This window comes from Macaca mulatta, chromosome 13 (assembly GCF_049350105.2).
Source record: "Macaca mulatta isolate MMU2019108-1 chromosome 13, T2T-MMU8v2.0, whole genome shotgun sequence".
Lineage (NCBI taxonomy): Eukaryota > Metazoa > Chordata > Mammalia > Primates > Cercopithecidae > Macaca > Macaca mulatta.
The window spans coordinates 43,637,361-43,781,539 of record NC_133418.1 but is presented as its reverse complement, the minus strand read 5'-3'; positions in this window follow the sequence as shown (position 1 = coordinate 43,781,539).

Genomic DNA, 144,179 nt, shown 5'->3' with positions numbered 1-144,179 from the left:
AGGAATAATTTAGAGCTGTCACTGTTGTCTAAGCACGTGGGATTTTCAGGCTGGAGTTTTAAGAGGTGTTGATTAGGTTGGAGAAAAATATGCATAATCAAAAGTGACCTTAGAAAAGCAAATTCTGATTTAGATATGAGGGATGGCTGGGTACACAGAGACAGGTGGCATAAGATTAAGTTTAAAGAACTAGAAAAAAGAATGTTGCCATGGCAAAAATTTAGGCATCATTTAAATCTAAAGTGTTATTTTTGCACAATGTAAATGAAATATAGCAGGTGTACTAGAACTATCATTAATTAGGGAACATTCAGTGTTTGCAAAGGGGCAAAAGATATAGATAGTGATATGCCAGGAACTGTATAATTTACTATTAAATTTCATGAGTTGATATTTAGGGAACTCATTGATGTACAGAGATATATAAGATATTAATATTATTCCCTCCCCAACTTTATTACATTAAAGACCTTGGCAGTCTTTCAAGATTAATGTTTGGCAGATTGATATACAATGATCATTAGTCTCTCCCAGGGCAAAAATTGGGAAAAGGTTATTTTAAGAAGACATGTAAGTCGGGCACTGTGGCTCACATGTGTAATCTTAGCACTTTGGGAGGCCGAGGTGAGTGGATCACGAGGTCAGGAGTTCAAGACTAATCTGGCCAGCACGGTGAAACCCCGTCTCTACTAAATATACAAAAATTAGCCAGGTGTGGCATTGTGTGCCCGCAATCCCAGCTACTCAGGAGGCTGAGGTAGGAGAATCACTTGAACCCAGGAGGCAGAGATTGCAGTGAGCCGAGATCGTGACATTGTACTCCAAGCTGGGAAATAGAGTGAGACTCCATCTCAAAAAATAAATAAATAAATAAATAAAATGAACAAATAAGAGAAGAAATATATAATGAGCATGAAAGAATAGGGAATGTTTAGGAAACACCAGATTCAGTTGAATATGTAATCTGAAGGAGGAAATATTGTCTAGTACTTTCAGATGTAGGAGAAAATGCACGAGACAAAGATAGAACTGAGGTGAGTCATACAGGTTATAAGACAGCAGATGGTGCATGAAGAACTGGTTCTGCCATCTCTGTGGAGGGTTGATTTAAGAAGAGAGTTGGTTTCAGGAAAAAAAGACCTTAAAGAAGCAAATATTTGTGTACAGCTTTAGAACCATTTCTAATTTAAGGAAGTAGACAGGAGACATTGAGGCACCCAGAAATTTGACTTTACTGCCCATAGGAAGGATAAAGGAAAGGAAATAATAATACAGGATCCTGATGAGAGATAACACTATGTAGGAGGAGCCTGTGGCAGGAGCAGTGGTGGTGGTAAGTTTATATCAAAGTGGGGAGGGAGCAGGGGCGACATTTCCCTAACTTTCTTTCCTCCCATACTCCAGTTTCGGCTAGTAATTCCCATTGACTGAGTCCAATTTGAAACTAACCAGAAGCACTCACCGGGTGATTCAGTCCATAGGGATCAGCCTTCCGGGGCACAGACAATGATGATAACACTATGAAGGAAGAGCAACAGTGACAAATGGAAATTAAAAGTCACAGTAGACTGGCAAAAATAATTCATTGGTTTTTCCACAGATCAAGCAATATTCTACTCAAAATCTTTTAATTCCTAGTGTTCTGTTTTATTTTTTTTCACCAAGGAGTGTTTTGATGATTCCCTTGGCTTTCTGTGTTTCTTGATGGCCAGAGATAAGGGTCTTAGTTAGCCAATCCAAGTATTTTTGACACAAGTATAACATATTGCCTGTTGTCAATAAATATATTTATCACTGTCTCATCTATCAGTCTTTTTCAAACATTTGTGAGTCAAAATTATTCTTCGAAAACACAGCCACCTTTGGGTACTGCTTTCAAACTAAAAAGACCTGGTCCTTGGGCAAGGTAGTTCTACCAAATTCATAAACTCCTGTAAATACCTTGTTAAAGTATAATTCTCAAAAATGTAAAATCATGCAAATTGGAAAAGAGGGTATCAATTGTCTCTTTTTACAGACAGAATGATCTTATATTTGGAAATACCAAAAGACTTCACCAAAGAACTGTTAGAACTGATAAATAAATTCAGTAAAGTTGTATGAAACAACGTCAATATCCACAAATCAGTAGCATTTCTATAGACCAATAATGAAATAGTCAAAAAAAAAATTCAAAGCAACAATTACGTTTAGAATAGCCACAAAAAAAATGACTAGGAATACATTTAACCATGAAGGTAAAAGAATTCTACAAGAAAAACTATAAGGCACTGATGAAAGAAATTCCAGAGGTCATAAATGGAAAGACATCCCATGCTCAGAGGTTGGGAGAATTAATATTGTTAGATGAACATACTCACAAAAGCAATCTACAGGTGCAACTCAATCCCTATCAAGATACCAACATTATCTTTCACATAAATAGAGAAAAAAAATCTAACATTGGTATGGAACTGAAAAGGAGCCCAAATAGCCAAAGAAATCCTGAGCTAAAAGAACAAAGCTGGAGACATGATACTATCTGACTTCAAAATATACTACAAGCCTGTACTAACCAAAACAGCAAGGTATTTGTGTAAAATTAAACACATAGATCAATGAAAGAAAATAGAGAACCAAGAAATAAATTCACATTTGTACAGCCACATATTTGATCTTTGACAAAGCAATCAAGAACATACATTTGGGAGAGGAAATCTTCAATAAATGATACTGAGAAAATTGGATAACCGTATGTAGAAGAATGAAACTGGACCCCAGTCTCTCACCAAATGCAAAAATCAACTCAGGATGGATTAATGACTTACACACAAGACCTGAATCTATAAAACTGCTAGAAATCTCATCAGAATATTGGTCTAGGCAAATATTTTATGGCTAAGACCCCAAAATCACAGGCAACAAAAACAAAAATAAGCAAAATGGGACTATAATAAACTAAAAAGCCCCTGCACAGTGAAAGAAACAATCAATAGAGTTAAGAGACAACTTGCTAAATGGAAGGAAATATTTGCAAATGATTCATCTTACAAGGGACAAACACCCAGAATACTCAAGGAACTCAGCTCAAGAGTAAAAAAAAAAAAAAGAAAAAAAAAAAAGAAAAAAGATTCCTATTAAAAATAAGACAAAGGATATGAATAGACATTTCTCAAAAGATGAAATACAAATACCCAACAGGTGTATAAAAATGTTCAACATGGTTAATTACAATTTTGATTTAATGCAAATCAAAACCACAATGAAATATTATCTTACCCCAGTTAGAATGCCTATTGAAAAAGACAACAAGAAAACAGATGTTGGTGAGGATGAAAAGAAAAGGGAACTCTTACACACTGTTGATGAGAATGTAAATTAGTATAGCCACCATTAAAAACCAGTTCAGTGATTTTTCAAGAAACTGAAATCCAATAATCCCACTACTGGGTATTTATCCAAAGGAAAATAAATCAGTATATCAAAAGGATTCTGGCACTCGGGTGTTTATTGCAGCACTATTTATACTAGCAAAGATATAGATCAACTTAGGTGACCATCAGTGGATGAGGAGATAAAGAAAATGTAGTTTACCTAATTGACCTAATTAACCTTAAATGTAAATGGGCTAAATGACCCAATTAAAAGACACAGAATGGCAAACTGAATAAAGAGTCAAGACCCATCAGTGTGTTGTATTCAGGAGACCCATCTCACTTGCAGAGACACACATAGGCTCAAAATAAAGGGATGAAGGAAGATATATCCAGCAAATGGAGAGCAAAAAAATTATAAAATAAAATAAAAAAATAAGCAGAGGTTGCAATCCTAGTATCTGGTAAAACAGACTTTAAACCAACAAAGATCAAAAGAGACAAAGAAGGCCATTACATAATGGTAAAGGGATCAATTCAACAAGAAGAGCTAATTATCCTAAATATACATGCACCCAATGCAGGAGCACCCAGATTCATAAAGCAAGTCCTTAGAGATCTATAAAGAGACTTAGACTCCCACACAATTATAGTGGGAGACTTTAATACCCCACTGTCAATATGAGGCAGAAGTTTAAAAAAGAATATCCAGGACTGGAACTCAGCTCTGGACCAAGCAGACCTAATAGACATCTACAGAACTCTCCACCCCAAATCAACAGAATATACATTCTTCTCAGCACCACATAAAATTTATTCTAAAATTGACCACATAATTGGAAGTAAAGAACTCCTCAGCAAATGTAAAAGAACTGAAATCACAGCACACTGTCTCTCAGACCACACTGAAATCAAATTAGAACTCAGGATTCAGAAACTCATTCAAAACTGCTCAACTACATGGAAACTGAACAACCTGTTCCTGAATTACTTCTGGGTAAATAACAAGATGAAGGCAGAAATAAAGATTTTCTTAGAAACCAATAAGAAAAAAGACACAACATACAAGAATCTCTGGGACACATTTAAAGTAGTGTGTAGAGGGAAATTTGTAGCAATAAATGCCCACAAGAGAAAGCAGGAAAGATCTAAAAGCAACACCCTAACATCACAATGAAAAGAACTAGAGAAGCAAAAGCAAACACATTCAAAAGCTAGCAGAAGGCAGGAAATAACTAAGATCAGAGCAGAACTGAATGAGATAGAGACACAAGAAACCCTTCAAAAAATCAATGAATCCAGGAGATGGTTTTTTGAAAGGATCAACAAAATTGATAGGCCGCTAGCAAGACTAATAAAGAAGAAAAGAGAGAAGAATCAAATAGATGCAGTAAAAAATGATAAAGGGGATGATATCACCACCGATCCCACAGAAATAAAAACTATCATCAGAGAATACTATAAACACTTCTACACAAATAAACTAGAGAATTTAGAAGAAATGAATAAATTCCTGGACACATACACCCTCCCATGACTATACCAAGAAGAAGTTGAATCTCTGAATAGACAAATAACAGGCTCTGAAATTGAGGCATTAATTAATAGCCTACCAACCAAAAAAAGTCTAGGACTAGATGGATTCACAGCTGAGTTCTACCAGAGGTACAAAGAGGAGTTGATACCATTCCTTCTGTAAATATTCCAATCAATAGAAAAAGAGGGAATCCTCCCTAACTAATTTTATGAGGCCAGCATCATCCTGATACCAAAGCCTGGCAGAGACACAACAAAGAAAGAGAACTCTAGACCAATATCCCTAATGAACACAGATGTGAAAATCCTCAATAAAATACTGGCAGACCAAATCCCAGCAGCACATCAAAAAAGCTTATCCACCACAATTAAGTCGGCTTCATCCCTGGGATGCAAGGCTGGTTCAACATATGCAAATCAATAAACATAATCTATCACACAAACAGAACCAACGACAAAAACGACATGATTATCTCAATACATGTGTAAAAGGCCTTCAACAAAATTCAACAGCCCTTCATGCTAAAAACTCTCAATAAATTAGGTATTGATGGAACATATCTCAAAATAATAAGAGCTATTTATGACAAACCCACAGCCAATATCATATTGAAAGCGCAAAAACTAAAAGCATTCCATTTGAATCGGAACAAGACAAGGATGCCCTCTCTCACCATTTCTATTGAACATAGTGTTGGAACTTCTGGTCAGGGAAATCAGACAAGAGAAAGAAATAAATAGTACTAAATTAGAAAAAGAGGAAGTCAAATTATCCCTGATTGCAGATGACATGATTGTGTATTTAGAAAACCCCATCATCTCAGCCCAAAGTCTCCTTAAGCTGATAAGCAACTTCAGCAAAGTCTCAGGATACAAAATCAATGTGCAAAAATCACAAGCATTCCTATACAACAATAACAGACAGAGAGCCAAATCATGAGTAAACTCCCATTCACAATTGCTACAAAGAGAATAAAATACCTAGCAATCCAACTTACAAGGGATGTGAAGGACCTCTTCAAGGAGAACTACAAACCACTGCTCAACAAAATAAAAGAGGACACAAACAAATGGAAGAACATTCCATGTTCATGGACAGGAAGAATCAATATCGTGAAAATGGCCATACTGTCCAAGGTAATTTATAGATTCAATGCCATCCCCATCAAGCTACCAATGACTTTCTTCACAGAATTGGAAAAAAACTACTTTAAAGTTCATATGAAACCAAGAAAGAGCCCGCATTGCCAACACAATTCTAAGTCAAAAGAACAAAGCTGGAGGCATCATGCTACCTGACTTCAAACTATACTACAAGGTTACAGTAACCAAAACAGAATGGTACTAGTACCGAAACAGAGATATAGACCAATGGAACAGAACAGAGACTTCAGAAATAACACTACATATCAACAACCATCTGATCTTTGACAAACCTGACAAAAACAAGCAAATAGGGAAAGGATTCCCTGTTTAATAAATAGTTCTGGGAAAACTGGCTAGCCATATGTGAAAGCTGAAACCCTTCCTTACACCTTATACAAAAATTAATTCAAGATGGATTTAAGACTTAAATGTTAGACTTAAAACCATAACAACCCTAGAAGAAAACCTAGGCAATACCATTCAGTACATAGGCATGGGCAAGGACTTCATTTCTAAAACACCAAAAGCAATGACAACAAAAGCCAAAATTGACAAATGGGATCTAATTAAACCAAAGAGCTTCTGCACAGCAAAACTACCATCAGAGTGAACAGACAACCTACAGAATGGGAGAAAATTTTGAAATCTATCCATGTGACAAAGGGCTAATATCCAGAATCTATGAAGAACTGAAACAAATTTACAAGAAAAAACAAACAAGTCCATCAAAATGTGGGCAAAGAATATGAACAGCCACTTCTCAAAAGAAGACATTTATGCAGCCAACAGACACATGAAAAATCTCATCATCACTGGCCATCAGAGAAATGCAAATCAAAACTACATTGAGATACTATCTCATGCCAGTTAGAATGGCAATCATTAAAAAGTCAGGGAACAACAGACGCTGGAGAGGATGTGGAGAAATAGGAATACTTTTACACCGTTGGAGGGAGTGTAAGTTAGTTCAACAATTGTGGAAGACAGTGTGGCGATTTCTCAAGGATCTAGAACTAGAAATACCATTTGACCCAGCGATGCCATTATTACTGGGTATATACCCAAAGGATTGTAAATCATGCTACTATAAAGACACATGCACACGTATGTTTATTGTGGCACTATTTACAATAGCAAAGACTTGGAACCAACCCAAATGTCCACCAATGATAGACTGGATTAAGAAAATGTAGCACATACATACCATGTAATACTATGCAGCCATAAAAAAGGATGAGCCCATGTATTTTGCAGGGACATGGATGAAGCTGGAAACCATCATTCTGAGTAAACTATCACAAGGACAGAAAACCAAACACCTCATATTCTCACTCATAGCTGGGAATTGAACAACGAGAACACTTGGACACAGAGCGGGGAACATCACATACCAAGACCTGTCAGGCGGTGGGAGGCTGGGGGAGGGATAGAATTAGGAGAAATACCTAATATCAATGACAAGTTGATGGGTGCAGCAAATCAATATGGCACATGTATACCTATATAACAAACTGCATATTGCGTACCCTAGAACTCAAAGTATAATAAAAAATAAATAAAATTAAAAAGAAAATGTAGTTGACCTAATTGATGGAATATTATGCAGCTATAAAGGAGGAAATCATGTCATTTGCAATAACATGGACGGAATTGGAAGTCATTATGTTAGGTGAAACAACCCAGGCACAAAAAGACAAATATCACATGTTCTTATTCATATGTGGGAGCTTAAAAAGTTGATCACATGGAGGTAGGGAGTGAAACGATTGATACCCAAGGCAAGGGAGTGTGTGAGTGTTGCAGGGCTATGGGGAATGTATAGAGGTTGGTTAATGGGTATAAACATAGAATGAGGTAGAAGAAATTAGTTCTCATGTTTGATAGCAAATTAGAGTGACTATAGTTGACAATAATGCATTGTATATTTCCAAATAGGTGGAAGACAGGGCTTGAAATGTATCTAACATATGGAAATGGTAAATACTCAGGTGAGGAACACCTTGAATACCCTGAATTGATCATTACACAATTAATGGATGTACAGAATTTCACATGTACCCCATAAAAATGTGCAAATGTAATATATCCCAAAAAACAAGAAAATGTAAAATCAAGACTCGTAATGAACTCATGAGGTAATGAACTTAATGAGGTAACAAGTAAGATGTTTAAACCAATTGAAATGAGAATTGAGGAACTTGGTTTCATAGGCAACTAAATTAAGTAATGTTAGGAAAAGACAGTTGCATTTAAGAAAATGATTAGAAGTTCTAGAGAGTAGCAGACTGCCACACTTAAGGCTTTGTTTTTCAGCAGACAAAAATTATTGGCAACTTTACTGACTAGAAGTTACAAGTTAACCTCAGACTTACAGAGTTTTAAAATAAGGCTGTCAAGAGACGGCCAATCAAACAGGCAAACACCACGGCACTGAAAGAACACCTGATAATTTCCAATGCCAAGTTTCAGATATGCTTTTTATTTTTCTGAAACTTGGAATCAATTTAAGAACCCACCAAGCTTCCTGCTCAGATTTCTCTACTTTTAGAAATTTTTTTAGGAGCACTAAATCATCATAGTCACAGAGGAATTCTGGTTTGCCTGAATATAGGAAGTTCAAGATTACTTTCTGAAGAAAATGACTAAAGAAACACAAAAACTACTTTATTTTTTATGGTAATATTTTTTGTTTTTGTACATATACATGTATATATATACACACACGCACACAAAATGCATAGATATATAGATAGATAATAAATATTTTCTTGTTTTATATAGAAAATATATATATGTTTGAAATATATATATTAGGCAGTATTTTTCAACTAAATTTGTCTGACCTTTATTTATATACCTGATCTGTCATTTCTCCAACCTGGAGAAGAGAGAATTTCAATAACATGAAAATCTTTTGTTTAGATGCTTACCATGGCAATATACGTGGTTGTTACGTGTAGTAATGTAGTCTTTATTATTAATTAAATATTTTAATTTTGCTTCCTTAGAAGCCTGGATATCTTATTACCTGGAGCATTCTCTAATTTATCTTCTGTTTCTTTTGGCCCTTATGTGAACCAGAAAAGCATCAGTTTGGGTCTCCAGACATTTGACAGACTAATCAGTACTTCTGGCTTGAATGTCTGTGTCTGTCCTTTCTTGTTGTTTTCTACATACATTCAGCACCTATCTATAGTTCATCTGAGTAGCATACTAAAATCTCACACCTTTCTTCCAACTGGGATGTGAATCATCCCTTTGTCCAACATATTCACACTATATAAACTATCTGCCCATTAACCACTTAGTGGCCACCTCCTTTATCCGATCAAAAAAACCATAGTGTTTATAGAATTTGTACCATTTGCAAGTTTCAGGCATTCACTGGGGGTCTTAGAATGTATCCCTGTGAATAAGGTGGGACTATTGTTCTTGTTTGAGTCAGACAGTAATGTTTTCTGGCTATGAAGACAGACTCCAAAAAGGTAATTGTGAGGAAGAGTGGATCATGGGAATATTAGAGGCCACTATTATTCTAAGACTGGGTCCTTCAAGATCCACCTTCAAGCATAACTTCTTTCTTTCTAGAAAATACTTTTCATCCTGACCCTACAACATTACTACACAAGATCTGGTATTCAGTTTGAAAGCATAAGTGTTGTATCTCTTATTATGCCTTAAAGCATAATAGGTGTTGCTCATCTTGTTTTCATGTGTCCTCATCTCTAAAAATCCTAAAATATTTAGGGAGGGGCCAAGAGGGCCAAGTAGAAACAGCTCTGGTCTGCAGCTGCCAGTGAGACCAATGCAGAAGGTAGGTGATTTCTGCCTTTCCAACTGAGGTACCCAGGTCATCTAATTGGGTACCCCGGTCATCTAATTGGGACTGGTTAGGCAGTGGGTGCAACCCACTGAGAGCAAGCAGAAACAGGGTGGGTCTTCACTTCACCTGGGAAGTGTGAGGACCCAAGGGACCTCCCTCCCCCAGCCAAGGGAAGCAGTGAGGGACTGTGCTACCCACAATAGGTACTACACTTTTCTTTTCTTTTCTTTTTTTTTCTTGAGACAGAGTCTCGCTCTGTTGCCCAGGCTGGAGCGCAGTGGTGCGATCTCAGCTCACTGCAAGCTCCGCCTCCTGGGTTCCCGCCATTCTCCTGCCTCAGCCTCCTGAGTAGCTGGGACTACAGGCGCCGCCACCACGCCCGGCTAATTTTTTCGTATTTTTAGTACAGACGGGGTTTCACTGTGTTAGCCAGGATGGTCTCGATCTCGTGACCTCGTGATCCACCCGCCTCGGCCTCCCAAAGTGATGGGATTACAGGCGTGAGCCACTGCGCCCAGCAGATACTACACTTTTCTCACAGATTTTTGCAATCCGTGGATCAAGAGATTCCCTCATTAGCCTACAACACCAGGACTCTGGGTTTCAAGCACAAAACTGGGCAGCTGTTTGGTCAGGCACTGAGCTGCAGGTAGTTTTTTGTCTTGTTTTGTTTTTGTTTATTTGTTTGTCTGTACTCCAGCAGTGCCTGGAACTCCAGTGATACAGGAAAACCATCCACTCCCCTGGAAAGGGGGCTGAAGTCAGAGAGCCAAGTGATCTCGCTGAGGGGTCCCACTCCAATGGAGCCTAGCAAGCTAACATCACTGGCTTGAAATTCTCAGTGCCAGCACAGCAGTCTGCAGTCTACCTGGGAAGATCCAGCTTGGTGGGTGGAGGGGAGATCACCATTACTGAGGCTTTAGTAGGCAGTTTTCCCCTGACTGTGCTAAGGAGACAGGGCGGTCTGGACTGGGCAGAATTCACCAAAGCACGGCAAAGCTCCTGTGGCCAGACTGCTTCTCTAGATTCCTCCTCACTGGGCAGGGCATCTCTGCAGGAAATGCAGCAGCTCCAGTAAGGGACTCACAGACAAAATTCTCATCTCCCTGGGACAGAGCACCTGGGGGGAGGGGCATCTGCAGTGGCAACTTTAAGCGGACTTAATCTTTTCTGCCTGCTGGCTCTGAAGAGAGTGACTAACCCTGACAAGGGGAATTCTCCCAGCACAGCACACCAGCTTGCTAAGGGACAGACTGCCTCCTCAAGTGGGTCCCTTACCCCCTTGCCTCCTGACTGGGGGAGACCTCCCAACAGGGGTCTACAGACACCTCATACAGCAGAGCTCTGTTTGGCATCTGGATGAAGCTTCCAGAGGAAGGAGCAGGCCACAATATTTTCTGTTCTGCAGCCTTCACTGGTGATACCCAGGCAAACAGGGTCTGGAGTGGACGTCTAGCAAATGGCAGCAGACCTGCAGAAGAAGGGTCTAACCATTAAAAGGAAAACTAATAAACAGAAAGCAACAACAACAATATCAACAAAAAAACCCCACCACAAAAACCTCATCCAAAGGTCATCAACCTCAAAGAACAAAGGCAGATAAATCCATGAAGATGAGGAAAAAACAGCACAAACATGCTAAAAATTACAAAAGTGAGAATACCTCTTCTCAAAATGATTGTAATGCCTCTCCAGCAAGGGCGTAAAACTGGACAGAGAATGAAATTGATGAAGTGACAGAAGTAGGCCTCAGAAGGTGGGTAATAACAAACTCCACTGAGCTAAAGAAGCATGTTCTAACCTAGTGCAAGGATGCTAAGAATCTTGAAAAAAGGTTACAGGAATTGCTAACTAGAATAATCAGTTTAGAGAGGAATATAAATGACCTGATGGAGCTGGAAAAACAGCATGAGAACTTAGTGAAGCATACACAAGTTTCAATAGCCAAATCAATGAAGTGGAAGAAAGGATATCAGAGATTGAAGACCACCTTGCTGACATAAGGCATGAAAACAAGATTAGAGAAAAAAAGACTGAATAGAAACAAACAAAGCCTCCAAGAAATATCGGACTATGTGAAAAGACCAAACCTACCATTGATTAGTGTACCTGAAAGTGATGGGAAGAATAGAACCAAGTTGGAAAATACATTTTAGGATATTATCCTGGAGAACCTCTCCAAATCTAGCAAGAGGCCAATATTCAAATTCAGGAAATGCAGAGAACACCACTAAGATACTCCACAAGAAAATTAACTCCATGACACATAATCATCAGATTCTCCAAGGTTGAAATGAAGGCAAAAATATTAAGGGCAGCCAGAGAGAAAGTTCATGTCACCTACAATGGGAAGCTCATCAGACTAACAGCGGATCTCTCTGTAGAAACTCTGTAAGCCAAAAGACAGTGTGGTTCAATATTCAACATTCTTACAGAAAAGAATTTGCAACCCACAATTTCATGTCCAGCCAAACTAATATTCATAAGTGAAGGAGAAATAAAATCCCTTACAGACAAGCAAATTCTAAGAGATTTCGTCACCAGCAGGCCTGACTTGCAAAAGCTCTTGAAGGAAGCACTAAATATGGAAAGGAACAACTGGTACCAGCCACTGCAAAAACACACCAAAATATAAAGACCAATGACACTATGAAGAAACTGCATCAACTAGTGTGCAAAATAACCAGCTAGCATTGCAACGACAGGATCAACTTCACACATAACAATATTAACCTTAAATGTAAATGAGTTAAATGCTGCATTTAAAAGACACAGTACGGCAAAATGAATAAAGAGTCAAGACCCATCAGTGTGTTGTATTCAGGAGACCCATCTCACATGCAGATACACATAGACCTAAAATAAAGATATGGAGGAATATTTACCAAGCAAATGGAAAGCAAAAAAAGCAGGATTTGCAACCCTAGTCTCTGATAAAACAGAATTTAAATCAACAAAGATCAAAAAGACAAAGAAGGCCATTACATAATGCTAAAGGGATCAATGCAACAAGAGGAGCTAACTATCCTAAATATATATGCACCCAATAAAGGAGCAGCCAGAATCATAAAACAAGTTCTTAGAGACCAACAAAGAGACTTAGACTCTCACACAATTATAGTGGAAGACTTTCATATTGCACTATCAACATTAGACAGATTAATGAGACAGAAAATTAACAAGGACATTCAGAACTTGAACTCAGCTCTGGATCAAGTGAGCCTAGTAGACATATACAGAACTCTCCAACTCAAATCAACAGAAGATACATTCTTTTTAGTGCCACACGGCACTTATTCTAAAATTGATCACATAATTGGAAGTAAAACACTCCTCAGCAAATGCAAAAGAACTGAAATCATAACAAACAGTCTTTCAGACCACAGTACAATCAAATTAGAACTCAGGGTTAAGAAACTCACTCAAAACTGCACAACTACATGGAAATTGAACAATTTGCTCCTGAATGACTCCAGGGTAAATAACAAAATTAAGGCAGAAATAAAGTTATTTGAAACCAATGAAAACAAAGAGACAACATGCCAGAATTACTGGGACACAGCTAAGGCACTGTTAAGAGGGAAGTTTATAGAACTTAATGCCCATGTCAGCAGTCTGGAAAGATCTCAAATCAACACCCTAACATTACAATTAAAAGAACAAGAGAAGCAAGAGAAAATAAGTTCAACAGCTAGCAGAAGACAAGAAATAACTAACAGCAGAGCAGAACTGGAGGAGATAAAGACACAAAAAAACCTTCAAAAAATTAATAAATCCAGGAGTTGGTTTTTTGAAAACATTAACAAAATAGACCACTAGCTAAATTAATAAAAAGAAAAGAGAGAAGAATCAAATAGATGCAATAAAAATGATAAAGGGGATATCACCATTGATCCTACAGAAATACAAACTACCATCAAAGAATACTATAAACACCTCTACATCGATAAACTAGAAAATCTAAAAGAAATGGTTACATTCCTGGAAACATACACCCTCACAACACTAAACCAGAAAGAAGTCAAATCCCTGAATAGACTGATAACAAGTTCTGAAATTGAGGCAGTAATAGCCTACCAATCAAAAAAAGTCCAAGACAAGACAGATTCACAGTCAAATTCTACCAGAGGTACAAAGAGGAGCTGGTATCATTCCTTCTGAAACTATTCCAAACAATTGAAAAGGAGAGACTCCTCCCTAACTCATTTTATGAGGCCAGAATCATCCTGATACCAAAACCTGGCAGAGACACTGTTGTGGGAAATCAGGGACCCTGAACAGAGGGACCAGCTGGAGCTGCAGCAAAGGAACACAAATTGTGAAGATTTCATGGACATTTATCACTTCCCAAATAATACTCTTATAATTTCTTATGCCTGTCTTACTTTAATCTCTTAATCCTGTTATCTTCGTAAGCTAAGGATGTATGTCACCTCAGGACCCTGTGAGAATTGTGTTAACTGTAAAAATTGATTGTAAAACATGTGTGTTTGAACAATGAGATCAGTGCACTTTGAAAAAGAACAGAATAACAGCGATTTTAGGGAACAAGGGAAGACAACCATAAGGTCTGACTGCCTTCGGGGTGGGGCAAAAAGAGCTATATTTTTCTTCTTGCAGAGAGCCTATAAGTGGATGTGAAGTAGGGAAAACAATGCTAAATTATTTTCCTAGCAAGGAATATTGATATTAATACTCTGGGAAAAGAATTGCATTCCTCGGGGGAGGTCTATAAATGGTCCCTCAGGGAATGTCAGTCCTATGAAGTTGAGATAAGGGCTGAGATATGCCCTGGTCTCCTGCAGTACCCTCAGGCTTACTAGGATTGGGAAACTCCAGCCTGGTAAAATTTTGGTCAGATCGGTTCTCTGCTCTCGAACCCTGTTTTCTGTTAAGATGTTTATCGAGACAATATGTGCACTGCTGAACATAGACCCCTATCAGGAGTTTCTGATTTTACCTTGGTCCTGTTTCCTCAGAAGCATGTGATCTTTGCTCTCCTTTTTGCCCTTTGAAGCATGTGATCTTTGTGACCTACTCCCTGTTTTTACACCCCCTCCCCTTTTGAAATCCTTAACAAAAACCTGCTGGTTTTGTGAGTGAGGTGGGCGTCACAGTCCTACCAATATGTGATGTCACCCCTGGTCACCCAGCTGTAAAATTCCTCTCTTTGTACTCCTTCTCTTTATTTTTCAACCAGCTGACACTTATGGGAAACAGAAAGAACCTACGTTGATGTATGGGGGGTGAGTTCCCCCAGTAAGACATGACAAAAAAAGAAAACTTCAGGCCAATATCCCTGACGAACATGGATGTGAAAATACTCAATATGATACTGGCAAAACGAATCCAGCAGCACATCAAAAAGCTTATCCATCATTATCAAATTGGCTTCATCCCTGGGATGTAATGCTATTTCAGCATATGCAATTCTATAAACATAATCCATCACATAAACAGAATCACTGACAAAAACCACATGATTATCTTATATATGCAGAAAAGGCCTTTGACAAAATGCAACAGCCCTTCATATTAAAAACTCTCAATAAACTAGCCATTGATGGAACATATCTCAAAATAATAAGAGCTATTTATGACAAACCCATAGCCAAAATCATACTGAATAGGCAAAAGCTGGAAGCATTCCCTTTGAAAACTGGTACAAGACAAGGAGCCCTCTCTTACCATTCCTGTTCAATGTAGTATTGGAAGTTCTGGCCAGGGCAATCAGGCAAAAGAAAGAAATAAAGAGTGTTCAGATGGGAAGAGAGGCAGTCAAATTGTCTCTGTTTGCAGACAACATGATTCTATATATGGAAAACCCCATCATCTCAGCCCAAAAACCCCTTAAGCTGATAAGCTGCTTCAGTATAGTTTCAGGATACAAAATCAAGTGTGAAAATCACAAGCATTCCTATACACCAACAATAGACAAGTAGAGAGCCAAATCATGAATGAAATCCCATTCACAATTGCTACAAAAAAGAATAAAATACCTAGGAATGCAGCTTACAAGGGACTCTTCAAAGAGAACTACAAACCACTGCTCAAGGAAGTAAGAGAGGACACAAATGGAAAAACATTCCATGCTCATGGATAGGAAGAATCTTTATTGTGAAAATGGCTATACTTCCCAAAGTAATGTATGGATTCAATGCTCTTTCCACTAAACTACTATTGACTTTCTTCACAGAATTAAAAAAAATTACTTTAAATTTCATATGGAACCAAAAAAGAGCCTGTATAGCCCAGGCAATCCTAAGTAAAAAGAACAAAGCTGGAGGCATCACGCTACCTGACTTCAAACTGTACTACAAGGCTACAGTAAACAAAACAGCATGGTACTGGTACTAAAACACACATATAGACCAATGGAACAAAACTGAGACCTCAGAAATAACACCACTCATCTACAACCATTTGATCTTTGACAAACGTGACAAGAACACGCAATGGGGAAAGATTCCATATTTAATAAATTATGCTGGGAAAACTGGCTAGCTATATGCAGAAAACTGAAACTGGACTCCTTCTTATACCTTATAAAAAAATTAACTCATGATGGATTAAAGACTTAAACGTGAGACCCAAAACCATAAAAACCCTAGAAGAAAACCTAGACAATACCATTCAGGCCATAGGCATGGTCAAAGACTTCATGATTAAAACACCAAAAGCAACTGCAACAAAAGCCAAAATTGACAAATGGGATCTAATTAAACTAAAGAGCTTCAGCACAGCAAAAGAAACTAGTATCAGAGGGAACAGGCAACCTACAGAATGGGAGGAAATTTTTGCAATCTACCCATCTGACAGAGGTCTAATCTCCAGAATCTACAAGAAACAAACAAGTTTACAAGAAAAAAATAAAAAATAAAAGACCCCATCAAAAAGTGGGCAAAAGATATGAACAGACACTTCTCAAAAGAATACATTTATGTAGCCAACAAACATGAAAAAAAGCTCATCATCACTGATCATTAGAGAAATACAAATCAAAACCACAATAGGGTACCATCTCACGCCAGTCAGAATGGCAATTATTAAAAACTCAGGAAACAATAGATGCTGGCAAGGCTGTGGAGAAATAGGAACACTTTTACACTGTTGGTGGGAATGTAAATTAGTTCAACCATTGTGGAAGACAGCGTGGCAATTCCTCAAGGATCTAGAACCAGAAATACCATTTGACCCAGCGATGCCATTACTGGGTATATGCCCAAAGGAATATAAATCATTCTACTAAAAAGACACATACACACATATGTTTATTGCAGCACTATTTACAACAGCAAAGACTTGGAACCAACCCAAATGCCCATCATGTGATAAGCTGGATAAAGAAAATGTGGCACATATACACCATTGAATACTATATAGCCATAAGAAAGAATGAAATAGTGTCCTTTGCAGGGACATGGATGAAGCTGGAAGCCCTCATCCCCAGCAAACTAACACAGGAACAGAAAACAAAATACTGCATGTTCTCACCCATAAGTGGAAGTTAAACAATGAGACCACATGGACACAGGGAGGGGAACAACACACACTGTGGCCTGTCGGGAGTTGAGGGCAAGTGGAGGGAGAGCATAAACCTGCACATTCTGCACATGTGTCCCAGAACTTAAAGTAGAAAAAAAAGTCATAAAATACAGGGATACAGGGTTTCTCATAGGCACTGACTTGAAGATAATTGCCAAAAGTGAATAGTCTTGGAGCCTAGAAATGAAGATAAGTAGTGTTGTCATTTACTATACCGTGATCCTAGGGAATATGCTGGAGTAAACGAAAGGACATTCCTGAAATTTGTCATAATACTGTCAAAGTATTCTTATGTTGCCTTCTTGGCTAACTAAAGTTTCAACTGAGTGTTTACTCATGGCTCAATATTAATATATCTCAATTACATTAAAATCTACTTCTGCTAACTATATTCTAACAGTTTTAGATTCTAGTCTCTGAAACCCAGCATGAGAGACTAAGTTAATCAAATGAACTCAGACTATTATTTGTGAAGCAGTTACCCCTTTTAAGAAGTAGAGTTTAAACCATTAAAATATCTTCTAACAGCCCCACAAGGGGTCTATAATTATAATATATATCTGAGACCTCATAGATTATCTCTGCCTATGAATGGCAGACTTAATGATAAAACTGTGTTTGGGAGGAGCTAGAAACATTTAAAGTCATTGATAACTATAATTGACCATTAGACAACTTGTATTCATTTGAAATGTTGAAAAAATGTTCTCTTAAGTTTTTAGATTGCAGTTCAGCATATAATGCAGTATACACATTTATCACTTTATTTTCCTCTTGTTGAATTTTAACATTATTTTTATGGCTTTATTTCAATATTTTTCTAGTGTGAGTCACATTACACTATACAATATCTGGCTTTTGTCCTTTGCAATACCATTCCTTTCCCCTCATCAATTCTTGTAAAAAACACTACTGAATTAATGAAATACTATGATTTTGTTCTAGATTTTCAGCTTGTCAGTTTGGCAATGAGCTACGAATATTCTAGAGCTAAAATTTCCACAGTGTCAATATCCAAGTGTATCTGACCAAATCCAGAATTGAGTTTCTTCTTCCGATGGACTTTAACCATTAATCCTCTCCCTGTATGTGAAGAGTATCATGCTGCTTGAAACCAGAACTCATGTCCATACTTACAAATTTGCCTACTCACTAAAATGTCTTTGTAATGAATATTCATAGCACTTTTGCCATCATTCAAGGACATATGAAAGTGATAAAAAAAATTGAGTCACTAATTTCTTCCTTTCCCAGATGAGATCAAACAAAGTAACACCCTAATTGTGTTTCAGCTCCCTTACAGTGATGACAAGAGGATAAAGACAGGAGGAGCGGTGTAGTGTGGTACCAGAAGCTCCAGCTGAATCCCACCTGTGGCATCTGCTACTGGGGCAGCCTCAGGAAAGTCACTTAATGCTCTGAATCTCATTTTATCTTTTGTAAAATAAAAGAAACGAAATCTCTCTAAGATGAGTAGTTTCTAAAATTTAAGATTATAATCTTTGTGAGATAAATGTATAATTGTTTTAATTATTCCTTATGATTGCATATAATATCTAATTATTTAATGTAACAGGTGTATATATACACACATATATGTATACATATATATGTATATGTACACACATATATGTATACATATGTGTATACATATATGTGTGTGTATATATGTATATGTATGTATATACACATATATATAATTTTCCCCTAGGAGCAAAGGATTTGTATTTACTATTGGTGATCCATGTAACTTTACAAAAACATAACCACTAAGATTAATGAGAATTAACTGTACATAGGCTGACTAGTTAAAGATGGTGTTTAATAGGAAGTACAGTGTCATCTCAAAGTAACAGAAACTAGAAAACCCAAGAAAAAACTAAACTCTATTATAAATGTTAAAATAATTTAATTAAGTGTTAAGATTAAAACATGTACAAAAGTCAACACCTTTCACATATACCACTCTTATGACCTAGAACAATCTTGGATAAAATTGTATCTAAAGTCTGATACCAACAAGTATCAGACTTCAGGAAAATGACAGTAAGTCTCCAATTATTAGAGGTATATGGAGGTTAAACCTTTATTCCCCAGAAAACTGTCCAATAAGTCTGACAGATGTCGACGTGAAAGGGGCAAGGAGCCCTTTTAACTTGCAGACGTTGTATTACTTACATGGACAGTAAAATCAAGAATAATAAAGGTGATGTCCCACTGCATCCTTTGTCCCAATAGCAGAACAGGGACAACACCAAAACAAAGGAGGCAGATGGCAATGCAACAGGAGTGGTGGGGCACCCTGCTGTTGAGGAGCTAAATATATACTGTTGCTAACCAGTGTCACAGTGTGCAGCTAGACCCGAAAGGAGAAGGCAAGCCAAAAATTCTCATACCTTATCAGAACCTAGGAGATGAAAACTATCTCAGAGGTGGTTTCTATGGGATAGACAGTAGGTGAGAAGTGGGCTCATACCAACTCCTCGTAGGACCCTCATGCTTTACATTCCAGGAGAATCAAAGGGCATCCTGCGAGATCAGCTGTGATTAAGCCTTCCCTGTGTTGCCTGTGTGGAAGAGTGCAAGATCATTGGGGCACAAGCCTGGAAGAGTTCCTGTTAGTGCATTGTATCTAATAACAAAATTAGGACTTCGATCAAATTCTGACAGGTACAAATGTTACTATCAAGCATTCAAAACTGGTCAAATAACTAGTTCTTGTATCTCAAGGCAAGATATAGTCTGACCAATATCTAACTTAAAAGACTTAGTCTGAGGTGGACATAATGGCATTCTGATAGGTGGGCAAGTCAGTTGGGTCATCCCATGGGTTGATAAGTGAAGTGGAGAAACACAAATGAAGTAAGACTCCATATCTTAGGTGCTGCTACCAAGCTTTGGGAAACAGGGCTTGCTTTTCCTGGGATATTCAACCTCATTTTTGCTAAGGCAGTGGGGTTCCTTCAGGAACCTTAAGGTTTCAGCCTTATCACATACCTTAAACTCTATTAGCCTAATTATAATAGGTAACATATATTTCTGACATCTATCTTAATAGTCAGTAAATCTTCTGGTATACATTTCAATAACAGTATTTGAAGTGATCAAGTAATATTTTTGAGTTTATATTTCTGATAAACTAGCATCTTTAAAAACTAATTAACCAACCCTATGGTAAGCATTAAAATTAACTTATATCATGCACACACACACATACACATACACACACACACACACAGATTCAGTATATATTAAGTATATATTACATTGTTTCTACTTAAATATCCTGAAGGGAAGTCCTTTAAAACCATGTAATAGAAACATCCAGATAGACCATGTAATGGAATAAAAGTTCTCATTTACCAAAACAATTAAAAAATTAAATAAATGAACAGACTACCTGTGAACTTATGTGCTGAATATATAAAGAAAAAATTCAGACTGGGCATGGTGGCTGATGCGTGTAATCCCAGCACTTTTGGAGGCCGAGGAGGGCGGATCACTTTAAGTCAAGAGTTCGAGACCAGCCTGGCCAACATGGTGAAACATGGTCTCTACTAAAAATACAAAAATTAGCTGGGTGTGGTGGTGCACGCCTGTAAGCCCAGCTACTGGGGAGGCTGAGGGAGGAGCATGGCTTGAACCCAGGAGGTGGAGGTTGCAGTGAGCCAAGATCATGCCACTGCACTCCGGCCTGGGTGACAGAGCAAGACTCCGTCTCAAAAAAAAAAAAAAAGAAAAAAACTCAAATGTTGCTGAAGGATTTAAAAGGCGATTTGAAATAGAAAAAAATATATCATGCTTTTGATTAGGAATGTTCAATATCATGAAGATGTCAGTTTTCCACAAATCAAATCTATAAAATTAATATGATTTTGTAAAAACAACAATACTAATTGGACTGGATCATTTAAAACTTTGTATTAAAAAAAGCAAAAACAATTTAAACCCCACAACTTTTTTGAAAAAGGTATAATGGGGGATAGTCCTATTAGATATTAAACTATATCTTCTAATTTAAACAATGAGGAGTTAGCACATTAAGAGTTCAATGGAAGTCCCCAAAGTGCAGACATAGAAGATAAAATATATAGAGGCATTTTGTTTATAATAAAGTTTAAATTTGTGATCATAGGTGAAAAAATAGAAGATTAATAAATTTGGGACAATTGGTTTGTCAACTAAAAATATTATTTCTTCATAATTTACATGAAAATAAATTTCAGATGCATTAAAGACTTTAGCCAACTAAAAATATTCTTTCTTCACAATGTACATGAAAATAAATTTCAGATGCATGAAAGACTTAAGCATGAAAAATAAAACTTAGAAGAAAATTTCAAAAAATTTTTTATATTGAAAAGTTCTTTTAAATTATGGAATAAAACAAGTCATAAAAATGAATTTGATTACATAATTCTAAATTATTCTACACAGCACATAAAAAATACACAAAAACATCAGAAACAAAATTTAAACTTTTAATTCATATAATATGAAATTGGTTAATTTTCCTATTATGCAAAAGTTTTCTATAAATTAATAAGAACACAAAAGAGTAACCCAAGTTAAAAGAGGAAAATTTAGATAAGTCAGAGAAATGCAAATAGAGAGGGCCCTTAAGAACATGAAAAGTTGCTGAAACTCAAACTCCTTCATAATAAGATAAATAAAAGTTAAAATTATGAAATAATTTTTATCAATTAGCAAAAATTAAAATGCTTATAAACACATTGTGTTGGTGAGGGTATGGAAAGCAGGCATTCATACTTTTTCTAGGCATATAAAATGATACTATTTTATGGCAATAATTTGGCAATATCTATCGATATTTGATTCTAAATATGTCCATATATTCATTGCAGCTTTATATTTGTAATAGCACAATATTTTTAAAAATTCTAAATAATAGGATTGGTTAAATACATTATATAACATTTATATAATAGAAGAGTTTGCATTACAAAGAAAATGAGGGACACCATTATGTATGGATATATAACAAATACGTACCGTCAAAACACACACTAAGTGACAAAAGCAAAGTACAGAAGAGTTTGTTGAGTGTTTGTTAAAAGAGAAAAAATAACATACATGTCCCCCTGTCCACATGCAGAGAATGTCTGCACAAAGGCACAAGAATCTGACTGGTGGCAGCTCCCTGAAAAGGAAACTCAGTTGCTGAGAGATCCAGTTGAAAGGGAAACTTACTTTTTATTTCACACTTTCTTGTACCTTTTGCTATTATATCGTGTGTATGTGATATGTATTCAAAGATAAAGTAGGACTAATATTATCAAACATTTCAAAGTAATGTGTAGTGATTTACGAGGTTATCTTTCATGGAAGTATAGTGCCAAGGGAAAGAGCCATATTCATACTCCGGAGAAACAAGGTATCTGGTGAGGTAACTATCAATCAGGAGTGGAGCCAGAAAATTGAGCACAAAGGAAGTTTAAGAGCTAAATCAAGGAATACCAACTGTCTGCCCTTGCATCAGCCAACCTTATTTTCGGTAACATATATGGCTGTCTCCAGGGCTTGATTCAGCCTGTCTTGGCAATTTGAAAATCATTTTAATAATACCCTTAAACTTTAAGGCACTAAAATCAATAGTGTTTACTGTATCTGATTAATCAATTTCCACTCGCCATCTACTGGCACAGATGTTTTTAAACTAATTTTAGCATCAGACTTTTTAAAAAACTAAAATATTGTTCAGCATCTCAATATCTTTATAAATAAAATGAAGCTGTTCTGTTTCTATGAGGGAAGGGTGGTGGAGGCCCACCAGCCCATCTGCTGAAACTTCCTGTTCATATACTCTTCTCAGCAGCCCACCCACCTTAGTTTCATGGAATGCAGCTCAGAAACCTTTGTTTCATGGGGGATAAAAGGAGTAAAGATAAAGAACAACAGAGGTTTGGTGTGGGTAACTAAGAATTCTCTGACAAGTAGCAAGAAGCAAGATAGACCACAGGTGGTAGTGGTTTTGCTGGCACTGTAGTCTGCCTCTCAATATCGGTAAAATATTTTATTTTGTGCTACAAATAAGATATCTCTAAATACCTTTTCAGCCCTCCTCTAACCTATGTGTGTGTATACATCCATATGTATGGGTGTTCATATATACATATATATATTTAAAGCATATCTATATATATTATATATGTGTAGGGGAGAATAATATCTTTTCCAAACCTGTTACTGAGACCCCTAAAACAAAAGGTGGATTAACAAAAGAAAAGCACAATGTTTTATTTAAAAAAGAGCTTTAGGTGACACGGGAACCTTTAAAAATGTAGACCCAGAGACTCAGGGAAAACTGTATCTTTATGGACAGTCACACAAAAGTGTGTTTGGAGGTCAGAGGGGTATAATTTAATAGTAGTAAACCAGGGAAACTTAGCAAGGCTTGTTTGTTCAGATTCTTCTTAGCGTCTGTGTGCGTCATTGTTTCCCTCCAGATATAGGACAGAACAACTGTCACATGAGCATCTTCATGGGGGGAGGAAAAGAGAATGACCTGCTTGCTTCTGCAGTTTTCTCAGTTTCTTTCAGCTTAAATTACTCATTATGCAAAGGTATAATGTTCTGAGCCCTGACACACACATATATATGTATATATAGGATATACATGTATATCCTCTATATATACTATATATCATATATATCCTATATATACATATATATGTGTGTGATGTATATTACTGTATATAATACAGATATTACATAACCATAATCTCTCACACACACACAAATGGCTTTCTGCTTTTCAGTCTTCACATATAATAATTTATACTCATGAAGTATGTTTCCATTGCACTCCTGAGTTAGAGGTTCAGTCGCTATAAAATGTCATGATTGGTTGGTTGAGTAGTGTAGGCTGAAAAATCTGACATTTGCCCAAACCATTCTCTGTTACACTGTGCAGAATTGAGCAAGTTACCTAAACTCTGCCATCTAGTTTCAAGATTGGGAATGCAAGTGTATTTACTGGTAGTGTTTCTATCATTGTTAATATTAATTCATGTATGTGAAGAACCTGACATCTTAATTGTTTAATAAACTGATGGTAATCACAGCAGCACTCTCCAACTCTCTTCTTTGTTGACTAAAGGAAGGGTAGCAATAATCAGGGAGCATTAAAAATACTGTTTTCCAGTAGGATGGAAATATCTGTATTAATCTAGCATTTAGTTAACACATACAATGGAAAAATATCACATATATAAAGATGATGAACATAAAATCTATGTTAGTATTTCACAAGAATCATACATACTTTGTTGTGAGTTTGCCAACAGGTTTATTATAGCACTAGTGTCAATAAATAGCACTGTGCACACATTTACAAGAATATATTATATCCATGTCATTGTCTTGTCGTAGCTGGAGCCCATCTCATGTAATATATACACTAGGAAATCTTACAATCAAGGGGAATTTTTTTTAAACATTAATCCTTTTTGAGTCTTCCTTGGGTTGGACAAAAAATAGCATTTAAATGTCAGCTATAATATACATCAGAATAGGATTTGTCATTATTAGTAAATTTGAAATATTCTGGAATGAGATGTTACCTGGGAATCACTTTTATGATACTTACTTGAGCCCAGCATATCTCAGAATACCTCTCGTCTTCCCTCTGAGTTAGTTTTCCTGCTTTCGGTCTCTTCCTTGCTTAAAGAGTTATGTCTGTTAATACTTAAAATTAAGATTAAATAATTTAACTAGTTGTTCAAGACTACTTACTCCCAATCAAACAGTAAGAATCTTCTCATCTGTGTGTAATAATGCTAGTTAAGCCGGGAGTTGAGTTCAGTTTCTCTGACACCATATTCACATTCCATATGGGCTGTCACTGTGCTACTCTATTAGCCTGGCTGATCAATCTCTTCACTCCAGCCTGGATTTTCTATGTTCATTCTTACCTCTGAGATTTTCATCACATTTTTGCCCTTACCTGGAATCACATTACTCCTTCTCCATCTCCATATATTCACCTTGTGATACCTAGTTCAAGTCTAGCTTTTTCTAAAGAATTACTTGCAGCAACTATACCTTCTCTGTGTTTACAGTTATAGTAGCCCATTAACTCTTTTGATATATGACCATTAACATATTTCTTTAAGTCTAATAGTTTTGTGATTATTAGTCATATCATGCAGAAATTGTGATTGTACTTTTTTTGAACCTCTTCAGCACAGTAAAGGAGTGAAGAGTGGCTAGTCTCTGTATTCATGACTAATTGATTTGGGTTGAATTTACCTAAATGACTGCTTCATTCTTTTTTATTTTAACATTTATGTTTTAGAATTGGTTTTTCATTTTTCTGCTCAGATTCTTGCTACCCTACATACTCTGCATACAGACAGTAATAACTTTTATGAGATTTAGTTTAGTGGTGTTCAAATTTTGGTGTACATATAGACTTTCCTGGGATCATTTTCAAAATACACAAGCTCGTTTCTATTTCCCACAGTGTAGTGTAATAGACACTCTAAATGGCACTCTTGATTAAAACAAACTATGAATGTGGAAGAACTATTAAAACAATAATTATAAATCCATTACTGAGCTGACATTTGCAGAAGCCAAAACAAAGTAAAAGCAAGGACTTATGAAAATGAATACCAAAGCCAGCTTTCACTTTGTGATGCAGTGGTTCCACTTCAACAGTTGCATGGGAGGCAAGTGATTGGAAGCAACTATGATGGAAGTTTAGTAGAAGACTACTGCAAAAGCTGAAAGATGAAAAAGAAATAAATGGGCAAATGCTAAGAAAACTAGTTTTTCTTGATCTTGATGAATTGAGAAGGGGAACGATGCTAGAATGTTCCCTATATAGGTTTATGGCCTGAACATACGCTACCAATGTATTTCAAAAAAACTCAAGAAGATAACTTAATTGAAAGTGCTCACAGGCTGGTAGTGACCACAGATAACCATCAGAAGCAGAGCAAATTACTGTTTGAAGGAACACAATTTTAATAAAAGTATCAAAGAATTTCCACAAAGAATTTTTGAGGAACATTTGCTCAGAGTTAAAAGGAACAAAACACAAACAGAAGAAAACAAAGAAACATAATAAAAGATCAAGGGGCCATGGGGAATAGACTGTGGAATTAGATACAAAAGACATGTTTATTTAATGACTCTAATGAAGACTCTCACATTAGAAAACATAATATGTATCAAGACATAAAAGAGATGCTTAAAGAAATAGTCTACATATTAGTTTTGGTGAATATATATGACAGTATATTTGTCAAAAATTAACTTACGCACCTACAAAAGGTGACTATTACTGACTACAAATTGGACCTCAAAAAATCTGAGTTAATGAAAGAATAAACATCTTCAAAGGTCTTTTTAAAAAGCAAATAAAATGTGGGACAGCACTAAAGTGATAATTATAGGAATATTTATAGTCTTAAATGCTTCTAGTTTTAAAGAAAAAAGGCTGAAAAGAGATCTGAAACATCAACTTTAGACAATAAGAAACAACAAAATATCTCTAAAGAGAATAGAAAGAAATAATAAAATCAATGCTTAAATTAATATAATAGGAAACAAATATTCAGTAACAAATGCCAACAAGCAGCTAACTGTTGTTTTTTGGGGCAAGAACTAATTTTTTAGTTGTATTAGTAACAAGTTACCACCAGAATGGGCTAGAAACCCATTTCGTCAAAGAATGACAGCTGCTTCACTAATCGCCTCTGAAAGACTGCCAGCCACTAACAGACACACTCTGATAGCCACACTTCTACAACTAAATCTAACCAATCATTAACACCTGTAGCTGTGTTTGTGTAATTCTTGAACTCTGCGCTTGCCACAACCTTCTATAAATGTTCTCTGCTTGGCTCAGAGAGAATGTAATTAGTGTTGCCTTTTCATACTCAGTTGTAGTTCTTTCAGTTGTTACTGCACACCTCTTGAAAGTTTTCAGCAGGTTCAAGTCTCTTTCTGCTTTTCTGTACAATATAGTGCCTTTGCTCTAGAAGACCCTTGCTGTTCACCTGTAAACTTTTAGCCCAGACCTCTTCTCTTTCTTGATATATAACCAACTAATGATCAAACGTACCTGTATGCTCTGTAGACACTTCAGATAGATGTGTGTAAACCTTCTAGATAGATGTGTGTAGCCTTTCTCTTCCTCTATTCCTTATTTAGTACCAGCATTTACCCAGTCTCCTAAGCTAGAAACCTGGGTTTCATACTTAACACCTGCATCTCTTTACCTGCCCTATTAATCAAGCACCAAAACCTGTTCATTCGGTCACCTAAAAATGTCTTTAGTTCAAGAGTTCACAACCTTGACTGCCCATTGGAATCCCCTGGACAACTTTAAAATGTACCAGTGATTCAGTTTAAATTTTGATTTAAATGGTTGGGGGGTGGGTGCTGAATTTCAGGATATGTAAAAGCTTTTTAGTATTCTAATGCAAAGCCAAAGTAGAGAACCAAGCATGCTTCTGTCTCCTCACCTCCATTATCACATAACTTCAGGCCCTACAATTTCTTACATGAATTATTGAAACCATTATTAAGATCAGTCAGGCTCCTGGTGTCTAGTGTTATTCACTTCAAATTTATCCTTCACACAAAATAGTAGCATGTTGCTATATAAATATGACAATTTATCTTCCTTTTGAAAATTTCTCCATACCTGGCTGTTAATAAAGTATAAAGTCTAAGTTATTTTAACAAGTCCTTCAGCCACTTCCGTCATGTGCCCCCAATCTGATGATGCATGGCCTCATTTCTCGCCACTTGGCTTTTCAATATAATATGGCCTCACTGAGATATTTATTTTCTTATATGCATCCTGTTGTGCTTTTTCTTTCACATAGAATGACTATTCGCCTACTAGCAATCTAGTTAGACTGATCTACTAGTTTATAAAATAGTCCAATGCTTCCTTCTCCAAGAAGCCTCCTTTAACTATCTGAGGCTGAGGCTGGATGTTGTTGCCCCCACCTCCCTTTTTTTGTGTGAAGATGGAGTCTCACTCTGTCGCCCAGGCTGGAGTGCAATGGCAGATCTCAGCTCACAAACCTCCGCCTCCCAGGTTCAAGTGATTCTCCTGCCTCAGCCTCCTGAGTAGCTGACATTACAGGCACACGCCATCATGCCCAGCTAATTTTTGTATTTTTAGTAGAGACGGAGTTTCATCATGTTGGTCAGGCTGGTCTCAAACTCCTAACCTCAAGTGATCCACCCGCCTCGGCCTCCCAAAGTGCTGGGATTACAGGCATGAGCCACTGCGCCTGGCTAATGTTGCCCGTTTTATGTTCCCATAATATTTAAAACTTATCTTCCTTATTTCCCTTATCCTGCTTTATCATATCCTTATGTTTCTGCCTCCCTCAATAGGCTATAAGTTTCTTGAGTCCTCTCAGAGTTTGATTTAACTCTTGATATGGTTTGGACTGATGGGAAATACAATGATCAATAACAATAGTATTTATATTCCATTTGCTCATAATTTACATGCCCACATACTTAAATTGCTAATAGAGTTGGACAGATGCAACAGTATCTATATGAATATAGTCCAACAGGAACATAGAGGAAGATACAATTTACTGTACAGGGACTTGGAAGTGAGGTGTTAGAAATGACTGATTAGGAGATCACACACCATCTAGAACTGAGCTCATTAAAACAAGCGCAGTTAAAATATATACAAGTTTCACCAGACCCATAAGGGTCTTGATGGCAATTTCTTTACTCTCCATTAGAATGTCTTTGCTTTCCACAACGTCGGTTATAGTCACTATGTTTTCATTTTGTAGACAAAGGCTCTGATAGAAAATTTCCAAGTGAAAATTTATGGTAATGATGTCTGGTTACAATGCTTTGCATATCGTGAAATCTTCCATAATGTAAGTACTTTCTCTGGTTTTTACTTATGGGATAGTCAGAGACCTGTAAATATTGCTTGACCATGTGGACCACAATGTGAGTAGAGAGAAGGGATAATGAACTCTTTGCAGTTTTCATCCTACCACCAGGCTGTACTTATTAAACTTCCATTTCTATTATACATTTTTTATCTCTCATCAGCCTAGTTAACCGACTAGTTGAACTTCCAAAACTCTGCTTAAAACAAGTAAGTCATAGAAATCAAGATATTTGGAGAATCAAAAGGTGAAATGGGGTTTATGCATCCCACTTTCCTGTTTTTCCTTTGAACACTTCCTTTTGCTGAAATACTCGTTTTGGAAGTGCTGCGTTATGAGAGTTGTATCTCTATTCTAAGATACTGGAAATACAATTTCTAAAAGTAAATTCATTGTCACAAAATGATGATGCAACTAAACAAATTGGTCCCCTCTTACGTTTCATAACAAAGTAATTCCACTTAAATTGTGTAAATAATGAAAGTAACTCTATTTGGGAGATTTGGTAGTTGCAGGTACTAAATAAAGAATACAGGCATATAGCTTTGCATTGTCAGAGAATATTTAATTAAAATAATCTTACTGGGGAATATGTTAGCATTAGCATCAACTCTTTCAGATTGGTGGGCAACATTTAGTGCACTAAACTGTTACTAATTTTCTTCCTTAAAGTGTTTCCTTACTTACCTACAATGCACTCAGGCATTCTTCTAAAACATTCATTAACATATATATGAAAAATTTGTAATTTTTCTTCAGCATGAAAATGTCCCAATTTTCTAAAATTATTTGTTTCTTCTGGAGAAAAACTTTTTTCTTCCTCTAAACTTTTATTCTTTGATGTAACAGAGCTCCAAATGGGGGGGAAAAAGTGTAAGCCCCTTATTCTGGCCCATTAGAGTCTATGGACATTGAGATTGCTCTGTGATCCAATGCAGCAACACAAGGTTAATGAAGAACAGGCACTTCTCTTTCCCATGATGCAGGGCAATGTCAGGAAAGATATACCTGTTTGGTTCTTGTTTGCAGATAGCTTGGGTTGGCATTGATTAAAACTGAAACTGATGAGAGAAATGACCCCAAACAAGAGTTTTTAAAAAGATAACTGCTTTGCTTGGTTATCCCTGTTCTTCAAGTCATGGGAGTTGACATGTCCATTCTTATAGAGGAATGGATGCTGGTGCATTTTCCAAGTCATGGAAAAAATGTGTTCCTTTTCTTCTCACCTGTCTAGTCTCTTTCAATGCTTTAGTAGTAAGGCTGAATACCTGGTATCTTTCTCAAATTCCTTCTATTTAGAGCAATGAATTTAGAGGAATCTCTACATCTCTGTTCCCCTTTGTCATACATGACCGATGACAATTGTGTGACTTGGGCCCCTTTCATATATGTGCCTAAAATTATCTACAATTCCAGAGTATAGTTCTTCCTTTTTCAATGGGAAGCCAGGGATTGAGCTAGACGTTATAGGTGTAACTGAATCTTCTCATTTCCGTAAGAAGAGATAAAAAGGAAATAACTTGTGACTTTTGGTATTTTGACTTTCATAAGGAAGATATTTGGTAACTCCTTGCATTCGATCATACCATATCAATGTCTCAGAACCCATTAGCTGAGAAGTGAAGATCTGATTGATAGAGTAGACATAAAATTTAGATGTCTCTGATCCAGAATTTGTGATACTTCATAAGGCCAATACATAGTCCTTAGATTGTTTAATGTAGTCTTTCATTATTCAGTGTTCTCAGAAGCATTTTCATCATGAAGAATTTCTTCATGAGTTTCCATCCTGTGATTTTCAGCTGTAATCATTGTGCATTGAATGACTTGCTTATCATAATTCACATACGATGTAGGGGCATTGTGAACTCTACATTTTTTCATAAATTGATTTTACTTTTTCTCCCCAATTCCCTCTAACATTATATTAAATTATATGTAAGGGTTTGTTAATTCAATCAGGTTAGTAACTAAAGCCCTTTGTTTTTAACTACAATTCAAATTTAAGCCCTTCTTGAAGCCTTTAATCATGTAGCACATTTATTCAAAAGCAGTGACCTTCTTTAAAAGACATGGAACAATTCAGGCAGAAAGAAAAACATGAACAAGTCTTGGTCATCGAGTTTAAAAATGTACTGTGTTTGAAAGTCATGAAACTCCATTAAAAAATCTAGTGTATTAGAAAGCACGGCTTTGAATTAAAAGCTTTCACAGCCTTGAATACTAGTTCTGTTATTTACCAGTTGTGCAAGTAGTTACTTAACTTCAGGCCTTAGTTTACTTATATGTGAAATTTTGATAGTGGTCGTCTTGCAGAGATCTTATAAAAAGTATAATAGTATAAAGCCAATTTAACAGTATAAAATACATGTGAGTATAATTACTTTATGTATGTATATATACTTTATGTCTAATGTATTTAACTATGGTAAAATCAATACTAGAATGTTACAAAGGCTCCACTGGAACTTGTATTTGGAGTGAGGAGACCTGGCTACCATTTTTGTATCTTTTATTCCTTATCGTATAACCTAAGGAACTCCCTGAACCTCTTTGGGCCTTCTTTCCCGTAGCCAGCATCATAGCTTTGGTTGGATGCTTCCCCGCAAACATTATCCTATTGGAAACCAGAGAAGAGAGAGGGCAGAGTCTGCTTATGGATGTCAGGTTTATTGTACCTAGAGAAACAAATTTAACAGAGACTGTAATGGTGCCAGGTGTAAAGCCTAGTATTCTGGTCTCGGGCAGGGATCTTGGCAGAACTCTAGTCATTATAGTTTATGATTTTCTCATAGGAATTAGAGAAAACTGTAATCTAGTGAACAATTTGAATTTCCTAGAGTCATCCTAGGAACATAGATACTTGACTAAAGCAGAAAAACTAGTTCCCAGTCTTGCATTCTGAAAATATTATGTTTCAGCTGCACTCTCTGTCTAGGTCAGGCAGAGGTGGGGTCTGTCTACTAACCCAAACCTTAGTATGGTGAACAGAGGTGGGAGGACTCAAAATAACATCTACCCCAGAGTTTGTTATAAGGTCCAGGGATAATAATTTATGAAGAGATGCTATGTCTAATATAAAATGCAAAATAGAATTTTGGCTTATATAATTCAACACTTTGAAATTGCCTTTTCAACTACTTTAAAATAGAATTATTGATTTATATAATATAATCCAACAAACTGGCTAATTGACATTGATTTTCCCATACTGGTGAATTTATGTTCTTTTCTGATGGTGTCCAAATATTATTTACCCAGGTAAAATATAGCAAAAACATAATTATTTATAGGAGATTCAACTCAGCTAGTGGAAACAAAACACTGAAAGTATACTGAGATTTAGAATAATATACTCTAATTATGTTAACATTCTGTTGATAGCATTGTTACTTTTTTTCCATGGTGCCAAATCTTATTCACTTTCCTCAGATATTGCTTTATTTTTTTTAATTGATTATTTTCAAGTCCCTGGTGCTGCTAAGGAGAACATAGAATTCTCCTTAGAGTACAAATAACTCCTAAACCACAATATATTAATTTGTGGCCATCTTCTTCCTAAGCCAACTATTTATCAGAGCTGGCAGAGGGAGGGGGAAGAAACAGAAAGTACAAATTTTACTAAGACATTCCTGTACCTAATGATATAAACCAAAAGAGAACAGAAAGTTGATGAAGAAAGGGAAGGAAAACAAAACAAAACAAAACATGAACAATATATTCAATGAGAACATAGCCACCAGTATTCAAAATGATAATCTGTAAATGTGAATGCTATAACAAGTACCATTTGTCACTCACAAGTGAATGATTTTAGTAACACATTTTCCAAGGATAAGGAATACAGATATAATATCTTCATATGTGTAAGAGTCAACAAATTTTTATAATTTAACACATAGTTAAATTTCTTTCTTTTACTTCATTGAGCAAAAAATCTCCCTCTTCTGCAGTTGATTTTCTTTAAATATATTTTGTAACATTTATTTTATCTTATAGAAATAAGAGGATTCAGTTACATTTATGCCATTTAGCTCAATCTCTGGCTTTCTTATTGAGAAAGGGAGAACTAAATTCTGAAATTGTAGATAACCTTGGGTACATACATGAGAGTGGCCCAAGTCACACAAGTGTCATCAGTCATGTATAACAAAAAGGAACAGAGATGTAGGGAGTCCTCTAAATTCATTGCTCTAAATAGAAGGGACTTGAGAAAAATACCTTGTATTCAGCCTTACTGTTAAAGCACTGAAAGAGACTAGGTAGATAAGAAAAAAAAGAACCCTTTTTTTCCATGCCTTGGAAAATACATCAGGATCCATTCCTATATCAGAATGGATATGTCAACTCCCATGACTTCAACAAGAGGGATAACCAAACACAACAGTTATCTATTTAAGAACTCTTGTTTGGGGTCATTTCTCTCATCAGCCGCAGTTTTAATCAATGCCAACCCAATCTATCTTCAAACAACAGCCAAACATGTATATGTTCCTGACTTTGCCCTACTCCATGAGAAACAGAAGTGCTTGTTCTTGATTAGCCTTGTATTGCTGAATTTGATCACCAGAACAATCTCAATGTTCATAGACTTTAATTGGTCATAATAAGGGTCTTAAGTTTCGATTTTTGGAGATTTATTGCATTAATGAAAAAATGAGGGTATAAAGAAAGATTTCCATCAGCCAATCTACATTCAGAGATAACACACATATTGGAATTATTAGATGGAATTTACAATAACTATGATTAATACTTAAGGCCTCTAGTGAAAAAGTCTTATAATATGTATGGAAAGTTGGGGAACTTAGCATCATGATAGAAACCCTAAGGAAAAAATAAAGTAGAAATACCAGAAATGAAGAACATCCACAATATCAGACACAGAAAATGCTTTTCATGATCGATCAGTAGTTTTGAGGGAGCAAAAGAGGAAATCAATGAACTTGAAGTTTTATCAATAAAAATTATCCAAAACTGAAACTCAATGCAAAAAAAAAAAAAAAAAAAAAAAAAAAAAAAAAAAAAAAAAAAAAGAATGGGAGATGGAACAAATCAGAGCAGCCAGAAGCCATGAGACAATATAAAACCACCTCTAGTGCCTGTAATTCGAATCCAACAAGAAGAACAGAGAGGAAAAAAAGGGCAGAATACACATATAAGGAGATAATGGCTACAAGTTTTTCAAAACTTAAGACTTCAGCCACAGATATAAGAACTGAGAGCACTAAACAGAATAAAACCTAGAGGAATTTATACCAGGCACATAGTATTTAAATAAGTGAAAAACAAAGAAAAGCCAAATCTTTAAGGTAGACAGAAAAAAAAATAAGTATGAACTATTGATGCATTTTGTAATATGGATGAATCTCAAATGTGGAGAAAACCAGACCCAAATGGCTACCTACTGTGTGATTTCATTTATATGGCATTCTGAAATCTATGTAAAACTGTAAGTACAGAAAACATATCAGTGAATTCCAAGGGCTAGAATAGAGAGTGATTTTGACTTGAGAGAGACACTAAGAAATTTTTGTAGCTGATGAAACTTGTAAATATTTTTATTAAATTAAACATATATATTTTTTATTTTGTGGGTACATAGTAGGTATATATCTTTATGGGTTATGTGGGATATTTTGATACAGGCATGCAATGCATAGTAATCACATTAGGGCAAATGGGGTGTCCATCACCTCAAGCATTTATCCTTTGTGTTACAAACAATCCAATAATATTTCTTCAGGTATCTTAAAATGTATAATTATATTATTTTTGACTATAGTCACTCTGTTGTGCTAGTAAGTATTAGGTCTTATTCATTCTTTCTTTTTTTTTTAACCCATTAACCATTCTCACTCCCATCTCCCACAACCCTCTCACTACCCTTCACAGCCTCTGGTAAACACTCTTCTATTCTCTATGAATTCAATTGTTTTATTAATAATTTTTAGTTCCCACAAATAAGTAAAAACATGTGATATTTCTTGTTCTGTGCCTGGCTTATTTCACTTAGTGTAATGACCACCAGTTTCATCGATGTTGCAAATGACAGGGTCTCATTATTTTTTATGGCTGAATAGTACTCTATTGTGTATACATACCACATTTTTTTTTTTATTCATTCATCTGCTGATGAACACTTAGGTGCTCGCAAATCTTGGCTACTGTTAATATGGCTGTCACTAACATGGGAGTGGATATATCTCTTTGATATACTGATTTCCTTTTTGGGGAGTATATTCTCAGCAGTGGGATTGCTGGATTGTATGGTAGCTTTATTTGTCATTGCTTGGGAAACCTCCAAACTGTTCTCCATAGTGATTGAACTAATTTATATTCCCATCAATAGTGTATGAGAACTTTCTTTTCTCCACATTCTTGCCAGCATTTGTTGTTACCTATCTTTTGGATAAAAGCCATTTTAACTGCAGTGAGATGATATCTCATTATAGTTTTGATTTGCATTTACTGATGATCAGTGATGCTGAGCACCTTTTCATAAGTCTGTTTGCCTTTTGTGTGTTTTCTTTTGAGAAATGGCTATTCAGATATTTTGCCCACTTTTTAATTGAATCATCAGAATTTTTCCAGTAGAGTTGTTTGAGCTCCTTATATATTCTTGTTATTAATGCATTGTCACATGAGTAGTTTGCAAATATCTTCTTGCATTCTAAAGGTTGTCTCTTCACTTTTTTGTTTGCTCCCTTTGCTGTGTAGAAGCGTTTTAACTTGACATTATTCCATTTGTCATTTTTGCTTTGATTGCCTGTGCTTGTGGGGTATGACTCAATAAATCTGCCCAGACCAATGTTCTGGAGAGTTTTTCCAATGTTTTCTTTTAGTTATTAGTAGTTGGAGGTCTTAGATTTAAGTATTTAACCCATTTTCATTTGAGTTTTTATATATGATGAGAGATAGGGGTCTAGTTTCATTCTTCTGCAAATAAATATCAAGTTTTTCCAGCATCATTTATTGAAGAGACTGTCCTTTCCTCAGGGTTTGTTCTTGGCACCTTCGTCAAAAATGAGTTCACTGTGGATGTATGCATTTGTTTCTGGGTTCTCTATTTTGTTCCAATGGTCTACATGTCTACTTTTATGCCAGTACCAAGCTTTTTTGGTTACTGTAGCTCTGTAGTATAATTTAAATTCAGGTAATGTGATTCTTCCATTTTGTTCTTTTTTACTTAGGGTAACTTTGGCTATTGTGAGTCTTTTGTGATTCCATATAAGTTTTACAATTGTTTTTTCTAATTCTGTGAAGAATGTCATTGATATTTTGATAGGGATCGCTTTTAATCTGTAGATTGCTTTGGGAAGTATGCATATTTTAACAATATTGATTCTTCTCATCCATAAACATGGAATATCTTTTCATTGTTTTGTCTCCTCTTCAATTTATTTCATAAATGTTTTATAATTTTCATTGTAGAAATATTTCACTAGTTTGTTTAGGTAAATTCCTAGGTATTTAATTTGTGGCTATTATAAATGAGGTAACTTTATTTCTTTTTAAGATTGCCTTCTGTTGGCATATAGAAATGTCAGTTATTTATGTATGTTGATTTTATATCCTGAAACTTTACTGAACTTCTCAGTTCTAATTAATAGTTTGTGTGTGTGTGTGTGTTTGTGTGTGTGTGTGTGTGGAATCTATAGTTTTTTCCCAGTATAAGATCATACTATTTGCAATTAAGGATAATTAGACTTTTTCCTTTCTAATTTGGATGTCCTTTATTTCCTTCTATTGTCTGATTGCTTTATCTAAGACTTCCAATACTATGCTGAATAACAGTGGTGAAAGTGGGCATCATTGTTACGTTTTAGATCTTAGGGAAAACCATTTCAGTTTTTCCCCATTCACTATGATACTAGCTGCAGGTCTGCCATATAGGGCTTTTATTATGTTGAGGTATGATCCTCTATACACAGTTTTTCAGGGTGTTTGTCATGAAGGGATGTTGATTTTTATCAAATAACTACCCAGTATCAATTGAAATGACCATATGATTTTTGTTTTTCATTTTGTTGAGATGACATATCACATTGATTTGCATATATGGAACCACCTTTGCATCTCTAGGATAAATCTCACTAGGTCATGATGAATTATCTTTCTAATGTATTGTTGCATTCAGTTTGCTTGTATTTTGTTGAAAAAATTTTGCTCCAATATCCATCAGTCATATTGGCCTGTAGTTTGTTTGTTTTTTTGATGTGTCATTGTCTGATTTTGGTGTCAGAGTAATATAATACTGTCCTTGCAGAATGAGTTTGGAAGTATTCCATCCTCCTCCATTTTTCAGAATACTTTAGGTACAATTGTGTTAGTTCTTCTTTAAATGTTTGGTAGATTCCAGCAGTGTCCTGGATTTTCTTTACTGGCAGACTTTTTATTGCTACAATCTCATTATGTGTTATTGTTCTGTTCAGATTTTGGATTTCTTCATAGTTCAATCTTGGTAGGTTGTATGTGTCTAGGAATTTGTTCAATTCTTCTTGATTTTTCCAATTTATTGGTATATAGTTGCTCACAGAAGCCACAAATGCTCTTTTGAATTTCCGTGGTATTGGTTGTAATGCCTCCTTCATCTCTGATTTTAGTTATTTGGATCCCCTCTCTTTTTTCCTTAGTTAGTCTGGCTAATGATGTGCCAATTTTGTTTATATTTTCAAAAACCAACTTTTTGTTTCATTGATCTTTTGCATTGTTTCCTTTGTTTCAATTTCGTTTATTTATTCTCTGATCTTTATTATTTCTTTTCTTCTACTAATTTTGGGTTTAGTTTGCTCTTGCTTTTCTAGTTCTTTAAGATGCCTTATTAGGTTGTTATTTTGAAGTTTTTCTTCTTTTTTGATGTAGGTGCTTATAGCTATAAACTTCCTTATCTCATATATATCTTAATTGTAACAGTGGTTGCATGACAATATGTACTTGTCAAAACTTGCGAAACTGCTCAATAAAAAGGGGGAATATTACTGTATATAAATTATACTTTAAAAATTATGGATGCCTATAGAAATGCTGTAAGGAAAAATACTTAGAGGTATTAGAACTTGAATTCAATCTTTAAAGCGTGATATGATTTTCATAAAAACTTAATTGTTAAAAAATATGTACATCATGCCTGTAATCGCAGCACTTTGGGAGGCCAAGGCAGGTGGATCACTTGAGGTCAGGAATTCGAGGCCAGCCTAGCGAATATGGTGAAACCTCATTTATACTAAAAATACAAAAATTAGTTGGGTGTAGTGGCACATGCCTAAAATTCCAGTACTTGGGAGGCTGAGGCAAGAGAATCACTTGAACCCGGGAGGCAGAGGTTGCAGTGAGCCAAGATCAAGCCACTGCACTCCAACCTCGGTGACAGAGCGAGACTCCATCTCAAAAAAAAAAAACAACAAAAAAAGTACAGATGCTATAGAGGGGGGCTAAGGGGTAATCTCACCATAATTAAATCCCTTTATTTGTATTTATCCCTGACTGTGTGAACCTAGCCATAGTCAAGAAACTATAATAAGGAATCATAACAATTCAAATAATTTATTTTACAAATTAAGAAAGTGAGACCTGAAGAAGGGAAGTAACTTTTTTAATATACACTGAGTTGGGAGCTGGAGTTGCGATTCTACCTTGAAATTTCTAACACTGCAGTATCATTAATAGCTAAATTTAGAACCAAAGGCCTCCAAATCATGATAGGTTCAAATAGCCCTAGCACTTCTTTCTTGTCCTGTGTTCACCACCCACCACTTTAGAAATGTTACTTTTGCAATCCTAATGTTGAAGTGTCTAGGAAACCCTCATTGCAAGCAGCAATGCTTTTCATTTATTATAGTAATGCTTCCAACACTCTTTCCTGTAATTCGCAATATAAATGCAAATTTTGATACTGTAAGTAGAAAGTAGAGATTTTTCCCTTATAAAGCAAGAAACATTCTTGCATAGTAAATCTCAAGCTATCCTTTTAATCAGGCATAGAAAAAAATAGTTGGCCATTTACATATGGAGACTTGAAAGTAGCTGGGAGACATCCTATGGCCATAAAAATGTCTTCTAAATAGTGGTCTAGACTCTGTACTCCTGAGAATGAGAGTTTTCTGTGAATAAGAAATTTCCTTTCAGTGTTGCTGATTACTTTCTTACTAAAAGATAATGTTACATACTTTCTGTTGTCTTATCTACTTTTGCAGTCTCTCGCAAGTCTATGTGTCCTAAGAATCAAAGCTGCTGGGCACGGTGGTACGCGCCTGTAATCCCAGCACTTTGGGAGGCCGAGGCGGGCGGATCACGAGGTCGGGAGATTGAGACCATCCTGGCTAACACGGTGAAACCGCGTCTCTACTAAAAATACAAAAAAATTAGCCAGGCGTGGTGGTGGGCGCCTGTAGTCCCAGCTACTCGGGAGGCTGAGGCAGGAGAATGGCGTGTACCCAGGAGGTGGATCCTGCAGTCAGCCGAGATCTCACCACTGCACTCCAGCCTGGGCGACAGAGCTAGACTCCATCAAAAAAAAAAAAAAAAAAAAAAGAATCAAAGTGTTCTCTGGTTTTCATTTTGGTCTTTATTTTTTCTTTGTTTGCTTTGTTTTTGTTTTGTGTTGTTTTTGGAGATAGGGTCTTGCTTTGTCACCTAGGCTGGAGTGCAATGGCACAATCACAGCTCACTGCAACCTCAACCTCCTGGCCTCAAGTGATCCTCACGCCTTAGCTTCTTGAGTTGCTGGCACCACAGGTATGCACCACCACATGCAGCTTTGTTTTTGTTTTTGTTTTTGTTTCATTTTTATAGTTCATTTTGGTCTTTACTGTCAGCTTGTTGGCTCTGTCTAAGCCTGATTTACTCCTTTAAATCTGCAAGGCAGAATGACCTTAAAGCAGTTAACTTTGGTTCAAATTGTGACATAGGTATTGTGACCTTGGCTAAATGATTGAAATAGTGTAAAATGAGATAATAATATTTCACAAAGACACTTTGAGGGTTCACTTAAACAAGAATGCCATCAGCTGAAATAGAGTATGCTCTCCAGAGGTTTTTTCTCTCTGGTGCCTAGTCTTAGGTTTCTTTGCATATACATAGATTCATCTTTGTATTTCTAGTGCTGTGTTTCTGTGCTATCTGGGCTGAGCATCTCCTATCTATTTCTCTAGAGTGGTCTACACTTCTACCGCTCCACACTCCTCCAACCTGCTCTGTGTATGTCCTGGGGTCTGATAATGAGGGCTTCATTAAAGGATTCCTTCACCCTTTCACTCCATGTTGGGGTTGTCCAGTGGGAGGTACTGGTAGGAGACTGGAGGTTGGGTTGAATGTGAGTTCAGAGTATTTTTCCTCAGCTCCTTCCTTGACAGGCTAGAGTGAGTTGGCAATGTTTTTCTACCAAAAGTCACAACCCCTATCAGAGGCCCTTTTATGTACAGCTTCTATGTTTTAGTCCCATATTTTATTAACTGCCTGCTCTCCTTGCTCTTCAGACTTAGAAGTGGCCATTCTGTTTGGGGCAGCTCCGGGAAACTGCACTATCTTGTTGTGGCTGCCATTTTAAATTTTGTGGCCATACTGTTGTAAATAGCACCTTTTAAAACTCTCCTTTAAATACCTATCCTTTTCTGATACAGGTCTTGCCTGATGCGCAGGCATCATGGGCTCCTGGACAATTCAAATGTGGTATCATCTAAATATTCCAATTATCATTCACTCACACTGTCAGGACTGGTTCAGAAACATGTCCAGGAACCTACAAAAGGAGATCACAGGAAACCAGGGAGGAGGCAGAGTGCGACTGACTGACTTTTTCACTTCTAATTAGGGATTAGCTCTCAATGGGGAAAATGACAGGAAAATAGATCAGAATAATTAGAAAGGCATGTCTGTTTTATAAAAAAAATAAATTTGAACTGATTTTTTTTAATGGAAAAGTTTTTAAGAAAGGTCAAAGAGAGATAACCTCACCTCAGCACATTTTAAAGATAAAAGAAGGGGAGATCTCACTTACAATGCAAGCCAAAGTGGTAGGAAATTAACATACTTATTTTAATACATCTACTCTGTCATGATTCTCATAATAGATTTATTAATAAAAACTTTCCGCCTGCTGGGAGGGAGGGTGATGATTGTATATTTCAGGGAAAAAAGTCTCCTTAAGTATAACTCTAAGAATAATATTTTTTAAAATAATATCTATAACATCACGTGATATAACTTTCCAAAAGGAAATTCACCAGTAGACCAGGAAAATGTATTATACAAGGACTTCTTAATGGTAAGTCTTTGGTGATCACTGAAGAACTATTTCATTATTACCAGTGGAGAGTAAACAGTAACTAAAAATTTTCCAGCTAGGTATATTCGAAGAGATGATGTCAAATTAAGCACATAATAGGATTAAAACAACTTTAAGTCACTTTCCATATTCTCAATCCCTTTCTGTGAGATTATTCTATGTCATGTTATCTTTACTGAATGTCTCACCTTGTAGTTGAGATGGTGCCCACATACCAAGTTAAAGTGGGAGAAATTGAAACTTATAGATAAATAATTTATATCTACCTAATACTTAACCTGAAAATTATGTAGATACATTTATTTAGGAGAGCACCTCAATTTGCCTCTTCTCCTTGGCTAGTCCAGTGTAAATTTTGAAAAAAACAAAAAACAAAAAACAATATTTTTGTCTTCTTTCAAGTAGGATCGTTTTATTGGTTAAAGCCTAATATGTGATAATGAGAGACTTAAAACAATTCACTGGCTTAAAAAATAGAGAAGTTGATTTCTTACTCATTTAACTGTCCACGGTATGTGTCTCAAATCAGGAGATATCTCTATTCACTAAGTCAATTAGGGACCTGGATGAAAGCTCTGATGTCTTCAATATATGGTTTGTTCAATAGTGTGGCTGTTTGTAAATACCACTTGAGCTCTTGGGCCAGAACTTACCCACAAAATCACTGCAAACTCAAAAAAAGCAGTCCAACCATATGGCCAGGAAAAAACGTAGCATGAACTTTTGTGGACAGCTACCTTTTTAGTTATAATTGCTGATGAAATTTTAAGAGGTCCATGACCAGCCCTCTATGTCAATTTCCTGCCCAGAAGAAAATGAAGACTTTGTGGAGTAAGCATGGGATTATTGAGAATTGCTGTTAACCAATTGAATTCCTGGGCCAGAAAAGATCTTCTCAGTGTTCTGATTAGAAACCCTTGAGATATAAGAGATACATAATAAAGTATAAAATGAACATATGTCAATATTTTAGTTTTACAATTTGTAAAAACTTCTTGAGATATGACATATACATCCCTTATTCTTTCTGAATATCAGTATTTTTGTCACAAGAGTCTGCAAACTATATCACTATCACCTACCAATACCAATCAGTTGTGTTTTAAAAATTAACTGAATTCCATATGATCAAAAAATGATGGTTTCCAGCTGGACATGGTGGCTCACGCCTGTAATCCCAGCACTTTGGGAGGCCGAGCAGGCAGATCATGAGGTCAGGAGTTCGAGATCAGTCTGACCAACATGGTGAAACCCTATCTCTACTAAAAATACAAAAATTAGCCAGGTGTGCTGGCACACACCTGTAATCCCAGCTACTCAGGAGGCTGAGGCAGGAGAGTTGCTTGAAAACGGCAGGCCAAGGTTGCAGTGAGCCTAGATCACGTCACTGCACTCCAGCTTGGGTGACAAGAGTGAGACTCTGTCTTAAGAAAGAGAAAAAAAAAAAGATGGTTTTCTCTCTCACTTTATTGGACCAAATATCTTGATGGATTTTTGTTGTTGTTGTTTGGTTTCTGTCGCTCTGTTTTGCCTGCTTTTTTCTTCTCCTCACCCCACATTCTTAATGTTTACCACAAATTTTCATTCGACCTATCATTCTAGGATAGCATCTCAAAGATCAACCCATGATTGAAGCATTTCCAGATTCTTTTACCTGGTTTTCCCCTCCATTGTTTGCCAGTAACATTTTATTTGTAACACTGATGATGTTATCACCACCCAACTTGAGTTGGAGTTTGTTTTTCTAAAATGCTTTTTATTTTTGAAAATATTAGACAAACTTTAGAACTCTCACTTAGATGTTTCCTTGAAAATGTGGGACTTGAATTGATCCTTGAAAGATAAAAATTATTTAAATGGGTGATATAAATCTAGCAGAACAGAAGGAATCAAGGTGAAATATTATAATTTTTTTAAAATGGTAAATGAGAGAGTGTATTAGTCAGGGTTCTCTAGCAGGACAGAACTAATAGGAATATATATATACACATAAATATGCTTATAAAGGGGAGTTTTATATATGTATATATGTGTATAAAGGGAAGTTTTATATACATAGATATGTATATAAAGGGGAGTCTTATATATGTATATAAAGGGGAGTTTATTAATAGGCCACCTGCAAGCTGAGGAGAAAGGAGAGCCAGGCAGAGAGTCCCAAAACTGAAGAACGTGGAGTCCAATGTTTGAGGGCAGGAAGCATCCAGCACAGAAGAAAGACACAGGCTGGGGCTAGGCCAATCTTGTCTTTTCACATTTTTCTGCCTGCTTTATATTCTAGTCACACTGGGGCTGATTAGATGGTGCCCACTTAGATTAAGAGTGGGTCTGCCTTTCTGAGACCACTGACTAAAATGTTCATCTCTTTGGCAACACCCTCACAGACACACCCACAATCAATCCTTTGCGTCCTGCAATCCAATCAAGTTGACACTCAGTATTAACCATCTCAGAGAGTAATGCTGCTGATCCATCACCAATAATCAATCACCAGCAATCAGTAATCAACTGCGGTCAGCTATGAACAAGGTACTTTATTACAAATTAAGTGTATAAAATTGTAAACGTTGTCTGCTCTGTTCTGAAGAGGATTATGTGAAATGAAGTTTCTTTTTTCTGGTAGAACAGGATTTGCATTCATCTATCCACGTTTGTTCACTTTCCTTCCCTAGTGATTAAGTCAACATGTTTGCACATCAACTGGTTAGGGTTAAGAATTCCATTTATGGCCGTAGATTTTGTGGGGATTACTGAACCCTAGCTGAACAAAGGATCCAACTCAAATTTCTGTCCTATTTTCAACAATCAAGAAGAGAACCTTAATTCTTGCTTCACACTCAGGTACATATACTCCTGGGGGACTATAATATGTAATATGTCAGTCAAAAAGACACACATAATTTATTTTCTAAAATGTTAAATATTCTAAAATGTGGACTTTAAAAAATGAAGCAACAAATAAAATACTAACTTTAGAATAAACAAATTCAGATACATGATGGGGTAGAATGTTAAAACAGCATATGTATCTTGAAACAAAACATCAGAGTACATAAAAATTGTTTTAGTGGTTTTTCATGCTTCTTCCCAAAAGTCTTAGGTTATACATCGGCTCTCTACTACTTCGGGAATGCTTCATTGGAAGAATCTCAGACTGTCTTTTTCATTCATATGTCAGAAATGTGATCATACCATTGCACTCCAGCCTAGGCAACAGAGTGAGACCCTGTATCTAAAAACAAAAACACCATTTTTTAAAAACCACGGATATCAGATTATTAGGCCAAAGAGTTTTCAGTCTTTATTTGCTCCCTCCAGTCATCTGAAGAACATGTTAAAATGTGGCTCCAGAGTCGGACCAACGTAGAGCAATACATGTTCCTTGGTGGCAGGTCTGGAATAATGGATTAAAGGACTCTGGATTCCTTTGTGGGATTACAAACTCTGTGTAGAGATACCATAAGCTACTGCACATGTCAGGCTGGTCAAGTTGCATCAAGCCTGTTAACAATGACATTTCTGACTAAAAGCCTAAGACTTTTTTTCTAGGGGGATGATTGTAAATTTCTCTTCTAAAACTTCCACACAAAGCACTCTGAAAGTGTCTTCAAGTGGCTGTCTCCTTCAGAAAATCAATGTCAGAAACTTAAACCTAGTTATTTTGTAATACCAGGCTGTACCATTTTGTTCACTTCAAAACTACTTTTTAAAGATTTGCTATTATTTTCTGGTGATATTCCATTATGTAAATGTCTGGAAACATCTTCCTATCAATCTCGAGCTGCTAGATCAATAGAATAAGCGCATGCTCTTATGTCTCAACAGTTATCTTTCATTATTTGGCAGTTTTCTATTTTCAGTTTTTCTGAATTAAAAGAGGGTTTATTTTATAAATACAACTCCGTTAATTCTGACTGTGCTTTTGTAGACATTGTTGGGCCTTCCCCAATATTAGGATTTGGTGGGCTCTTCTAGAAACATTTGCCACAGACAGCAATTGGAAAATCAGCAGCAACTCTAGTTGCTGCTGTATCATATTCCACTGCCCACACCTGAAAAGACAACATTCATGATTAGCAGAGGGTAGCTGAAAATTGTCCTGGTAATTATATAGTCATACCCTAGTTGTGCTTTTGGGAATGAGCACTATAGCACAGTGGTTAAACATGTGGTCTTTAGTATTGAGCAGATCTAGGCAAATTTACGCTGTGCCACCAAGTTTAACTGTGGCCAAATTACTTAAGTAAACATCATTTCCTAACTTGCAAAATGGGTACTATGAGAATACCAATCTTATAAGTTTCTTGTGATAATCAATTAAGACCATATTTGTATGACACTTGTTTGTAGTCCTAGCACTGGTATTACGCTATAGTATTCCGGTTTTAGACTTGTTTTTTTTTGTTGTTGTTGTTGTTATTGTTCCTTAATTTCTACCTATTTCTTTTTTGGTAGGCCTAAATTTTGAAATGGTCATCCTGAACATTTTTACTGTCAGACTCTGAAACTTCCTATGGTCCTACCAAACTAGAACTCCTTGTCACCTATTTTGACCAGCCTGTTTGGCACTAGACTTTCCTATACGTTCAAGTATGGTTAGGTACTCTGGATTCTGATATCAACTTCATCCCATAACTTGCAACCACACACATTTTTCTGCACATGAATTGTCCTTCATTTTGTTCTTTTGCTTGCTTACCACCCCAGTCGTTACACTCATTGTTCAGCTTCGCCCCTGGCCCCTCCTTGTTTACCTTGTTCTATAGCTGTACACCGCCTAGTATAGTCTAGTGTGTAGTCTAGTGCCAACCCCTAGACTATAAGATCATTCTCTCCTATTACAGGAGCTCTTGGATTCTTTAAGCTCTAACACCTTTCTTGACAATACAATAAATAGAACACTGTATCTCAAGAGGAGAAAATAAAATGTGTACGACCTGAAGTCACTAGCTTTTTGACCTCAACTGACAATCTTTGGGACAAAGATTTTCATCTTTCTTGGCAGGTACACAATTGGCAATATTCTATATCCAGATAAGAAGTCATGAACCTTTTTTTCTCCTTCGACTGGATTTATTCAATATTTGTGTGGTGGATGATATTCAAAATAGGAAGTTAGGTTATTTAATGTCAGATTTGCAAGCTGGTTGTTAAGAAGTCCCTATTCAGTGATTCATTTGAAAGTTAGGGAAAACTCAGGGTAGACTTTAGATGAATGCACGCAGTATGCAGAGTGAGGTGACACTCCCCACTTGCAATGAGAAGACAATACAATGATTTTATATTCTAGCCTTTGATCATTATCCAGGATAAGTATATATTAGATGCTTCTTACATTCAGAACTTTATGCCAGCTGTAGTGGCTCACGCTTGTAATCCCAGGACTTTGGGAAGTTGAGGTGGGAGAATCGCTTGAGGCCAGGAGTTTGCAATAAGTCTGTGAAACATAGCAAGACCCCATCTCTACAGAAATAAAAATAAAAAATTCAGGCAGGCATAGAGGTGCACGTCTGTGGTTCCAGCCACTCAGCTGAAGCAGAGAAAAACTGATGAAACAAAGAGATTAAACTGTTAATAGTGGAGTCTGGGTGATACATATTTAAATGTCCATGGTAAAATTCCCTCAGTTTTCAATATGATTGAGATGTTAATGTTAAAATGTTGAAAATAATGTTAATAAACAAATATACAAACATCTCAGTGATTCACTGGTTTGGTAGAATTAACAGATTCATTTAGATCTTATTAAAAGGAAAGGAATTATTAAAATATTTGAGACTGTTCTGACAAACAATAGACATAACCCTTTATGCACCAACAGATACACACATGCATATATATACACGTTTGTATTTATAAATCTTAAAAGCTATTAGAAATTTGAAGAGAAATTGATAGAGGCACAATTATCATTGAACACTTTGCAAAACTCTCAGATCAGAAATATACATCTGAAGAACATTTTCATCCCAACCTATTCCTGATTTCAAAGTCTGTCCCCCTCTTCTGTCTTCATTTCATAATTATGCTCCTGTAATTCATGGACTACTTAAATTAGAATCATTTGGAATATTAATTAAATCTGCAAATTGCAAAAACCACTGTATTAATCTCTAAAGGGTTGAGTCCAGAAATCTGTTCTCCTAGCAATTCTGATGTCTTGGAGCTTAGACCATTTATTATGGTAAATAAGGAGATAAATTTTCCTATGCTTATGCATAGTATGTGTTAAATATTTGCTACATTCAGAACTTTATCTGACTTCAAATGGCAAGAAGACTCTTTCTTCAAACTCCTATCTAAAACATTCGCTCCACTTGATCATATACCTATTATTTATGCTCAGATTCAATTGTTAAAATATATATCTTCCAATAAAAGCTTTTCCCATTTTAGGTTACACGTAATACTGAAAGGGTTAGTATGATATTTATATTATTAGCAGGTACTTCTGACTTGTGAATGAATTGCTTTTGTGGTCTCCAATCCAACAGCCAGTTGAAAGCACATAAAGATAGGAGGCAGGATGAGAAAAGCATGAGAGGATTGGGCATCTGTGTGTGAGTGGAAAAGTGAGTAGAGCAAGAAAAAGTGGAAATGGATTGAAGATGAGCTAGGCCTAATTCATTTGGGTGGCCCAATTTTCTTCAAGGTCAAAGGGAAAAGGACACTATTTCCTCACGTGTTAAGGTGGGGACTACCAAACATTATGTTCTAGCACTAGGAAGGGAAGAGTTCATGGCAGTATTACTGATTGGGCCCCATCTTAATGAAGATATCAAAATATTCACCAAATTGTTCTCATTTTCTTCTCTTTCAGTGATTCCATACTTCCCTGTGGGTGTCCTCCCCATAAGACATACAGGTTCCTGCCTTTTCCCACTTAAGTATTGATAGTGGATATTCTGAGTCCTAATGCCAGGTTATTTCTGCTAGATGAGTACAACTTTAAGTCAGGATCCAGTCAGGAGAAAAAAACCACACAAGTAATTAATTTTAACTGAGAGGCCTTAATATAGAGGATTTTTAAACCTGGTACAATGTTAACTAAAAACTTGAAAAGGCAGTAAGAGGACATTAAAGTATCAAGGAGGAAGCAGCTGCAGGAAACAGCTTCCACCACTAAGAGTAAGGGAACAAAGAGAAGATATGAGAATTATTAAAATGTAAACTCTTCGAGAAAGCTAATCTCAGACCACTGAGGAGGGGCTGCTGCTCAGTAGCCAAGAATGGATAGATGGATAGGTAAGTGAATGAAAAAAAATGGTAAGAATGAAGCAGCTTTCATGATTCTGTGTGAATCATAGGAAACTTGTTATGTTTTCTCATTATAAGTTGAGAGATCATGTGATAGTTAATTTCATGTGTCGACTTGGCTGGGCCACAGTGTACCCAAATATTTAGCCAAATATTGTTCTGGATGGTGTCTGTGTTTTGAAGAGGGGCCCTTGGAGGAGAGGCCTCACTGGGCTGGGGTGCAGATCTCTGAGAAGGAGTTACTGGCCTCCTGGTGCTGGTTTCTCTCAGTAAGCACAAATAGCTGGTACTGCAAGTGCTGGAAAAAAACTGCAAACTGAATTAATATGCTGGTAGGGAAGGAACTCCTGCTATTGGAATAAAGAAGCATTGCTTGGTACAACTGACAGGGGCAGAAAGCAAAAAAGCAAACCGGGAGGAGTCAGTCCCTCCTTCTGCCAGCCTTGAGCCTCCCTCTACCTCCCGCTCTTGGTAGAGCCTTACAAGAAGCCAGCTGTCACAGTAGAGAAGTGGTTGCAGGGTTCCAGATAACAGATGACAAGGACGATCTCCAATTATAATGGAATCACAGGGATCAATTCCAGAGCATCCTTTTTTCCCACAGTTCAGCTGACCAGGACTTCACGCAGAAACATGTCAGGATGTAAAATTGATCTGATTCTAATTAACGCATAGTTTTTTTTTATAACATTAACACTAGATTTGCACACTCTCATTCATTTTCCAAAATAAAATGCTATTATTCATAGGGTTTGAGTGAGATTCAAGGTGAACTCAAGAAGCGCCCATCCATATGTACAAAAGATTAAGATTTGCATAATTTACAGAAAGTTCTGCAACACTAAAATTCCATTTATTAACTATGAGCCATAGTATAAATGTTTAGGGGAAAATACTTAGCAGAGTATATGTTGTATTAACACCCTGAAATGTCTGTGATATGGAAGTCCAGGTTCATTTCAAAGGCATTCTGCACAGTAGGTTTGTTGTTACACATAGTGTTATATTGAATTTCATTGCCTTTGTGCTACAAGCTGCCTTAGAGAGAGAATTAGAGAAGAAATGACCTTTTAGACTTTCATCAAACCCAATGATTATTTTCTATTCCTATGGCAAACATAAATGCTCTCAAGTAATTTTTCCTTTTGGTTCCTGAAGTCACTGACAGATGTTTGAAAAAGTCCATTTTATTTCTTCCTCTTTGTTTTTGAAACACTAAATCCAGGGGCCAAAAATGCGCCTAGAAGTGAGAGATGATTAGTGAATCTTGTTAACTGATATGTGAATGGATAGATGGATAGATGGATAGGTAAGTGAATAAAAAAATGATAAGAAAGGAGCAACTTTCCTGAGTCTATGTGAATCATAGGAAACTTGTTATGATTTCTCATTATAAGTTGAGAGATAGTGTGATAGTTGATTTTATGTGTTGACTTGACTGGGCCACAGTGTGAACAATATTTAGCCAAATATTGTTCTGGATGTTTCTGTGAGGGTGTTTTTGGATGGAATTAACTTTCAATTTGGCAGACTTAGTAAAACAAACTGCTCTCCCTAATGTGGATGGGCCTCTGTTCAATCAGTTGGAGGCCTGAACAGAAAAAAGAAAGAAATAGGACTGACTTTCTTCTGAGTAACAGAATTCTCCTGAATGCTTTCAAACTGAGCTATTGGCTTTTTCCTGTCTTTGGACTTGAACTGAAACACTGGCTCTCGCTGGGTCTTGAACCTGCCAGACTTCTAGATAAGGACTGTACTATCCATTCTCCTGGTTCTCAGGCCTCAGAACCACGGACTTTTCTGTCTCCAAATTGCAGACTCATTCTGTAGGTCTTGGGACTTGTTAGCCTCCACAATCATGTGAACCACTCTCTTATAACAAATCTCTCTCTCTATATTCTCTCTCTCTCTCTCTCTGTATATAAATATACAAAATATATATTTATAAAAAGATTTGTATTTATATTCATATGCATACATCCTATTAGTTCTATATATATAATTTATAAAAATATATGAAATATACATTTATAAAAAGATTTGTGTTTATATTCATAGGCATACATCCTATTGGTTCTATATATATATATAATTTATAAAAATGTACAAAATACACATTTATAAAAAAATCTGTATTTATATTCATAGGCATATATCCTATTGGTTCTGTTTTCTGAAGAACTCTAATACAGATAGTGACTCAAATAAATGAAACAAGGAGACAAAATGAAGAACCTCTTGCCTCTTCAAGTTGAACTTGCAATTTGTATGATTCTTTTCTTCTGTGATGTCACTGTTATAATAATCACTACTATGACAAGCTGCCATTTATTATTCACTATCTGGCAACAGTGTACTATCCATTTACCCATTTTATCTCATTTGAAACATTTTGAGGAAGAATGTCCCAGACCTGAGTGAATAATAACTTGCCTATGCTTACATGTTTAATAATAGGCAAACCCTACATTTAAATCTATGCTCTTCTGATTTCAAATTTTAGATTCTTAACCAGTCACAGATCCAACATTAAACACATGGAATGCCTTTAGCCAAACATTTCTTTATTTTCCCTTTTCAGTTTCCTCACTTCTACAGAAATTAGACTTTAAATATGATATACTTTACTGCCCATTCCAGATCTTCACAGTCTTAAATTCCATGATTCTTAATCAGTAGATAAAAAGAGTGCAGTACTCCAGCTACTACTGGAGCCATGGCCATATGAGTGCAATGTCAAGTCAAGGTCAGCACTTGTTTAGAACCTCACAGTGCTGTGGGTGAGTTAGAAGATCCTCTTCTGGAGCAATTTGGAGACCCTTTGACCCTTTGACTACCCTCAAGGATTTTGCCTATTATTCCTGTGTGACTGTTGCCTCTAGTAATTTTACACTATTAATCTAGCTAAGTAGATAAAATGTGGTATTAGAAATTATTTTTTGCTTGTTTTTTTTTTTCTTTGCACTCTTTCTTTCCTCTCTGAATATCTCATGGTTTGGTGATGTCCTTTTTATCCTCTGGGTCCTCCTTTCCCCATTGCACTCCCATCCCAAGGATCCTGACTCCTGGATCCTGCCCCACATGCTTCACCTTTCCTGCTCTGGATATCCTAAACACCAAGGCTTCTGCATCCACTCATTCTTTATCTCATTTATCATCCCCTTGGGACCCTGAAAACACATTTGGGAGACTAAACAGGGTTTCCAATGAGTATGTTACACAGACTGGTAAATTTATTGTATCAAGAAAAAAAGGTTTTATTGCCAGATAACTTTAGAAAAGATAAAATTAAACACAACTGTGCTAGTTTCTTTGCTGCAGAACTCCTCAGTGCCTTTAATGTGCAAATGTGTCCAACTAAACTTCAAGAGTAAGTTTATGTAATAGATCTCACATTTTATTTTATCCTGTGATCCTCTTTGTTCAGTCCTATAGGACTTTGCTTAGTCCTGTATGATTAAAGTTCCATGGAACACATTTTGGAAAATGGCAAAGTATACTCGACATATAAATGAGTAAGTGCATTTGCCTTTCTAGAACACATATTTAAACAGAAATTAACTTTCTTTAGTTGGTGGGGTAGTTACTGACAACTCTTCTTGCAAGAGAGCAGTCTGTGAGGTAATAACCAGGTAGAGAATAGTCAAGAAGTTCTGGGTATCTTAATTATCACATGATTTCAACAAACATTATGCTTCTGTACCCAGGTAAAAGTTTAAGATATTAAAGCAAATTATTCACTTACTAATTCTCAACAATATAAGGTATTTAATTTAGTCTTTGTTAAACCATTTTTATAAAACTTAGTCACATCATAGAAATATCTCAGAGCCCAGCTTCTAACCTGTGTCAAGTTTTTTGATATTATAGACATGGTTACAATGAATAATCTGATTCAAATGTAATTTGTTACATATATATGCTATCTGTACCAGATGACACAAGACAAGGAAGTATAGCTCAAAATGTATGTGGATTTTCAATATTGATAGAGTGCTGAATTGTTTTCCCTTCGGTTGGACCAAGTCAATGTTATACATTTAAAACATCTTATTTTTAAAAGTTAATTTCATTATGAGATTAAATATTTTATATTTAAGTTTTATCTGATATAAGCAATACAAACATATTCTTTGCCTCTTTTTATATTGTTTTAGGTTATTATTATTGCTTGTATTCATTAAATTCTAAGATTTATCTAGAACTTGTTTGGTTTTAGATGTGAGGTAATAATCTGTTTTTTGGGACCGGGCATGGTGGCTCATGCCTGTAATCCCGGCACTTTGAGAGGCCGAGGGGGCGGATCACTTGAGGCCAGGAGTTCAAGACTAATCTGGCTAATATGGTGAAACTGCATCTCTAATAAAAATACAAAAATTAGTCAGGCATGGTGGTGTGTGCCTGTAATCCCAACTACTAGGGAGGCTGAGGCGTGAGAATTGCTTGAGCCCAGTAAGCAGAGGTTTCAGTGAGCTGAGATTATGCCACCACACTCCAGACCGGGCAACAGAGCAAGATTCCCTCTCAAAAAAAAAAAAAAAAAAGAAAAAAATATATGTTTTTCACAGATGGTTGCCAAATTTTCTCAACATAATAAATTATCCATATCTTCTTTACTAAAATCCAATATATTTGGGGACCTTATTTCTTTTTTTTTTTCTTCCGAGACGGAGTCTCGCTCTGTCGCCCAGGCTGGAGTGCAGTGGCGCGATCTCCGCTCACTGCAAGCTCCACCACCCGGGTTCACGCCGTTCTCCTGCTTCAGCCTCCCAAGTAGCTGGGACTACAGGCGCCCGCCACCACTCCCGGTTAATTTGTTGTATTTTTAGTAGAGACAGGGTTTCACCATGCTTGCCAGAATGGTCTCAATCTCAATCCGCCCGCCTCGGCCTCCCAAAGTGCTGGGACAACAGGCGTGAGCCCCCGCACCTGGCCTTTGGGAACATTATTTCTAGGTTTTCTAGTTTGTCTGTTTATGCACCAGTACTATATTGTCCTAATTGTCTTAGCTATGATTATATTTTATGTTAAATTTCTAAATTATGTTGTCTTATTTTCATATAAACTTTAGGATCACTTTCCAGTTATTAAAAAAAATTAGTATTTTTGTTTGGATTACATAAATTTTTAGAACAATTTAGAAATAATTGACATATCTGGAGTGTTGAATATTTTTATCGAAGAACACAGCATGTCAAGTAATTAATTTTTTGACTTCCTAAACAGCAATTTATTAAAATGTAAGCATTATTTGGATTCTGCATAAATCTTTCACTAATTCATATACTTCAGTTACAGCAAGCATGACTCATAGATAGTATAATACAAATATTTATATTAATTATTATCATACAGGAGGAGTCATTACTTTTATCATAATTTCTTAGATTTGATAGAGTTTGTTTGTAACCCAGGTCTTGTTTGCAGGTATTTTATATCTTAACGGCCAGCTATTCAACTGATACATTATTTTCAATGACTAAAACTTGTTCATAGAGAAAGACATGTCTTCAGCAAAAGGGTTAAGTCTGGAAATTCATGTATACAGGGCAAATTAAAATCATTAGAAACAAAATACACAGTTGAGAAATGGTTGATATAATGGAAATTTGACTTGTAAAAATATGAATCTTTAAAAAACAGAACACGTTTGAGGATTTCTGTTGGATTTTTAAGCTTCGATTAATGCTATTTGATTATCAATGACATAGAAAGGAAGCAGAGTCAATTCTAAATAAAATAATGATGTATATAATCTGCTTATCTATAATTAGAGCTAGGCACTAATATTTGGCAATGGTTTTAAATAGTTTCCTGATACTCTCCAGGGTTGATGTGGTAATTAGCTGATAGGTAAATTGGTTCGAAAATAAGTTGTTTAAAATATTTTTTCATCACCGGTCTCATGTTGTATGGAGGGTGATGAAGAAAATTCCCGACTGCAGAGATGTGGGGAGATGAGACTAAATAAGCACAGGGGGAAGATATGGTATCCGTGGACTTAGCTCTTGGCAAGACCTATTCCCTATGCTTAGCATATGGCACTGTCTTGCTCTGGGGCACAGGCCTTTATGCCCTCATAGTAATCTTTGACATTAGCTTTTTTAATGACTTGCATTGGACATCCCCTGTTGGAGTTCAAAAATAACTTAGGTTCCCTTTTTCTCTTTCCCGTCTGGGTTCTGAACGTGCTGAGATACAAAGAGTAGGAAAGCTAAGAGATTAAATATCAGCATCATTCTTCAGAAAGGCTAAGAAAGAGTCATTTTGTTGTGGAAGCCAAATGGGCCACTTACTTGAATACCAGGAGTAGGCAGATATACTAAAGGAGACATGATCATCCGAAGCCCACGTAAGAGCTGGTCCCTGAAGAAGCAGGCAAAAATATTCCTTTTCTGAGTTTGACTCACTCTCAAGGAGAAGGGCTTAGCTGAGTCAAGCATGCCCAGTTATATTCATTAAATTTACCAAACAGCAATGTTCTCTATCTCCCCAATGAAAAAGCAAGAAAATGAGTACAAATACGTTTGGGAGAATCCTTATGAAACCTGGGAGGTAAAAAGGCTGCACTCCATGCTTGCATCCTGGTGGGTTTTTTTGTTTGTTTGTTTGTTTGTTTTTTGCCTAATTGGTCCCTAGGCCAAAGAGATGTAGGAGAAATGCCTCAGCAAGAAGAAACTAGATGCATTTTTACCCTACAATTTCTATGTTCTCTGATCATCTTAACTCATAGAATGAGATGCTCACTGCAGATGCCCATTATGTTGAAAAGGCCGCAGGCAATTCTAGACCTCCCTTAAAACTTGGAATTTAACCAATAACAGACTTTACCTAATATTTTTTGTTTTTAAGTAGTTAGAAAAGTAATTTTACTGTTTAGTTGATAAAATAGCCAGATGTTTTTCAAGTGACATTCTCCCAGGTAACATCTAGCTGACCTAAACAAAGAAACTGTTAGTCATCAGAGTTAGGGCTATAGATCCAAATATTTTGTCCTTATCAGAGCACCAGTTTAGGAATAACATACACTTGAGTAGACTCTGGGGGCCATTGTGATGCGAGATTTGTCTACAATTACATATAAAACAAATAGCAGGAAGACAGTGAGATATAAGTGTCGGGGGGACATCACTCAAAAGCCATTACACTCTGGAAAACACGCACGCACACACACACACACACACACACACACACATCTTTAGCTTAAGAATAATAAATGTCTGCTTGTTTTGCTATGTAAACAGCTCCGGGTTTTTATTTTCTTTTCTTTTCTTTTATTTTCTTTTTTGCTTTGAAAATCACATAGCAAGAGAAATAGTCACATGTTTTGAAGGAAAATAATTGATAGAATACTTACTTTGGCCTGGATTCCTTAACAACCAGCCTCTGACCCAAGCAGGAAACACATGTAGAGTGAACATGCTATTGAGATAAAGGCCTGGGTATGAGATTATTCACATCCTTATGCCGAAAGGTATGTATGTTCATAGTTTTTCTTATTGATAATTTCTGAGGCTGCTGTTTCTTTCTTTTACCACTGATTGACTAACTGTCCCTTCAAATTATTTATATTATATTCCCAATGGATGTATTATTAAATATCATAGACTGAAAAACATATGCCAAGTCTCTCATCACTTTCATGGAGGTAGGAGTTCTTGGTAAACTAAAATCTAGTGTGTATTTTTTTTAAGACAGAGTTTTGTTCTCTTGCCCAAGCTACATTGCAGTGGCAGGATCATAGCCTAACACAGCCTTGATCTCCTGGGCTCAAGCAATCTTCCCCTGTTTCCCAAGTAGCTGGGACACAGGTGCATGCCACATTGTCCTACTAACCTTAAAAAAAAATTTTTTTTAAGGCAAGGTATTGCTTTGCTGCCCAGGCTGATCTTGAACTCCAGGTTTCAAGCAATCCTCACACCTCAGCTTTCCAAAATGTTGGGATTACAGGCATGAGCTATCATGTCCAGCCTAGTGTGTATTATTAATGAGTGACTTGGTGCTCCTCAATCAACATGGCGGCAAAAACAGCCAAGTTGTAAGTGACACATGCTTTCTAGGTGGGAGAAAACCAACAAATATGTATTATTCTGTTGATCTGTCTGTTAGAATATGCCCACCTAGTCAATATTCTTAGTCATAATATGAACATGTTTGCTTGGAAGCAAAACTATTGATTAAATATACACATAAGCATATACACACACACTAGATAGATAGATAGATATAATTAGTGTTTGAATGACAAATACATGCCAATCATATATTTTTCTTCTAGAAAACCCTTTAGAAATACAGACCAACCAATAGCTGCATCCTTTGTTTTCATAACACATTCCTCAAAGAATGGTTCCATAGTATAAAAATGCAATTATAACTCAAATTAATTTGTAAATTAAGTACAATTCTCAACTACATCCAGATGTCATACTGTTCAAACTTGATAAAAAATTATTACAAAATTTTCTGAAAATTGAAACAAACAAGATTAAATTAAAAATTTCAAAGGGAAACAATGTGAAAGAAATTGCCTTCTCTAATGGATTTTCTATAGGAACTTCAAATATAGTATTCACTCACAATTGTTAAAATTAAAAATAGTTTGTTACCGAACAAGAATGCAACCCTAGAAGGAAATGTAACAGAATGTTAACAGTGTTATCTCTGTATGATAGATTTGTAAGTCATTTTCTTTTCCTTTCCTTATTTTTTACATTTTTTCTATGGTTAAAATGTTTTACTTAGTACAAATGGAAAAAATAAAAAATACACAGATGAATGAAATAAAATGATTTATATGGAAATGAAAAATTCTAATACAGTATCATTAAATTATAAACTTATGATTGGGTGCCATGGCTCATGCCTGTAATCCCAGCACTTTGAGTGGCCAAGGCGGGTGGATCACCTGAGGTCAGGAGTTGGAGACCAGCCTGGCCAACATGGCAAAACCCTGTCTCTAGTAAAAATACAAAAATTAACCAGTTGTGGTGGTGCACACCTGTAATCCCAGCTACTAGGAGGCTGAGGCATGAGAATCGCTTGAACCCAGGAGGCGGAGGTTGCAGTGAGCGGAGATTGCGGCCATTGCACTCTAGTCTGAGCAACGGAGCAAGACTGTGTCTCAAAAAAAAAAAAAAAAAATGCATAAATTTATTTGTAAATTAAATCAACAAACACTTTTTAGGTGCGTACTATATTCTAGATACATAGTCACTTTCTACCTTCTTATCCTTATATATAAAACCAACATTTCTGCAGTTTCTACATGCTAACTTCAGGTTTTGAACATCACTGTCTGAGAAAGGCTTACAGTGTTCTGGAATGTAAATGCAACACTGGAGAGCACTCATTCCCTCAGCTTCACTTGTATGGCTCCACTTTAAATTAATCAGCTAAGGCAATATTCTCAGTTCAAGTTTCCTTAACACTATTCCATTCAATATTGTGATGCTGGTGGGTAATTGCCCAAGTGTGACATTAAGTTGGAGATTCATTACTGTGAGTAGGAGGAATGAAGTTAATCTGCCACAAATTCTCAGGTAACTTGGTTTTCTTTTGTGCCTCTCAAATTCAAATTCTCAAAATAGACAAGCCAGCTTGTCTATTTTATCTGGAACAGCTGTGACAAAATTTCTTTTGTTTTCTTGTTTGAATGTTGAAAGTTACATACAAGATTATACTAGGAAACTTGATACAGTGAAAGACCATGACAAGAAGACAGTTGACTGCAGTAAGTACCAGCTCTCCTCAAGCTTTGCAATGGATACTGGGTCATATTTAAAGGTAAATTAAGGCACAATAAAATTTAAAATTGTGAATAATTTATTCGTGCAAACAGTACTTCATGAATCAGGCAACTCCAAACCCAAGGTGGTTGTGGTCTGTGCTAAGGAAATGCAAGGGGAAGGCTTTTATAGTGTAAACATGAAAGTGAACCCATTATTTGATGTATAGTTACACAATTTCCTTATTTGGCTTATCCTGCTAGAAAGCCAACCTTAAGTTTCATTTTTCTTTAATGTAGGCATTTACAAGAAAGAGTTTAAGTTTACTTCTGTTTGCAAATCTGTAATAGCAAGGTTAAGGTGACTTTTGAGGTCTAATTGGTTTTGTCTGCTCCAGAATTCTTCAGTCCGGGACTCCATATTAATTTACTTTAACAATAAGCTTGAAGCATTCACAGCACCTTTCTCAGAGATTTTGTTCATTTTTTAGAATTCCATTTTCCTTATTTTTGTCTGATGGGTTAATTTGAAGAACAGGTCAATGAGCTCTAAAATTTTTCCCTTAGCTTGGTCTAGTCTGTTATTAAGGCTTGCAACAGTATTTTAACATTTCTGTAGTAAAATTTTCAATTCCAGAAGTTCAGTTTGGTTCTTTCTTAAAATGAATATGTTGTCTTTCAAGTTTTGTATTATTTTATTAGTATCCTTGGATTGGGTTTCAGCTTTCTCTTGAATCTCATTGAGTGTCTCTGATATCTAGGTTCTGAATTATATGTCTATCATTTCAGACATTTCAATTTGGTTAGGTTCCACTGCTGGGAAACTAGTGAAATCCTCTTTGGAGGCGAGAAAACACTCACTTTCTGAATTGCCAGCATTCTGGTCCTGATTATTTATCATCTAAGAGGGCTGGTGTTTCTTTATCTTTTTGAAATTGCTGTCTTTTGGATGGGGCTTTTATATTTCATTTTTCCCTTTGAAGATTTGACTGTTGTATATGTTGAGTATAGTTGATCTGCTTTATTTCTGGGTGCTTTTGGAGGGCCAAGGTTTTGTACTGGCTTCGTAGTTGTGGCTAGTTTCCTGACCTGGCTTTCACAGGTGATGTGTGTTGAAATAAATTATTTCTGTTTGGTGGTGTAATCAGCGTGCAATTCAGTAAATGGTATTCAAGAATAAGGACCAACAGATAGGCTCTCACTCAGCTGCACCCTTCTTTTATATTTCAGTGTGTTCACAGCCGTGCTTTGGGAAGGGGGAGATGGGGGATTGGGGCAGAGAGATTATCCCTTTGCCTTAAGTGAGACCCCTCCATTCACTGCAACTCTGGCCATGTCTCCTCAGCCCCAAAATGGGCCCTGGAAGGCTGCACACCCTTCTCCCTTAGGGGAAACCTGAGCCAAATATATTTTCACCAGGAGATCTGCAATTCTCTGGGGACTTGCTGGTCCTCTGTGGTTGGTAGAGTCAGAGCAGGTTGTGGAGTATGTCTGTGAGTAGTCTGCTGATGCAGTGAGTCAAAGACAGATGACTCCCTGGGCAGGGTGATGATGCCATGGCTGTACTGCTGGTATGACACCTATGGCCCATGGTTTTCTGCCCAGCAGACAGATGTGGGGACCATCTAGCTTCTACTCCCCCAACTGAACCTCCTTCCAGTGTCTACCCCTGGGGCAGGCCTGAGCAGCTAGTTTTTTTCCCAAGACTTTTGCACCTGAACTGTTAGGTGCTCCGAGCCACAGTGCTCTCTCGGGTGGTAGCTGCAGCCATCTGACAGGCTATGCCCTTACTGGACAAGTCTTGCAGTGGGAGGCATGCCCAGTTTTCATACCAGCACAGAAACCTGTGTCTCACTCTTCTCAGTGTTCCGAGGGTGTAGGCTCCTCCCTGATTCAGGCTCAGGTCACCGATCCCAGTTCAATATTGCTGAGTGTGTGCTCGAACCCTGGTGGATTGAGTCCGGGCCTTCAGCTTTGTCTTCTGGTCCCTTGGGGTTGAGCAGAGGCTGTGCTGGAGGTGCAGAACTGCTCCCAGGCTGCAGGTGAAGCCCTCAGGCAGGGGAGTAGAGGCTGTTCCACCAGCATGCTCTGGTAGGAGTGGCCGGGCACAGGCTGTGGGAGGCTCTGGAGGACAAGGGGCTGTGTTGATCAGTTGTATCGTGGTTCCATGGGAAAGGCAGTAATGCTTTCTCCAAGCTTAGCAGTCAGCAGGGGCTAGAGTCATTCAGAGCAAGATGGAGAGTCTTGGGGGATGGGCACCTATGGTTGCATTTTGTTGCAGCCGCCCTGAGTGTGAAAGCTGGGTTGCATGAAGGTTCTAGCTCTGCCTCTGCCTGCTCTCTGGGCAGTTCCTCCTGACAATTCAAATGTCTGTCTGGGTTGTGAGGGCTCTTGTAGCTCAGATCCCAGAGGTCTGTGGTGGTAGGGTGGTACCTCAGAGTTCTTTCACTCACCCCTTCCTTAGATCCTGTTCTGAAGGAGAAGCTAGTTCGGCACTTGGTGACTCTGTGCAGGCTTCCCAACTTTCTCCCTCTTCAACCTCAGTGTCTCTGTTGCCTCTCTATTGATTTTCGATATTTCTCTCCAAAGATCTTTTCAAAGTGTGATGATTTATTTGATGTTTCATTTTATCTGTGTGAGATAGGCATTTCTTGGCTACATCTAGTCAGCCATCTTTATTTATCCATGATCTCTTTTGTTTATGTGTCTTCTTTTTCCTCCTACTTTCCCCCTGCCTCTCCTCCTCTTCCTCTTCCTCCTCCACCTTTAGTGACTAAATTTCTAAAAATGGGCAAGAAGAGTGAGTCTTTATCTCTGAGATATCTTTCTTATAATGCATTACAGATGTGAACACTGCAGCCATCAACATTGAAGTCAGAGCCTCCATCAACAACAAGATTATGAATCCTAAAGCCTTAGATGATTGCTAGCATTTTTCAGAGCAAAAATGCTAGAGCTTCAAACTTTTAAAAATGTCAGAGCTTGATAGCCAATCCTTCAAATCAAACCATCAGACAAAAATAAAGAACAAAGAATTAAAAAAAAAAAAAAAATGAAGCAAACCTCTGAGAAATATGGGATGATGTCAGGCATACCTCCAAGATATTGCAGGTCCAGTTCTAGACCACTGCAATAAAGTAAATATTACAATAAAGTGAGTTGCATGCATTTTTTTGTTGTTGTTGTTGTTTCCCAGTGCATTTAGAAGTTATCATTAGCCAGGTTCAGTGGTCGTGCTTATAATCCCAGGCCTTTAGGAGGCTGAGGCAGGAGGATCACTTGACATCAGAAGTTTAAGACCAGCCAGGGCAACACAGCAAGACTCCATCTCTGCAAAATTTTTTAAAATTAGCCAGACAGGGTGGCACATGTCTATAATCCTAGCTACTCAGAAGGCTGAGGGAAGAGGATTGCTTGAGCCCAGGAGTTGAAGGTTACTGTTAGCTATGATTGTGCCACTGCACTCTAGGCTGGAGAACAAAGTGAGACCTGTCTCTAAAAAAAGAAAAAAAAAGTTATGTTTCACTGTATAATAGTCTATTAAATATGTGATAGCATTATGTCTAACAAAAAAGACACACCTTATATAAAAAGCATTTTATTACTTAAAAATGCTAGCAATTATCTAAGCTTTCAGGAGTCATAATCCTATTGTTGTTGGAGAGTCTGACCTCAATGTTGATGACTGCTGATTAATTAGGGTGGTGGTTGCTGGAGGTTAGGGTGGCTGTGGCAATTTCTTAAAATAAGACAACGATGAAATTTGCTGCATTGATTGATTCTTCTTTTCAAAAAAATTTTCTGTAACATATGATGCTGTTTGATAGCATTTTTTCCAAAATAGAAATTCTTTCAAAGTTGAAATAAATCATCTCAACCTTTGCCACTGCTTTACTGACTCTGTTTATGTAATACAGCAAATCCACTCTTGTCATTTCGCCAATCTTTACAGCGTCTTCACCAGGAGAGGACTCCATTTCAAGAGACTACTTTCTTTGTTTAACCATAAGAAGCAACTCCTCGTCCATTCAAGTTTTATTATGAGATTGCAGTAATGTATTCACATCTTCAGGCTCCACTTTGAATTCCAGTTTTCTTGCTATTTCTACCACACATGCAGTTACTTCCTTCACTGAAGTCTTGAAACCCTCAGGGTACTCCATGAGAGTTGGAATCAACTTCTTGCAAACACTTGTTAACGCTGACATTTTGACCTCTCATGAATCACAAATGTTCTTCGTGGCATTTAGAACGGTAAATCCTTCCCAGATTTTCAGTTTTGCTCAGATCCATCTGAGGGATCACTATGTTTTGCAGTTATTGCCTTATGAAATGCATTTCTTAAGTAATAGGACTTGAAAGTCAGCATTACTCCTTGATCTGGGCTACAGAATGTATGTTATGGTAGCAGGCACAGAAACAATGTTAATCTCCTTGTACATCTCCATGAGAGCCCTTGGGTAACAAAATGCATGGCCAATGAGCATAATCTTCGAAAGAATCTTTTTTTTGTATTTATTTTTTAAGTGGTAGGCCTAAGCAATGGGCTTAAACCATTCAGTAAACCATGCTATAAACAGATGTGCTGTCACTCATGCTTTGTTGTTCCATTTATAGAGCATAAAGGCAGAGTAGATTTAGCATAATCTGAAGGGCCGTAGGATTTTCAAAATGGTAAAGGAGGATTGGCTTTAATTTGAAATCGCCCAGCTGCAGGAGCCCCTAACCAGAGAGTCAACCTGTCCTTTGAAATGCTGAAGCCAGGCATTGACTTGTCTCTAGCTAGGAAGGTCCTAGATGACAGCTTTTTGCAATACAGAGCTGTTTTGTCTACACTGAAGATCTATTGTTTAGTGTAGTTACCTTCATCAATGCTTTTAGTTAGATCTCCTGGATAACTTGCTGCAGTTTTTACACCAATCTTACTGCTTCACCTTGCACTTTTATGTTGTAGAGATGGTTTATTTCTGTAACCCTCATGAACCAACCTCTGCTAGCTTCAAACTTTTCTTTTGCAGTTCCTCACCTCTCTGTCTTTATAGAGTTGAAGAGAGTTAGGACTTTGACCTGCATTAGACTTTGGCTCAAGGCAATGTTTTGGCTTGTTCGATCTATCCAGATCACTAAAATATTTTTCATATCAGCAATAAGGCTGTTTCTCTTTTTATCATTTGAGTGTTCACTGGAGTATCATTTCTGATTTCCTTCAAGAACTTTTCCTTTGCAGTCCCAACTGTGCTCTTTGGTGCAATAGGCCTATCTCAACTTTCAGTGTGCCTTCCTCACTAAGCTTAATCATTTATAGCTTTAGATTTAACTTGGGAGACATGCGATGACTCCTTTCACTTAAACATTTTGTGGAGGCCATTGTAGGGTTACTAATTGGCCTGTTTTCAATATTTTTGTACCTCAGATAATAGCAAGGCCTGAGACAAGGTAGAGAGACAGTGAAATGGCCAGTTGGTGGAATGGTCAGAAGATATACAACATTTATTACATTTGCCATGTCATATGGGTGCAGTTTGTGGGGCCCTAAAACAATGACAATACCAACATCAATGATTCCTGATCACTAGTCATCATAACAGAAATAAAAACAATGAAAATGTTTGAAATATTGAAAATTACCAAAATATGACACAGACAGTAATTGAGCATGTGCTGTTGTAAAAATGGCAATGATAGACTTACTTGATGTAAGGTTGCCACAAATCTTCAATTTGTAAAAAATCCCTAATAGTTGTGAAGTACAATAAAGTGAAGTGCAATAAAATAAGGTATTCCTGTACTCCGTGAAAGATTTACTATTTTGATAAGATATATTTAAGTTATTTGCCAGAGTACCTTTGAGAAATGACAATTTTAGGCAGATTTACAACTTATTAGTAAAGGCTGCCTTCTTTCAGATGGTGCTTAAAGAGACAGGAACTATGGTTGTACCATGACCCTTAATTTTGCTGATAATGTAGACATCAGAGAAAGCTCAGTACTCCTAATCCTAGCATGTGCCACGTTTGACTATCTGGCTGAAGCAAAATCCACTAACTAGAGGAATCACCTCCCTTTAAAGTCTAGCTCTACAAAGTGTTACATTACAAGGCTTCAAATTACCGATATGGATGCCAGAAGAGGGAATTAGGCCAGGAAGTCAGAGTTAATTTAAGAATGTCTGTCTCCATGTTGAGAATGTTGCATAATCGTACACCTCAGCGGCTGCTTTGGTTTGCCTTGGAGAACTTTGGCCTTGACTCTAATGAAAAAGATGCTTTCAGCATCCATGAGGGCTTTTTTTTCCCCCTTCAGAGTGATCCCTATGCCCATTATAGTTGAGGAAATTCTGGGTAAGTAGGTAGACTCAGAGAGGTGAGACAGGACTCCAGCATTTCCCACACAGCCATCAGATGAAGTGATTTCATTTAAATTGTGGTAAACCAGTCGTGGTATTTCCGAGCCACCTTGCAGAATCCAGAGAATATGACAGATCAAAATACAGCATGTTTATTTCATGTGTTGTTTATAAGCATGATTGTAGAGACATATAAGGAAGAACTGGCATGAATACAAAGGAGCCTGAGCCTTACCATGTATTGCTTCTATGCATGGCTGGATGATGTTTCCCAGCTTTGTGTGTAAGGGGGAAGCAGAGTCTCCATGGCCCCCATTCTCAGGGGTGATCAATCCCTGGGCAAATTCACTGATTTAGACTCTGCCTGGATTGGCATGGAAGTCAGGGTTTGGCTAGTGAAACAGAAACGACTCTGTTTCTGAGGTATTTAACTAGAGATTAGTACAGGTAATGAAACAGCTAAGAAGTCATACTAAGATTGGGATAAAGGAGATTATAAACTCTCAAGAAGGTGCCACAAATCCTACAGCAAGGGAAACAACAGTATTATCTGGCAAAAGCAGGGGCGGCTGATATCATGTGAGTATATAATGGGGGTATTCTTCAGAGATGGAGGAGATGCAGCCAACACCAGGACACACCACAGGAAACAGAGAGAAGGGGAAATATATCTTGACTTCTCCCTTCATCAAGACCTTTAATTTTACACCATTGCTTCCCACTCTATAGTAAAACCTACCTAGAAGCTAGAATGGCAGAGGGGCTTGGAGGTATAGCTTTCTATGTTACAGAGCTGAGCAGAAGAGGGGGATAGAGGGGACAGCATACTGGCACATTGCATAAAATAAGCGAGCAATTTTTTTTTTGGTGAAAACTGAAAGGAAGTCACTGTGGTTAAAAAAAAAAAAAAAAAAAAAAAGGTCTCCAAAGATATCTCTGTCTTAATCTCCAAAACTTGTGAATATATCACCTTACATGGCAAAAGAAACTGCAGATATGATTAAGTGAAAGGATTTGAGAATGGGAGATTTTCCTGAATCATCTGGGTGGGGGTTTAGTTTAACCACAAGTGTCCTTTTAAGAGGAAGTTAGAAGGTTAGAATCAAATAGGAGATTTGACAATGGAAGCTGAGGTTGGAGAGATGAGTTTAAGAGATAGAGGAAAAGGCCCTAAGCCTAAGAATATAAGCAGCCTCTAGGATCTGGAAAATAGCCTCCAGAAGGAATGTAGCTCTGCTGACATGATTTTAGCCCGTAAGTCCCATTTAGGACTTCCGAACTCCAGAACTGTAAGATAATAAATTTCTGTTGTTTTAACCACATAGTTTTTGGTAATTTTTTACAATTGCAATAGGAAACTAGTATATTCAGTAACACCATGAAAATTGTTTTAAAAATCCAAGAAATCAAAAGCAAAGAAAAAGTATGTTTGAAGTCTAAGGGAAAGAGATCTATAAACCAAGCAAGTGTTTGTTCATTCTCTCCACTGTAGATATGCTCTTTTCAAGATCATCAATTATTTACTCTAGGCCCCAGTGTATATTCTTGAGTCTGAACACACCTGCATTCCCTTATTTTTCATCCTCCATTGGGTATGAATGAGGATGAAGAGGACACACACACAGCCCCGGTTATTTTATAAATGAATATTGAAGTCAAGTATTAATTGACTTGTTTTTTTTTTTATTTTACCCTATAATTGAAGTGTCATTTATCCTTTTCCCCCGTCAATATAACATAAAATAATTGCCTAATTAGCAAGAAATTATTTTGGGAACAACTGATTTGAGTATCTATTAAGTTTGTACCTAACACTTTGCTCTGTCAGCTGGAATTAAAAAAAATAAAATAAATGTCAAGAAAAAGATGTGAGAAGGACTTGCCTTCACAAGGTCAGCATTTTTGAAACAGGTTAAAGCAGGGAAAAAAATAACACGTCTCTTTGTCACAATTGGCGTGATAAATGGAAAGGGACGGGGGTGCAATGTGGACAACGCAGGATGCAAGATGAACCAGAGGAGCATGACTGCTTTTCACTCCCAAGTACTACGGCTTTGCAACTGCGTCTGCGTGGTAGAGATGTGAAGCAGCTGCTGTCTCAAGTTTGGTCAGTGTCAAGGTCTCAGTTCATGTTCTCCAGTTTGGTGACTGTGATCACAACTGACAGTACCTGGCACTTTTGCTGTCAGCCTAAACATCGCGATTAGATATGGAAAGTAGAAATGCTGTGTGCTTATTACCTGCTGACTTGGGGAAGAGGGCAGTGCCTAGGTCTGTCTGTTGCAAAAAAAAAAAAAAAAAAAATTGAAATTGAGTTCTTTGGCTTGTTTATCGGTGTTGAAGAGAGCAGCAGTTCCTATAAAACTTTTATTCTAAGGACAAAAGGTATCTCTGGGACTTTCTCTCTATCCCTGTATAATTCTATCCCATCCAAAACCAGACCTCCCCACAAGAAATACTCTCCTTTGCCTTGGGTTTCTGAGGGCTGATTCAGCCTTCTTCCTACATGAAGGCTTTAAGGTGTTGGTTTCCAACCTCACATCATTGTTAATCCTCCCAACTTCAGTGTGAATGAGATTTAGTTTGCTTTTCTGGAGGTGTGATAAGGGTATCATGTTTGAAGATGGCTTAGTTGGGAATACGAATGTTATATGTAAGGACAGGGCTCCCAGTCTTTAAATCTTGGGTCCACAGTCAGCAACTTACTTCAGCACCAGGTTCTCCATCTATGTATAATAATACAGTTGAAAATGTTTGCATTTAACCCATAGGACTTTTCTGTAGAATGAATGCTTAATTGGTTGAAAAGTGCTTCAAAGTATGCCGGCACATAGTAAATGATTTTGGCTGTATTCAATATACTTATTCTTATAGGACAAAAACCAATCAGAATGAAAGACAATTTGGAGGCCAGGCGTGTGTTGATTTTATAAATTGATGAAAAGTGAGTGTTTTATGTTATTTTGCCATAATCTCTGTTCATTATCTTTAACTCCGATCAGCCGTGGCTTGAAGTTCAGGGCTGCCTGTCTGCTTAACTTGACTATAACTCATGGCAAAAGCCCTGATGGTGGGGGTTAGTAGTGCTGTTTTTGTACCTCACTATTAATTTGCTCTATTTCTTAGAATATTAATCTGCTACTATAACCAACATATTAATTATTATTATTATGATCTTTGTTTGCAGAAGACAACTAGTATGAATTGAAAGGACACAAAAACACAAAGACATACCCACCCTCCTTGCTCCCTATTGCTACACCCTTTGTTCTGCTTTCTTATCTCTGCAAGTACCAGAGGTTTCGAAAGTTCTGTAAGTACCTGTTTTTCTTCCTGGGGCTAGGTCACAAGACATGTTTAAGTAAAATAAACTCATGCTGCCATAAACCAGTTGTGCAACCTGACGCAATATAATTAACTGCCTTTGTGCAGAAACTGCTCTTCCGTCTCAAGGGTTAAACTGAGATACCAGAAATGGCAGGAACCAATCATAGTTAGCCAAATCGCCTTGTTCAAACACCAGCCAATCATACATCTGATCTGTATAATGATTCTATAACCACTCTTCTTAGACTATATAACACTGTTTAATGCTGGGTGGGGGAACTCTCCCTCTCTTGACCTTCTCATTTCGAGAGCAAGTGAGAGTTCTGGGTTCGAACCTGTAATAAAGATCCTTGCTGCTTAGCTTCAACTCTGGACTCTGGTGGTCTTCTTCGGGGAATAAACGGACTGGGCATAACAGAATCCACATGTAAGAAAATTAAGAACAAATGTGACAGCATACATAAGGTAACATAGCGTGAAACATTTTCCAATATGTGTGTGTGCATTCAAGAACATTAGTCCCTCTATTTATTCAATAGTCAAAGCACATAGGGAATGTTTCATAGCCTTTCTTGACTTAGAGGTATATAGTCACATGAAAATAGTAAAGACTGTGAGATCCCCTAAAAAATATTAAACTTCTTTAATGCAGTGTTTTCCTTGGTAGTAGACAGAATTTGCAATAGATGTATGAGACTAGAAGTCTAGTAACTTCTTACTATCTGGGTATATGACTTTGGCAAATTACTTCCCTTTGGAACCTCAGGTTTCTTATTTATTAGAAAAATTCTAGCATTTTTTTTTTTCGACTTCAGAAATCTAGTAAGTATAGACAATTTAAATCTAGACGTGACTTTTTATTTAATTTTCAAGCAAATAGCTAAGGGTTTCATCTCATAACAGACACAAGAGGCCAAATTCTGTTAAATAATTGATTCTTTTTCCCTCAAGTTGTACAATGGTTTTATTGAATTGCAAACATTGACTGCTTATTTTGGATCACTTAAATGATCAATGCCAGTGATTCCTTCATCTCTTCCATAACTGCTCCAGGAAAATGTCCCTTAATATCAGTGTTACATTTTAGAAAAATACCAGTTCAATTATAATGAGAAAGAGCTCTGTTTTGAATATGGTTTGCTTTAAAAAAAATTGTTTGGTTTTGACCCTTTTTTTGTTCTTTCTTCCCATTCCTCAGCTATGTCTATATACTTACAATATTATACAAATTCCCTCTTTGGTTCATAATCTCATTTACTCTGGGACCTTTAAAACTTTGTTCTCTTTGCTTAGCCCCAGCTGGCTTTCCTGATTTCCCTCCTGGATACCCATCCTTCCAGTTCCAGATTAGATCTTACTCACTTACAAATTCATCATGGTTGTCCTTCCCTTCATGTCCTGCTTCTCCCCAATTGGCCTTATTTCTCCATTTCTGACAGGATCTGTTATCCAACACACTTATCTCTGCTCTATTTTACTGTCAGAGCAATTTCCCAAAAAGCTTTGATATTTATTTATATTTAAAAATAAAGAAACTAGTGGGTAATTGAAAATGTTTAGCAATTATGGTCTTGATATTATAAATTCTATGCTGGCGACCTAGGTCTATGGATGGAGAATTGAAATAAGAGCTTTTCAGAGGAGGTTCCAGTATTGTAAACAGAGCGTATTTTTAAAATAGAGTTGCAAAGTTTTCAAAGGAAACTATGCGTTGTTAGATCTTACCTTTTTAGGTTACCTGATTCTAGTTTTTCATTGTCTTTAAGCTAGTTTACATTTCTGTGAATTGCAGCTGATAACAATACAAAAGAAGTCTTGTCTACGAACATGCAAATTCTGTCAACAGTCTTCCCTTTGCAATGTAGTAGAAACCATTTATATATGTATTTTAGTATTCTAGATCTAAAATGCTGTTGAACTAGTTGCAATACCTTACCAGTTGCCTCATTAACAGAGTTACATAAAGTCTTTAGCATATGTTAATTTTCCTATCTGTATGGAAATCATGATTTTACCACTTTTTAAAAATCATCTTTTAATAACAGCATACCTTGTATGGTGTAGTTTGAGGAAGAAAAATTGTCTGAATTGCCTCCTCTGTTTAAAATTGTCACATTACTGACTTCTGTAGTGCAAAGCCATCTATAATGTTGGCAAGATCTCTCTCTATCAGCAGCTCTCCCATAAGTAGAACTCCCTTCCTTCCCAGAGGCCCCCACAGGCTCTTTTCTTGCAACTTCTCTTGGGTTCTCTGCTGCAGTTTGAATTTTCCTTCGATGTTTCCCCAAACCTTGGTTCCTGTGGTTGCCCTCACAGAAATTCCTTGTAGCTTCCACTCCAAATATGTACATGCTATTGACCCCCACAGGAGTCAGTTCACTCCTCTTCTTGCCCATGAATACATTTGAAATCTCATATAAATAAGATGGCTCTGTTATGCCCAGACCGTTTATTCCCCGAAGAAGACCACCAGAGTCCAGAGTCAAAGCTAAGCAGCAAGGATCTTTATTACAGGTTCGAACCTGGAGCTCTCACTTGCTCGTGAAACGAGACGGGCAGGAGAGCTCCCCTACTGAGCTCCGAACAATGTTATATAGTCTAAGGAAAGTAGGCATAGAATCATTATACAAATTAGAGGTATGATTGGCTGGAGTTTGAACAAAGCGATTTGGCAAACTATGATTGGTTCCCGCCATTTCTGATATTTCAGTACAACCCTTGAGGCGGAAGAACAGTTTTACACAAAGGCAGTTAATTATATTGCATCAGGCTGCACGACCAGTTTATGGCTATCTTGCTTAAACACACCTTGTGACCTGGCTATCTTACTTAAACATTCCTTGTGACCTGGCCTCAGAAAGAAAAACATGTACTTACAGAACTTACGAAACCTCTGGTACGTGCAAAGATTAGAGAGCAGAACAAGGGTGTAGCGGGTGGGGGGCGGGTACACATCTATCTTTGTGTCCTTTCAGCTCCTTATTCTCAACTCATATAGCGTGGAAGATCTATATCAATTATTTTAAAAATACCTTGCAATAGATAAATAATTATCAGCTATTTCAGGCAATACTCTGCAAAAAGAACTAGTATAGGAGAGCTGAAAGGAAAAGTAGAAATCATCCCCTTCAGAACCCTCATTGTACAGAGGAGGGCACAACTATTTATTACATTCACCTGCAGTTCCATATTTGGGGAGCCCTTGACTTATGAATGACTTGTTCTTTTGTATTGAATTCCTGCACCCTCAAAGGAGCAATCCTTTCTTTTCTTTTTTCTCTAGTACTGATCACCTGGGGAGTGATTGACCTTAGAAGTGTCATTCTTTATGCAAATTAAAAGAAGCTTTCTCTTATTCTTATGCAGATAGGAAGTGAATAGGTCCCCGGATTCCTGTAGTTTATAACTTGCTCTCCTCACTCTGAGGAGAAACCCTTGTTTGTCCTACTTTCCAGTGAAGTGCTAACATTTTTTAGGTACTCATATGTTTTTAGTTATTAGGAATTTCCATTTAACATTTCTAATATATTTTCCTTAGCAAAGTTTTGTGGTGATTAGGTATAGCTAAAATAACACAGAAGTGTTAGATTATAGGCATTTCATGTTTAAGTAGGGCTTTTTGGACTGAATTGAAAATTATTATAAACTAAATTTAAAATTGAAAGCCCTTACCCGCTGAACAGACCTCTTAGCCAAATGGGACCCCAGAGAAACCATAAAAACTGAATTCCTGGACGTGAAGGAAAGCAGATTGAACACAACTCATTATGCTCCTTCCCTTTTGGAGTTTAGGCACAACTACTGACTATTATTAATGTTAAAACAGCAATCATAAGGCTGACAAAAGAGACTCTTTGTGGGAATAAGATAACAAATGATACACAAGAACTAAGGCCATGCAAGTCAAGAGTCAAGTCACATCCGCAGGCCATCATCCTTGCCACATAACATCCCTATATTAACTTAAAACATTCCTTTCTGCTGACTCCAAGTTTTAGACAGAGACTTACTCCTTTATCCTATTGTAAATTAAAGAATCTCTCAATTCACCCATAACCTGAAAGCTCCACTTCAAGATAGCCCACTTTTTCAGGCCAAACCAACGTATACCTTCCAGGTATTGGTTTATGTCTTTGCCTGTAACTCCTGCCTCCCTGAAATATATAAAGCCAAAATGTAATTTGACTATGTCACTTATTAATGGCTTCTTGGATTTGTGTTTCCCTGGGCCGTGGTCACTCATATAGACTCAGAATAAACTTCCTTAAAGTGTTTTACAGAATTTGATTTTTGGTTAGTATTATCATTAATAACATAGTTTTGTTGGTTTCTTTTTTTATTGAGAGAAGCCTCCTAAATACTATTTTTCATAAGAAACTTAGAAGCAAGTGTTTCTATTCTTTTCCATTCTCTCTTTTTCAATTGTTTTCTTCATTTCTCTAAATAATTTAACTCATTTGTTTCCTATTTCCTCAACTAAATTTCAAGCTTCTTGAGGACAAGGCTGAAAAGTCATCTCAACATGAGTCTATGCTGCCAGTGCTTAGGGCAGGTTCTTACAGACAGTATGCAGCATGGTAAGTGGTATGTAGATAAAATATATGGTTGGTATCTAGGTGGAATAGCTGTTCTGGGTCATTAGATTATATAGATGAGGAGAAAGTGTAGAGCTCATTTAGTAGAGTCAACTGGAGAAAAGTGCTCCACTTGAGTGTGAGAGGACCAGGCCAAGGCAGGGCCAGGGGTGAGGCAGAGGCACTGGTAGAGAGAGGTACAGTGGGTGGTTCCCTGGCAGGTAGAAGGCCCTAATGTTGACTGTAGGAGACAGAAAAGCAAAAGGAAAGTCTAAGAAGCAAATTGTGATTTGGAAAGCAGAAAAGGCAGGCTGCTACCTGCTTCAAAATGTATTAAGGAAATTCTCTTGTTTGTGAACATTTTGAATGTTCACTGAGGGAAACCATATCCCTTTGAATACATTAAAAATAGTTTCAGAGATGATATAGAGTCATCATGTAAAACTTTATGACCATCAAAGAACTTTCTTATGACTAAAGGAGAGGCTATAGGAATATCTCCACCAATTCTGAGTTATCTATGAAGATTAGAGGGCAGTCTTTCTTTAGGAATTAAATGTTTAAATCCTCTGACTTCTGAATTATTGCCAATGTTTAAAGTGGTGCAATGGAGCCTTTGGTGCTATGACTATGGGGTTAACAGTACTTCTCTATCTCTGACAGTAGGAATTCCATTGGAAAGGAAATTGATTAATATCTGCATGAAGTTCTGCTAGTCTGAGAGTTGATCTCCTTGTAAATAGTGTTTACAATTTTTTTTTTTTTGAGACGGAGTCTTGCTCTGTCTCCCAGGCTAGAGTGCAGTGGCACGATCTCTTCTCACTGCAAGCTCCACCCCCCAGGTTCACGCCATTCTCCTGCCTCAGCCTCCCGAATAGCTGGGACTACAGGCGCCTGCCACCACGCCCAGCTAATTTTTTTTTTTGTATTTTTAGTAGAGATGGGGTTTCACCATGTTAGCCAGGATGGTTTCGATCTCCTGACTTTGTGATCCGCCCATCTCGGCCTCCCAAAGTGCTGGGATTACAGGCGTGAGCCACCGCGCCTGGCCAGTGTTTACATTTTTAAAATCTTTCTTAGATGTAGCCCTCACCAGAATGAATTGTTTCTACAGCTGATCTTCGGGACTACTTCTTACATACACATCACAGAGCACACATACCACAGATGCACTACACACACCATACACATATGTCATCCTCCACATACCACATACACACACCATACACCACACACACACACCATACACCACACACACACTCGCACATACACGGGGCTACCCATTTCAACCTATGAAACTGACATGTCCATTTTAGATAAGGGGAGAAACAGTTCTTTTTCTTCACACTCCTAGCATCTACCAGAGTTAAAGACATACTGTAATGCTAAATATTTGGGCAATAGGGAACTCAGGGTTTATTTGAACAATATTTACTAAGGAGTGAATTGCAGTAGGTTAAAAAATTAATTGTTGGCTAACCTAGAAATACAATCTCGGTCTTCTTTTTCTTAGACCAAGACTATCAACAATAATAAAATAATTTATTTTATGGAGTGTTAATAATAATTTACCACAAAATTCTAGCTACCTTTATTGAGCCCATACTATATGACAGATTCATTTGAGGTATTTATAGATATGATATATATGTTTCATATATATTTGGAAAATATCTATATATATTTATTTACACACATACACTAATATATCTAGATCACTCTCTCTCTCTCTTTCTCTCTCTCTCTCTCTCTCTACACACACACACACACACACGCACACACACACTAATTTGATCCTCATGGAAACTTTCTGAGCTAAGCACTAATACTATCCCCATTTTAAAGATGAAGTAATTAAGCACAGAGAACTAATTAACTCGCCCAAAGTTTTATTGAGAGCTGGGCATGGTTCATATCTTATTTAATTTTCACAACAAGCTTATAAGAAAGGAATTTAAGCCCCCTTTGCATAAGAGAAACCATAGATGGTTGTGATTACATAAACTACTCAAGGTCACCCAATCAACTTCGAGTCAGGGCTTGAATCCTGCTTGTCCTAGCTCCTAAACCAATGTGTTTTCCCAGATCTCAACAGATCAAAATGATTTGATCAAAGCTGGTAGAAAGTGCATCAGCCATCCCTGGAATTGACTTCTTGTGGATATGGGTAACATATTCTGGAGTCAACATCAGAACAAAAGGCCTGAAAAAATTCATATAAACTTGTGAGAAACTGAGCATCCCTCTGGCCTTCAGGATCTATAGTTATCATGTTTTTGATGAGCATTCCTTCACTGTGCTGATTTTGTAGAAGTCAGGTGCTTGATTCACCATAAGGCCAAATGTCACCTTTGATTAACAACTTAAAATAGATTTCACAGCCTCCTGCTGCTGACAGACAGTTCCTCCCTTGTGAACTCCTACAATTTGGGCCAGGGAAAAATGGGACTGTAGGGTATGTACCTCTGTCTGAAGGGAACTATTTTGCAAGTAAACACTCCATTATTTGTTACAACATGGCCAGCCATGCCAATTGCAAATTAAGTGCTGAAGATATATTATTTCTGCAATGATTATCACCATACCCTTTAGTTTAATGACAAAGTAAAGTACATTTGTTTTGTAGTTCGAGAAAAAAAATAAGTTAATTGTCTTTCAAACAAATAAAGACTTGAAGCCATCAGTCAGCTAAATGTGACCAAAAATTATGTTGACTTGAAATTACTAGATAATTGAGAACAGAAAAACATATGTGAAGAGTGCTTGAATGATCTAGGTAATAACTTCAATGCTTCATTCTTCTTATGTAGACATGACTCCACTATATAGGGGGTTTTTTTTAGTATAATAAATGAAATCCTATTTAATATTTTTCTTCTCTTTTAATAAAAAAAAATAAGGTGAGGAATTTCCATTTTTATCTGACCCTTCAGTTTGCCTGCTCTCACAGCAAACAGAAGGGCATTAAATCCTAGGGATTTAGTAATAAGATTAAAATAAGGAGAAATGAATGGAAAAATCATTTAGACCAAAGCCCTGTCTGCAGGCAGCTCCATGCGTAAACCATGCTAGGAAATCAGGATTTCTGTATTATTATTAACGACCTCTAGAGAAAGAGAATTTGTCATCTTTTAAAGTGGTTTTTCATAGTATTAGGCTAAAAGGATATGTTTAAAGCTTCTTTTAGCTGCACAACTTGAAAACATATCTATAAAGCCAGAGCTGACATGAAAGTGAGGCACCCTGAGCCCTATTCTACCAAAGTGCCTTCGACCACTGTGGTCATCCGAATTCTTTCTGAGAGCCTGTAAAGAATGAAGGGCTGGCTTGAGATTCGCTATGCAACCAAGAAAGATTTAACTGTCTGGAAGAGTTTTGTTTCTTAAATTGAATGGTGGAAACATAGGCATTTCTTCTATTATTTTATAATAAATTTTGTATACTTTAAATATTGTATTTTTAAAAAGTCAACCCCCTCTTCCACACACACCCAACATGGTGACCTCCAGCAAACTGTGCTATTGTGATCTCAAGGTCTGGCCACTCTTATTGTCCTTCTAGCATATCCCTAGTACTCTCTCAAGCTCAACTCAAGTGTCATATTCTTCAGAAAATAAAAAGTCAAGATATTTGGGTGCCCTTATCTACTATTTAGGTGAGCTAACATATCTGAAACTCTTTCTGGAAGGCTTGGCTCATAGCAGGATCTTAAGAAATTTTTGCTTCCTTATTTCTTCCATTCTCTTTTCCTTCTGTCTCAACAACACACCTCCTTTCTGTGCTCCTTAGACTTGTTTTCTCTACCATTGATATATTGATGGTAAGTTACGGCGTACGCGTCTGCTGCTTCCCTTTCTCTTTCTTTTGCCTCCATCTACAAGCAGTGACTTTCTTGGGAGCAGGGACAGTATTTTTCATCTGTGCTAGTCCAGCACTGAGCACAACACAAAGAATAAAGTTGTTTGAATAAAACAACGACAAGAACAATAATAACAACAACAACACTTTACATGAGGACCAGATCTGAAGCAAACCGAAGGCGTTTTCTATTAGGAAAAGAAACCTGAAGCAAGGAGAAAAGGAGTGATAGACATTTCAATTTTTATTACACATTCAGTGAGAGCTAGGTAGTTTACATATGTCATATCATTCATCTCCATGGCAGTCTAGTGAAGCAGATATTACAATTATTCCCATTTTTAGGATTGGAAAATGGAAATCAGGTAGGTTAACTATCTTGTACAAAATCAGATGATTCATAATCAGTAAAACTAAAATACTAACCCAGATTTGATTCATGCTTTCTTTTATAATGTACTATTTCCTGGTATATCAGAAAGACTCGATATATGGACTACAGACAAGTAACTTCCTATGCTTGTGTTAATCCGTTTTTCATTACCTTAAAAAAATACCTGAGACTGGATAATTTATAAAGAAAAGAGGTTTATTTGGCTTACAGTTCTGCAGGCTGTACAAGTATGGCACCAGCATCTGCTTCTGGTGAGGCTACGGGAAGCTTACAATCATGGTGGAAGGCAAAGCGGGGAGCAGGCATATCACATAGTGAGAAAGGGAGCAAGACAGAAGGAGGTGCCAGCGTCCTTTGAATAACCAGCTTTCACGTGAAGTAACAGAGCGAGAACTCACTCATTACCATAGGGAGGTCAGCAAACCATTCAGGAGGGATCTGCCCCTATGACCCAAACACCTCTCACAAGGAATCACATTTCAACATGGGATTTGGAGAAGACAAATATCCAAACTATGTCAGCGCCTTACTTGAGACAGCTTCAAACGTCTCGGGCAGTAATAAGGGGCAATTGAGACAATACATTACCCCAGCCACTATAATTGTCATCTCTTAATCACACTACCTTCAAGAGAATGCATCCTGCCACCACTCGGTCCAGCAGTGAGTCCCACAGATGAAGAAGGTGAAGCTATGTGAGCCTGATTTATTTTCATTGCAGAATCCCTGAGAATAGAAGAAATAACAGATATGCTTAGAACATAGAAGCCCACAGGCATGCAGTTTCAAATATATGAATTTATAGAATCAAACATCTTTCTTTTGTTTCCTCTCTTTACAACGCTATGCTCCTGCCTTGCATCACACTAATTTTTCAGTCTAGTTGACCCTGGAGCTGTATTAATCTAGTTTATCTAATTCCCTTTCAGGATCTAAGGCAGGAGTTTACAAATTATGGCCTGAAAGCTATGAATTAATTAATTTTGTATTTTTAAATAGCTAAAAAAATAGAAAAATAATACTACATGGCACATGAAAATTATATGAAATTTAAATGTCAGTGTCCATGATTAGTTTCATTATAGCCACACCTTTTTGTTTCTGTAGTATATGTGGCTGCTTTTATGTTATGTTGGCAGAGATGGGTACTTGCAACAGAGACTTTATGACCTGCACAGCCTAAAATATTAACTATCTCACCCTTTTTAAGAGTTTGCTGACCCCTGCTATAAAGAACAGGTAGGGATTCGTTTCTCCAGACAACTAAATTTGGTACTCTCTCACACCCTCTTGTCGTTATTCTGGTGGGAGTAGGTTTTCTTTCAAGTGTCTGTAACTGTATAATGCTTTTGTAATCATAACAATGTGAGAGCTATAGTCACTTTTGTTATATCATGTGAATGTCAATGTTGTTAAGGCAACTTATTTGTGCTTTTTGTGTTTATTCTCCCACTCTTTTGTACTTTTCTTCTGCTTTTTGGCAGAAGCCTGTTCTCTGAGATTAGGTTTTGCTTTTTTTCCACCCATTTCTCAAGCACCATTAAGCCTAATTTTATTTTGTATTTGACTCTCTACCATGGATGGGATAGAAGAAGTCAACCATCCCTGGAGTTCACCATTCAAATCTTGGGCGTTCATTTAAGAGGACCACTGGCAAAGTAGAGATGACTCTGTGGAGCGCATTCCCTGAATACTGCACTGTAGGAAATGCTTGGAGGAAAGATCATCTCTTACTCAGCCTGAGACATCTACTAGTTTCCCAGGGCTGCCATAAGAAAGTTCCACAGTCTTAGGGACTTTAAGTAATGAAAGTTTTTCTCACAGCTCTGGAAAAAAAGTTACAGAATATTCCTATTTGAGTAAAGCAGACTTTTCTGACAATAACAATGAGCTTTATTATCCCGATTGCAGGGTGATGAGCTCCAGACTGAGTAGGGATATGTCAAAAACATGGTAGAATTTATTGCTATATCAAATTGGTCTCCTCTCAGCTTTAAATTCTTTTGTATCCTATTGCTCCCAACTAGGCACACCTTAGCACTAGATACATTTGAAAAAATATATCCCGAAAGTTATTTCCTTCCTTCCTTCCTTCCTTCCTTCCTTCCTTCCTTCCTTCCTTCCTTCCTTCCTTCCATTCCTCCCTCCCTCCCTTCTTTCTTTCTTTTATTTCTAAAACCAAAAATTGTATTTCTTTTTTGCAGAACTGGAAATGACTCATTACAATATTTGCACTCAGATGAAAGAAATATATTTGGTGATAGATGAAAAGGAAAGTAATTTGTGTTATCTTTATTCTAATATCATTTAGCATGTTCAATTTACATGAATTATTTGGCTAGAATTCTCAAATTTTTTTCTGAGTTAAGAATGATCATAGATTTAATCATATGTAACTACTTTATGAAATGAATTAATTTTGTTTTGATTCTGTTAATTTTAATATATTTAAATGGCCACCCTCAGGAGACAGAGGTGGGCAAAGCATTAAGAATTAATTGGCAAGATGACGTCTGGCTGGCTTATGTATGTGGCTGGGGTCTGAAGCTCAGTAAAAGTTGTCCTTAAGTAATATATTTCATATCTACTGGATTCAATGTGTATAAACCAAAATGTATCTGTGACATTGATGGCCCAGTGTGTGCCTATTCTAGGAAACAGGTTGGAAAAATGTTTCCGTAAAGAGCCGTATAGTAAATACCTTAGGCCTTGAGAGTTACATATATATAATATTTGTCATGGATTCTTGATTTCTTCCTCCTCCTCTTCTTCTGCTTCTACAACAACCCTTTACAATTTAAAATTTATTTTTACCTTAAAGACTTTACAAAACCTTGGTCTGTAGTTTGCTGACCGCCATTCTAGGCATTTCATTTTTCTTTCTTTCTTTTTTTTTGTCAAGACAGAGTCTTGCTCTGTCACCCAGGCTAGAGTACAGTGGCATATGTTGGCTCACTGCAACCTTCACCTCCCAGGTTCAAGCAATTCTCCTGCCTCAGCTTCCTGAGTAGCTGGGATTACAGGTGCCCGCCATCACACCCAGCTAATTTTTCTATTTTCAGTAGACACGGGGTTTCACTATGTTGGCCAGGCTGGTCTCAAACTCCTGACCTTGTGATTTGCCTGCCTTGGCCTCCCAAAGTGCTGGGATTGTAGGTGTGAGCCACCACACCTGGCCCATTTCATTTTTTTAATGATTCTGTTCTTAACCTATTAGGCTAATGTCAGGCTAATTCAGCCTTTTGCATCTTTGTAGTAAGTATTATACTACCCTGTATGACAGAGAGGTTCTCCTAATACTGAAATGTAGCATATGATATGCACTCTTTGATCTAAGGCAACCAAAAATTCTTTCATGCGAATACCTTTTGGGGTGGAAGTGAAGAAAAGAGTAATTTGTTTCTTAGCAATTATTATATTACCCACACAATGGGTGGGTTCATTGGTTAGCAACTTGGCAGATGACATTCCAATGACCATATCCAAGGAGGATTTAAAACAGGAGTTTTATTACTTGCACCAAGAAGGAGAAAACCTGAGATAATCCCCCAAAGCAGTGCCTTCCTGAACAAAGGTAAAAACAGGGCTTTTATTAGGTGGATTACCTGAGTCACTGTACATAGGGGTGAAATACGGGCAGTGCAAATGCAGTCACGCATCATGTTTCTAATACATCTCATGTATAAAAAATAGCTAATAAGTTCCTTCCTGGGTGAGGATTTTACTATGGTAATATAGAGAGTTTGCCAAAGTTCATTTCCAAGTCAGGCATCTCTGGATCTAACCAGTTTTTGTTTTGCTAGGGCTGGGCTTCTTCCTGGGACTTTTCTAAACAGCAATAACTCAAGGTGAAACAGTTATAAGTAGGTGCTTTTTCACAGTGAATACCAGGAAACCAGGGATCCTCAGTTACACTTATCTTAATATAAACAAGTCTCACTTTGGACAGGAAAGTAAAGGTGCTGAGGCTAAAAGGTGTAATTGCTGAATTATAAAATTTAAAGGCTGAAAACAAATGTTGAGAATAAGGACAGATGTACGTTTGGGGTTTAAAGCTTATACAATCAACAATCACTGGGGACCATTCGGAAAAGGAAATCAAAATTTTGAATAAAAAATCAAGATGTGACTATTTACTTAGAACAAAAAAAGTAATAGTAAAAAAATAGCAAATTTATAAAAGCTAGCAATTGTCACAAATTTCACAAAATCTAGAAAGTTAATTTAGCATTTTCATTAATAAACTCATGTTTATAATAAACATGTTTACAACAAACATGTTGAAATGTGTTTAAAACACACTTCAGTAATACTGTTTTCTTTTGTGTTTGTGTTTGTACTCTTTGATTATCTTCACACTTAACAGATTTGCTATAAACCATGATCTTTAGAGAACAGACTCACTTAGCCCTTCTTGTAGTATAATTGATTTAAATTTATTTTTTAGTATTGATAGATTAGAAAAGCTTCTTTCTGGATCATAGTTCCTGCTTGGGAATATCACATCAATTTTAAAAATCATTAACACATTTGAGAACAGTTCTGTCAAGTTTTTTTGACATGCAAGTGGCTAAAGCTGTTCAGGTCTGAGATTTTGCTCTCCTTACAAATGAACAAGTTACCATTACTGTTTCACAGACTATGGGTCAGAGACAAAAGATAAAGAACTTTATTAGTCATGTCAAAAACGGCAGCTAGAGATAAATGTAGGTTTGTACAGGTTTTGACAGGTTCACCATACCCTCCACAGAGGTCACACGAAGATCTTATCATAGATTTATGCACATGCTGTGTGTTAGTTCATAGGAGAGGTATTGCAAACTTCAGGGACTCACCACTTTTATAGTAAATAGAAGCAAGCCTACTGTTTGTGCAAGGGAAGACATTATCTCATCCCTCAAGTTTGCTCACTACAAACACAACTCTAAGAAATGCCCCAGATAAAGAGTTGTCAGGGCCTTGCATTTTTGGTGTACCCAGTAAGAATATGCAGTGATGCTCAGGGATCATGGCAGATTTGCCTCTCTCATGAAGAAACAGTAAAATTTGTGGGCTTTTCAAATTTTCTTAGGCAATGGTTCATCTTAAGCACTATTTGAATTGATAATGCTTGCTAACTGATAAGCCACCAGTGTCCTCATTGTGGTGGTTTATTTTTAAGTCTTCCATTCTGTTAGTGTTCTGTGTTAAACAAATAAAAATTTTCTATTTTTTAATGTGTTTTCTAATGAAAAGGTTAAATCCTCTCCATTAATTATATTACTACAAATCCAACAGTCTGTTATTATTTCTATTAAAAATATAACCCTTCTTTAAGAAATACTGTTCTTGCTATAATCTGAAAAATATTGTTACAATTCAGTTCTCTGTGTCAGAATAATTTCGATTAGTTTTTTGGTTATCGTGGCACTATGATGAAGTATGCTTTATATTCTTTTATATTTTTACCTGAAACTTTTTCACCTTTTTAAAACAAAATAGACCTAAAGATGACAAAAGACACTTTGGGAGGCCAAGGCGGGTGGATCACAAGATCAGGAGATCGAGACCATCCTGGCTAACACGGTGAAACCCTGTCTCTACTAAAAAGACAAAAAAATTAGCCGGATGTGGTGGCAGGCACCGGTAGTCCCAACTACTGGGGAGGCTGAGGCAGGAGAATGGCGTGAACCCGGGAGGCGGAGCTTGCAGTGAGCCGAGATTGGGCCACTACACTCCAGCCTGGGCGACAGAGCAAGACTCTGTCACAAAAAAAAGAAAAAAAGAAAAAAAAAGAAGAACAAGATGACAAAAGAGAGTACTCATCTCAGTTTGAGTTCTCTCAGAAGCAGACGTGAAATTGAGATTTGAGTGCAAGGACTTTCATTTGGGAAATCATCCCTGGAAGTATCAGTTAATAGTGGGGGACTGTGACAGGGAGGTACAGATAGAGACGGAAGACTATCAAGCAAGTAATCACTGTGGATGACTAAGCTTAAACCACTTTGGGAACTTGGGCAGACAGTGTAAATAGGTGTCTCAGAAATATCCAACCTGAGTTATAAGGAATGTGAGAGCTGAGGAATTGATTTACCAACATCCTCAGTGATTTTTTGAGCTTATTCTTGGGTGAGAGGGTAAGTGTCAATATTCTCCTGGCTACTAGTAAAAGATCCCAGGAGAAATGCAAATTATGGCAGTGTGATATCAACTGTAAATTGTAAATATTAAGGCCTGGGGGGACATTGGTGAAATTCCACAGTACCTGTTACAATATATTTAAAATATTTCTTATCTCATCATTGTTTTGTTAAAATGTTTCAAAATGCTTTTCCATATTATGGTAATATTCCCAATTCAGTTTTCCCTTAGCTATATTCTAAGGATGTCCATTCTACTCCCTTGACACTGTATAAGAGAGAAAGTAGAATGAGGGGTAAAACCATTGTGAAGGGATACTGGTCTTAGGCACATGTAAATACAAATTTTACTCAAAAAATGACCATGTTGATACCTTGCTTGGAATCATTCAGTTCATCTTTGAAGGACTGATAATCCTAAAATACTCCTGTAAGAAGAACGTTAAAGCACTTTCACATATGTAAACTGACTTTCTCCAAGTTGTCTTACCTCCTTTGATTACCCTTTTCCTTAACATCAAGGTAAATAATTGCTCCTCCATGCCATAATTGCAGGAAGTTCAGTTTCCTCTCCAGGCTCACCTCCTTCTCCCAGATTGCTCACATGTCTGCAATGTTTCATGCTCCCGGGATTCTGCACAGCCGCTCTAAGCTAAACCAAGTTTGGTCATACTGACCCATGGCTTCTCCATTAGTTAGTAGTGCCACTAAGGTGGTACTACTAACACAAACTTTTAATACCTAAGTAGATTTTGCTGAAATCTTGACAGTGATAGATGAATTTACTGACAGAGAAAGAATGAAAAGATAAATTAACTTAGAATTTAGTATCAGATAGAATTGCTTCTAGAGTTCATTAGTCAGAAATCTACCTTCACAGGAAATTCCTAAGGGTGAGTTTTCCTTCTAAGGCCCTTCTAGCATGTTATCTGATTCTCTTTACTCTCTGCTTTCATATCTTCTTCTACTTTAAGATTCAAAGCTGGAAAAAGAAAAATTTATAAACCCTCTCTCAAGTTCCCTCTGGAGTAAGATAATTAATAGGTTACCCTTTCCCTAGTAAAGCAGTATTTTGAATTTTATGCTATATTAATCAAGTACTCTTTCTTTCAAACTATCTCTTCTGGTCTAGGCTCTAGGCCTCACCTCTACACCTCTGAATGACCAAATAATATCTTGATCCTCAAATAAAAGAATCTTTACCCTGCTCCAAGTTAAATTATTTCTCCTTTTAGCAGAAGTGGACACCGATTGCTATAAAATACATAAATAGTCATTTTTCAGATCCACCAAAGATTTTGGAATCTTGGAGCAGGTCTCCTGAGATCTTCCTGGTTCATATATATATATATATATATATATATATATATATATATATATCCTCAGAGACACTGCAGCCTACAGCAGAAAGCAAGTCACCGCTTTACATTACTGAATCTAAGCCAGTTGCCTTGTGAACCTTACACCTGCAATTAAATTGGTCCCATCCAATCAACTGTGGGCAAGGGGTCAACATCACATGTTACAAAGAACATATCTGCACCTGTTCATAAGGAACCACCTCTAACTTCTGCAGAAGTAGATCTATTAAGTGCATTGGTTCTCTCAGATGGAAACTGTGGTGTATATGTTTAATATACCCAGAAGTATCTAATACATCCAAGAGTCACATAAACCTCACACTATTCAGTTAAAAAAAAAAAAGCTTCTAAGTAAGCCCTAGTCCACATCACATAAGGTGCCAAATGTTGATTTCTCAGGCCAGTGAAGAATAAACTCAAATAAATGCTTCGTGTGGCAAGAAGTGGTGGAAAAATCTGAATCCTGTAATTTCTAATATCTTTAAAACGGCATTGAGAATGTCAGCCCTTATTAGTGCTTTCAGTTTAATGGAGATAATAAGCTAAGGGGTGTTGCAGAAGCTGAAGGAAGTTCAAAGACATATGAAGAAATCCATTCTCAGGAAAATACTAATTTATTTTCCATTTGCCTATAAAAATAAAATAAGGGAAAAAATTCTATAAGGGTCTTTTCATCCTGGAAGAAAAAAGACCCAATTTTTGCTCTACTCCCTCATTAGGCATTGTGGTGGCTCTCTGATTTTGTTTGTCTTGGAATTTTATTTAAATCTTTTACATTAAGTTTTCTGTATGTTTAATACAAGCTTCCTCAACTTAATACAAGCAAATCAGGGCAAGGATCATATTTAATGCTTCTAACAATTCATTTGTTATCTACATATTGTGAACAACTGAATAGGAGGTAAAATATAGAATTAAATGATGAGCGAGATACACTTTTATATTATTCCGGGCCCTGGGGATACAGCAGTGAATGGAATAGATAAGATTCTTGCTCAGATGATGGTTCCATTCTACTGTGATTAGGGAAAGAGAGCCAGACAATGGACAAAGAAACAAATAAATACTCAAAATAAAATTAGAGAATTATAGGTATCATGCAGGAATTGAAAAGAGATAGTAGGCTATAGAAAGGGTATACATGTGTGGAGGGGTTATTTTAGATAAGTGGCTCAGATAGGCTTCTCTCAGAAGGTGAGATCAAAGCTCAGAAATGAACAATGGAGGATAAGCAAGCTATATGAATATTTGGGCAAAAAACATTCCCAGCACAGTATTTCAACAAGGATAAAAGCACTATGGTTGGAATGATACTGACATTATCAAGGAAAAGAAACAAGGCTGCTCTGTCAACAGTGCATATGGGAGACTGGAGTTGGAAGCCAGGTGTGCATGGCCTCACGTAAAAGGAGTTAATTATGCCTAAATCATTCTTCCCAACTTGATCTGGCATCTTTAACTCTACCTGCCTGTCACACCAAACTTCCTTCACACTGAGAAATAAGGCAGAGAAATGGGAGAGAGAATAAACATGGTGATCAGATTGTAGGGTGCTACTTACCTGGAGAAGGCTAATAAAACAAGCATTTGCCTGTTTATTTTACAACCTTTTTGCTTAAGAGAATAGATAAGGGAAAATTTGGACTGAACTTAAAGCGCAGGTCTTCCGATGCCCAATCCAGTGATATTTCGACTGCACCTCTGGGAACAACACAATGTGTGTGTTTAATGTAATAAAATAATAGAACCCAGCACCATCTGTGAGGACCTTGACATTGGTCCGGAAGGGGTGTCATCTGACAACGGCTATCTTTCTGAAACAAATCTGGTCCAATACCACCTAGAACCAGTTTTAACTGGACTCATGGAAGCATAGGAAAGTAAACTCAGCAACAGCCCTAGCCTAACTCCAAAAAAAGATTGAGAAGTAAAAAGTTAATAACCCAACATCCCCCTCTTTTTCTTCCCATGTGTTCACTTGGCACAAGCTGGTGTCCTCACATGGCCTTTGCAAACAGAGAATGGAGGGATTCTTTTGCCTGTTTGGCTTCATTTACATGTTTGAACTCTCTGCTAACACAATTTCAAATGTGTGGGAAAATGAAGTCGCATTTCATTAAGAATAATGAAAAGGGCATTTGGATTCAGAATTTCTATTGTGGTTTGAGATAGTTGTGCAGCTTTTAATCATGGTGGCTCCTTTCATATCTGTGTATTCCTTGCAATGTGAAAAAATTAGAATCTGTTCTTTCTAAGTGTAGTAGAATGTGAAAAAATTTTTTTACAAAACTTTAAGTGGTTTTTATATTATTAGTATAATAAAAAAGAAAAAAGAGAAGAGCATGTCTTTTTCTTATCAGATTCACATTGTTACAGTAGTCATACCGTTGCCGGTAGCCTTTCAAGGCACTTGCTTCTAATTCGATTTTTATTAATGTTTGGCAAAAATGAGAGTTGGAGGCTTATATCTTTTTATTACAAATATCCTTCCACTTAGGATATGCCCTGGGAACTTTGATGCTGCAGGTAGGGGATTGCTAAATAATCATCAAAATTGGATTTGACAAAGCCATTTAGTAATGTTCAGTCTACCGGGGCTCAATGGTGCATTTTTCCCAGCAAGTTTTTTGCATGTCTGCTCTGCTTTCCTTGATGTGAGTAATTATGCTCCTGTAGCTAAGTTAAGGAGATAATTTCAGCCAACAATTCATGACTGTATTTTTTGCAGTCCTGAATGTTGCTTTTCAGGACTAATTTGAAACACATGCTATAGGCCTCATGCAAACCACGTAAATGACTTAAAATTATATTTTGGACTCAAATTTCCATCAGTTTTAGAATTTCCTAGACTCGGTGAGCATGAAAGAGAATCCATAGGCAAATGGGCTAAGGGGAATTTACTATTCTCCACAAGGTTTACCACCAATTTCAGGCCTCTCACAGTGTTTATTGCAGCCAAAACCACACTGGTCCCCAAATATGCTCCTTTGGTTAAATAGTCTATCCAAGTATTTACACCAAGTCTGCTTATTGCTTTGTTTAACATCCAGAAAAGGTTAAGATTTCACTAAAGACTGAAGAAAACCAGCAGAGAACAAAAAAGGGAATAAAAAAGGAAAATGCATGAACTATATTGTCATCTAGCTCACAACGTAAAGAATTCTGAATTTACCTGGAAATGCTAGGACCCCACTCCACCTCCTGTTTGTGAGAATGTTTCTCTTAGTGTTTCATTTCCTTTCCAGCAGCAGCAGCCCTTTGAGGATTACCATATATAACTACTCACCTCTTGGGAAAACACAGGTATTAAGAGGAATGGATTTAACACAATTCCTGGCCACCTCTTCCCCCTCCTGCCTAGACCAGAAACAGTTTTTATGCTTCTAGTACCCATCAAAATACGAAGGTACATTCTAGCCACTGACGTGATCTGTGTCTACTAATAAGGCAAAGGTCAACTACTGCTTCCTAATGTCTGGGGAAATGGGCTATTGTTGAATCCTATTTGATGAGGTTGGAGTAGAGATGGCAAGAATAATTGGGGAAGTGAGCCTGTGCACTTTTTCGGAAGACAGATGGGTGCATATTCTATATAAGGAAAGTTAAAAAATCAAGTGTATGGTCCCAGAATATGCATGTGTATGGTGGGGTGGGAGGGTGGAGGTTGGAATAAGATGCAAGGAATGAGGGTGTAAGATAAGTAAATCCAAAGGGAAAAGGAAAGGGAAAGCTCGGAAACCAAATGACACCGACACAGGCAGATATGTAAGGTTGTGAAAGTTGCTGCGGAAACAGTTTAGACGAGTTGTTCTCAAACTTGAGGGTACATCGGAATCCCCAGGAAGGGGATCTGTGCAAACAGATTGTTGGTCACAAGCACAGAATCTCTGATTCAGGGGATCTGGAGTGGGTCCCAAGAATCTGCATGTCTAAGAGGTTTCCAGATTATGCGGGGGCTGTTGGTCAGGGGACCACACTTCGAGAACCACTGGTTTGGCCTCTGCTTCTATGCATAGTCTATATATAGTATTGGATCTCAACAAGAATGTGATGAATGACATTTGTGTTCATTTCTTACAGATGCCTTTTCTTATGCAACCCTTCCATGTCTTTCTCCCCCTCCTGACAGGTATCCAGTTTTTCAGCTATAGGTATTATTATTATGCATGATCCTCCCTGTTGCTCAAGAATACTACCATTTGCTATTTACAGAGTCTCACCAGGGTGCTCCACATTCTTAACATGTATGCCAGTCACATGTTACATCCAATATTTTTGGGAAATTCTTCTAAATGCATCATTAAATGAATTTAAAAATGAAAGATATTCTTAAATGGAATTGGGCTGTAGGTGTCACCTTAGACAGTTTAATAACAGGCAAATATTGCAAGGTAAAGGTAAAGATCTCAGTGCAGGAGCTAGTTTGGGACAATGTCCTCCCTTTCTGAGGTTTCCCAAACCCTCCCAGGTATCTAACTGTGTCTTCTGCCATCATATAAGGCCAGTCCTATATGCGCAGATGGACAGAGAGCGGGGATTTTGACAGTTAGTCCTGTTTGCATGTGCATAACCATTAAGAGTTTTCTTATCACCTCCTCTATCACGTATTTGTTGAGTCAGAGCAGGCTCAGTGTCTCCACAGCACTGCCCAGTGATGTTCCTGCCTCACTCCCTTCCTCCGAGGACCTGTAAGTAAGTGCAGCCTTTCCTGACACTTTTGAACACAGCAGTGGCAGGTATGGTGGTGTCTGCACAGATCCTCCTTCAAGAGAGAGCCTGCTATGAGTGGCTCTTAGCTGATAGTCTCCAGTGCTAAACCTCCGGGATGTCTCAGCATTCACACCAAGGGTGTGTGGCCCTGGCTGCTCCCAACCAGTGGCTGAGGGACTTAAGCAGAATCATTTCTGCCTGTTGTGAGGATCCTCTAACAGGCGGCATTGCTCTGGGCCCAGCACCTGCTTGGCTGACACTTTTTCAGGACTGCTCTGAAGTTTAAGCACTTCCTCTCCCATCCTCATCATCCCCTGTCCCATCATGGGAGACCTTCCCCTGGCCTGAAGCTTTCCCTGACTACTCCTGCCTCTGGTCTGAAACTTTCTCTGCCTACTCCTGTTCTTTCAGCTCTACCTTCACAGGCATTTCCCCCAATGAATGTCTTGCCTTTCTTTTTTCATTTTTTTCCATCTTTCTCTCTTTTTCTCTATTTTTATATTTTTAATTTTAATCCTGCAAATTGGGGTGGCACAACCTTCACTACAAGTGAGTGTGTTCTCCCTATTTCTTGCCTCTCTAATTCTCTCTTGGTATCTTGGACCCAAACTTACACCATGACCAAATCCTGTCATACTTTTTGGAATCAGATTCAAACTCCTTATCCATGCCAGACTGATCTATCCAGAACTTCCTTTTTCCTCCTACTTCATTCACCTACCACAGTGTCAACCCCTAACCATGCTCTTCATACATACACAAATTTTTAGCTCTAGACTAAGGCCTGAACTCTTCCAGCATGACAAAAATGGCAACTCTGTTCATACCACTACAGAAAGGTAAGGAAAGCTCTCCAGTAAGCATAGGCAAAGCTATTATGAATCAGGAAATGCAGGATGTAGTCTAAGTTTTGAAACAGAGGTGGTATGGGTGTGCCTGTCTCTATACCTATCCTAACTGGAGGCACGTGAAAATGGGTGAAGGTATTTCTGGAGATCGCATTGATTGAGGAGTGCTAATATCACTTAACATGTGCAGCCAGAAACCCCAAATGCATTGTCCAGAGAAATCTCATATATCAAAGAATTGTCCTGGTCACAATGCCTGAGAAAGTCCACCATGAAAGGCTATGTAACTGCGAGATTATTTAGCATTTTTAGGTATTGACATCTACAAAAATAGGAATGTTAAAAATACTTGCTCCTAAGACAAGGTGTAGCATACAGTAAACACTCAATTAACACTACTTTCTATTTTTCTCCCTTCTTTTCACTACTGTATCTCACAGATTGTTGTGAGGATCACATGTGATAATAAATGTGAAACTACTGTGTCATCAATAAACCTCTACACATGTATCCTGTAGTTACAATATGGATGGCAAGCTACTTAGTATAATCTTATTTTAGAGAAAAGTCAGTCAAACAAACACATAGTTCTGGTACATTTCTCAGATTCAAAATTGTGCTATGAAAGATCCTTTTTAAAATAGATTGTTTCATTTATGCACAGGAGTGAAGGCTTTCCAACCATCACCTGAACCTATTTTTGCTGGATATCATAGTAACTTTCCTCAGAGCCCAGCACTGGAATCCAAGGGCATGCCAAGGCTGTTCTGATGAATGTATTGTATGCAGAAAAGGTTAATGTATTCAGTTCCTATTTAATTGAAAATCCCCAAGGAACAAGTCATCTTTTGTAGGAGGAGCAAAGGGAAATAGAGGAAGCAGCTGGGTATGTTGAATTATTTCTCCTGTTTTCCCCTGCCTCTTCCCCTATCCTAACCAAGAACAGTCCTTACACTTCTTCTAATACCTGTCGAATAAAAAATAATTGCATACAGTTATGGAAAATAGAAAATACATGTATATACTCAGAAATCTGCTTTACGATTATTTTCTTTACCTGAATCACCCGCACGGGTTTTACCTTGTATGGACGTGCACTTCATTCTGGATTCTCTTCTCTTTTCAGTCTTGGTGGCTACTTACAGCATCAGAACTATAGTGCTTTTTGCTGGTGAAAACAGGCTGTGTACTTGAACAATGGTGTTAGGATACCACTTCCTGAAAGTTACTGGATGCGTAATAAATATTGGAAGAATATAGTTGAAATCTGGTAATTTTGGGGTAAATTTGACTTTTCAAATTTCTTCTTTCCCTTTGCCACTTCCCTGCCAGATGGCAGGAACTACATGTCTGAGAGAGAGAGAGAGAGAGAGAGAAATAGAAAAGGAGGGAAAGCGAGAAGTATGTTTTACACACTAAGGAAAGAATATATCTTTTTAAAGATATTACCACAGATATATTTTAATAGCTGATTATAGTTTTTGCTAATTTGCTCACTGCAGACAACACTATTGTCAAGATTTGTCTGGTCATCTGTTACAATACCAGGCACAGCTTTATTAATAAGGACTTTATGATGACAATAAAAGGATTGCTTGAGAATAATTGAACACACCCCATAGAATAATAATGATGAACTATATAATTAAATTTCTTGTGATTATATAATACAACAAACTACTAACCCAAACAGTGTTTGTCTTCTTTAGGGAATAGAGAAAAACTATAACCAAATGCAGTTAAAGAAAATGCCGCTATTTTGGTCCTATTTGAATGTTCTTTCTTGTTCCTTGTCACTAACTTACCTCTATCTTATGGTCTTCTTTTTCCAGGCACAGGCACATGGGATGTTATTGTTACTGATACCACCTCACTTTAAGTAGACCATCTTCATCAGTGGCCAGGTGCATGTGCTCTGGAGCCTAGTTTCTCAGTTCAAAGACTGGTTTTGTCATTAACAAGCTGTATGACCTTGGGCAAGTTACTTTAGCTGTTTATGCTTCAGTCTTTTCTTCTGCAAAAATAGAGTGATAATAGGACCTACCTCATAGCGTTGTTGCAAATATTAGAGTTAAGAATCATAATAATCAAACAGTGTCACAAACTGAATGTTCCATGTATTTGAGTTATCTTTCTTATTTATTATGTTTTGAGGTCTTGTCTAATGTACATGTCTGAGTGATGCCTGGACCGGAGATAGAGCATCTTTCATTAAGTGCTTTAGCTTGCTGGGCTGCAGCTGTGTGTTACCCTGGAAGGGTTTTCCCTCAAGCTGTGGTCTGACTGTGCTGCCTGCCCCATCAGTTGTAACTCTGACTTCTCAATCCCTCTTTTGATCTATAAAATAGCAGGAGAAGATTCCTTTCCATTGTGATAGGGCAGTGGGAAGAGTCCAGATATTTTCTAGCTTTTGTTGGGGGAAAAAAAAAGCATTCCTTAGTTTTAATTCAATCTGGGGATGCTCCTTTTCTCTATTCACCTCAAAACACAACAAACAAAATTATCCAAACAAAAATACCTATTCACTATATTTCCTAACAAAGCAATTGAAGATTGCTGTCTGACCACTTCATGACCAACTAGGCCAGATCATATTATAATGCATAGAAGATCAGGCCTACTATGGTAAAGTGACACGTATATCAAACATTAGATACCATGGTAGGCCATCTCTAATATGGTCTCCAATGATCCTCACTCCACTGTTCATACCATGGTATAATCTCCTCCTTGAGCCTGGTCTGGGCATAGTGAGAGTGAACTGCTTCTAATGAGCAGAATTTGACAAAAGTCAAAGACTGTCACTTTATGGATTATGTTATAATAGACTCTGGCTTCCATCTTGTTCACCCCACTTTCTCTCTTGCTTTCTCTGGTAGAAGCTGGATGCCAAGTTATAAGGAGCCAAAGGAGAGGTCGCTGACCAACAGTGAAAAGCTCTCAATCCTACAGCCTGCAAAAAAGGAGAATCTTGCTAACCAACCACTGACTGAGCTTAAGAGCAATTCCTACTCCAGTTGAATCTTGAAATGGTTATGGCCCTTGCTGACGCTTGATTGCAGCTTTGTGAGGGAGTCTGAGCTAGAAAATCTAGGTAAGCCATACTTAACTTCTTGACCCACAGAGTGAGATAGCAAGTGTGTGTTGGTCTATGTCTCTAAAGTTTGGATTAATTTGTTACACAGCAATAGATATCTAATACACTTTCATTAGTCAAATTCTTGGGGATTAGGAGGAAAGACAGAAAATATCTTAGTAATAAAGATATTATTATATCTTTATTTATATTGTTATTTATCTTTATTTATGTATTACTGCACCTAGCAGTAATAAATTTTTAACTAAAAGCTGACCTTAGAAATATTTTCATGGGCTGGGCGTGGTGGCTCACTCCTGTAATCCCAGTACTTTGGGAGGCCAAGGTGGGTGGATCACCTGAAGTTGGGAGTTTGAGACCAGTCTGACCAACATGGTGAAACCTTGTATCTACTAAAAATACAAAAATTAGCCGGGTGTAGTGGCACATGCCTGTAATTCCAGCTACTCAGGAGGCTGAGGCAGGGGAATCACTTGAGCCCGGGAAATGGAGGTTGCAGTGAGCTGAGATTGTGCCACTGCACTCCAGTATGGCTGACAGAGCAAGACTCTATCTCAAAAAGTGATAATAATAATAATAATAATAATTGTGATTATTTTAATCTTGACTCAAGTATATAAACTCATTAGTTTGTCTCAGTAATCTTAGCCTAGTAAATGTAATTAGATTTGCATTTATGATTAAAAACCTGGCAAGTCATCATTTAAAGTTAAATTCTTACTTCACCATCATGATCATTGTTACCATTATCATTATCATTACCAAAATAACATAGACTTATTATGTACCAGGCTCTGTTTCAATTATTTTACCTAATTAATCCTCACAACAGCCCTATGGGGTAGGGACATTATTGTAATCCCCATTTTATGGTAGAAATGCTTGACTTACAATGGGGTTACATCTGATAAACTCATCATAAGTCAAAAATGCATTTAATACTCTGATAATCCCATTGTAAAGTTGAAATATTATAGGTTAAACCATTGTAAGTCCAGATGCTCCTCAACTTACAATGGAGTTATATCCCGCTAAACCCATTGTAAAGTTCGAAATACTGAAAGTCTAACCATTGTAAGTCAAGGACCATTGATATAGGAAACTGAGGCACAGAGAAAGCACAAAACTTGCTTCAGGCACATTGATAGCCTGTGTTAGAATCAGCACGCAAACTTAGGTCATTAGGCACCAAGTCTGAGGCCCTAACTACTCTGCGATGCTGCCTCTAAGGATTGCTCAGTGTTGAAAAAGGTTGAGGAGGGTTTTTTTTGAGAAGCAGTTTTGCTCTTGTTGCCCAGGCTGGAGTGCAATGGCATAAATTCAGCTCACCGCAACCTCCGCCTCCCAGGTTCAAGCAATTCTCCTGCCTCAGCCTCCCGAGTAGCTGGGATTACAGGCATGCGCCACCACGCCTGGCTAATTTTGTATTTTTAGTAGAGACAGGGTTTCTCCATGTTTGTCAGGCTGGTCTCGAACGCCTGACCTCAGGGGATCTGCCCGCCTCGGCATCCCAAAGTGCTAGGATTACAGGCGTGAGCCACTGCACCCGGCCTTGTTTTGTTTTTGGTAAGCCTTAATATTAGATGGTTTTCTTGTGACTCACCTTTCTCTCTGAAAGGTCAAGAATCGCAAAATATTAAAGTCATTCTTTTCTATGATAAAATGTATCATTAACATCATGGTTCTTTTACTAAGTATTGATCAACATCTTTTCTTCAGTGCCTAGAATTGTGCTTACTTTGACAAAGGAGATCTGTAAGCACTGGCGAGTAATAGAATACCTGATAATGAAGATGATGATGATGACTATGGTGATTATGACAGTCGCTTTTCATTGACTATGTCCTCTTGTTACATTGTATGTTAAAACTTTCTACAATTTAGGGGCTAGATGCATCTTTTCATCCCAGTTATATATTGTGTGAGAATGTGCAATAAAGTAGTTTCACTGAGGTCAGATCTTGGAGAATTCAGAAAATCAAACTGAGGAAGTTAAATCTCTTTTTAAGTATAGTACGAAAATAAAGGGAGTTACTATTTATGAAAAAGTCAATAATCTGTATATCACATTATAAAGTAAAATTTTGGACAAATTAGCACACATTTAGTCCACCTAATCATCTACTCTTAACTTCTTCTTAATTTAAAATCAAAATCAAAGCCAAAAACAAACAAATTTACTGCTCATATTATTTCAGCCTCCAGAGGCTTTTACCATGGCTTTCTCAGGAGTACAGTTTATCAATTCTTTCTTCACTTTAGAAAGAGTACCCTAGCTCGGGTTGGACATTTTACTCTGAATATTTGTGTGTTTGCATGCTCTGCTTGTGTTAGAAAATTTTGGAATCATTCATAAACATTATTAACCCCATTATGTCTAGGAAATTCAAAAGCAGCAAGAAGGCAGATCATATAAAGTGGCATATTAAATGGGTACACATCAGCTGAATGTGTTTTATGTATGCATGATTCAATGGATTGTCCTTAGTGCTTTGTGAATCTTCATTTAAAATGGAGAACCCTCTGTGGGTTTGCAAAGAAGACCTCAAGATAGCTTTTGATTCATGTTACTCCTCTGATTGTAATAATTTATTATCAATAGTTAACAGTCAAATATGGTTCGATACAGTGTATAAATACACTGTACAATAAAGTTCAGTGAAAGTATTACATCTGATTTAACATGGTATTTCTGTCATTTGACTTATACTAATTTTCAAAAGCTAGATATACTTTGATTTACATCAACTTGCCATTAACTTTTAACCATATGATTTTACAAAGGCATGACTGACGATCCAAGTTATTTTACTTCTGTATTTTATTTTTAATTGTGTTACACCTGTTTACAAAACCTTGAGTACAATTATAATAAAATATGTAGAATTACAAAATCAATAAAAAATTTTTTAAAAATTCTATTTGGAGTTAAAATACAAAACTTGAAATGATAAAAACGAAAACAAAAACACAACAAAAAACTAGCACCACCTTCAGAGGGAGAAGTTAATAATTAGATCAAAGCAGCTACATTGTCTGGAGTATATACCCTGGGGTTCGTAATTGCCCGCCAGGAAAATTTAGGACAGGGACACACACGAAGTGTTTGAGAGCGGAGGTTTAATAGGCAGAAGAGAAAAGAAAGACAGACAGCTCTCTCTGTAGAGGGAGGGGTCTCAGAGTGGAAAGGACCAACTGAGTGGTGGATGCACTGAACTTTGTAGTCAGGTTTGAGGAGGTGGTGTCTGATTTACATAGGGATCACGCATTGGTTTGATCAGGTGTGACGTTTACAGAGCTCTGGGAGAAGTCTGGTCGACCCATGCCAATCTTATTTTGCTGATCGGCTTTCCAGTTGATAGGCCATGTTGTCTGCTTTACTGTACACGTGGCTCACAAAGAGAAGGAAAGATGGAGCTACCATCTGGCGGGCGCCTGTAGTCCCAGCTACTCGGGGGGCTGAGGCAGGAGAAAGGCAAGAACCCGGAAGGTGGAGCTTGCAGTGAGCCGAGATCACGCTACTGCACTCCGGCCTGGGAGATAGAGCGAGACTTTTGTCTCATAAAAAGAAAAAAGAAAGAAAGAGAGAGAGAGAGAGAGAGAGAGAGAGAGAGAGAGAGAGAGAGAGAGAGAGAGAAAGGAAGAAAATGTCTAGTCCTTAGTTCCTGCCAGCATTCACCATGCAAGCTCCCAGCTTGCTTGTCTATGTCTGCAGCTCGACTTTATAGGCTGCTCTTTGTTAGAAGATGATTTGAGGCTGCTTTTTATTAAAAAGAAAAGCCTTACCGAGGACGTCCATACCCTCACTATTGCGTAAGTGATTTCTTAACTTGTGCATCAATATTAGGGGAACTGACCACATAGCTTATTATGAGCTTCCTGGCGGTCAAAACAAACGCACTCTAGAGGGGTGACTCTATCATCTTTTTATGTTTGTGATCTGAACTTAGAACTTCATGTTTATTTCTGTTGAACTGCATCTTCTTGATTCAGTTCAGAATTCAAGGATACCTGGATATATGATAAAATATTCTCTATTCCCAGCTGATTCTATCAAAATATAGAAAGATAATGCATATGAATATTACATCAAGCTAATTCTTGATCACCTTGGAAGGAAGAGGTCAAGGCCTTGACAGAAGGAGACACAGCACATGGGAATTTAATTTTAATACTGGGCAAAGGTAAGGCAGTCTGGAAGGCTAAGTCCTAGGAGCAGGGAATGGGTGTTACACATCATATATTATTGATCATTCTTTTACTCAGTATTGATCAACACTCTTTCTTTCTCCAGTGCCTAGAATTGTGCTTACTTTGACAAAAGAGATCAATAGGCACTGGGGAATAATAGGCAAAATAGATCAATAAGCACTGGGGAATAAATACCAGATCATGAAGATAGTGATGATGATGACCCTTGATTACAACAACTGCTTTTCATTGACTCTGTCCTCTTGTAACGCTGTATGTTTAATGTATCTTGCTTGCACAGATAGCAGTGAAGACAGCTAAAAAGGCAGAGGAGAATGGCACGTTATGTGGAAAAAACTTTAATATTCAGATGGCTCATTATTACACTCTAGTTTTTCACTTGGTTTAAATTGCTACTGAGAAAAAACAAAGGATGGGTTGAATCTGTTGGCTTGGATGGTTCATGAATATTTCCTCACCGAATCCACTTTGAGAGCTGAATTGCCTAATTCTGTTAATGTTATGGAGAATCAGAACAAACACTATCTGATGTTTTATCTTTCAAGCTTCTGAGATATATTCTTAATCCTGCTATGTCACCACTAATTCCTAATCACCAGGCATTACAAAGTTGATGTAAATTTCATGTTGCAACTCATTCATTACCCTTATGGCTGGTGGTGACAGATGTCATTAGTTTAATGATTATGGTTATCCATTAATATCCATAGTTATCTATGATGATCACCTACTGAGGTTGGAAGTATCATTGCTTAATACATTAAATTAGGCAAAAATGTCATGGCTGAGCACACAATATCACCCATTATTTTTGAAGATGAGTAAAACAAATGTTTCTCAATAAAACAGCAATGTAGATATTTTGGACTTTTAACTTTTTGAAGAAATCTTAAACAATGGCATAAAATGGGAGTCTCCTAAGCTCAGATGTTGGCCATTATGACCAAATGAAAGCTCCCCTGGCATCCATCATGTTTTACCATAGAAGCAGTTTTACAACCATGATGCATTATGTCTGTGGATCCACAGTATGGAATCATGTTTCCAGGTCCAGCTTAACTACCACGCACTTACATTCCAAAACCTTTTCAAGAGGTGATCTGTATTTTTGTTGTCCTACTAAAACTTTTCCCCAAACATTTTTTTTTGCAATTTATCATATTTTTAAATTATTAAGCCCTTTAAAAAACTGTATCCATTCAATTCCCATAAGAAATCATAAGGTAGTTATCTTATTTCCTTCTGCATCTTTCTTGGGAATTTGTCAGTCATTTCCTGATGTCATTTACTAGATGCTTGTTGGATGTTTGCTATGTGAAAAATAGCTCCTGATATTAGCAATTCCTGCCATGTGCATATTATATCCCTGCACAGCCTGGCACTAATTTCTCCCATTATATTTTAATTTTTCAACCTTTGGAATTACAGACTGATTTCTACTCCTCATGTGTCGATAGGAAGTTGAAATAAGATAGACTATTTTGCTTGTCTATTGAAAACGGATGACTGCAAAGAATTTATTGGTACTATTCTCAAATATCTGCATAGACCCAGAGCTCAGGTTTGCTAAAATTAAATTAACTTTATTAGAATATTCACTAAAATTCAATGTGCCTTTTGAATTCATTTATTCACTGATTTATTTAAACATTTGCTCGTTTGTTCATTAACTATTCATTTAACAAGAATTTATTGAATTCCTACCATGTACCTGTAGAAGAAGTATGGAGTTAAATAAGATCAGTACATATTTTAAAAAGTTTTAGTTCCTCTGGGTTAATCACAGCCTGTCAGAGGAAGCAGTTATATGGACAGAAAACTATCATATATTGTGACATGTACTATCATAGAAATTAGTCAGTGACTGAGAATACACAGACCACAAAAAAAGATTAAGCATGAGAACTATGAAGAAAGATTTCAGAAAAGTGGTGTCATTTATTTTGAATGTTGGTGAATGAGTGAGTTTCTTAGAGAGAAACAATTATGAAGAATATCATATTCAGGAAAATAAATAAAAAGTATAGAAGTTTAGCTACAGGGCACATCTATCAGAGAGAAAAGGCTCCACATACAGCTTAGAAAGGAGGCTGAGACCAGGTAAGTAAGGATCTTATAAGCTCTATTAGATATCTTAAAGATGATTCCGTAAACCCTTCATCTTTACAGTAGAGTACTTGACGTAAAAAATATTTTGTTCCACACACGAGTTCATTGATTATCTAGGTACAAAGTATTGAGGTATTGTAGAGGTTTAAGAAGATATATGTGTGGAGAATAAATAGAATATACACACATATATATAATATATACATGTATATTACATATAATATGTAATATTAAATAAATATATAATAGTTATGTAATATAATGTCATATAAATATATAATATTCATATATATTATATAAAAGTATATTTATATATAATATAAATATATGTATAATATATAATATGTATATATAATATATAATATGTATAATATATAATATAAATATATAATATATAATATAAATATATGTAACATGTAATATAATATATAATATACATAATAAGAAATATGAATATAATATAAATAGATAACATATAAATATATTTTTGTATAATTTTATATGTTTATATATTTTTATATATGTAAATATATTTTTACATATACAATATTTTATATATGTAAATATATTATAAAATATATAATTTGTATATGTTATATATTTGTATATAATAAAAATATATAAAATTATATATTATAAAATAGTTATATGTATTATAATATATATTTATTTACATTTAATATTTATATATTATATTTATTTTCTATATATTTATATTTTTCTATATTTATATAATACATAATATACACAGATATATCTTCTTACAAGATATATGTATCATATTTTATCTTCATATAAAGTATTGTGTGTGTGTATCTATTTGTGTGTATATAGCACTATGTGTATATACACACACATGCACAAACACATATAAAAATACATACAAAAAACACATATAAAGTGCAATACAAGCATTTTCAACAGTTTTCTATCTAGCAAAATTTTTGAAAGAGAAAGCCAAAGTATGCCACTTCATAGTAAAGAAGATGCTTTAAATGTAAGAGAAAAATCACTTTTTCAACATGGAAAAGACAAAAATAATTGGAAATATTTATTGTTATTTGACTTTTGCCTCTAAAAACAATATAGATCTATAAACTATACATTCTTCCAGAGTTCTCCTCACAAAGAATTTTGGAATATAATTTTCAATCTGTGTAAAAATAAAAGTTATAAACTTTCAATTCGTTTTCAAGAATAATTGTTTGTATAATGATAAGGTCGATTTGCTTGTTGAATTTGCTTATACACATCTTTGCATAATTGGTGAATAAGATTACAGAACACAGTTCATGACATGAACCAATGACCAAATTTTTCATTTTGATTAATTTTTAATGAGAGGCACATTTTCAAATATATAGTTATTAAAATAAAGTATTATAATGTATTGGACTTAGAAACATACTTCAATTTAAAGTAATCTAAAGGGTTACATGAAAATTTTCTGGAATTAAATAACTATATTCAATCATATAGTTCTATTATATATTTGAATTATATTCTTACTTTTTGGCTACTTCATTAATTCATTAAGATTTAATTCCCAAACCATAAAATTCACCCACTTCAAGTGTGTAATTTAGTGGTTTTTAGCATATTCAGAGTGGTACTACCATCACCACTATCTAATTTTATTTCATTTACTTATTTTATTAATTTTAATTTTGTAAAATAATTTTTGGAGTACGAAGTAGGTGTATATATTAATGGGTTACATGAGAATTTTTGATATAGGCATGCAATGTGAAATAAACACATCATGGAGAATGGGGTATCTGTCACCTCAAACATTTCTCTTTTGAGTTACAAACAATCCAATTACACTCTTTATTTTAAAATGTACAATTAAGTTATTATTGATTATAGTCACCCTATTATGCTATCAAATAGTAGGTTGTATTTGTTCTTTGTAATTATTATTATTTTTGTACCCATTAACCATTTCTACCAGCCCTCTCATCCCTCCACTACACTTGCCAGCCTCTGGTAATCATCCTTTTACTGTCTGTCCATGAGTTCAATTGTTTTGATTTTTAAGTCTCACAAATAAGTGAGAACATGTGATATTTGTCTTTCTGTGCCTGGCTTATTTCACTTAACATAATGATATCCATCTCCGTTCATGTTGTTGCAAATGACTGGATCTCACTCCTTTTTACAGCTGAAAAGTATTCCATTGTGTATATATACCACAATTTTCTTCATTCTTTCATCTGTTGGTGAACACTCTGGTTGCCTTCAAATCTTAGCTATTGTACACAGTGCTGCATATAATATAGTAGTTCAGGTAGCTCTTCAATATACTGATTTCCTTTCATGTGGGTATATATCCAGTAGTGGATTGTTGGATCCCATGGTAGCTCAATTTTTTTTTTTAATTACACTTTAAGTTCTAGGGTACATGTGCACAACGTGCTGGTTTGTTACATACGTATACATGTGCCATGTTGGTGTGCTGCACCCATTAACTTGTCATTTACATTACGTATATCTCCTAATGCTATCCCTCTCCCCTCCCCCCACCTCATAACAGGCCCTGGTGTGTGATGTTCTCCTTCCTGTGTCCAAGTGTTCTCATTGTTCAATTCCCACCCATGAGTGAGAACATGCAGTGTTTGTTTTTCTGTCTTTGTGATAGTTTGCCGAGAGTGATGGCTTCCAGCTTCATCCATGTCCCTACAAAGACATGAACTCATCCTTTTTTATGGCTGCATAGTATTACATGGTATATATGTGCCACATTTTCTTAATCCAGTCTATCACTGAGGGACATTTGGGTTAGTTCCAAGTCTTTGCTATTGTGAATAGTGCCACAATAAAGATACATGTGCATGTGTCTTTATAGTATCATGATTTATTATCCTTTGGGTATGTACCCAGTAATGGGATGGCTGGGTCAAATGGTATTTCTAGTTCTAGATCCTTGAGGAATCACCACACTGTCTTCCACAATGGTTGAACTACTTTACAGTCCCCCCAACAGTGCAAAAGTGTTCCTATTTCTCCACATCCTCTCCAGTATCTGTTGTTTCCTGACTTTTAATGATCGTCATTCTAAGTGTTGTGAGATGGTATCTCATTGTGGTTTTGATTTGCATTTCTCTGATGGCCAGTGATGATGAGCATTTTTTCATGTGTTTGCTGGCTGCATAAATGTCTTCTCTGGAGAAGTGTCTGTAGATATCCTTCACCTACTTTTTGATGGGGTTGTTTGTTTTTTCCTTGTAAATTTGTTTAAGTTCTTTGTAGATTCTGGATATTAGCCCTTTGTCAGATGGGTAGATTGCAAAAATTTTCTCCCATTCTGTAGGTTGCCTGTTCACTCTGATGGTAGTTTCTTTTGCTGTGCAGAAGCTCTTTAGTTTAATGAGATCCCATTTGTCAATTTTGGCTTTTGTTGCCATTGCTTTTGGTATTTTAGCCATGAAGTACTTGCCCATGCCTATGTCCTGAATGGTACTGCCTAGGTTTTCTTCTAGGGCTTTTATGGTTTTAGGTCTTTTATGGTTGTAGGTCTAACATTTAAGTCTTTAATCCATCTTGAATTAATTTTTGTATAAGGTGTAAGGAAGGGATCCAGTTTCAGCTTTCTACATATGACTAACCAGTTTTTCCAGCACTATTTATTAAATAGAGAATCCTTTCCCCATTTCTTATTTTTGTAAGGTTTGTCAAAGATCAGATGGTTGTAGATGTGTGGTATTATTTCTGAGGGCTCTGTTCTGTTCCATTGGTCTGTATCTCTGTTTTGGTACCAGTACCATGCTATTTTGGTTACTGTAGCCTTGTAATATAGTTTGAAGTTAGGTAGCATGATGCTCCAGCTTTGTTCTTTTGGCTTAGGATTGACTTGGCAATGTGAGCTCTTTTTTGGTTCCTTATGAACTTCAAAGTAGTTTTTTTCAGTTCTGTGAAGAAAGTCATTGGTAGCTTGATGGGATGGCATTGAATCTATAAATTACCTTGGGCGGTATGGCCATTTTCACAATATTCATTCTTCCTATCCAGAAGCATGGAATGTTCTTCCATTTGTTTGTGTCCTCTTTTATTTCGTTGAGCGGTGGTTTGTAGTTCTCCTTGAAGAGGTCCTTCACATCCCTTGTAAGTTGGATTCCTAGGTATTTTATTCTCTTTGAAGCAATTGTGAATGGAAGTTCACTCATGCTTTGACTCTCTGTCTGTTATTGGTGTATAAGAATGCTTGTGATTTTCGCACATTGATTTTGTATCCTGAGACTTTGCTGAAGTTGCTTATCAGCTTGAGGAGGTTTGCGGCTGAGACAATGGGATTTTCTAAATATACAATCATGTCATCTGCAAACAGGGACAATTTGACTTCCTCTTTTTCTAATTGAATACCCTTTCTTTCTCCTGCCTGATTTCCCTGGCCAGAACTTCCAACACTGTGTTGAATTGGATTGGTGAGAGAGGGCATCCCTGTCTTGTGCCAGTTTTCAAAGGGAATGCTTCCAGTTTTTGCCCATTCAGTATGATATTGGCTGTGGGTTTGTCATAAATAGCTCTTATTATTTTGAGACACGTTCCATCAATACCGAATTTATTGAGCGTTTTTAGCATGAAGGGCTGTTGAATTTTGTTAAAGGCCTTTTCTGAATCTATTGATATAATCATGTGGTTTTTGTCTTTGGTTCTGTTTATATGTTGGATTACGTTTATTGATTTGCATATGTTGAACCAGCCTTGCATCCCAGGGATGAAGCCCACTTGATCATGGTGGATAAGCTTTTTGATGTGCTGCTGGATTCGGTTTGCCAGTATTTTATTGAGGATTTTTGCATCGATGTTCATCAGGGATATTGGTCTAAAACTCTCTTTTTGTGTTGGTAGTTCAACTTTTCAGTTTTTTGAGGAACCTTCAAATTGTCCTCCACAGTGGTTGTACTAATTTACATTTCCAACAACAGTGTACAAAGGTGCCCTTTTCTCCATATCCTCGCCAGCCTGTGTTATTGCCTGTCTTTTGGATATGAGCCATTTTAACTGGGGTGAGATGATATCTCATTGTAGTTTCAATTTCCATTTATCTGATAATCCATGATATTGAGCACCTTTTCATATGCCTGTTTGCTATTTGTATGTCTTTTGAGAAATGTCTATTCAAATATTTGTCCATTTCTTGATCAGATTGTTAGATTTTTTTCCTATAGAATTTGAATTTCTTATATATTCTGGTTGTTAATTTCTTCTTAGATGGGTAGTTTGCAAATATTTTCTGCTATTTTTGGGTTATCTCTTCAATTTGTTGATTGAATCCTTTGCAGAAGCTTTTCAACTTGATATGATCTCTCGTATATTCTATTATTAAAAAGCTTTTTTAGTGTTAATAAGGAAATCATTTAAAATGTTTATCTTTTAATTGTTTTAAAATGTTGATTTTAACCTCATATAGTGTTATAAATGTATTACATATGTTAAATGAGATAATCCTATATTACAAATTATTTAAATTTTGTAAACCAATAGAAGTATACATTTTTGGTGTGCCTGGTAATGTTATTTCATAAACAAGCCTGTGTAATTAAAAACATTTGGATTCTGCTGCTCTGGACAAGAGAAGTCACCTGCATTTTCTATGCAGGACTTGGTGCTGACTTAGATAAATCCTAATTTTTTATACATGATATACTGTATCTGTTGGTCCACAAATGACCTCTCCTTTTTTTAAAAAAAAATGTTTTTTAAGATATATTGTTAGATATTTTTAAAAAGTAAGAAATATCTATAGACCCACCATTCTGAACAAAAGCTAGGAACTTGACAATAGCCTGCCTTGAATCCTGTGCTTCCATGGGCATATTTCCTGTATCTCCATATCCATAGGGGTCACACATCCTGAATCCTATGTTTGTCCCTTCGTGCTTTCCTTTTAAATGAGATTTTATTGTTTAGTTATATTTTCATTTTCAACTAGAAATATTTTTAATTTTTATTTGTTTCACACTTTAGAGAGAGGATATCATATTTATGGTCCACTTGGGGATTTTGCTTTCCCCCTTAACATTGTCTTATGAAGGTCCATATCATTGCATGTTGCTGTAGTTCATTTGTTTTGACTCCTAGAACATATTGCATTGTTTGATATGCCACAGCTTATTCACCTACACTCCCACTGAAAGGCATTTTTGCAACTTCAAGTTTTCTGTATTTTGATCAGTAGCTCTAAAGACATTAGCATGGATGTCTCCTGATAAACTAAGTAAACATTTCTCTTGCATAGATAATGCTGGGTTATAATGTAGGTAAAGAATTAATTTAAGAAGGTGTTCACCCAATTTTTTTCTGTTGATCTATCAGGGTTTTTCCCATTTTATCTTGACACTTGAAGCATTTTTAAGAAAAATTTCCTTGTTATCTCATGCCTAAACAAAAATTCTGGAGACAACATTATACTGAAACAAAGCAAATCATATGATGGCAAACGGCTTAATAATCTCTGTCTCTATCTCTACACTTTCTCCCCAAGGCAAACATAACCACAGTCTTGTATGAAGATTCATGCCATAATATTTAACTTTTCTCCAGTGACACACTTCCCTATGGGCGTTAAATGGCAACATGTAGAAGAATTTTCAAAAATTCTCTTTACTGAAAATTTCTTTGCAATAATCTTGGAAAAGAACTGTGGCTCCCTTAACCCACAACCTACTGCTGCATGCCATTTCTTGCTTCTCTTTTGCTCTGGCCCAGAATGCTGGAGATATCCTTGGGCTCATATACAGTTTATCTGCAAATTTGGTTGGTTCTTCCATCAAAATATATCTCCAATCATGGCACTTCACAGCCCTCCGTTGCTGCCACTCAGCTCCAAGTTGGTATCATCTCCCACTACAGTAGTATGATAGAGGTATCTCTTCTTCTATGCTTGTGTCCTACAGACTCTTCTCACATAGGAAAAATAATCCTTTACACACATGAATTTCATTACTTCTCTTCTGAAAATACCTCAATGGGTTCTCAATGAGTTAGCATAAAATTCCAACCCCTTATCATGGGCTTACAAAGACCCAGCTTGCTGCAGCCTTTAACTAACTCTGATTGCATCCCCTATCACTCCATTCTGGCTTCCTCCTCTCCTGTCTCAGTGGCTTCTTTAGTTTACCTGAAAAGAGTCAACAATGACTCTGCCTCAGCACATGTGAGTTTCTCTTTACTCTGAACATCCTTTCTCCAAATACTGACATAGAGAGCATTTTTTCCACATATTAGCATACCTGCCTCACTTTAAGAATGTTACTATTCAAATGTCATCTCCTGATGCCTTACCTTACCATTCTTTCAGAAATTAACCTCTTCATTATCACATTACCTCATTTTAATTTTCATCAAAAAATCTATCACTCTCAGACAGATCTCATAAATACATTTGCTTATCTGTTAACTGTAATTCTCCCTGACTACAGTCTAAAATCTCTGGGGCACAGATTGGTTCTGTCTTGCTCACTATAGGATCTCCAGCATCTACTAGAGTATAAACAATGGTATACATTAAAAAAAAGTCTTGAATGAATCCATACATCTGTTTCATCTAGAGACTTCCGGAACGTTCTAAGTAATTTTCTCTATACTTCATGTTTTCTTTCTTAAGATTTTAACTAATAATTCGACAAAACAAGTTTCTGTCAAGATATTCCTTTTTTAAATCTGCTTTTCAGTGTTGGACTTCTGTGAAAAAGTTCTGTGCATAATTTCATTTTTATAAAGTATTCTGCTGAAAAAATTAGTTATCACTGTCATATATAATCCTCTCAGTAACACAGCTAGGATTGTACTACATGCCTGTTTTATTGATGATGATATTAGACCTCAGAAGCTTTAAGTAATTTGTCCAAATCACATAGATCTTAAATGCTGTGACTCAAATGGGAGTCATTTTTGCTTCACTGTAAAGCTCGTGGTTTTCCCAAATATCCTAGAGTCTTTAGGTCCTCATTATATTGAAGGTAAGTGCATTGAATGTAAGATGTGATACAGCACCAGAGATAAATTAAGTATATTTATATACAGAGATTATACCATTATTTTCAAATAATTTCTCAAAGAGCTATGTTTAAATTGTTAAAGTAGAGGGACATGGGAAATACATTGATGGATGTTGTATAAGAGGCTCTGTTTTATATTAACAGACATCACATAATATTGTCTGGAAGGCAGAATGGTCATTGGATACATGGATTTCTTTCCTGAAACTTTAGCACTCTGAATATGTCAATCTACATGCCATGCCAAGAACATCTCTGTAAATGACTAAGAGAATGGGATATCCATGATCCTGCTGCCGGAGGTGACTCAGTTGCACCATTTGATGCTGGCTGCTGTTCACACAACCTTACTGTATGAACAGAAAAATGGGGGAAGGGAGGAGTGATACATGGCGATAGGAAGAGCTACATCTTATTTGATTGGGTATTGCCATGTTTTTCCCTAAATAATGAATGTGGGAATATTTTCAGCCAGTAAAAAGAACAGCAAAAATAATAAATACCCATAAAACAAAATTCAAATCCCTTAATGTAAAAGTTGTGTATAAAATTAAACTGTAGACAACAGATAAAAGCCAACAACACCACTGTGTATTATCACAAAACTACTTAATTGCATGAAGATAACAATCAGGGAAAATAAATTTGAGGAAGTGCAATTAAGACTAACTTTAAACAAATTGAATTTTATTTCCTTGTTCTAATTAAAAACAAGCAAATAAAAAATAAACAGCTGTTGCGATTACTTGGCTTCAGTTAAAAATATATATATTTGGACTTCTTTTCTTTCATTTATACTTGACATATTTACCTTTCAAGGAAAGCTGACCAAATGTGGAGAGTCAGAACTGTTCTGTAGAGTGTCAGCAAAGTGCACTAGTAATTAAGACACCAAACACAAATTAGTAAACTTTGAAGCTCAGCCAAGATCTGACTATGAGGAAAAATGCAATTATAAACAAAACCAAGAAACTTTATTATGAAATATAAATATTTTAACTGCCATTAAGGACCTTAAGAAATAAAGAAACCTCCAAAGAATTTGTTCTGACATTCTTTTTAGATTCTTAAAGTATTATTTTGTTTCTCAGATATGCATTTTTTGTTTGAATGTTCTTTTTATGTGGTATAATATAACAGCTTTACACAACCTAAATCACAATAGTTCCCCCCATTTAATTCTGTACGGTTAGCTTGAGGGTAAGGTCTTAGTGTTCTCTGAGTCATGCCAGACTGGAAACATTTGGAACTCAAGATGGGATACACCCACATATGAATGACGAGGTCAGTAGAAACATTCAAGTATAAGCAGTTTACTTGTTTGTCTAAGAGAAATACCAGTAAGACGGCACAATTGGCATCTAAGAAGATAGAGATCATTGTCAAGTATGTATGGTGGTGGGACTCTCAGCTTTGGCAGAAAATTGATAAGAGCAAGGTGAGAGATGGAAGGAGGAGGGGAGAGAGACAGAGAGAAAGAGAGAAAAATGTGTCACAGAGCATCTTTTTTACAAAATCAAGGGCTCCTAAAATAATAAACACGCTTTTTACATCACAATTGACATAGTGAACAATTATCTGGGCATCTGGGTTGTTTGAATCTAAATGTAGTGGTTGTCAAAGTTTGGTGCATATTGGAATCTGAATTCTTTAAAAAATTCTAATGCTTGGCTTCTACTTCCAGATATTCTGATGTCATTGGCATGGGATAAGGGATAGGCATTGGAGTTCTTAAAGCTGCCCAGGAGAGTCAGAATATTATGCAGTAAAGTTTGAAGAAACATGGGGTAAAGGTCAGGATTCACTCCAGAGATTCAATGCAGAGTTGATAGGTAGAAGGTAGAGAAGTAGTTCGACCTATAGGGGGAAGATAGTTTGATCAAGGAAATTTACAAGTTCTCAGGATCACTTGCGAGTCAGAAATAAGAATGGGAGCAACCCCTATTAAGTATTAGGTAATATGTATACAATAAAGCTTCAGTAGTTAACACCGGGTGGTATTAGTCATGAACAGGTAAATATCAATAGAAAAAATAGAGTTCAATATAGATCCAGGTATACGGAAATTTAGTACTTATTAAAGAAAACAACACAAATCAATGGTGAAATGAAAGCTAATTCATGAAATTGTGTTGGGACTTTTCAGTTAGTCATGAGCAAGGGTCACAATCTCATAGCCTCTGGAAGCCTCTATTTCCAGGAAATTTAGGAATATTTTAGGGCAATGGGTTTGATGATCATAGGCAATTTAGGCAAGGTGATAGTTCTCACAGTTAAGGTCAGGTGTAATCATTTTTATTCTGTTTTATATTCAGCAACTCCTCTAAGATTATAGGGGGTATCTTGTTTACATTAGTGCATCCCCAGATGTAACCACAATTTGAGCCATTATATTTTTTTAATTTTTAATTTTTGTAGGGACATAGTAGGTGCATATATTTATAAGCAACATTAGATATTTTAATATAGGCATATGATGCCTAATAATCACATCATGGAAGTTGGGTATCCATCTCCTTAACCATTTATATTTTGGGTTATAAACAATTCATTTATACTCTTTTAATTGTTTTTAAATGTTCTATTAAATTATTTTTACTATAGCCACCTTGTTGTGTAATCAAATGATAGGCCTTATTCATTTGTTATAACTATTTTTTTGTGCCCATTAACCATCCTCACCTTGTACATACTCCCCACTATTCTTCCTGGCCTCTGAAAACCGTATCTCTACTCCCTATCTCTGTGAATTCAGTAGTTTGGAATTTCAGATCCCACAAATAAGTGAGAACATGTGATGTTTGCCTTTCTATGCCTGGTTTATTTCACTTAACGTAATTACCTCCAGTTCTATCCATGTTGCTGTAAATAATAAGATCTCATTCTTCTTTTATGGCCGAATAGTACTCCATTGTATATATATACTACATTTTCTTTATCAGTTCATCTGTTGCTAGACACTTAGGTTGCTTCCAAATCTTGGCTATAGTGAACGGTGCTGCAATAAGCATGGGAGTATGGATATCTCTTTGATGTATTGCTTGACTTACATAAAAGCCATTTTAACTGGGTGAGATGATATCTCATTGTAGTTTTGATTTGTGTTTCTCTGATGAGCACCTTTTCACAGACTTGCTTGCCATTTTTATGTCTTCTTTTGAGAAATGGCTATTCATATCTTTTACCCATTTTTAAATCAAATTATTAGGGTTTTTTCCTTATAAAGTTGTTTGAGCTCCCTGTACATTCTGGTTATTAATCTCTTGTCAGATGGGTAGTTTGCAGATATTTTCTACAATTCTGTGGGTTGTCTCTTCACTTTATTGATTATTTCTTTTGCTGTGCAGAAGCTTTTTAACTTGATATGATCCCATCTGTCTATGTTTACTTTGGTTGCCTGTGGTTGTGGGCTATGACTCAAGAAAATTTTGACAAGACCATGTCCAGGAGTTTCCCCAATATTTTCTTTCAGTAACTTCATAGTTTGAGGTCTTAGATTTATGCCTTTATCCATTTTGATTTAAATTTTTATAATGACTTTGGGCAAGAGATAGGAGTCTAGTGTCATTCTTCTGCAAATAGATGTCCAGTTTTCCCAGTACCATTCATTGAAAACTGTCTTTCTCCCAGTGTATATTCTTGACAGCATTGTCGAAAATGAGCCTACTATAGATGTGTGCATTTGTTTCTGGGTTCTCTATTCTATTCCATTGGTTTACGAATCTGTTTTTAGAACAGTAATGTGCTGTTTGCTTAGTATAGCTCTTTTTTGCTTAGGATGTTTCAACTATTCTGGGTCTTTTGTGATTCCATATAAATTTTAGGATTTTTTTTTTATATTTCTGTGAAGAATACCACTGGTATTTTCATAGAGATTGCATTGAATCTGTAGATTGCTTTGGGAGTGTGAAAATTTTAACAATATTGATTTTTTTCAATCCATAAATATAAAATATCTTTCCATATTTTGGTGTCTTTAATTTTTTTCATCGGTGTATCATAGTTTTCATTGTAGAGATCTTTCACTTCTTTGGTTAAATTCATTCTTATATATTTAATTTTTATTTGTGGCTACTATAAATGGGATTACTTTCTTAATTCCTTTTTCATATTATTCACTGTTAGTATATAGAAATACTAGTATTTGGATGTTGTACAACTATACTGAATTTGTTTATATATTCTAATAGTTTTTTGGTGTGATCTTTAGGTTTTTCTAAATATAAGATCATATTATCTGCAAACAAGAATGATTTGACTTCTTCCTTTCCAAATTGTATAACTTTTATTTCTTTTTCTTGTCTGATTGCTCTAGCCAGGACATCCAGAACCATGTTGAATAACAGTGTTGAAATGGACACGCTTGTCATGTTCCAGATCTTACAGGAAAGGTTTTTAGTTTTCCTCATTCAACATGATACTAGCTATGGGTCTATCGTATATGGCTTTTAGTATGTTGATGTATGTTTCTTGTATACCCAGTATTTTTCTGGGCCTTTTATCATGAATGAATGTTGAATTTTATCAAATGCTTCTTCAGCATCAATTGAAGTGGTCATGTGGTTTTTGTCCTTCATTCTGTTCATATGGTGTATCACATTTGTTGATTCACATATGTTGAACTATCCCTGGATCCCAGTGATAAATCCCACTTGGTATGATGAATGATCTTTCTAACAGATTGTTAAATTTGGTTTGCTGGCAGTTTGTGAAAGATTTTCGTGCCAGTATTCATCAGAGATGCTGGCTTGTAGTTTTCTTTTGTTGGTGTGTATTTGTGTGGTTTTGGTATCAGAGTAATATAATACTGGCCTTGTAGAATGAGTGTGGAGGTGTTTCCTCCTTCTCTGTGTTTCAGAATACTTTGCATAGGACTGGTATTCGTTCTTCTTTAAATATTTGGTAGGATTCAGCAGTGAAGTCATTAGGCCCCAGGCTTTTGCTTACTGGGAGAATTTGAATTACAGCTTTTTTCTTCTTACTTATTATTTGTCTTGTCTAGGTTTGGGATTTCTTCATGGTTCAATATTTATAGGTTGCATTTGTCTAGGAATTTGTCCATTTCAGCTATATTTTCCAATTTATTGGCATATAGTTGCTCATAGTAGCCACTGATGATCCTTTGCATTTCTGTAGTATCAGTTGTAATGTCTCCTTTTTCATCTCCTATTTTACTTAGATTCTTCTCCTTTTTTTTCTTTGTTAGTCTTGCTAAAGTTTGGTCGATTTTTTTTTTTTTATCGTTTCAAAAAACCAACTTTTTAATTGATTGTTACTATTGTTTTCTTCATTTCGAATTCACTAATTTTTGCCTGAGCATGGGGGCTCATACCTGTAATCCTAGCACTTCGAGAGGCCCATGTGGGCGGATCACCTGAGGTCAGGAGTTCAAGACCAGCCTGGCCAACATGATGAAACCCCATGTCTTCTAAAAATAAAAAAATCAGCCAGGCATGGTGGCAAGAACCTGTAACCCCAGCTACTCGGGAGGCTGAGGCAGAAGAATTGCTTGAACCAGGGAGGTGGAGATTCAGTGAGCCAAGATCATGCCACTGCACTCCAGCCTAGGTGACAGAGTAAGACTCTGTCTCAAAAAGCAAAACAAAACAAAACAAATTCGCTTATTTCTGCTCTAACTTTATTATTTGTTTTCTTCTACTAATTTTGGGGTGGGTTTGTTCTTGCTTTTCTAATTTTGTAAGATACATCATTAGTTTATTTTAAGTTTTTCTTCTTTTTTGATGTAGGCACTTATAGCTATAAGCTTCCTTCAGTACTGCTTTTGCTGTATTTCATAGTTTTACTATGTTGTGTTTCCATTATAATTTGTTTCAAGAAATTATTCATTCTCCTTCTTACTTTCTTCATTGATGGACTTATTATTTAGGAGCATACTGTTTAATTTCTGTGTGTTTGTATAGTTTTCAAAATTCTTCTTTTTGCTGACTGATGGGTTTATTCTATCATGGTCAGAGAAGATGCTTGATATTATTTCAATTTTTTTAAATATTCAAAAACTTGTTTTTGGGAACCAACATTGGGTCCATCCTTAAGAATGATCCATGTGCTGAGAAGAAGAACAATGTGTATTCTGTACTGTTTGGATGAAATATATTTATCATGTCCATTTGGTCCATAGTGCAAATTATGGGAGATCTTCCCTCTAGGAGATATTTCCAGCGCTGAAAGTAGTATGTTGACATCCCCAGCTATTATTGTATTGGAGTCTATCTCTTTCTTTAGCTCAGAGAGTATTGGCTTTATATGTTTAGGTGCTTCAGTATTGGGTGCATATATATTTACGATCATTATATCCTGTTACTGGATTTACTCCTTTATCATTATATGATAGCTTTCTTTGTCTCTTTTTATAGATTTGTCTTGAAATCTATTTTGTCCGATGTAAACCAAGCTACTCCTGTTCTTTTCTGGTTTCCATTTGCATGGAATATCTTTTTTCCATCCTTTTATTTTCAGTCTGTGTGTGTTTTTATAGATGAAGTGTGTTGCTTATAGGCAAGAGACCACTGGGTGTTGTTATCCATTCAGATTCTATATGTCTTTTGATTGTAGAATTTTCATCTAATTTACATTCAATTTTTATCATTGATAAGTGAGGACTTATTCCTGCCATTTTGTTATCTGTTTTCTAGCTGTTTTGAGATCTTCTCTTCCTTCTTTCCTTCCTTTCTGTCTTCCTTTTAGTAAAGGTAATCTTCTCTGGTGGTATGTTTTAATTTCTTGCTTTTCATTTTTTTGTATCCATTGTATTTTTTTATTTGAGGTTACTATGAGGTTTGCAAATAGTTTTCTATAACTCACTACTTTAAACTGATGACAACTTAACACTGACTGCATAAACAAACATGCAAAAGAGACTCATAAAAACGCTACACTTTAACTTCATCCTCCCACTTTTTAACTTTTGTTGTTTCTCTTTATTTCTTATTGTACTATGTCTTGAAAAATATTCATAGTTATTATTTTTGATTGGTTCATTATTTAGTCTTTCTAGTTAAGAATAGTTTATACAACATAAATACGGTGTTAATAATATTCTGTGTTTTTCTGTGTGCTTACTATTACCACTGAGTTTGTACCTTGAGATGTCTTCTTTCTGCTCATTAAAATTCTTTTCTTTCAGATGGTAGTACTCCCTTTAGCATTTCTTGTAGGATAGGTCTGATGTTAATGAAATCCCTTAGCTTTTGTTTGTCTCAAAAGGTGTTTATTTCTCTTCCACGCTTGAACAATGCTTTGTCCAGATATCTTATTCTAGGGTAAAAGTTTTTTATCCATCAGTAATTTAAATGTGGAACGTCCTGGCCTCTAAGTTTTCCACTGAAAAGTCTGCTGCCAGACATATTGGAGTTTCATTGTATGCTATTTATTTCTTTTCTCTGGCTTTTGGGATTCTTTATTGTTAACCTTTGGGAGTTTGATTACTAGATGCCTTGAGATAGTCTTTGGGTTAATCTGCTTGGTGTTCTATAGCCTTCTTGTACTTGAATGTTGATATCTTTCTTTAGGTTTGAGAAGTTCTGTGAACATCTCTTTGAATAAGCTTTCTATCCCTATCTCTTTCTCTGTCTTCTGTTTAAGGACAGTCATGCTTAGATTTGAACTTTTGAGTCTATTCTCTAGATCCTGTAGGCATGTTGCATTGCTTTTTATTCTTTTTTCTTGTGTCTCCTCTGATGGCATATTTTCACATATCCTGTTATTAAGCTCACTGATTCTTGCTTCTGCTTGATCAGTTCTGCTATGAAAAGACTCTGATGCATTCTTCTGCATGTCAGTTGCATTTTTCAACTCTAGAATTTCTACTCGATTGTTTTTAATTATGATAATCTTTGTTAAAATATCTGATACGATTTTGAATTTATTCTCTGTTTTATTTTGAATTTTTTGAGTTTTCTCAACACAACTATTTTGAATTCTCTGTCTGAAAGGTCGTGTATCTCTGTTTCCCCAGGATTGGTAGCTGGTGACTTATTTAGTTCATTTGTTGAGGTCATGTTAGTCTGATGATTTTGCTGCTTGTAGATGTTCATCAGTTTCTGGGCATTGAAGAGTCAGGTATTGATTGTAGTCCTCATAGTCTGGGCTTGTTTGTGCCTGTGCTTCTTGAAAAGGCTTTCCAGGTATTAAATGGAACTTGGGCCGCAAGCCCAGTAAGATTATTTTTGCAGACTTGCAGAGTTACTGCTTTGGTGGTCTTCAATATGATCCAGATAAATTCTCTGGATTATCAGGCAGAGACTCTTCTTTCCCTTTACTTTCTCCCAAACAGCATCTCTTCCTCTGAACTGAGCCACATGGAACTGGGCATGCAAGCATCCCTTTGGCCACCACCACTGTGACTACTCTGGGTTTAACCTGAAGCTGGCACATCACTGGATCTTGCCCAAGGCCAGCTCTAACCACTACCAGGCTACCACTTTGTTTACTCAAGACCCTAGGGCTCTACAAACAGCAAATCATAAAACTAGTCAGGTTTGTGTCCTTCCCCAAAGGCAGGTCTAAAGATACTATCTGCAAGCCAGTGATTGGAATTTAAAAAACCTTAGAAATTTATTTGTCTCTTATGTCTTTCTACTACAGCTAAACTGGCACTCAAACCACAATAGAAAGTCCTTCCCATCCTTCCCTCCTCTTGCCACAGGCAGAGGAACCTCTCTCTCTGGTTACCACTATCACTGGCCCATGGGGGATTCTGCCAAACCACCACTGACGTTCACGTAAATCCCAAGGCTCTTCAACTTGTGATGAATTTGCCAGTTCTGGGACTCACTTGTCGGGGCAGTGGGCTCCCTTCTGGTCCATGGCAGGTCCAGAAATGCTGTCCAAGGGGCTAGGACTGGGCTTCGGACCCCAATGGGCTGCTTGTTGCTGTGTTCCACTGTGGTTAAGCTGGTACCCAAGGGTACAAGACAAAGTCTCCTTTACTTTTCCCTCTGCTTTTCTCAAACAGAAGGAGTCTTTCACTGTAACAAACACAGCTGGGAATGTACTGGGTCATACCTGTGGGCAGCTCATCTCAGAGCCCATGGTGTACTGCTTTGGTAACACTGCTGGTTATTCAGGGCCAAAGGGCTCTTTAGTCAGCAGGTGATGAATCCTGCCAGGAATGAGTCCTTCCCTTCAGGCAGCGGATTCCCTTCTGTACCAGGGTGTGTCTAGAAATGTCATCCACGAGCTAGGGCCTAGTATGGGAGCATCATGACTCTGCCTCTTGCACCGTTAGCTGTGGCTGAGCTGGTATTCAAGAGGTGAGACAGAGTCCTCTCTTTACTTTTAGCTCCCCTCTCCTTAAACAGAAAGAAGAAGTCACTTTCATTGCAGTGAGCTGCACCATCTGGGTCTCGGGGAGGAGTAACACAAGCATTCCCTTAGCCACCCTGACTGGTATCTCCATAGGTCAGATGGCATTTAGGAGTTGCCTAGTAATTTGCAGTTTTTGTGTCCTAGACTGCCTTTCAATTTTACCACAACACCAGAGCACTTTGGCCCTTAATGGTGAGGCTTGCCGAGAATCTGAAGTTCCCACCCCTGGGATGGATGATTTCCCTCTGGCTAGGCCTGGTCCAAATGCTCACTTCATGTGTGGGTGCTGGCTGAGCCCAGCACACTTTGCTCTTTATTGTGACACGGCAGCACTGAATTCAATATAAAGTTCCCCAGTCACTGCGCTCTCCCACCCACAACTGCAGAGACTCTCCATGTCCATGGCTGCTGCAGGGGAATGGAGGATGGATGGTGTGGGTTATCAAAGAGTTTCTCTCTGACCCGCTTCAATACCTCTTCAGCAATATGAAGTTAAAATCAGGTACTATGATTGCTCACCTGATTTTTGGTTCTTGTGACATGCTTTTCTGTGTGCAGATAGTTGTTAAAATTTGGTGTTCTTCTGGAGGAATGAACGATGTAGGCTTCTATTCTGTTATCTTGCTCCCTGAGCCCCTGTATTGTTTAAAACCATAAAGGTTTGCCAGTTGGTAGATTTCAGCAGATTTTAAAGTTAATTCGGAACCTATAATATGGAGGTATGAAAGTCATTTTTTGTTGCATAAATTATTTTAGTAAATTTTGGATTTCCAATTGGGTCAATTTTTGGACATTGATTTTGGTTTTCCATTTCATCCTCCTATATGTGATTTCTTCTTCTCTCACTGTCTTCCTCTCTGTTTTTTGTATATACTTTTGTGGGGTGACAAGGTCTCTACTCAGCTCATATTTAGAAGTTTTTTTTTTTTTTTTCTCCAGAGAATCTCTAATCATTGTCATCAGCATTAGGGGCCTCCTTCATTAAAATGGTTGAAGTAGCCCCCTGATTGTGCCACAAATATAGGTAGGTAATTTTACTTATAACTTGGAGATCTACATCTGTTTTGATGACAGAGGCATATGCAGTAACATCAGTAGTAAAGATATTTTGTAAGATTATATTGTGCCATCTGCTTTTAGGAGTGTGGATCTTGGCATGCCACCTAATAACAGTTCCTCTTCTGATCAAAGTGAGCCCATGTATTTTATAGGGTATCAGTCTTTCCCCTGATGACTCTATAGAATGGAAGTCAGTGCCTGGTTAGGACACATCCAAGAGTCACAGGATGAGAGTCATTCTTCTCAGCATAAAGTTCTGCCATGGTGTATGTTGAAATTGAGACATACAATGCGTCCAGGCTGAGGCTGAGACACACAAGCCAAGGCCACTATAAGAGGGGGCCTCAATTTCATATGACTCATAACAAAGATTGGGTGGAGCTCAGTGAATGCAGCACTGTGCAGCACAGCTGAAGGCACAAACTTGCCTGAAGGCAGCAACACTGCTCAAAGAGCATGTAGCCAGCAAGCAGCTGATCAAAAGGATTGCTCCACTGGCAGGCAGCAGAGCCAGTCATCAAGCCAAAGCAAGAGAAGAAAGACCCCTGCTAGTGGTGGATATCATCTAGACATCCTGCTCACAGCACCATTGTCTCAGATATTCCACAAAAAGAAGACAACCTCTCTCAACACTCAAAGTTTGAAAAGCTTGCTACTCACATAAGGGACTTCCAGGGAGAGTGAGGTGGCACAAACAGACATAGATTGGCTTGAGGGATGCAAAATGAATGGATCAGGCCTTATACTGGATAGAAGTTTTCATGAGCTGGAATGTGTGAGGTTTGAGTTTCCAGCAGGCACCAAAGGAGGAGACATGTGCAGGATTTCTTAGCCCATCTATTTAATAGACGTCAAACCAAAAGAAAAGAAGAGGGAGAGGATTAAAAGAAGTCAGCAGTCATACATCAAAAATATGCAGACAGGCCTTTTATTACAGTTTTAATAAATTTGAAATGTTGAACCTTGAGAAAATATTACACATTCAAAAACTAAATAAAACCCTCATCCTCCTTTCCTCCCCAAATTGAAAACAACAAGGAATCACTATAGATGATTGAAACTATTATTTTCTATTCATAATTCCTTCCTATCTAAATTATTTCTCTATGCATTATTTTCTCAGGAGTCTCTTCTCTTGTTAAAAATAGGATCCAAGAGGAACATAAACAATTATTCATAACAGGGAGCAAACTTAGAAATTCTTTCATCTAATACTTTTCTGAAACAGGTTTTGAAACTACTTCATCTATAAAAAAAAAAAAAAAGAAACTACTTCTAGAGATTTAGTCTAAATGCTCAAAGTGGGATTTAGAATTAGTCTTATCATAAATAATTGTTTTTGTTTCTTAGTTTGTTTTGGGAGTATCTGAAACTAACCATTAACATCTGCATTTCCATAAAGGTATGATTTTCTCATAATTCCTGTCTTGATTTCTCCACATGAGCTTCTGTCTTTAAAAAGAGTTTTTTTCTTCTGGGAAAGGAACTGAATTTCAGTTCATTTGGATAGAGTTTTGATTCCTCATCAAAAGCTTAATAATAAAACACAAGCTTATCCTTTGTCTCCACGATGGTATTCATGACTAGTAACTGCTCCAAAGATTACACCAACTCTGTCCCACACCACACCTCAGTGACGGCTGTCTGAAGATTTCTGTTGCCTAGAACCTGTGTTGGCTTAGACAAGTTGAATTTTGCTGTATCGCTTTGAGGCCAGTTCTATCTCTCACGTGAAGTTCTGCTTTTCTCATTGGCTTTATCTGAATTGTCAACAATCCTCAGAGCCAAAGCTTATCAGTGTTAAAACTTCTTCTAATACCTTATTTTCTTCATATTCCATTCTTTAGTGGGACAGGAAATTCATATTTGGAGACATTTCTGAGCACATGAGAATATGATCCCCCTGCTTCTACATCTCCTCTTCTCTGTCTCTGTTTGTATAACTAAAGAATACTCAACACAAATTATTCTGCATTTTCACAAAAACCTCCTTTTTCTCCAACTAACTCAATCTAGTATAATTTTGAGTACTTATGATACACGCAGGTTTAAGTGTCGAAACTGTCTTTTAACTTTCTTTTCCTATCACTCACTACAATGCCTGAAAGAGCAGTCAATAATACTGGCTTTATAGAGGTCATACGATACAGTTGTTTAGAATTTCTGAGTTATTTGTATGCATATTATATGCTCAAAATTTTGATAGATACTGCCAAATTGTCATTCTAGAAGTTGTACTGATTTGTAATACTTTTAACAATAAATATAGATGTCCATTTCTTTCTCTTCTTTGGGTTCACAGTATATAAATCTATAAAATACATTTTCTTAAATTTGCATTGTTGATTACTAGATAAGGTAAGCATCTTTTCACAAGTTAAGTGGTTCATAATTATTTGTACATTTCTTTATATGTCTGTCTTCTCAGTGATTTGGGATACCTATTTACTGATATGAATTTTAATTGTCTTATTTCTAAGCTGCACAAATTTTAGAAGTCTTTTCCTTAAATTTTGAGTTAATTTGAGATTTACTTGCAGTTTTAAGAAACAACACAGAGTAATTCTGTGTACTCTTTACCCAGTTTTCCTCAATAGTAATATTTTGCAAAACTGTAGTATAATATCACAACCAGGATATTGATATTTGGGATATTGACAATCAAGATACAGAACGTTTCTATCACCACAAGGATAACTTATGTTATATACCTTATGTTGCCCTTTAATAGGCAAATCTACTTTTCTCCCTCCCTTACTCACTCTGTAACCCTTAGCAACCACTCATCTGTCCTCCATCTTTATTATTTTGTAATTTCAAGAATGTTAGGTAAACGATATCATGCAGTATGTAATATTTAGGGATTGGCTTTTTTCATACAATATAATTACTGAGATTCATCTATGTTGTTGTACTAATAATGTATTTCTTTTTATTTCTTAGTAGTATTCCATAGTGTGGATATCCCACAGTTGTTTTTTTTTTTAACTATTTATACACTAATGGACATCTTGGTTGTTTACCAAGATGTTTGGGGCTGTTGTGAATAAAACTGATATAAGATTAATGTGTAGGTTTTTGTGTGTACATAGCTTTTATTTCTATTTTCTTTGAAATTTTAAAATAAAAATTTATAGAACTGGTGCTATTTAAACATTTGGTAGAATTCTAATCTTCTGGGCCCAGGATTACTTTTTGGAGGAGTTTTAAAATTACAGATTCAATTTCCTTAATGGTTTTAGGACTATTCATACGATCTTTTCTATTTTGGCTAATTTCACATTCTTAAGCTAGCTTATAGTTGGTTTTTAGTGATTGTTAGGTTTTTTAGTTGAATTATCCTACTGATTGTATGGATTTATCCCCCTGGTGAGATGGTTGTCTTGTCTTCTTTCTCCTTAGGGGCAGTTTTTCTCCCAAATGTAGGACTAATTGATAGACTTGCAACCTTAGTTTTGTAATAGGTTCCAAAAAACTCACTAATTTGCAATTTGTCTAGCTTTTTTCTTATAGTAAAGGTAGAAGTGTTGCCTTTGCCACTTTCTGTATTATTAAGGTATGGTCCTAAAATAGCTTCATTTGATATTAGCATTTTCTTCTATAAGTATATACTCTTCTGGCTTTGAGCAATAATAATAAAATGCAATACCTATATAGAAAATTTATATTTTAAAAGTTCTTCCACATGTAGCCTTATCTTTATACTTCATGTCAAATTTGGAAAAAAAGTGGTGAAGTCATTAACCCAAATTAATCCAGTTAGTCAGTGACACAGAAGGAAAGGAAATTAGAACTTCTAAATCCAAGTGTGTTGCTCTTTCTTGTGAATGGCCTGTCCTTTGTTCACCATCTCTTCTTCTCTGGTACCCTCTTTCTCCAAAATCTGTTATCTCCAAGGAGATCTTGGAACACATGGCATAATCTCAGTGCCATGGTGGAGAATCTGAAACATAGAAAAAATATGAAGTAGTGGGTTGAACTGGGCCCCAATCAGAAACTATCTGCCTTTACTTCACACTTTGTATGCTTTAAAACAGTGGTTCTCAAATTGCATAAAGTGCATAAAAAATCACGTGGAGAGCTTGACAAAAACATAGGCTCAGGGGTTCTCCTTCAGTAGGTGGTGGTAGCACTAATGCATTTACATTTCTAAAGAGCTCATAGCTGATCCTGATGCTGCTAATTCTAAGGACCACTGTGTGAGTAGCACTGTCTTAGGCCTGTATTTTCTTTAATGTGTTCATGGCTCATTCACATCCAAATCACCTAAAGTGCCCACTCCTGACCTCCTGAATCAAACTAAGTGGAGGAGGTAGCCATGAAGCTAAACATAGCATGTCATGATTTCTAGCTACACTATTGTTTGAGAAACTACACCGATGCAGGAGTTTTTGCTCCTTAGCTCCAATAATCTAGGTTCTTGTCTCACGAGCAGGAAGAATTAGGCAGGCAGACACATTGACGAGTGAGGAGGGCAAAATGTATTAAGTGAAAAGAAAACTCTCACCAAAGAGAGAGTGTTCTGAAAGCAGGTTTTCATCTCCGAAATTGAAAACCAGGGCCACAACCAACGAACTGAAGAGGCCAGGCAGCACCCCTGCATAAGGTATGAATTCCCGGTGTTTCACCCCATTTCCCCAGTGCATGTGGGCTTCTGTCTGCTGTGGGCATGCCCAGGCAAGCCCCCTGTGCAGGTTCCCTCATCTGTACAAAATATCTGGTATAAACACTTGTGGAGTGGGTTGGAGATTCTCCAGGGACCCTTCCCTATCTGCATAGGCCTTTGTCTGCCTCCTGCCTCTGTCAACACCATGATTCTCAAACTTTGCTATGTATTGTATTTCCCTGGCAATATGTTTCTAATACTTTTATCTCATCTCTACACATTCTAATTTAATTGGCATGGGGAGCAAGCAGGGCATCAGGAATTATAAAAGCTCCCCAGGTGATAATAATATGCAGTGAAACCATGTGTCTGAGACATAAAATTGGAGCTGTTCTAGAGAATGTTAGTTATAACCACTGAGCAAGTTGAGAGATTCTTCAGGTTTTTTGTAATTCAGAGTTAGAATTAGTTAAATCTATTTTGTACCTAAAATTGCCATGTTGATTCAGTAATAAAAATAATTCTCTTCATGAAGTCCAAAGGCCTTGTTCTTAAAAGAAACACATATTTAATGCTGGAATTTAATGAAGTCCACCATTTATACAGGATTTTATTTACACAGTGTTTTAATTGGAATTTTAGTTGATCTTTTGCCTTTTTGACACAAATCTAAAAGTCACAGGGAACAATTAAAACAATGTTATCATAGCCCCAAGATTTTACATTAATCTCTTAAACTTACTGAGAGGGACATTCAAATATTCCACTAATTGAGAACATGCAGAAAGGGTAAAATGCTGGGTGACATTTTTTTTTTTAAAGTGAGTGTGTATTTGTGTATGTGTTTCTGTGTGCATTTTTGAATGGTCTGTTTCCAAACACTATGAAACATTTGAAAAAAGATATGCCAAATCTCCTATCAGTGTAGCTCCTTTTAAATTATTTCACTACATTTAATTGTTTTAAGAAGGAGGGATTGGTATGTTTTCTATTTGATGCAGTCCAATGGACAAAAAAACTTCTAGTTAAAAATATTTATATTTGTATAGACTCTACTTTCTCTCCCTTTTGTGTATTTAGAAACTATTTACCTGTTCCCACATTCACCTAAGCAGTTACAGTGGTTTTAAGAGGTGCTTCTTCCCTTCAATTTTCAGTGATTCTTCACGCTTTAGAGTTCAGGATTTTTTTGCTGGTATAGATATAGGCAAATAGAAACAGATTTCTCTCTGTCTCTCTCTCTCTCTCTGTGTGTGTGTGTGTGTGTGTGTGTGTGTTTGTGTGTGTCTTTCTCCCCACATCATCTTTAACTATCTTTAATTACTCGATTAAAGGAATATAAGCAAATTCTAATGGTTGGTGTGGATATAGACAAATAGAGATATAGATATTCTCTCTCTGTGTCTCCCCCCAACCCTCTGTGTGTCTTTGTATCTCCCCACATTGTCTTTAATTATCTTAAATTACTTAATTAAAGAAATATAAGCTAATTCTAATGGTTGGCATTATCTATATCTAGTATCTTAGGGGAAAAAAGGCACAAAATTCCTGGACTAAAATCAGAAAAAATCAAGAGATACAATGTGTAGCATTAAAATAGCTAAGATTTCAAAATACAGACTTTCATTATAACTAGCTTCTGATGGTGGGTTTTCTGCAAAATCTTCCACTTTTCTAATAAGATAGCCTTAAAAACCCAGGACGAAAGAACAGTTTTCAAAACTAAAAAGAATAAAAGACTGACAGAAAAACATTATTATCTATGAGCCTTTTTTTTCTAAGATAAGAATGAATTTGGAGTAAGAAAAATCTACCTTTTCCAAAAACAAAGGCCAGTTTTCAATGTGGCAAAAACATAAGAGAAGGCTTTTGAAAATATCTAATTTAGTGGTCTTATGTGGATTTCACACATCATTGTATCTAGCAAAAGGGAGAAATCTAAGAGTGGAAAATATTGACTGAAGATGAAATGCATAATTATTGAATAAAAAACCCAATAGAGGGATTAACAGAAAATTGAAAGCTAAATAAAAAAGCAAAACAAAAATCACATTACTAGTTTTAAAAAACCTCCCAGAACACAGAGAAAAACTAAGAAAGAGATTAAAATGAAGTATAAAAGCTTATGTGCTAAGAATATCAACTAAATAGTAAAGTAGGTAACTCCAAGCACAAGCAAAAACTGCCAGTCCACTTTGTCAGAACTCAGGAAAATAGAAAAAGATCTATAATAGCTAACTGAACATTGAATCAAGAAAAAGATAATTTAAAAATAGTAGAAATATTTCATGGTCTTTTTTACTTACCCTTGTCCTATCCCCTTTCAGACTTGATGGTGATCTTAAAGATTGCCGCTTACATTCTCACTGTGGAACCCAGATTCCCTATTTCTAAGGAAGCAGAACAGATCTTACTTTTAAAGAATTGTTTTAGTCTGTTCCAACCTTTTTAAGGCCTGCCTGAAAGACTGAGGCAACATGTGCTACCTTTGTTTAGCAAATTATGGAAATCATTCCTCGTGTAAAAGTGTAAGGCATTTCTTGACAACATTGTAAGGCAAACACCCAACCCACAACCACCTGGGGAAAAAGATTACAACTGAGGCAAACAATAGAAAGCCTAAAGCCTAAAAGGAAATACTAGGAATATACTCTTTGAGAAATCAGAGCATTCAGAAGGGCTCACGTATACTAGGGAATTTAGAAACTTACATGTATGCCCAAGGCAGAGTTCATGCTTGGAAAAGTCCTAAGAAGACCTCGAGCTTGCACCTCTGGGTGATCCTAATTCCTAGCCTCAGTATAAGCAGGAGGGGCAGTCTAAGAGTTGTGCCTGGCTGAGTTGAAGGAGTGGTTTAGCACAATGGCAATGCGTGAAGAATCGGAAGGTCACTTCCCTCCCCTTCCTTCTCCTTCTCTTCTTCCTCCCTCCCCGCTCTCTCTTATCTCTCTGTAAAATATGAGCACAGCATAAGCTGAAGAAAAAGAGGGATGGGCCGGGCGCGGTGGCTTAAGTCTGTAATCTCAGCACTTTGGGAAACCGAGGCGGGCGGATCACGAGGTCAGGATATCAAGACCATCCTGGCTAACATGGTGAAACCCCGTCTCTACTAACAATACAAAAAAATTAGTCAGGCGTGGTGGCGGGCAACTGTAATTCCAGCTACTCAAGAGGCTGAGGCAGGAGAATGCCGTGAACCCGGGAGGCAGAGTTTGCAGTGAGCCGAGATCGCACCACTGCACTCCAGCCAGGGCGACAGAGCAAGATTCCATCTCAAAAAAAAAAAAAAAAAAAAAAAAAAGAAAAGAAAAGAAAAAGAGGAATGGGCACGGTGGCTCACACCAGTAATCACAGCACTTTGGGAAGCCGAGGCGGGCAGATTGCCTGGGATCAGGAGTTCACGACCAGCCTGGGCAATGTGGTGAAACCCCATCTCTACTAAAATACAAAAAATTAGCCAGGCATGGCCACGTGCATCTGTAGTCCCAGCTACTTGGGAGGCTGAGGCAGCAGAATTGCTTGAACCCAGGAGGTGGAGGTTGCTGGTGAGCCGAGATCGTGCCACTGCGCTCCAGCCTGGGTGACAGAGTGAGACTTCATTAAACAAAAAAGAAAAGAGAAAATAGAAAAAAGAAAAAGAAAAAAAGAGACTTCAGATACCACACTTGACACAGAATAGAGACTTCACAAAATAATTTGGAAATCTCACTAAAAAACAAATTTACAGCCCACAGCAAACAATAAAAACAAACCTTGAAGAGGAAGAAGAATCATATTTTCATAGTTACTACATTATATGTAAAAAAATGTCCAGTTTTCAACAAAAATTGCAAAGCATACAAATAAAAAAATATGACTCGAAGAAATTATCAGAAACCAAGGAAGCCTGACATTGGATTTACTAGAAAAAGTTAACTATCTCAAAGAGTTAAAGAAAACTAAGAGAATAATATCTGAGCAAATAGAGAATATCAATAAAGGGATTAGAATTGTAAAAAGGAACCAATCAAAATCCGGAGCCTAACAATACAATAACTGAAGTGGCAAACTCACTAGAAGGTTCCAGTGGCAGATTTGAGTGGGCTGAAGAAAGAATCTGTGAACTTGAATAAAAGTCAATTGAAGTTATCCAATCTGAGGAGCAGAGAGACATAAAAATGAAGAAAAATGAAACTATGACACCATTAGCATACCAATATATACATCATAGAAATCCAAGAAGAAATATAGGGAGTTAAAGGGACAGAAAAAATAAAGAAAGAATGCCCGAAGACTGTGAATTTGATAAAAGACATGAATCTACACCTCCAAGAAGTTCATTCAACTTCAAGAAAGAAAAACTCAAAGAGATCCACAAAGGAACATATTATAATAAAATTGTTGGAAGGAAAAGCAAAAGAGTGAATTTTGAAAGCAAAAAATAAGTGACTCATAATATAAAATGGATCTTCAATAATATTAGCAGCAATATTCTCATTAGAAACCTGGAGGCTAGAAGGGAGTGGGATGATGTATAGTTCATTTTTACACTGCTATAAAGAACTACCTGAGATTGGGTAATTTATGAAGAAAAGAGGATCAACTGACTCAGTTCTGCAGGCTTAACAGGAAGCATGACTGGGAGGCTTCAAGAAACTTACATTCACAGAGGAAGTTGAAGGGGAAATAAGGACCTTCACAGGGTGGCAGGAGAAAGAGAGCAAGAGGAGAATTGCCACACACATTTAAACCATCAGATCTCATGAGAACTCACTATCATGAGAACAGCAAGGGGGAAATCCACCCCCCATGATCCAATTACCTTCTACCAGGCCCTTCCTCCAATTCAACATGAGATTTGGGTAGGGACACAAATCCACACCATATCAGATGGCATTTTTAAAGTGCTAAGTGGAAAAAAGCATCAACCAAGAGTTCTTTATTCAACAAAAGTAAGCTTGTTTCAAAAATGAATGAGAACATAAGACATTCCCAAATAAACAAAATGTTGTTACTAATAGAACTATCCTACAAGAGATATTTATGATGGCCTTTCAAGCTGAAATAAAATGTCACTTGACAGTAATTGGAAGGCATATAAAAAATTAAACAACTCCCATAAACATAACAACATAGGTAAATGTAAATGCCAGTGCTATTGTATTTTTGGTCTGTAACTCCTCTTTTTATTGTCTATATAATAAAAGATAAATTTATAAAATGATAATTCTGTCTACGTTGATGGGTATATAGTATACAGTTGTAATTTGTGACAATAGCAAGATAAAGTAAGGTGACAGAGCTGTAGGTTAGCAAAGTTTTTTGTATGCTATTGAAGCTTAGTTGGTATAAATTCAAACTAGATTTTTATAAATTTAGAATGTTAATTGTAGTCATCCTGATAACCACTTAGAATATGGCATATATATATATTAAATGAGAAGGGTATCAAAATGGTACATCCAAAATAAAACACACAAAAAAAGTCAGTAGAGGAGGGAATAGGGAATAAGGAACAACAACAAAAAATAGATATGACATAGGAACCACATGACAAAATATCAGAAATACATTTTTCCTTATTAGAAACACTTTGAATATAAATAAATTGAACTCTCCAATCAAAAGGCAAACATAGGGAGATGGATTTAAAAACACAATCCAACTATATGCTATCTACAAGAGACTCACTTTAGAACCAAAGACACAAACAAACTGAAAGTAAAAGGATGGGAAATAACACTCCTTACAAATAGCAACAAGATAGATAGGATAGTTATACTATTATAGGACAAAATCTATTTAAGTCAAAAACTGTCACTAGTGACAAAGGAGGACTTCTATTTTCTGGTCCAGTGTGTAAGAAGCTTCGAAATTGGTCCTAGTAGTAAATTAGAGGCTGAACAAACTGAAAAATTAACAACTCTTCTTATATCCATCAGAGAAGTGAGGTCACAGGGCAAACCACTGCCTGCAAAGTTGGAAATGTAGACAAGCAAATACAGATAATGACAACTTAATAGAGCAGAAAATCCTGAGTAGAAACCTTCGTGGGAACTAGGATTAGGGTAAAAACTTGAACTGTAGTGAGAGAATTTGTGGTGGCTCAGAGTGGACAAGTCTGAGGGTTAAAAGCTCTATGGAGGACCAATCATAGGTCTTTATCCCCATTTTTATGAGTTTTATTTCCAGGATTCTATTAGGTTCTCACAGTGAATATTAGAGAAAAATATGTTTGTGCTTTTGGCAGAGGCAGGAAGAAAGGAACAATTTTGAAATACACCAGAACATTCTATTTTTCTTAGTAAAGACTGCCCTATTTACCACAGTTCCTTTTACCTAGTATATCATATATGGCTATCCAGAAAAAATATATATAACGTATACTAAAAGTAAAACAAAACATAAGAAAAAAAAAACATAGCTTGAAGAAACAGCAAGCATCAGAACCAGACTCAGATATGGCAGAGGTGTTAGAATTATCAGACCAGGAATTTAAAACAATTATGATTAATATACTAAGAGCTCTGTTGGATAAAGAAAACAAAGGATGAAATTATATATTAATAAAAAAGTCAATTCATCAAGAAAATGTACCAATTTTAAATACATAAGCAACAAACAACAGAGTCCTAAGATATGTGGAGCAAACATTATCAACATTGAAAGGAGGAATAGATAATTCTGTACTAATAGTTGGAGACTTCAATAACTTATTCTTCATAATGAGTAAAAAGTCTAGACAGAAGTTTAAGAAGAAAACATAAGAGCTGAACAACTCTATATAACAACTAGACTTAACAAATATATAGAATAGTCCACCCAACAACAGCAGGAGATATGTTATTTTCTAGTCACATGAAACATTCACCCGGACAGGTCATATTTTGTGCCACAAAAAGTCTCAATCAATTTAAAAAGGTTGAAATAATAAAAAGTATCTTCTCTGGCTACAATGGAATAAAGCTAGAAATCAATAGCAGAAAGAAAAATGTAAAATTTACCAATACGTGGCAAGGAAACAACAAATTCTTAACTAGCCAATGAGCCAAAGAAGAAATCACATGTGGAATTTGAAATACTTTGAGACAAATAAAAGTAAAAACAACATAGAAGAACTATAGAATGCAGAGAAGGCAGTGCTCTAAGAAAATGTATAGCTATAAATACCTACATTATAAAAGAAGAAAGATCTGAAATCAAAAATCAAACTTTATACTTAAGGATCTAGAAAAATAAGGGAAAACTAAGCCCAAAGCTAACAAAAGGAAGGAAATAATAAAAATTAGACCAGAAGTTAATTAAATGTAAAAACAATAGAGAAATTAATAAACTCAATGTTTTACTCTTTCAAAAACTATACAAAATTGACAAATCTTTAGCTGTAATGACTAAGAAAAAAACAGAAGACACAAGTAACTAATATCAGAAATAAAAGTGAAGACATTACTATTCATCTTGTAGAATTAAAAGAGATTATAAGATAATGTTCTGAATGATTGTATGCCAACAAATTAGATAAACTTGATGAAATAAACTATAGGGAGTATTCAAATTGCATAAAATGAGCCTAGAAGATCTTAGACCTATATTAAGTAAATAATTGAACCAGTAATCAAAAACTTCCAACAGAGGAAAGTCGAGGACCAGAGGATTTGATTGGTGAATTGTAACAACATTTAAAAAGTAATTAACACCAAATTATCTCAATCATTTCCAAAAAATAAGAGTTGAAAGCATTTTCTAATCATTTTATGAGGCCTGTATTACTGATACCAAAGCTAGACAAAGACTATTCATTACAAATATAAATTTATCCTAAGAATGCAAGAGTAGCTCAAAATAAGAAAATCAACCAGTTATAAGACCTCACATTTATAAAATGTAGGAAAAATCCACATGATGATCTCTGCTGGTGAAAGAAAAGCATTTGACAAAATTCAGCACCCTTTCATGATTAACACACTCAAAGAACAAGAATAAAAGCGATCTTCTTTAATGTGAAAAAAGGTATTGATGAAAAACCTATAGCTACCATGATAGCCAGTGGTGAAAGACTGAAAGCTATACTGCTAAATTGAGGATCAAGGGAAATACGCACATTTTTACGAGTGCTATTCAGTGTTGTCCTGGAAATTCTAGCCAGAACAATTAACTAGGAAAAAGAAATAACAAATTGGAAAGTAAGAAGTAAAACTCTCTCTATTTGAAGATGATATGATTGTATATATACAACATTTTTTATTTTCCACAAAAAAGCTACTATAGATAATAAACATTCAGTATGTTGTAGTGTACAAGATCTATATGCAAAACCCAGTTGTTTCTATATACCAGCAATGAACAATGCTGTAAGAAAACTATGAAAACAATTCCATTTACAATAGCATTCAAAGAATAAAACAACAAAAAAAGCCAAAGAAAGTGAAAACTTGTTCGCTGGAAAGTACAAAATAGTGCGGAAAGAAATTAAAGAAAAACTAAGTTAAGGCAAAGACTTCTCATGTTCATGCATTGGAGGACTTAATATTGTTAAGATGTCATTACTAACCGAAGTGATCTACAGATGCAATTCAACTCATATCAAAATTCCAATGACGCTTTTTGCAGAAATGAAAAAACAAGTTCATGTGGAAATACCAAGACCCCTAAATATCTAAAACAATGTTTTAAAAGAAGTACAAACTCATGCTTCCTGATTTCAAAACTTACTACAATGCTATAGTCACCAAAACAGTGGAGTACTGGCATAGAGTAGACATATAAACTAATGGAATGGAATTAAGAGTCCACACATAAAACCATACGAATAAGGTCAATTGATTTTCAACAAGAGTGCCAGGATGATTCAGCAAGAGTGCCAAGACTCTTTAACAGCTGGCACTGGGACAGTTGCATATTTACCTGCAAAAGAATACGGTTTTACTTTTACCTTACGACAAATATGAATATGAAATAAAAATAGGTCCTTGACTTAAAGAGCTAAAACTACAAATTACCTAAAATAAAATGTAAGAGTAAATCTCAATACACTCAAATTTGGAAATGGACTTTTGGTATAACGCCAAAAGTATGAGCAACAAAATAATATATACATATTTTATATATATGTATATATATATGACTTCATCAAAATTAAAATTTTGTGCATTAGGGAAACCATCAAGAGAGTAAAAAGAGTATGCACAGAATGGAGAAAAATATTTGAAAGTTGTGTATCTGATAATGGTCTACCATCCAGAATATATAAAAAATACCTACAAGTCAACAACAAAAAGACAAGCAGCCAAATTTTTAAAATGGGCAAAATACTTGAATACACATTTCTCTAAAAATATACAAATGGCCAGTGGCACATGAAAAGGTGTTCAACATTGTTTATCACTAAGGAAAAGCAAATCAAACCCACCATGCAATGCCACTTCTCATTCCTGAGGATTGCTACAGTAATAATATAGTTTTTATAAAAAAAGGGGGAATAACAAGTACAATTGGTTCTCCAAATCTATGAACACCACAGGCCTGGATTCAATTAAGTTCACGTAAAAAATATTTGGAAAAAAATATTTTACGAAATTCTGAAAAGCAAAACTTGAATATGCTTGCATCAAGCACTACGTTGAATCCACGCAATTAAAGTGCAGTGAAGGCATTCTATTCAGTGTTATAAATAATCTAGGGATGATATAAATACATGAGAAAATATGCATAGTTTACATGTAAATATGGTGCCATTTTATATAAAAGACTTGTGGATCCCCAGAATTTGGTATCTGGGCAAGGGGTGGTAGGGCAAAGAGAATTGGGGCAGGTCCTGGAACCAATCCCTCACAGATATCAAGCAATTATTTTATTACCAAGGATGTAGAGAACCATTAACATTGCTTGTGGGAATGAAAAATGGTGCTGCCACTGAGGAAGGTATTTTGGGGGTTCCTCAAAAAGTTAAATATGGAATTATCATATGATAATTATCAAAGCATTTCTACTTTTAGGTGTATGCCCCCTGAAATTAAAAACAGGCACTCAAATACTTACTTGTACCTGCATATTATTGGCAACGCTATTCACAATAACCAAAAGATGAAAATAACCCAAATGGTCATTAAGAGATTAATGGAGAGAAAATTTTAGAGCTTGAGCCCAGGAGTTCAAGTTCAGCCTGGGCAACATAATAACATGATGGAACATTGAATGTATTTAACAATATGGCCTAATGTTTCAAGAAATTTCTTATTCCTCTTTAAGGCCAGAGTCTCTGACCATGGCTCTGGTTTATTGAAATCAAGTCGCTTAGGGAATCAGTAGTCCCTTAGAATATGATTTTCTCCCTCTCTGTATTTTATTATTTCCCCTTTCTGCCTAACCCCTGTTTTTTGGAATAGCCTTCTCTCCCTCATGTTAGAAAAAACGTTCATTCATTTATTCTTCCTGTCCATTGGTATTCACACATTGATTTATTTTTCTGTGTATGTGATTTCCTCAGTCAAAAATTAAAATCAGTTATAATCCTTGGCTCATGACACACTATCATTATGGACATTTTATATATATTCAGGTACTCAGTTATTTATTAATTATTGGAACCCACTACCCCAAACAAACACTTGAAATTGTTTTATTTCATTATATAATACTCCTTTAGTAACATATCCTCCAGGATCCACCTCCATCTAAGTGAATGATCACCAAAATCCCATGTTCATCTTGCCGTTACATTTCTTTGTATATGTTTCTTATTGCATATGCATGTGCCCCTAAAAAGACTTTTTTGTAATTTAGTTTTTTAACTTTGCAAAAAATAGGTTATATGTAATATTTTGAGACTTATCTTTTTGTATTATATAGCTAATATTTAACCATATTGTCATATGTGCCTATAGTTTATTTATTTTAAATGTCATATACTAATTTCATTGTGTGAACACAGCAAAGTTCATTCATCCACTTAATTCAACCTTCTGTTGAAGAGTATTGTATCGTTTATCTTTTTAAAAATTATTATAAACTGTACTGTTATGAACATTCTTGTGCATATCACCTATTGTACCTGACATTTAGTTATTCGTGTTATGCATATTTGTTGGGTACCTACTAAATATAGGCATCACACAATATGCTGGAGGAGAAATGGAGATGAGAAGAAAGTAGATTGTCATGCAATTTGCATTGAAGAGAGGATTCTCTCTGACCATAAATGTTAGGTGACACAATAAGCTTATTATCTTTAGAAAATTTGATTAAAATATTCTTCTTGTGTTGCATGAAAATAAAAGAAAAGATAGAAAGAGTGAGAGATAGGAAGGAAGAAAAGGAAGGAAGAAAGGAGGAAAGGAAGGAAGGATGGACTGAGGGTGGCAACATTTAACTTTACCAAGCTAAAATGAATTCTCCTTAGCAGTTATTTTCCATTTTTCTTTAGTTGTAAAAATTTTTGTGAATGAGTTTTCTTATTAATCTCATAGCATATTATATAAGCAGCCAGACTATGACCTTGTAAAGCTCATCAGTACCTAAGTTTACACTTTTAAGTGTATCTTCTTTAAGACCAAACAAGATTTAGTACAGGTATTTTTTTTTTTCAAGCCATGTTGTAGATTTAAAAATTTTTATTACAAGCTGTTAGCAAATCAATGGACAGTTAGGCACACTGATCCAAACTGATAAACTGGAAGGAGTGCTGCTATCCCCGTGGAATTTCTTTCAAGTAGTAAGAAAAACTTGCTGAGAACATTTAAATCCTCAAGGACAGACTAGATAGCTGAATATGTGACTTATATTTTTTTCCAATATATAAAAAGAGCATTTCCTGGCAAACTTATCATTTCAAATGCTGCCAACCAAAATCTTAACTGTTCTTTGTTCTTTTATTGGAGAGTAATAGAAAGAAAACTGAGTGGAATTAGGGTATGCGTAGGAAGCTGCAGTAAGTCTTTTAAGGATCCTCCTAGGAAGACCCATAGTTTGCCCAAGGAATGATTCTGACTCTCTCTGAATGCTTGTGTAATTTATCCAGGCAGAGCAGATCAGTGATTCTTCTCTTTTCCTGTAAGGCTTGTAATAGCCTTCTCTCCCTTATGTTACAGAATCCATTCATACATTTGTTCTGTCTGTCCATGTTAGTCATACACTGATTAATTTTTCTGTATGACATTGTCCATCTAGCTATATCTATATCTATCAATGTCTATTTATATCATCTATCTGTGTATCATATCACATCATATACATCACATATCTTGCATTCTCATGTGTTAGTGATCCTGACTGGAGTAAGAGTTTCTCAATAACAAAACTCATGACTTGACCATGTTTTTATTTATTTCACTACTTTACACTATTCACATGCCTACCTTGTCTAACATTGGGCTACATTTTAGTATATAAAGCTTGTAGGTTTGGCTTTGTTGTAGTTAGGATTCCATTTCCTACATATTTAATCATGCATTTCTTCCTCTTGTGGTTGGGCCCTCACTGCCTCCTCTGATCAAAACTTGCCTGATGACAGCCCCACCCAGACCAAAGTTAAGGAAAAACCTTACTGGGAGGCATAAAGTCTTACTTTGCCTATATAAGATTATTTAAACCTTGACAGAGCTGGTGATTTCAGAGAATGAAGACTGCAAATCACTGACTAAAACCTCTCAAACAAATATTTCAGAGAACATGGTTGGGAAGAATGCTCTAAGGGAGAAAAGAAAAATAAGTCCACTTCTAACATTTATGGAACACTTTCATGTTTGCAAAGCATTTATTGAGTCCCATGTTATATATAGATGCTCTTTGACTTATGGTGGGGCTATGTCCCAATAAACTCATCAAAAGCTAAAAATATTATAAGCCAAAAATGCACTTAATACATCTTACCTACAGAGCATCATAGCCAAGCCTACCGTAAATGTGCTTAGAAAATTTACCTTAGTCTGTTACCGTTGGGCAACCATTTGGCAATACAGTAAACGGTAGCACACAGGTGGTTTACCATAGTGATTGTATGCTGACTAGGAGCTGTGGCTAGCAGCCTCTGTCCAGCATCACTAGAGGATATGGTACAGTATATCACAAGCCCAGGAAAAATCAAAATTCCAAATGTGAATTATGGTTTGTACTAAATGTGTGTTGCTTTCACGCCATTGTAAAGTAAAAAAAAAAAAAAAAAAAAAAAAAAATCGGAAGTCAAATCAGTGTAAGTCAGGACAATCTGTAGTTCTTCGAGGCAAGAGGAGGGAAACATTCCCATTCTATAAAGGAAAAATTTAGTTTTATATTTGGCAAAATGCTATCTTGGCTAGAATATAAGTCTACCCATTTGAATTCCAAGACAGCTTCTAAGACACAACTTTGTACTCAGTGTCAATTGTGTTGAACTTTTCCCTTCCCCAGGAGAATTATCTCCTTACACTGGGATAATCACGGAGTGAGGCAGATGCAGAAAGAACTGTGTTCTGTTTTGTACAATCTACTTGCTAATCTATGTGAAAGAGGGTTTGAATTTAAGAACCATACAAAATGCTGAGTAGATAAAACATGTTGCGACATCTGAGAAAAGACTCTGGACAGGTGAATTCAGGTTATTCTGTGGCTCCTATAATAGCAATTCATTATGAACTATTATAGTACCAAGAAAGTATTTGATTGCAAAAGCTATATTTTAAAACACCTGAGGGTAGAATGAGCCGAATAAAGTCAAAACAGAGTTAGCTCAAGAGAGTCAAGAAACATTTTACTTACTTTTTCCCCAGAAGATAGGCTTTGAGCGTAGTTCTGCCTGTGATTTTTTCAAGGTTATGGTCACACACAACTGGAAGGGATTGGGGAGAACATTAAGGTCAAATCCATTGATTCAAAAAGTAAGACACTAGGGCCAAGGGAAGATAGCTTGATATTTAGAGTAACTTAGCATAGTTGTCTTAAAGGCCTTTTGTGAATGTTTAACTACCACACACATGCAAATACACAAACACGTGGAAAACAACACATAGGGATAGGTCACATGTGGTATCCTACAGTGTCAAAGACTTCTAAGGATAGATTCCCTCTCATACTATACTGACTTGGCTGGTTCTAAACATTCTACGATTAGGTCATTTTGACTCTTCCAGGTTCTGATCAGATATAACAATAGAATGTTGTGCTATTTTAGATTGGAAGACTCTTCATCCAAATTGGGAAGAAAGATAAATGGATGCTTTGTACAAAACATTACCAAAAGAAAGAAAAAACAGCCAACTATGTGATACTAAAGATATTACTCTGCCCTGGGGTCTATGGGCTCTGACATTCCTCAGGAAAGCATAAGGATCTCTTGGGTACAATCCTGTTCTCTATTCTTTTAATATGAAACAAAGAGATGTATTTGTTATAAGGCAGTGTTTTAAATTTCTATTTATTGTTTACATATTTTTCAATAAGCAGAAACTTTTTATCAAACAGTTTTTGCTTTGATGAAAGTCCAGTATGTATGACAGAAAGAAGTACAGCTCATTTGGTTGAAGCTGAGAGAGGGCAACCATCAAACCCCACCTTCTCGTCCCCTTATCCGTTCATGACAGTCTCAAGAGTGGATCTTTTAGTGCAAAGGTGAGCAAAGCGCAATTCCCAGATAAGCCGCATTACTGTCAGCTGGACACTTCTTGGAAAAGCTAGACCTGCTAATCAGAAACTCTTGGGGTTAGATCCAAAACTCTGGGTTTGTATAAGCCCTCCAGATAATTCTGATGCATATTTGGGTTTGAGAAACTCTGTCTGATGTTTCAAAACTCGGTTACCATCGGTGTAGCAAGTAGAATCAAATCCTGGACTAAGAGGCAGAGGATATAAAATATAATTATGGATCAATTAATCTATAATATGAACTTGGGCAAGTCATCGAATCTCTTTAGGCCTCCGTTTTTGTGTACTATTAAGTTGGTGCTAGCTTTCATGTCTTCCTTATGGATAGTGTGAGCACAGTAAAAACTCTGAAATTTTAAAAGTATTTTACATGCAAGAAATGTCAAATACATCAATGTTTAGAAGAGAGCAACTAGAAACAGACTCATCTTTATATAGGAATTGTATATCATTAGTGTGATTTATTCAAATTGATGTATTGGGGCATGCATTTAAAGATAAAATTCATAATTTTAAATACATAATTCAAACAATGAATACAATAAAAATTCTAGGGCTCTTAAATATTTAAGCATAAGGATACTTAGTTTTACTTTGTGTACTTCAAATATTTATTGAGTCAATTCAATGTACCAAGACAGAATAAAGTTAATATTTATTGATTATTTATATGCCAAAATGCATACATTATTTGATTAATCCTCACTACGAATGTATTTGTTAATTATGATTATTACTTATGTTAGGCAGATATGAAAACTGAGGCTTACATAGGTTTTATAATGTGCCCAAAGACACATAACTATTGAGTGGTGAACACCAGATTAAAACAAGTCTAATTTTATGCAAGTTTTATTTATAACTGCTTTGTGTATAAAATTATAGAGTCTAATTTGAGGAAAAAGAGCTTTTAAGATTTTAAAATTTCTAATTATTGAACTGATTGACCTTGAACTTGGGGAATTTAAAAATAGGAGAAGAAGGTCTTTGTAAATAAAAACCAAAACCCAAACACCAAGAAAAGACACACTGGTAATGTAAACATTCCAATTTTAATATACTGAATGATGTCTTAAGCAAAGAAGAGACTTAAAGAAAAAAAAGTCTGTTTGTAAGTATATCAGATATAGGATTAAATTTTATAACACATAGTAACTTCTGTAAATGAATAAGAAAAAAATGTTGAACAACTTAATAGTAACATTAGCAAACTTACAGAAAGGAAATTGAGAGTAGAAATGTAAATCTTTATTAACTATATATAATAAGGTTTATCCTCATGATCTAAGGGATTCATATGAAAACAATAATGCTAAAACTTAACAAAAATAAGAAATCACATATATTCAGTATTATTTAGGTCATTAGAAAACAGATCCTTTCATGTATTATTTCTAAGAATGTAAATTTGAGTAGATGTTTCGGATAGAAAATGAAAGTAGACATTTGTCAGTAACTGTGAAACTTTAAGATAACATATTATTTGAACCATAAATTGCCTTTTGTAGACTTATTCTAATGGAAGTGTTGCACAGGCCTTCACAGATATATTTTCAAGGAGTTTATTTGTAGGCGTGTTTGTAGTAGCAACAGTTAGGAAAAACATTCCCTTAATTACTAAAGTATTAAAATATTATTTTATGTCACATTATTAAAAATTATATAGTCATCACAACAGGTTGATATAAATCTAACATAGAAAGATACCCATATTAAACCACAAAAACTAAATCAACTCAAAAACATTGGCAAATGATATGAATTGATTTACCGCATTCAAAACGTTTTTATATACTTACATGCACATGAAATTCATATACATTTAAAGAAAGAGAAATAAAAATCATTTTGTTTGTGGGTTTGTTCTTGACATCAGGAGACTAAATTTTAATATTGCACATTCTTCTTTCAGATAAAAGTAGAAGGAGGGATACCTGTGTAAGATTTTATGTTTCAGAAAATATCTCATGTTGAACTAGCTGTGAATAATTAAAGCTTCTAAGGTGGAGGTATGATTTGAGTTGTCCTCTGTTTGGTAAAGCACCTAATGAATTATATTTATTCTCTCATCATGTATAAAAGCAGCTCTTGTCAAGGCCAGTGATAATTTTCCACTGAAAAAAATGGTGAATGGAATTTTAGAGTTATCCTATTTATTAGTAAAGTTGAAGTGGTTGCTCACACTGTAAGTTCCTCTCGATTATGGTAAAGCTTCAGTGAAAGCCTATTCATGCAACTCCTTTGTATCAGTAGTACTTAGAAAAGTGAAGGGTGGTTTATACCCTGTAATCCCAGCTACTTGGGAGGCTAAGGCAGGAGGACCACTTGAGCCCAGATTGAGGCTACAATGAACCATGCTCACACCACTGCACTCCAGCATAGGCAACAGAGTGAGACCCTATTTCGAAAGAAAAAAGAAAATAAATAAAAAGCATGGTACTGCTACAAGAACAGACTCATAGACCAATGGAACAGAATAGAGAGCCCAGAAATAAGACCACACACCTACAACTATCTGATCTTTGATAAACCTGACAAAAACAAGCAATGGGGAAAGGATTCCCTATTCAGTAAATGGTTCTGGGATGACTGGCTAGCCATATACAAAAAATTGAAATGGTACCCCATCTCTACACCATATGCAAAAATCAACTCAAGATGGATTAAAGACTTAAATGTAAAACCCCAAACTATAGAAACCCTAGAAGACAACCAAGGCAATACCATTCAAGACATAGGCATGGGCAAAGATTTCACAACAAAGACACCAAAAGCAATTGCAACCAAAACAAAAATTGACAAATGAGATCTAATTAAACTAAAGACCTTCTGCACCGCAAGATAAACTACCAACAGAGTAAACAGACAACCTACAGAATGGGATAAAATTTTTTCAAACTATGTATCTGAAAAAGGTCTAATATCCAGCATCTATAAGGAATTTAAACAAATATACAAGAAAAAAAAACAATCCCATTAAAAAGTGGGCAAAGGATATGACAGACACTTTTCAAAAGGAGACATATATGGGGCCAACAAGCATATAAAAATCTCAATATCACTGATCATTAGAAAAATGCAGATCAAAACCACAATAAGATACCATCTCACGCCAGTCACAATGGGTATTATAAAAAGTCAAAAAATAACAGATGCTGGTGAGGTTATGGAGAAAAAGGAATGCTTTTACACTGTTTGTGGGAGCATAAATTAGTTCAACCATTGTGGAATGAAGTGTGGCAATTCTTCAAAGACCTAAAGACAGAAATACCATTTGATCCAGCAATCGCATGATGGGGTATATACCCAAAGGTTCTATTATAAAGACACATGCATACGTGTGTTCACTGAAGCACTATTCATAATGGCAAATACATGGAATCAATCCAAATGTCCATAAGTGATAGAATGGTTAAAGAAAATGTGGTATGTTTGCAGTAAGGAATACTATGCAGCCATAAAAAAGAATGAGATCATGTCTTTTAAAGGGACATGAATGGACTGGAGGCCATTATTCTTAGCAAACTAACTTTGGAGCAGAAAACGAAATACTACACATTCTCACTTATATGTGGGAGCTAAATGTGAGAACACATGCACAGATATAGGGGGACAACACATACTGGGGCCTACTGGAGGGTAGAGCATAGGAGGAGGAAGAGAGTCAGGAAAAAGAACTAATGGATACTACGCTTAAAACTGGGTAATAAAATAATTTGTACCACAAATGCCCATGACACATGTTTACCTATGTAACAAACTTGCACATCCTGCACATGTACCCCTGAATTTAAAATAAAAGTTAAAAAAAGAAAGAAGACTGAAAAGACTTTATTTATGGTATTGATAACAGTACTATTTATAATGCCAATAAATTAAACTTATTTAAATTTCCAGCAAAAATGTAATATTATTATACTTCTAGTTGAATAAATATTTATACCAAAAAATAGAAAAAGGAAATAAATAAAAATCAAGTCTATAATGGAAAAACAACCCCAGAAAAGGAACAATAATCAGTTAAGCTGCTATACTACACAATTCCAAGTTGTGCTGTTTATTTACAACTTGATATATGCCAGAAAAAGAAATTCATTCCTAAGATGGAGAATTCATTGGAAGAAGAAAACTGGAGCAAGAGGTAACCAGAAGAAATGTAAAGACTTTATAATGCTCAGATGTATTTGGGAAAATCTTTACATGCATTTCACAATGATTCTACATTAATAATTAAAATCAGAAAAATTAAAAACAAGATTATGAATATAAGTATAAAAAACTACTCAGAGCCAGGTGCAGTGGCTCACGCCTGTAGTCCCAGCACTTTAGGAGGCCAAGATGGGTGGATCACGAGGTCAGTAGATTGAGACCATCCCAGCTAACATGGTCTCTACTAAAAATATAAAAAATTAGCCGGGCATGGTGGTGGGCGCCTGTAGTCCCAGCTACTTGGGAGGCTGAGGCAGGAGAATGGCATGAACCCGGGAGGCCGAGCTTGCAGTAGAGTTTGCAGTGAGCCAAGATCAAGCCACTGCACTCCAGTCTGGGCGACAGAACGAGACTCCGTCTCAAAAAAAAAAAAAAAAAAAAAAAAAAATTACTCAGAATTCCCTATAGAATGTTCTCACATAAGGTACCTAATCGCTAATGAATGGCATATCGCTAATGAATGTTCTCACATAAGCTACCTAATCAGCCCTGCTCTGTTGCTCAAGACAGAGAAGGGCCCTGGCCCCGGTTAATATATGATCTGTTCTTTCTACAACACTCTTAATACCTTGATTCCCTTTGGGGTTATCCGCAAAATTGCAGCTCTCTACCAGCAACCCCGCCACTTCTCTGGTCCTTTATTGAGTATCCAAGTACTTCTGGGGAAAAGCGTCGAACCAAGCAGATCTGTGTCATTAGAAATTCATAATCCTTGAACTATGTTCAATAGTCCCCTATCCAACTTTTCCATATCTCACTCTCAAATGACCATGATGCCTACTGTATGGGCAAGAGAAGAGTTTTTTTATAAATGATCTAACCAATTTTTCAGTTCTTTCACCTATTAACTCCTTCTGTCTCTTTTCCTTTTTTTTCCCCCCCAATTTAATAAAAATATCTGCAGACTATGCCTAGAACCCCATTTTATTTACTTCTGTTTCTTTTTATTTATACAGTCCAAGTATTTGAACACGTCTTTATATTTCTTTTCAATTCTATTCCTTCTCCTTTATTCTCAAAGTCAGCAACTACATGTTTGAACCTATAAAGTCTACATTAATTCCTTTTAAAATGAATGTCATTCTCTTTTGCCTGTTAAGGCCATAACTTCTGTATTGTTCTCTCTTTTGTATCTCTTGCCACCCCTTGCCCTGGGTTATTTCCATTAGCATATAACATCCATCTTAAAAAGAATTCAAAATTCATATTTCCTGCAGCTACTTCCACCGTTCTCTATTCCCCTTTAAAATACTCAGTGAAAGAACAGGAAAAAACAAAACAAAACAAACAAACAAACAAAAAACAAAAAACTACATGCACTCCTTTTTGTGCCTTTCTTAATCTGTTTTCCTACCCCTCTATAGAAATTGGTGTTATCCAAGACACCAATCAGGGGCACAATGTCAAATTAAGCATTCATTGTCTGTACTTCATGTTACTTGACCTACTACCATTAGATTTTGTGCTCATTCTCTTCTTGAAACACTCATATGGATTCCAGAACACCACACATTTCTAGTTTGATGCATATTACATTGCCTTTTCTATGTAGATAGATGATTGTGGTTCCTGAAAATAATGACAGTTTTATCTTTTCCCTCCTAAACCTCATACCTCATGTTTTCTATTGAATTAATTTTTTCTTTTTCTTTTTTTTTTCTTTTGAGACGGAGTCTCGCTGTATCGCCCAGGCTGGAGAGCAGTGGCGCGATCCTGGCTCACTGCAAGCTTCGCCCCGCCCCGGGTTCACGCCATTCTCCTGCCTCAGCCTCCCGCGTAGCTGGGACTACAGGCGTCCGCCACCAAGCCTGGCTAATTTTTTGTATTTTTAGTAGAGACAGGGTTTCACCGTGTTAGCCGGATGGTCTCAATCTCCTGGTCTCGTGATCGGCCCACCTCGGCCTCCCAAAGTGCTGGGATTACAGGCATGAGCCACCGTGCCCGGTCCCCTTGAGTTACTATAATAAAAAGGAAATATGAAATCCTATGGTGATAACAAAAATCCCAAGAATTGTTTCTAACATAAAGCACATGTACCACTTCTTGTTAATTTTTTTGTTACGGGGTATGTGACATTTACCAAGTTAAGGAATTTTGGTTACATTTGTGGTTTTGGGGAGTTTGAAAATATAAAGAAAAGATTAATTGCAGAAAATAAATTTCATGATCTGTAAAGATCATGATAACATTTAATTCTTTATTTTATTTTTTTCTGAAACAACTTGTATAAGATTGAGATTAGGTGTATTGCTTGAGCATTTGCTAGAATCAACCCATAAAATTATCTAGGCCTAAAGAAGGGTAGATAATGTATTTCGACATTATTTTCTTTACTGCTTATTGTTTTTTCTGGAGCCACTCTCTGTTCTCTTTAGAGAAAAAAATTCTTGATGTAAGCATCCCACCATGACCCAAAGCCTTGCAGCTTTGCAATGCAAGTGAAATAATGTTGCTGTATTTGAATTTCTGATTTGTCCCAAGAGCTGATCTGTCAGATTGCACAATGCAGAAGTCCTGTTTACTATCACTTTTCTAAAAATAGTTTTTATAACAATTTCAAGTATGTGGCTAAGAAAGAAATGACATCCTTCCAGCATCCTATTTATTTTTTAAATTTTTCTTTAAATTGTAAAATATAGTGTAAAGAGTACATGAAATATGTAACTACATTTTAAAGAAAAACCAATAAAGAGAATACCTGTGTACCCATCACCTAGACTAATAAGCATATGTCACTTGTACCCCAGAAGTCCCTCTATGCCTGTCAACAATCATAGCCTCATCCAAACCCCTCCATCAGATGGTCACTCTTCTTGCTCTTAAGTTAATAATTCCTTGAA